Source organism: Cetorhinus maximus, chromosome 9 (assembly GCF_964194155.1).
Source record: "Cetorhinus maximus chromosome 9, sCetMax3.hap1.1, whole genome shotgun sequence".
NCBI lineage: Eukaryota > Metazoa > Chordata > Chondrichthyes > Lamniformes > Cetorhinidae > Cetorhinus > Cetorhinus maximus.
In genome coordinates, this window is record NC_135887.1 from 84,262,329 (window position 1) to 84,383,709 (window position 121,381).

The 121,381-nt window shown below is 41.5% G+C and overlaps 1 protein-coding gene and 1 non-coding gene across 5 annotated transcripts; both read left to right on the top strand.

Moving 5' to 3' along the window:
• The first annotated feature begins 3,683 nt into the window (after nucleotides 1–3,683).
• nap1l4b (nucleosome assembly protein 1-like 4b) lies at nucleotides 3,684–105,359 on the top strand. 4 transcript variants are annotated; one of them, XM_078548973.1, is made up of 16 exons: nucleotides 3,686–3,806; nucleotides 26,237–26,270; nucleotides 28,716–28,783; nucleotides 32,784–32,883; nucleotides 46,922–47,063; nucleotides 49,548–49,628; nucleotides 50,304–50,435; nucleotides 53,104–53,175; nucleotides 60,501–60,640; nucleotides 62,318–62,463; nucleotides 75,723–75,748; nucleotides 76,963–77,082; nucleotides 86,989–87,024; nucleotides 94,594–94,653; nucleotides 97,974–98,012; nucleotides 104,370–105,359. In XM_078548973.1, exons 2-15 carry the CDS (start codon nucleotides 26,254–26,256, stop codon nucleotides 97,977–97,979), a joined length of 1,146 nt encoding a protein of 381 aa, XP_078405099.1. In that variant the 5' UTR covers nucleotides 3,686–3,806; nucleotides 26,237–26,253; the 3' UTR covers nucleotides 97,980–98,012; nucleotides 104,370–105,359. The 4 variants fall into 4 exon arrangements, with proteins under 4 accessions (XP_078405097.1, XP_078405099.1, XP_078405098.1 ...); XM_078548971.1 differs by lacking the exon at nucleotides 97,974–98,012 and having other exon boundaries at nucleotides 3,684–3,806; XM_078548972.1 differs by lacking the exon at nucleotides 97,974–98,012 and having other exon boundaries at nucleotides 3,694–3,812.
• On the top strand, nucleotides 61,114–61,243 carry LOC144685110 (small nucleolar RNA SNORA54). The gene has a single exon (XR_013577629.1). It is a non-coding gene; the product is annotated as a small nucleolar RNA SNORA54 (small nucleolar RNA).
• Nucleotides 105,360–121,381: the final 16,022 nt, after the last annotated feature.

The following is a 121,381-nucleotide window of genomic DNA, read 5'->3' on the forward strand; positions in this document are numbered from 1 at the left end:
ACTTAGGACTAAGAGGAGAAATGTTTTTACTCAGAAAGTTGTGAACCTTTGGAATTCTCTACCCCAAAGAGCTGTGGAAGCTCAGTTATTGAGCATGTTTAAAGTAGGGATTGACAGATTTCTAAATACCAATGAAGTAAACGGATATGGGGATAGTGTGAGGAAAAAGGCATTGACTTGGATGATCAGCCATGATCGTACTGAATGGCAGTGCAGGCTCAATGGGCTGAAAAGCCTACTCCTGCTCCTATGTTTCTAGAATACAAAGAGATTAGAAAATAAATTTTTAAAAAGTTAGGAAGGCATAGAGGAACTATGAAACTAAATTATCAAGGAACATAAAACAAAACAGTAAAATATTTTACAGGTAAATCACATAAAAAAAAGAGGCTAGCAAGAGAATAAGACCATTAAGGCATAGACAGGATAATACCACAAGTAATGAATGGAAAAATGGCAGAAACATCAAATAATTATTTCACTTTGGTGTTTACCAGGGAGATAGAACAAGTAGACATGACATTGATTAATGAGGTGAGGAATGATATAAGTGCATTTAAATTTTTAAAAAGGAATGCATTGAATAAACAAATCAAACTCAAAGAGGATAAAAACTCCGGTCTGCGCAGATTGCATTCACACATATTGAAAGAATCTAGGGAAGAGATAGCAGAGGCATTACTACACATAATTAGTAATTCGTTAGAAAAAGGTGTAGAGCCAGAGGACTGGAAGATAGATAACATAATTCCTATATTTAAGAAAGGAGACAGAACATGCCCAGGGATTTACAGACCAGTTAGCTTGACATCAGTGGTAGGAAAAATAATTGAATCCATACTAAAGGAGAGAATAAAAGAACGTCTAGAAAAGAAAAATATAATAATGAATAGTCAGCATGGATTTCAAAAGGGAAAATCTTGCTTGACCAACTTTATTGCTTTTTTTGAGGAGGTAACAGAGGGAGTAGTCAGTGGTAATGCAGGAGATGTAACTTATCATACAAGGGGTGTAATTGGATTCTATTTTATCGGTAATCTCACAGGTAGAAAGATCAAATTACTCCTGAGCAAAGTGGAATGATTGAACAACATAGGTCTTCACTGCCAGTGACAAGTGTTGGAGCTCTCAGCTGTCTCTGTGTGACACAACTTTTCAGAGGCCAGAGGACAAAGCCTGAATGGTTCACGATTGCATCTGTGTTTTCTTGATCAGCAAGTCTGAAGAATGAGCTGCTTCTCAATACAATATATTTTCAATATCTACTATGCAACACAATTTTTTCATGATATCTCAATACCTCAAAAATTCTAAAAATCACCAAGATAGAGTGGGATAATAGGTAAGTAGACAAAAGTACAAGATTGGAGTCAATGGAAAAAAACTCTTGAGACATGTGCAGTGTAGGTTACTGATTCACTATGAGCCATTACGCACTCTGTCCTGGCAATCTCACCCAACAAATCCCGTTCACAGTAAACCTTCACTAGCAACAAAATAAAGAAAACTCTAGCCTAGATTCCACCCTCTATTCTCAAAATAATGACGGATGACAAAGGCCATCTAGCCCAGTTCATCTCATCCATCCAGAATGATATACAAACATACGTATTATGAGCAGTAGGCCATTTGACCCCTCGAAAGGGGGATATTTCTACATCCATCGGCGGCACTTCCATCAAGGTCAACCCCCCCTTTACCTCACCTCCTTCACCACCCCATCACCCTTAACCCCACACCACATTCCCCCTTACTCCAATTCCCCTCTTACCCCACCCCCAGTACCTCAACCCCCATGCAGCACCTCCAAACTCCACCCTCCTTTACCCACCCTACCCCTCCTTACCCCACCACCCCCAACCCCCCCTTACCCCACCCCCCATACACCACCCTCAAACCCCCTTTAGCAAACACCTCCCTCACCCCACCCCTCTTATCCCACCCCCACACCATTCCCCACCCAACCCTCTACCCCAACTTTAAGCCACTCCATTCCCCTTACCCCAACCACCCCCACCCCTTATCCCACCCCATCCACCTTACTCCACCCGCACCCCCTCACCACACCACCCCTTACCTCACCCCAACCCCTTAGCCCACCCACACCCCTCCTTACCCCACACCCTCCACCCCTCCTTACCCCACACCCTCCACCCCTCCTTACCCTACCCACCCCACCCCCACCTCTCCTTAATCCACACTCCCACCCTACTTACCCTACCCTCATAAACCACCCTGCCCCACCCCCATAAACCACCCCCTTGCCCCTCCCCACACTCCCCTTTCCCTAGCCCTGCCACATCCCTTACCCCACCCCCCTTACCCCACCCAACCATCCACCCCTTCTTACCCCACCCTTTACCTCACCTCACTCCACCTCACTCCATCCCCAACCCCCTTACCCCACCCCATCCCCCTTACGTCACCCCCTCACCCCCTTACCTCAGAACCCCCACACCCCTTACTCCATCCCATCTTACCCTAGCTTCCCCGCCCCATTACCTCACCAGCCCCCTTATCTCACCCCCACAACCCTCTTACCCCATTCCCACAACTCTCTTACCCCCACCACCCCTTAACCCCACCACCACCCTTACCCCCAACAACCCTCCTGCCCCCTCACCCCCCTCCTGCCCCCTCACCCCCCTCCTGCCCCCACCTCCCCTTATGCCAACCACGATCCTGCCCCCCACCCCCCTTACCCCAACCTCCCTCCTGCCCCCCATGCCCCCTTACCCCAACCTCCCTCCCGCCCCCCACCCCCCCTTACCCCAACCTCCCTCCTGCCCCCCACGCCCCCTTACCCCAACATCCCTCCTGCCCCCCACCCCCCCTTACCCCAACCTCCCTCCTGCCCCCCGCTTACCCCAACCACCCCCCCCTTACCCTATTATCTCACCCAACCCCCCTTTTCCCCCACCCCCTCGAGCCCGGCTCCAAACCCCCTCCCCGAGACTCCTTGGACCTCCTCCCGAGACCCCAACGTTGGATTTAATTGGGCTCCTCGGTGTGGTGGGACTAGTAGTCCCCGCAGAGTGGCCGCTGTCCCTAACTGGCGCTGCTGAGACTACCGGTTATCCGATTGACCAACAACTCTCAAAGGCAGGACTTCCTCGGAGAGAGGGGCGGAAGTCTCGCTTTAAAGCGATTAACGTCGCTTCCAGTGATAAATTGCTGCGGGGCAGCCGTCGGGATTCCCACTGCCTTTTTTGGAGGGAGGTAACACCGCGGCCCACCCCCTTAAAAATCCAGTCCTATCACTCAGGGTTAGCGACTCCACTGTATTCTTCGAGGTTTCTTCACACAGTCTCCTAACCTCAACTAGTCAAATGGCAGCTTTTTAACTCTCAAATATTTTTGTAACTAGTGAAAAAATAACTTTATAATGCCCAATGAATGATGGGAGTTGCGCCCAAGAGATAAATAATCAATTCCTGGAGAGTCCAGGACAAAGCTGCACATAAATAAAACTAAGGAAGAGAATAACATGCATTTATATAGAATGGGACGTTTCACACCTTCGAGCCAAACCATTGACTAGAACTGAACTATTATGTGGATCGCAGCGTCTCTTCGAGAGCTCTATTTTTAGCCGGTAAATTAAAATACGTTTCCCTTTAAGAGCTCACAAGCCCAGTACCCAGCCGAGGCTCGGTTTCTAATTGGCGGCTTCCGTGCGCTCTGACGTCAACGCGGGAATCGCGCTGGGCGGCGGCCAATGGGAAGCGGCCTCTTTGGTGTCCGCCATTAGCGCGCGGAGGTGACTGAGAGGCGGCCGTGCCAGAGCAACCGTTGCGGTGGTGCAGGTACAGGTGAAGGAGAAGGAGATAGGAGATAGGGTCAGGCGCGAGGGGAGGGACGGGAGAGTCAACAAGGTGCCGGGGGGCGGGGTGGGGTTGAGGATGAAGGGTGGCCGTGTTACGGAGACGGACAGGGTGACATGTGGAGGGGCCCTGGGGCTTCGGGCCTCCCCTCGCACACCAGCTCCGAGTTGCGTGTTGCGCTGGATTTGAGGCTTTTTAGTTCAGTGGCCGCACTGCAATGTTTACTGTGCAGGTTTCTTCAAGTAAAATTAAGCCACTGTTAAATGGAAGCCTGCCCAGGATCTGGGGGTCTCGCTCATTTTGAAGGCTTTTACCACAATTTTAAAAAGTTCACTAGTGGGCTACTGCTTCACTTCCTTCAGTAGTTCGCCGCTTGGTAATTTGATTATTTAAATGTCTTTAAAAATGGAAAATTAGCTTCTTTATGACTTATCTAATTTTGTTCAGATTCAAGTGTGAATTTGGTCAGCTGCTGAGAATGCATCAAGGGTTGGTGGGCAGCACGAATGTCCAGCATCGGTTTTGTGATGTAGTTTATTTTGACTGAGTTACTTTGGCCATTTCTGAAATATGTAATATTCATCTGAAATGCAGTAGGTCCTCGCTTTCTGTTTAAAAATGAGGTGATATTTAGGTCCCTTTGATATTCTAATCTGTCACCCTTTTTATCATTCCATTTAAATAGAAAAATGAATATGATATATCAAAGCCTAGCTATTAATATTAGTTTGGTTCGGAGTAGTGGTGTGTCACCTCGTGGTTTCAGATTCCAAGGTGTACCACGTGTACTACATGAACACAATACAAGGCTCAGTTCACTGAGGGGATCTTACAATGTAGGAAGTGGCAGGAATTAAAATGAGGCTGAGTTAGGTTGTTCAGGTTGATGAAATAGATTCTATTGCACTATTTGAAGCTGAATAGGAAATTTGAGCTAATCATCTTTCCTCAACCCTTATCACCAAAGTACACCAACTTCATTTCTAAAGTTTCACTGACCAGGGTGTTGTGTGTTTGTTGGCTGCTGCGTTTGCATACATTAGAGACCACACTTCAAAAGTAATGAATTGATTGAAGTGCTTCTAAATGTTCTTGGGATATATAATTGCTATACAAATGCAAACTATTTATCAATTTCTCCAGACTTGCCAAAGGACCTCACAACCAATGAATTAATTTTGAAATGTATTCAACAACTTGATGGCTAAAGATGATCAGTTAATGTACCTTGGTGACTTTTGGGGTGAAAATGAATACTAAGACATAATGTAATGGTGTGAAAAATGGCACCTTGGACAAACCTCTCTCCCTTCCCCAATTACTGTGCTAAAGATGTCGAACTAGATTATGTGCATAAGTCCTGGAGTGGGTCTTGAAACTGCTATCTTCTGTCTCATGTGTGTCTACCTGTTTCTGTTTGAGTAATTATCTCAACAGATTTGCATTGGTGTGGTTTTAAAGTTTATATTTTTTAAAAATCCCATTACAAAACACAATACTGATAAATGCATTTAAATTAAAACCTGCCTTTACTTTCACCTATTTTCTCTCTTCCCAAAATATTGACTCTACTTTGACAACAGTCATCATCTAATAGTTTGCTGGAGTGAGTTTCAATTCTAAGTGGGCTTTGGTATAACTCTGGTAGATGGGTCAAGCACAGGGCCCATAACCATGTCATACTCTTCTGTTGTGCGCACTTTCAACAGGGGCCCATAGAAAACAATTATGAGTGGGGAAAACTGACCCTGCACCAGAATTGTTGCTATTCTGGTGACGTGGTGCTTTTGGGCCTCTCTCTATGAAAATGAACACCGCAAACAGAAAAAATAGTGCAAAAAAATAAACTGTGTACTAACAACTTACTCCCCTCTTAACCTGCCCCCTTAAAGTGTAAGGAGTTCGTGGGCTTGCATAAAATTTACGATATAGAAACAAGCCATTCAGCCCAACCAGTCCGTGCTGATGTTTATGTTCCACTTGAGCCTCCTCCATCTATTCTCATCTAAACCTATTATTGTAACTATCTATTCCCTTCTCATGTGCTTGTCTAGTTTCCTTAAATACATCTGTACTATTCACTTCAATCACACCCTGTGGTAGTGAGTTCCATTTTCTTACCACTCTTGGGTGAAGAAGTTTCTTCTGAATTCCCGGTGGATTTCATGGTGACTTGACTTTGCGTCTAGTTATACTCTTCCCTACGAGAGGCAACGTTCTCTCTGTATCCACTCTTAGCAAAACCTTTCATAATTTTAAAGACCTCGCAGGTGACCTGTCGGCATTTCTTTCAAGAGAGGAGAGACCCACCCTGCCAACCCTTTCCTGAAATGTATACCAATGCATTTCTGTTATCAGCCATGTCAACCTTTTGTGCAACCTCTCCAGTGCCACTTTTCCTTAAATGGTGGGCCTCGAAGATTGGTAATCTGATCAGCCATCCCTGCTGCTTTTTGCTCCCTCTCTTTGCCCAATAAGCCAAACCTCTCCGCAGTGTGCTCCCTGATTGACCAGCAAACATTAATGGAGCTTTATAGTCTTTCTCATCTCCCCTCATGCTGTCTTGAAACATGTCTATGCCACTTTCTGGTCTTTGACTCCCTTCCCAGCAAGTTGCTAACCATCCATCTCTCTTCCCTGAGCTGCCTCCACAAGCTAACTGATATTATCCCTCTCATTGTCCCATTCCCTCCTCACAACTGTTGTCGCCAACCCCTCAAATAAACTCACCTTCAAACCTCCAAACTTGCAAATAACTGTCCCATATCCAATTTTTAAAAATATCTTTCTTTCTAAATATCTGCCCATTTTCTTCTCAACTCCCTGTTTAAAGCTCTGATTAGGATTCTGTTTCAAGTGAAACTTGGCATTTCATAGACACATTACACGTCAAAGTTATAAAAATAATTATTAGGTTTTGGAGCTGATGACAACGGAATAATGCAATCTGTTTAAATCTCGCTTTTTAAAAATTTCAGCAGGATTTTAAACACACATTCAGTAACTTTGAGTCTGAACATGTGGCCTGTCAGTTGGAGAGGTCAGGAATATACTGCAGTTTCCTGTACTATTTCTCAGGCATGCATCACTGGTTAAAAGGGTGAATTGTTCTGTTGGAGGTCAGCTATCCTAGATATACAAGATCAAGTTCTGGTTCATCGGAAGCACGTGCTGCCTATGAAAGCTGACTTTTGCACTGCTGACAAGAAGTGTTGGGCATGGAGAGGGAGAACCGGAATCATAATACGCCATGTGACTTTCTCTGTGTAATCATTACAATTGACATTACTTTCCTGAGTGAGTTTTGAGGGTTGTGTTTCCAGCTCTGAAAAATTAGGTCTGCCACGATCTTGCCCAGGAATTATTTGGTCACAGTGTGCCGAATGAGAATTTTTTTCCTTCCCTCTTTTAAAAGCATGCAGTCATGTTGAGCTTGATTGCCAGGCTTCAGTTGACCCCAGTACCTCATCTAAGTGGCAATTCTTAACATATGAACCTGTTGGAGACTAAATTGGTGAGTGTCCTTGCAAGTCCCAACACTCACTTGAGGTTTACAGCAAAGTTTTTAGATAGCATCTTGAACAACAGACAGCCCCAAGGCAGTTTTAGAAATGAATACTAACCAAGCCATGAAAGCTTAGATTACGAAGGAAGACCAAAAAATTTTGTTAAACGCTGGATTTCTAATGGTGGGCAGAGAGGTTTAGGGAGTTCTAAAAGATAGAGCCACAGGAGAGGATCCAAAGCTGGAAGAGCTTGTGAAGACAAGATGGCGTAATGCTGTGAGGATTTAAGAAACATAGAAGAGCATGAGTAGGTCATTAGGCTCTTTGAGCCTGCTCCGCCATTCAATATGATAATTCTCTATCTCAACACCGTACTCTCACACTCTCCCCATACCCCTTGACGCCTATAGAGCCCAGAAATCTATCTATTTCCTCCTTAAATATTTTCAGTGACTTGGCCTCTATAGCCTTCTGTGATAGAGAATTCCATAGGTTCACCACCCTCTGAGTGAATAGGTTCCTCCTCATCTCAGTCCTAAATGGTCTACCCTGTACCCTGAGATTGCGACCCCTTGTTCTAGACCCCCAGCCAAAGGAAACATCATCCCTGCATCCAGCCTTCATCGCTGTCAATTTTGAGGGTTTCAATAAGATCCCCTCTCATTCTTATAAACTCCAGTGAATACAGGCCTAGTCTGCCCAATCTCTCCTTATACGACAATCTTGCCATCCTAGGAATCAGCCTGGTGAACCTTCGCTGCACTCCCTCTATGGCAAGTATATCCTTTCTTAGATAAGGAGAAAGCTGCATGCAATACTCCAGGTGTGGTCTCACCAAGGCCCTGTATAACTGCAGTAAGACATCCTTGCCCTCTCGCAGTGAAGGCCAACGCACCATTTGCCATCTTGACTGCTTGCTGCATTTGCATGCTTGCTTTCAGTGACTGGTGTATGAGGACACCCAGGTCCCTTTGTACGTCAACATTTCCCAATTTATCACCATTTAAATAATACTCTGCCGTTCTGTTTTTCCTACCAAAGTGGGTAACCACACTTTTCCACGTTATACTGCATCGGCCATGTATTTGCCCACTCACTCAACCTGTCTAAATCGCCTTGAAGCCTCTTAACACCCTCCTCCTCCGCTCACATTCCCACCCAGTTTTGTGTCGTCAGCAAATTTGGAAATATTACATTTGGTTCACTCATCCAAATCATTGATATATATTGTGAATAGGTGGGGCCCAAGCACTGATTCCTGCGGTACCCCACTAGTCACTGCCCACCACTCTGAAAAGGACCCATATCTTCCTACTACCTGTTTGCTGTCTGCTAAACAATTCTCAATCCATGCCAATATATTACCCCCAATCCCATGTGCCTTAATTTTGCACACTAACGTCTTATGTGGGACTTCATCAAAAGCTTTCTGAAAATCCAAATGCGCTGCATCCACTGGTTCTCTCTTATCTATTCTGCTAGTTATGTCCTCAAACTCCAGTAGGTTTGCCAAACATGATTTCCCTGTCATAAATCCATGTTGACTTTGTCTAATCCCATTGATATTTTCTGACTGCCCTGTTAAACATCCTTTATAATAGACTCTAGCATTTTCCCTACCACTCATCTTAGGCTAACTGGTCTGTGATTCACTGTTTTCTCCCTCCCTTTTTTCAATTGTGGGGTTAAATTTGCCACCCTCCAATCTTGCCAGGACTGTTCCAGAATCTACAGAATTTTGGAAGATGACAACCAACGCATCCACTATTTCCAATTCCACCTCCTTTAGTACCCTGGGATGTAGATTATCAGGCCCTGAGGATTTATCGGCTTTCACTCCCATTAATTTCTCCACTATTGTTTTAGTAATACTAATTTCCTTCAATTCCTTCTCACTAGACCCTTGGGTTCCCTAGTATTTCTGGGAAGTTACTTGTGTCGTCTTCCTTGAAGACAGAACTAAAGTAGTTGAATTGCTCTGCCATTTCCTTGTTCTCTATTATAAATTCTCCTGTTTCGGACTGTAAGGGACCAGCATTTGTCTTCACTAATCTTTTTCTTTTTACATACTTATAGAAGCTTTTACAGTCTGCTTTTATGTTGCTTGCAACCTTGCTCTCATACTCTATTTTTCCCCTCTTAATCAATCTCTTGGTCCTCCTTTGCTGAATTCCAAACTGCTCCCAATCCTCAGGCTTGCTACTTTTTCTAGCAACTTTATATTACTCCTCTTTGGTTCTAATACTATCCTTAATTTCTTTTGTTAGCCATGGTTGTGCCGCTTTTCCTGCTGTGTTTTTGCACCAGAAAGGAATATATAACTGTTGCAATGCATACATTCGTTGCTTAAATATTAGCCATTGCCTATCTGCCATCATGACTTTTAATGAAGTTCCCCAATCTATCTTAGCCAACTCACGCCTCATTCCTTCATAGTTTCCTTTAAGATTTAGGACCCTAGTTTCAGATCGAACTACTTCACTTTCCATCCTAATGAAGAATTCTTTCACGTTATGGTCACTGTTCTTTAAAGGACCCTGCACAGCAAGATCATTAATTAACCACTTTCCATTGTACAATACCAAATCTAGGATAGCCTGTCCCCTAGTCGGTTCCTCGACATACTGGTCTAAAAAAATCATCTTGTGCACACTTCAGGAATTCATCTGCCACAGTATTATTGCTCATTTGCCTAGTCTATATGTAGATTAAAGTCACCCATGATCCCTGTAGCACTCTTGTTACATGCATCTCTTAATTTCATGTTTCATGCCGTCCCCTACCTTATTACTACTGTTATATAGAGAACTCCCACTAATGTTTTCCACCCCTTGTTGCTTCTTAGCTCCACCCAGACTGGCTCCCAATCTAGATTTTCTGAGCCAATAGTCTCACTATTGCACTGATTTCATCCTTAACTAACAGCACCATGCCACCTCCTTTTCCATTTTGACTGTCCGTCCTAAATATCGACTACCCTTGGATATTCAGTTCCCAGCCTTGGTCACCCTGCAGCCATGTCTCCATAATCACAATCATATCATACCCGTTTACATCTATCTGTGCTGTTATTTCTTCTACCTTATTGTGAATGCTCCATGCATTCAGATACAGTACCTTTAGACTTTTATTTTTAACATTTTTACACAATTTTTGGATCATGGCCCTATTTGATGCTAGCCCTTGTTTCCCCTGCTTTCACTTTTACTTTCTACTTTTCTGTCTTTCATTCCTATCTGTTTCCCTTTCTTGTGTCTCCCTGCTCAGATTCCCACCCCCTGCCAATCTAGTTTAAACCCTCCTCCACAGTACTAGCAAATACCCCTGCTAAGATATTGGTCCTACTGGGCTGCAACCTGGTTCCATCTTCCCTGGAATCGGCCCCAATGCCTCAAGAATCTAAATCCCTCCCTCTTACACCATCTCTCCAGCCACGCATTAATCTGGTCTATTCTCTTATTCCTGATCTTGCTATCCTGAGATTATTACCTTTTGAGGTCTTGCTTTTTAATTTATTTCCTAGCTCCCTATATTCTGCTTTCAGGACCTCATCCCTCTTTTTACCTATGTTGTTGGTATTGATATGGACCACAGCCTCTGGCTGTTCACCCTCCCCATTCAGAATGTCCTGCAGCTGCTCAGTGACATCCTTCACCCTGGCACCAGGGAGGAACATGCCTTCCTGGTGTTGTGGCTGCAGAAACGCCTATCTGTTCCTCTTGTGATAGAATTCCCTATCACTATTGCTCCCCACTCTTCCCACCCCTTGTGCAGCTGAGCCACTTGTGGTGCCACAGACTTGGCTCTTGCTGCATTCCCCTGAGAAATCATCTCCCCCAGAAGTATCCAAAATGGAAAATCTGTTGGAGAGGGAGATGGACACAGGGGACTCCTCCACAACCTGCCTTGTGCTTTTACTCTGTCTGGTGGTCACCCATTCCCTTTTTCCCATTTTAAATTAAATATATTGGAGGAAAGAGAGCCAAAGTAGATCATTGCAGGACAAAATGCCAGAACTTTAGACAAGTTTATTTTGGAGTTTAAGGAGCAAGAGAAGGAATGGTGACCAAGAAGGATATAGGAGAAATTGTCTCTAGGGGTCGCAGATGCAGGGAGAAGGAGTCAAACGAAGATAGGTTTGCAGAGGCGGAAATAAGTGTTTAAGATGGGAGGGAAATGAGGTTGAAGCATAGCTGTGGGTGGGATGGGCAGGCTAAGATTTTTGCATGGTCTAATTCCGTCTGTTTGAGCAAAGCTAATGGATACAACGCTAAGAAAGCAAATTTAATGGTCCTAAGTGGATGGCTTTTTTTTAAACTTGATCAATTAAAGCAGACAAGCTGTCTTGACAGCAGGGGTGAATGCGGCACAAGAGAAGTGTTGTGGAGCTGGTTGTCATCAGTATGTGTTGGGAAACTGACCATGGGACTGCAAATTATACCATGGACCCCAAGGATAGATCTGTGAAAGATTCCGGAGGTGATGGGGGAGGAGAAGCCATACCGGGCATACATTGGCTACGTTTAGGTAGGAACATAAATAGGAGCAGGCCCCTCAAGCCTGTTTCACCAAGCAGTAATATCATGGCTGAACTTCTATATCAAAAATTTCTTGCACGATCCTCGCATCCCTTGTTTCCCTTGATGGCCAAAAATCTACTGATCTCAGTCTTGATTGTCTTCCTTTTTTAGGCAGCCCCATAGGATTGAAGCTGCTTCTACAGGGTTCTGAGATGGCTGCTAAGTCCAATTCATGATCTGTAGATTCTGCAACCTGTAGGGTTGGGCATATGGATTGTTTGGAGGTTTGTGCACTCCCTCCGACATCTCAATTTCACCTCTGCACATTCCCTGTGAAGTCTCCTGATGTGTTCAGTGCCTTCCCAAAAGAGTCTTTTCCATTTTGGTCAGTCACAAGCCAGAGTCGGCGGGTATGTTTGACCTCTTCAGGAATTCTTTGAGGACATCCCTAAAGCATTTTTGCTGTCCTGGGAATCTCCTGCTGAGTTCCAAGTAGAGTAGTTGCTTCGGAAATAAAAACAAAGCGCTTGAAAAACTCAGCAGGTCTGGCAGCATCTTTGTAGAGAGGAAAAGAGTGAACATTTAGAGTCCAACCTGTCTCTTTGTTACCTCCATTACTCCTTCGGTGAGATCATCTCTCCTTTCTAGCTCCAGAGAGTATCATCCCAGTTTACTCAGCCTCTCATCTTATCCAAGAAACTAATCTAATGAACCTTTGCTGTGCTGCCTTCAAGGCAAGCATGTCTCTCTCTAGATATGGAGACCAAAACTGCACAGTACTACAGTCCCACAAAAGCCCTATACAATTGTAGCAGGACTTCTGATTCTTGTACTGCAATCCCCCTGTAGTCCTACAGTTTTCTGTCCATTAACCAATCCCCAACCAATTCTAATTTTACCCCCAATGCCATGAACTATTCCTGTGTATTAATCTCCTGTGGCATCCTATCGAATGCCTTCTGCAATCCAAATATACCCTACATCCACTGTATCCCCTTTACTCTGCTAGTTAACCTTTCAAAAGAAACTGCAGTAGATTTATCAAACATGATTTCCCTTTCAAAACACTGTTGACCCTGCTTAATTGAATTGTGATGTTCAAATTGTCACATGAATAATAGAGTCTAGCATTTTTCCACCAGCTGATGTCAGGCTAACTGGCCTATAGTTCCCTGTTTTCTCTCTCCTTCCTTGGTATAGTGGGGTTACACTTGCTACCTTTCAATCCATGGGAGCAGTTATAGAATTTAAGGAATTCTGGAAGATCAATACCAAATACCAAAGGGATGTAGATAGTGGAACCAGTTAAGAACAGTCACAAGATTCTTGGCAATGGAGAATAGAGGATGAAGTGGAAAATTGCATCCAACATTACTTATGGTTAAGGAAGGCCAGAATTGTCAAGTCATCACAGTCACAGGGCATGTTATTTATAACATTGTGCAGAGCAGTCTTGATACCACAAGAACATTGGAACCGCACCAAATGGATTTTAGGTGTTTTGAATCAGATGGACCACCAAACCCAGTGATAACACATTTAATAAACAGAAGAAAGGGAGATTAGAGTTGCAGAGGATGAATGGGATGACTAAAACCAAAGTCAAAAATGCTATCCTCGTTGATTGTGACCATTGTGCAATATCCTTCCTTATTGACCTCCCTACAACCTTCGATACGATCAATCACATCTTCTTCCAACACCAATCCTTTTATTGTCCACATCTGCAGTCTCATGGTCAGTTTCCCAACATGGAAGCTGGAAAGACTGAAAATGTATCCTTGCTTGGTTCCACTCTTTTGCATCCCATATAGCCAGAGCATTTCAGAAATGGCTTCTCTTTGCAGTGCCATTGGTTTCAGAATCCTCCTAGGCTCTATTCCCAGCTGCCAGCTGCTTCCTGGTGAGACCGCCTGCAAACGTGGGGTAAGCTTCAATATGTACGCTGATGATACTCAGTTCTATCTGTCCACCGTGTCTGTTGATCCTCCACTGGCACTTTGGATATCACGCAAGAGAACCAGAACAGTTTTTGCATAAGTCATAATTGTTTCCATTTAAACATTGGAAAGACTCAAGCCATTATAGTCAGCTTCCACCACAAACTCTGTACACTTGATAGTGATTTCACTACCACCTCCACCGACCGTCTCAGGCTGGGAAAGTCTGTTTGCAACTGTCAGTGTCTTATTTGCTTCAAAGCTGTATTTCCAATCCCATATTTCCTTCATCAAATATTGCCAATTTCCATCTCTGCAACACTGTGTACCTCTGGCCCAACTTCAGCCCATCTGCTCCTGACCGCCTCCTCCATATCTTTGGTACCCCCAGAAGACTTTTTCAGTGCTTTCCTGATCAGCCTCTCACCTACCCTCCATAAGCTTCAGCTTATGCAAAATCCTGTTGTCCACACCCTGTTCTGCTCAAACCTGGGACAGTTAGCGCCTCCAGTTTAAAATTTGCATCTTCATGCCTAAATCCCTCCATGGACTTCCCCTTACCTATCTATAATTTCCCCCATTCTCTATAACTACCTCCAGCCCTCGGAACCCTATATTCTTTTGAAGGCTGCCTTCTCCATCACCTTGTTTATAAAGTAAATATTAAACTAGTTTTTACAAATGGCTTAATTTTAATTTTTTTTTTCAGTGAACAGCTTAGAAGATCTCTGCGGTTAAGATTATTAATGGTTGACCATATCTGTTGTAGTGCCAGACGAGTGTTGCAGTCTTTATTCAACTTCCCTGAAACACAAAATTTTAAACTTCCTTTCTTTTCTCCCCTATCAATTTGGTAGGAATGTTCAGTAAAAGATTTAAAGTGACATAGATATTTCAAGTTTAATGTTGATTATACAAGCCTGGAAGTATGTGATTTGCAACCTTCAGTATTCCCTCAGAGCTGTTGGTTATGACAGGTCTAGGCCAGAAATGCTTCCTATGCTAGATGCTGCTCAGGAGACAGCTGGTTTTCAATATGCAACACTGGAGTTACATTGCCCCTTGTATACGTAAAGTAAAATTTCACTTCCTTTAATGCTTCTTATGGGTCAGCAGTAGAAAGTGGCCTGTAACTCCCATCATTGTTGTGACCAGAATGGACTTCTGGATGTTACCATTTTAATCAGTTATTACTTATTTATTCTGCACTGCTCTGAGCTAGAAAAGTCCTTGTTTTTTCTTATTTGTCCAAGGGGTGATGATCCCATCTCACTCCTCCCTTATGCTTAATATCCTCTGTTTATTTCCTACTTATTTTAAAATCTTCATGCATGTGTGGAACTCTGTTTACATGCAAGTTGTTCGCTTGATTATAACCATTAATAACCTGTGAATATCCAGTACTACTACTTTTATTCCTCTCTCTAGTTCTTTTGCTGAATGTTAATGTGAGTAAAAGAAATGAAGCAGAAAGGAAACTCAAAGATCTATGAAACTTTAAAGGCATGAAACACCAAGAGATAGCAGCAATATGTGGAACTATGCTATTGAATTCATGGTGTCGGTGTATACCACTGGAAGTGATTCAAGAGAATGTTCAACAATTGCACCAACATATAAAACAGTATTAAATTTTGAGGCAAAAGAAATAGAACAAAAATTGAGAGTAGGAATCAGGAGATTTTTTTTTGTCTTATCTCAGTTTACAGAGGACATCTGGTAGCCATTGTAAAATGAGCAGAAAAGCATTTTCAAACAAAACTAAGATAATCATATAGATAAAAAATGTCCACAGTCTGGTTACTCCACAGTGGTAGACAAACCAGAAGATTATATGAACAAACTATGAGCTTCACTTAGTCAGCAGAGGAGGAACTTTTAAGTGGTAAATTATCAAATGTACTTTAATAGTACCAAAAAACAGAAATGGTCAGTTGTAATCACTTATGTACAGTAACATTTAAATATATTTCTGACTCTACACAATAGTGGCTGCAGTTGTTGAAAAAATGAATAAATATAAATTCCTGGAGGCTTTGAACTTATTTGCACATTAATGTATTGGTATTGATTTTATTTTTAAAAATGCAAATTACATTTGTTTACACTATCTGTTGTTGCAAGTATGTATCTGCCTATCCAACCTGGGAGAGGGAAGTTATGTTAAATGTTAGAGCTTTTCTCTGTCCCTGATCATAATTTCTGTTTGGGACATAAGTGTTGTGTCAAGACATATTCCTTAGAAAGTGAATTAAGTATTGTAGAAGAACAAATAGATCTTGGAGTACTGATACATAAACCACTAAAAGCAACAAGGTGTAGCACAAGATTGATAAAATCATACAGAGTGCAAACAAAGCATTGGGGTTCACTTATAGAATCATAGAATGGTTACAGCACAGGAGGAGGCCATTTGTCCCATCATGCCTGTGCTGGGTCTGCAAGAGCAACTCACCTCCATCTATCCCTTGGTTCCTGAAAGACCAAAAATCTGCCTGTTGGCCTCAAATATGGTCAACAGTGGAGCATCCAGAACCCTCTGGAATAGAGAATTCCAAACATTCATAACCCTTTGAATGAAATATTTCTGTCCTGAATGATTGGCCCCTTAGCATGAAATGAGCCCCCTCGTTTCAAGATTCCTCAGGTAGGAGAAACAACCTCTGTGTCTATCCTGTCAAGCCCTTTCAGAATCTTGTATGTTTTAATAAGATCATCTCTCGTTCTTCTAAATCTTGGAGGATATAGGGCCAGTTTATTCAGCCTCTCATCATAGGACAGCCCTGTCATCCAAGGGATCAACCTAGTGAACCTTGGCTGTACTGCCTCCAATGCAAGTATACCCTTCCTTAAATATGCAGTCCAAAATTGCACACAGTACTCCAGGCACGGTCTCACCAAAGCCCTTACAATTACAGAAAGACTTATTTATTTATTTATTTATTTTTTTTCTAAAGACTTCTTTATTCCTGCACCCCAATTCCCTTGTAATAAAGGCCATTGTGCCATTTGCTTTCCTAATTGTTTGCTGTACCCACATGCTGACTTTTTGTTTTCCTTGTACAAGTATTTCCAAGTCTCTCTGGGCATTTATAAGTTACACACCATTTTAAAAAAAATTATGGCACTTTGTTACCTACTCACTGCACCTGTCCATACCTTTTTGCAGCCCCTGTGTCCTCCTCACAGCTTGCATTCCCACCTAGCTTTGTATCATCAGCAAACTTAGATACATTACTATGTCTCTCTCTCTCTCTCTCTCTCTCATTAATATAGAGTGTAAATAGCTGAGGTCCCAGCACTGATCCTTATGGCATTCCACTATGCGTAGCTGGTCCTCAGTTGGCCCCACTCCTCCTTATACCACGCTTTTACTACATTTAAAGAAAAAAGCAGACAGATAATGCTTAATTTATTTGAAATGTTGGTTAGACTAATATTGAAATGCCATTGATGGTGCAGTCTGATTATATAACTAAAAAGATACTGAAGCACTGCATTGGAGGTTGTACAGCCAAGGTTCACTAGATTAATTCCTGGAATGAGAGGAATGTCCTATGATGAGAGGATGAATAAACTGGCCCTATATCCTCAAAGGTTTAGAAGAATGAGGGATGATCTCATTACAGGGAATATTTACAAATGCTCCTAAATTGAGAGGATATAACTATCCACATAGATTTAGCATGCTGGTTTTCTTTTCCTTGGAATGAAGAGGATCAGGACGAGACAAAAGCAAAATATAGCAGGTGCTGGAAATCTGAAATTGAAACAAAAATTGCTGGGAACTGGTGGTTAGGATTGGAACTGGAATGTACTGCTTGACAGTGTGGTGAAGGAAGGGTCAGTTGAGGCTTTCAAAGGGGTATTGAATCATTATCTAAAAGGGAAAAACTGCCGAGCTTTGAGGAAAAGGCAAGGGAGTGGCACTAGGTGAATTGCTCCTTCAGAGGGTGAGCACAGATACGACAAACTGAAGCCCGCCTTCTGTGCTGTAATCATGCTGCTGTTCTATGAAATACCTATCGGATAAGGAGACAGGACTTCTGATAGAGATCTTTAACATTATGGATGGGTTTGATAGGTTGATTTGCCAAATTGTTTGCCATTTGACTGAGACCTGAACACAGGACATAAATATATATGGCTTCTTACTTAGTGGTAAGATTGTCAAATTGGCACATGAAGTGATTGAAGTGGACCGCATTGATATGTTAATGGGGAGGCTTGAGGGAATTGAGTAAGGTATAGAGTGATATGGGAGCAGGGTGGAAAGAAGTGGAAGGAAGCTCTTAAATATAAACACTTGCATAAGCCAGTTGATCTGAATTGCCTGTTCTGTGCTTGTAACTGTGTAAGAGAATGGAGTTTGACTTGCAGGTGTGTGAAAATCAACTCCAGTGCCAAACCTTGGTCTATAGTAATGCAGATTGGAGAACCTGGCACAGAAATCAGCCTTTGGGCATAAGGGAAGTGGATAGGGTGGGCACAGAAGTCATTTCATTGCTGATTGAACCATAGGACTGAAGGACATTGTCTAAAAATTAAAGTCAGACCTTTCAGGAATAAAATTAGGAAATACTTCTACATGTAAAGAGTGATAGAAGTTTGGAATTCTCCTGTAAGTGACAATTGATGCTATATCAGTTGTAAATTCTAAAACCAATTTTTTTTATTATCTGAAGGCATTAAGAGATATGGGACAAAGGCTGGCATATGGAGTTTTGTTATAGATCAACCATGATCTTATTAAAGGGCAGAAGAGATCTTCTGTCCCTGTGTTTAAAAGGTGTTTTCTGTTGTTGCATTTCTGGTGTCAGCTAATGTGAGCATCATAACATTTCATTTCTATAGTACTTCTAACATAGAAGAAATGCCCCAAGGCACTTTAGAGGCATCAGGAGGAACTAATGGACAAAATTGATGGACCATAATGCAAGAAATCAGAAGAAATTAACTTTTGAGACATGCTTATGTAAAATCTGGGTGAGAGTGTAAGCTTGATTGCTGTCTTTTGTCTGAATTTGATTGTTGTGGCAGCTTCTTTTGTTCATTGGCATTTGGGTCTGGACTACATAGAGACTTTTGTAGACATCTTCATTCAGTCCTGCATGAGACTTAACAAGAAGTGAGATTTTCACAAATGTTATTGCATCAGAGGCTACAAAGTCATAAGTCTTGCAGCTTAAGATTGTAAGAAATATGTTCCAAAGATATACTTTTTCAACAATCCTTCCATTCTTGGTTTTAGTTTAAGCATAGCATTTACCACCTTGTGGGGTAAAAAAAGTGATGGCCACTTTGGGAATAGTTGACAAGTAGTAGTTCGATGGCATAGCACTCATAAGAGTGCAAAGTTTGTTTCATAGAAAAGTAAAATACTGCAGAACAATGCAAAAGAACAGCAAATGTTGAAAATACTCAACCAGGTCAGGTAGCATCTGTGAAGAGAGTAAAACGGATTTGGGTTGATGGCCTTTTTGTTTCATAGCCTGCTTTTAGAAACTGCCTTCCAACACCAGCTCTATAATCAATGGTACAGAGAACCCCCAAAGATCTTGAGTTATTGGAAAAATTACTTCTAAAAACTTGGGCATACATTTACTTCAAAATGGAGGCATGGGAAATGTTGCATTTAGGATAGAATGATAGGTGGTAGAACTGAAAAGAGCAACAATATAATTATTGGCAAGCGAAGTGAGAGAAAGTAGGGTTTAAAAAAAAGTAAAGTAGACTATTAATCTTGTGGTTAAATGTTCAAACTAATATTTCACAAACAAAATATTGAAGGTGTTTCCTTAAATAGAAATTCTTACAGAATGAAGAACATGTAGTATTTGGTACCCTTTCCTGTTCCTGATGTCAGTGTTTCACAACCAGTGGATTACTTTTGAAGTGTAATTAGCGTTTAACAAATGTGACAATTATTTAAACAATGCAAGTCCCCACAAACAGCAAATTAATTAATCACCAATTAATCTGTACTTGCTGGCATAGGTCTTCCAAATGCTATCCTTGTCAATGAAACGTATACCCTGTGGATGAATTTTTAAAAAAATACTGTAATGCTCTGTCAGTTATGACCAGTCAGTGTTAATTGCTGCGCAAACCAAATCCCAGAGAGAAACTTGGCTCACAGGCCACAACCTTTTTTTGCATTCAAATAACGAGAAGATGACGTACCAACCTCAGCAGTAAGAGGTCCAGTACACTTTGGGGCTTTTAAAAAGTAAAAGTTTTATTAACAAAAAATAACTTCTCATAAAATTAGTTACATAATTAAGGTTAGTCTTACAAAACATTCCCCAAAACACTCTACTTGGTCAAACCCACAAGTAAACACTTTCCAGGCAGCACTCCCTTATAGAAATTTAAATATGGAATCCAGTAATATCTCACAAGGCAGACTGCTGTAGCTTCAGTAAAGGTGCACTACCACATGATCTTTACCCTCTTCCACTTTGTTATGGAATTCACTGCGAAATCAAACTGCTTGCTGCAGCCCAAGACTCTCAACAGTTCAAACAGCTCCAGCCATCTCCAGCTATCCAGCTCAATAGCTATCTCTAGCTCTTTCTACCTCAACAGCTATCCACAGTAACTCTAATATACCCTTTTCCCCTTTCATCCCAGTCCCATTGTTCTCTCATCCCTTTGAAATTCAAACCCTTCCAAATATAAGATCTTTCATGTTTCCATCTTGTCTTTTGGGTCAATAAAAATATAATATCCCCACTGCTATTTACCTATGGATAAAAACAAAAAACTACGGATGCTGGAAATCCAAAACAAAAACAGAATTACCTGGAAAAACTCAGCAGGTTTGGCAGCATCGGCGGAGAAGATAAGAGTTGAAGGGTCATGAGGACTCGAAATGTCAACTCTTTTCTTCTCCGCCGATGCTGCCAGACCTGCTGAGTTTTTCCAGGTAATTCTGTTTTTATTTACCTATGGACTCTTGCAAGATGCAAACATTTTCCTTGATGCCTCTGACTCTCCTTTGAAATTCCATAACCTCCAAATTTATCTAAAAATGCAAATGTTTAATCTATATATACCTCAAACTTAACACCTTTAACCTTTTCATGTTTGCAGACAGCTTGACTCCTAGCTTAATTAAATCACAGAGATACCCAGCCTTCTTTACAGAGCAAGACAATATTCCCCAAAGTATTAAAAACAATAACATCCATTCTCAGTGTTTACATACTAAATTTCCCAGTTAGTGCGGGCCAAGATTCTACTGTGCCATGTGTTTTGAAACAACAGTGTTAACTGTTAGCTATGTAACAAAATAAACAAATCAAGTTGCTTATAATTGCCTTTGACACATCGGCTTGCCTCTAGATGATAAATCAATTTAACTAATTGAGAAACAACTTATGGAGTACTGCAGATCACTGTTAATGAGGCAAATGGACCTGATCATGAAATGCATTGTAGTTTTGTCATTCCTAGAAAACCTTTTGCTTCTGTTAAATTTATGTTTTAAACTCCTCCAGTGGCTGAATGACTATTTAGGGCAAGGCATATGAACATACAAATTAGGAGCAGGAGTGGGCCACTTAGCTCCTTGACCCTGCTCCGCCATTCAATAAAATCATGGCTGATCTGAATATAACCTCAACCCCACGCTCCTGCCTACCCCCGATAACCTTTCACCCCCTTGTTAATCAAGAATCTATCTAGCTCTGCCTTGAAAAAATATTTAAAGACTCTGCTTCCACCGCCTTTTGAGGAAGAGAGTTCCAAAGGCATTTGACCCTCTTGAGTGAAAAAAATTCTCCTCATCTCTTAAATGAAATGACCCCTTATTTTTAAACAGTGACCCCTAGTTCCAGATTCTCCCACAAGAGGAAACATCCTCTCCACATCCACCCTGTCAAGACCCCTCAGGATCTTATATGTTTCAATCAAGTCGCCTCTTACTCTTCTATATTCCAGTGGATACAGGCCTAACCTGTCCAGCCTTTCCGCATAAGACAATCTGCCCATTCCCGGTATTAGCCTAGTAAACTTTCTCTGAACTGCTAATGCATTTACATCTTTCTTTAAATAAGGAGACCAGTACTGTACACAGTGCTCCAGATGTGGCATCACCAATGTCCTGTATAACTGAGGCATAACCTCCCTACTTTTGCAATCAATTCCCCACACAATAAATGATAACATTCTATTCGCTTTCCTAATTACTTGTTGTACCTGCATACTAACCTTTTGTGATTCATGCACAAGGGCACCTAGATCCCTTTGAATCTCAGCTCTGCAATCTCTCACCATTTGGGTAATCTTTTTTATTCTTCCTGCCAAAATGAATGATTTCACTTTTGCCCTCTTTACTCCATTTGCCAGACCTTTGCCCACTCACTTAGCCTGTCTATGTCACTTTGTAGCCTCCTTACGTCCTCTTCACAACTTATTTTCCTAACTTTGTGTCATCAGTAAATTTAGCACCCATTCCCTTGGTCCCTTCATCCAAATCATTTATATAAATTGTAAAAGGCTGAGGCCCCAGCAGTGATCCCTGTGGCACAACACTTGTCACACCCTGACAACCAGAAAAAGACCCATTTATTCCAACTCTCTGCTTCCTTTATCAAATGCCTTCTGAAAATCTAAGTACAGTACATTCACCGGTTCCCTTTTATCCACAGCACATGGGACTCCTTCAAAGAACTCCAATAAATTGGCTAAACATAATTTCCCCTTTACAAAACCATGTTGACTCTGCCCGATTGAATTTTTTGAAGTGCCCTGCTATAACATCTTTAATAATAGCTTCTAACATTTTCCCTATAAAAGATGTTAGGCTAACTGGCCTGTTTTGTCTCCCTCCCTTTTGAATAAAGGAGCTACATTTGCTATTTTCCAATCTAATGGAACCTTCTGTGAATCTAGGGATTTTTGGAAAATTAAAACCAGTGCATCAACTATCCCACTAGCCACTTCTTTCAAGACCTTCGGGTGAAGTTCATCTGGACCTGGGGATTTGTCAGCCTGCAGCCCCAACAATTTGCTCATACCACTTCCCTGGTGATTGTAATTTTCCCGAGTTCCTCCCTCCCTCCCATTTCCTGATTTGCAGCTATTTCTGGGATATTACTTGTGCCCTCTAAAGTGAAGACCAAAGCGAATTACCTGTTTAATTCATCCACCATCTTCCTACTTTCCACTATCAAATCCCTGGGCGCGCACTTTATAGGACCAACACTCATTTTGTTAACTCTTATTTAAATATCTATAGAAACTCTTACACTCCGTCTTTATATTACTAGCTAGCTTTCTCTTATACTCTAATTTTTCTCCTTTTTTAATCTTTTTGTCATTCTTTGCTCTATATCTACTTTCCAATCACCTGACCTGCCACCCATCTTTGCGTAATTATCCTTTTTCTTGGCCTGATACTGTCATTAACTTTTTTAGTTAACCACGGATGGTGGGCCCTGTCCTTGGAATTTTTCTTTCTCATTGGAATGTATATATTCTGTGTATTTTGAAACACCCCTTTAAATGTCTGCCACAGAACTTCTATTGACATATCCATCAACCTCATTTGCCAGTTCACTTTAACTAGCTCTGTTTTTGTGCCCTTACTTAAGTTTAAAATACTAACCTTGGACGCACCCATTTCTCCCTCCAAAATAAATGTAAAATTCAGTCTTATAATGATAGCTGCTACCTAGAGGTGCCTTCACTAGGAGATTAACAATTAACCCTACCTCATTGCTCATTACCAGGTCTGGTTGGCTCCAGAACATGCTGTTCTAAGAAACTATCCCAAAAACATTCTATGAACTCCTCATCTACGCTACCTTTGCCCACCTGATTTTTCCAGTGTATACGTAGATTAAAATCCCCCATGATTATTACTGTACCTTTCTGGCAAGCTCCCAAATAAGGTTTGTATTCTCTGTCCCTTCCTGTCACAGTCTGTTTATCATTTCCCATATTAATACCTGTCTCTCTTGCCTTGTCTCTACTCTTTGGTTTACCACATCTTCCCAGATTTGATCCCTTGCCCCCACTATTCAGTTTAAAACCCTCTCTACTTCCTTAGTTAGGCGACTCATGAGGTCACCAGCCCCAGCACGGTTCAGGTGTAGACCGTCCCAATGGTCTAGATCCCACTTTCCCCAGTGCCCCACAAACCAGAACCCACTTCTCCCACACCAGTCTTTGAGCCATGCATTATTTCTCTAGTCTTATTTGTCCTATGCCAATTTGCACATGGCTCAGTAATAATCCAGAAATGATTACCTTTGAGGTTCTGCTTCTTAATTTGGTGCATAGCTCATCATACTGACTATGCAGAGCCTCCTTCCTCATCCTGCCTATGTTGTTGGTACCTATATGGACCACGACCACTGGATCCTCCCCCTCCCATTGCAAGTTCCTCTCCAGCCCTGATCAGATGTCCCAAACCCTGGCACCAGGCAGGCAACAAAGCTGCCTGGACTCTCACTCTTTGCTACAGAAAACATTGTCAATCCCCCTTACTATATTGTCCTCTACTACCGTTACATTCTTTTTTGCTTCCCCCACATGGATGGCTTCCTGTACCACGGTGCCATGGTCAGTTTGCTCATCCACCCTGCAGCCCCAACTCTCATCCAAACAAGCTGAGAGATCCTCAAACCTGCTGGATAATTGCAGAGGCTCATACTCCTGCCCACTGGGTCCCTTTACCTGCCTCACTCGCAGTCACACCCTCCTGTCCCTGACCAAATCAGAAGACCCTATCCTAAGTAGTGTGACCATCTCCTGGTATAAAGCATACAGGTAACTTTCCCCCACCCTGATGTGTCGCAGAGTCTGCAGCTCAGCCTCCAGCTCAGTGACTCTGAGCCGAAGTTCCTCAAGCCGCAAGCATTTACTGAGACGTGTTTGCCCTGGATCACAATGTTATCCAGGAGCTCTCACATGCTGCAGTATTGACACATCACCTGTCCTGCCATCCTTGATGTGTTTTAAATAATTACCTCATTATATTTATATCACTTATTTATGTTGCTTTCTTATATATTTTATTAACTTTACCACCAAATTGTGTACTATTTTAAACCTTAGGGATGGAATAGAACATACCCGCTTACCAGAAACTCACCAGCTTTTCCCTGCAGTAGATTAAGAACCAATTTCTATGAGGCGAGAAAGATAGAAAGAGGAAACAAACAACTCCTTCACCAAACTCCCCTCACCCCAAACTCCCAAGTCTTCACTCAATCAGTCAGCTGCACTCGTTTGCCAAGGCTCCACTAAAGAACCCTGAACTGGGACTACAGTAACACGATTCAACCAGTTTCTGATGAAGAGTCATACAGACTCAAAACGTTAACTGTATTCCTCTCTGCAGATGCTGTCAGACCTGCTGAGTTTTTCCAGCTATTTTTGTTTTTGTTTCAGATTTCCAGCATCCGCAGTACTTTGCTTTTATCTCATTAACTACTCAACTTCTACAGCTAAGAGTAAGTTTACCCTGTCTAAACTGCAAGAAAGAACTTAGCCTGCTGACACAGTACTTTCCAGTTACTGCTAATAACAGACTAGATTAGATTTTAAGAGCAAAATTTAAGAACAAAATTAACACTTAAAACACCCCTCTCACCAAACTCCAAGCCTTCAGTTCCAGTTAGTCCGCTGCACTCCATTTGTTAGCCCTATGGAATCATAGACCTTCAAGAAAGGGGGGGTGAAAAAGAAGAAAGTGGGTCACTGTGCATTGTGCACAGCTATTTTGTGTAGTCTCTTTGAGAGTACTGTTGGTGTCCTTTCAGTTTGTACCACACTTTCACAATTTATTCCAGATGAATGAAAGCTCAAAAGCTACTTCCCCGTCCTCCCGATACATTTTATGATTGTTTGCAGAAGTCAGTGTGATATTTTCACTCAGCTGCTCTATTACATTTACGTTAACAATGAGAATGAGATTCTATTTATTCCTAAATTCCAGTTTCAATTGCACTTAACATCTAAGATATGCCTATTGAGGCGGGCAAAAATGTTACTTTCGAAGAAATATTCCACCGTATTGCAGAGTATAATAATTTTAATCCTCTTAACTATTATTGAAATCTTATAATCCATTGCCATCTTTAGTAACTATGCAGGTTGCTGTTCTGATCTTTAAAACGTTAAACTTATTGTTGCTATACTCCAGTTTTATTGTTTAAGGCCAATAATTCTAGCCAACATCTCACTGAAGCATCACTTTCAAAAATTGGCAACATGCTGACGTGCAGATCTATATCTATAATTTAATCACGGGCAAATGCTTAAATTTTCTTGCTGCCGTGGGTTCAATTTTCTGCCCGTTCATAGTTAATTTTCCTCCCTTAAGAACCCTAAGCAGCTGCTTGTTAGATCGCACTATGATAGAAGATGGTACCATTCGTAGCTATGTACCTGTAAACGTAACACATTGACCTTTTTCCCTGCATATTTCCTAGGTGGATCAACGTGAAAGATGGCTGATAAGAACAGGTAAGGCAAATTGACGCCATTACCTTGGCCACTTGTATTTATATAACGTGCTATTTGATTTGGGAAAGATGAACACGGCAGCAGTCAATATCCCGCAAGCTTTAACAATTTCTAATTGGATAGCTGTGCATTATCAAGTGTAGTTTAGGTTGTGAAATTCAGTAAATTAATTCAGATTACAGTACTAAAGCGATTTGGAGGATAATCCATTATTTGTTCTTTCCCCACATGGGGAACTCTTGTTTTCAATCATGAGCACTTGGCAGGTGGAAATTTGGTACTTAACCCAAGGGAACAGGAAAGGAAAACCTCATCCATTTCCTAGGACCTTTCTCATTTGTTGCAAGAAAGCTAAGATCCTGCCTCTCAATTCTGCTTTGCTGCCATTTCCTGAATGAAGAAACTGGAACACTGAATCATAGCTCAGCTGACATCTGACAACTGGGTTCTCTAAATAGGGGCCCAAAGGTGCACAAAGCAGCAAGTCTGAGGGCAGCATAGGAACTGGGAGGCCCCATGCAAATTACAGTGTTATTGCTGTTGCACTCTAATATCATTAAAGGCAGTGACATAGTTACTTGGGTTTTTATGAGTGACGGACACATCTGATGTCTTGATTCTACCCTACCAAGTGCTTGACTAGAGATAGTGATAGAATTTAGTATTTATGATCTCATCTCTGACTGGTCTAATTGTATGTTATTCGTCTGACTAGATTGAAGATATTCATAAAAGTGTAATGAAGAAATCAGTGCTTGCATTTCCATTTGTAATTTAGGAATTAAGTTTTGATTTCAAGAGACTGGAATGGAACAATTGGAATCCTAATGATTTGCCCCAGGGTGTGTTTTGTGTTTATGTGGAGTCTATGATTTAAGCCTGTAGAGCATCACTTGTTTATTTTTTGATTCCAGTGTGTACAGTAGAAATCTTGTTGAAAATGTCCAATTTAAGAATGCAGTATTCATTAGATATATAACTAGATGTAAAACACTGCCTTTTCATATATTATGAGACAAATATGGCTTCCAGTTTAGCACCAGGAAGGAGATTTGTGTCTATCCATGCCTGCACCTACAAATGGCCATACAGTCTTGATAGAATTGCAGTCAGAGGTTTATGGGGTTTGATCAGTCCCTAAGTCACAGCAGAAATACAGCAAAAGTGGATGTTTGTAGGACATAGAAATGGGACTAGGGAGCAGATGGGATGAGTGACAAGGGGTGAAAGTCCAGCATGCAGGAGACAGGGGAGGCAACAAGAAGGCATCAGTTCATGAGAGTTGGCATTGAAGGCAAGGGCTGGTTTTTGGTATGAGTATGTAGGGAATAGTGTCGGCTAGCTAGGAGACTCCGTCAGGTAATACATAAGTTTAGGAAAGATGGGATAATGTTAAAAGAAAGGAAGTGTTATAATTGCAGGATTTTTTTTATTCTTTGATGGGGTTGAGCGTCACTAGCAAGGCCAGCATTTGTTGCTAGCCCTTGAACTTGAAATGGCTTGCTAAGCCATTACTGTGGATCTAGAATCACATGCAGGTCAGACCAGGTAAGGATGGCAGATGTCCTTCCCTAAAGTATATTAGTGAACCAGATGGGTTTTTACAACAATCAATAATAGTTTCATGATCACCATTACTGAGACTAACCTTCAATTCCAGATTTTATTAATTGAATTTAAATTCCACCATGGTGGGATTCAAACCCATGCCCCCAGACCAATTAGCCTGGGCCTTTGGATTGCTAGTCCAATGATGTTACCATTATGCCACCATCTTCCCTTGTACTATGAAAGTTTCTTAGCATAGATGTTCCCTGAGAACCATGCCTGTGAATTTAGTGGCACACCTCTGTGTGGAGTTAACTGTAGCTATCATGCTGGTCTTGAGTAATTTACGGCAGGGGGCTGTGGTAATGGCGATGTAACTAATATGCAAGTTCCTCCAAAACCAAGGCATTTGTTTTGAGTCACTTGTAGTGAAACACTGGATAGATCAGATGCTGTACCTAATTGGAGTCTAGCCTTCATTGACTGGCCTGTTTGTCGGGTACCTCTTAGAAATTCCTCCTAGCTTGTGACCTCATTATCATAACATTGCTTAAACATGCAAGTATTAAGGAAATCAATTAATGACAGTAGGGAGAGGATAGAAACTTTTTTTAAATGCTGATTTTAAACAGTCTTGAAATTGGGAATTAAGTACAATTTTTTACCCCAGATAGGTTTCCAGTACTTAAACCAAGCTGCTACATGACTCTGATTTTGAAGAGCAGTTTAAACATGGGTTTTATGTTGGAATGTATTTCATAGACCGTTGCTCTCTGCACAAACTGCTTGCTCATGATAAAAGAAGGCTCGGTTAAATCCACTTCCTCTTGTATTTGATAGCTCTCCTGCACTAACTGCTGATCCATAGCCCATCTGACATTCTGTTTTGTATTTCAGTAAAGGGGATGATGCTTCTGTAGAGCCTTTGGGAATGGACAAACTGCCAGCTGAGAGCAAAGGAAAAGGTACAGTTCTGGTCAATTAGATGGTATAGTTAAATGTTAACTGATTTTTAAAATAGTTTAGTAACCTGAACTTTTTAAATGGAATTAATGATTGTAAAAATTAAATGCCATAAATTTCCTTTTATTTCTTAGCCCAGCTCTCTTGTGCATATCAGGTTTGCACTATTCATAAACTTCTGTCAGTCCTTTGGCTTGGCATTCCATTCTGGTGTCATATTAAATTGCAACTGCAGGGTCTGCCTACCACCATTGAGACAAACAAACTAACCTGGAATATTGCATAATTTTGGTTTTGAAAAATAAATACCTTTTATGGACACAAATTGCTTCAGTCTAAATTATTTTATGAATGTCTTGTGTTCTTCCACTGCACACGAAGTTCATGCAGCAGTAAAAGAGCAAACTTTCAATTAAACTTTAAGCTATGCGTTGTCTGTCTTAAAGAAGTATGCATACTAGTGTGTTAAATTATTGCAGACCTAAATCTTCTAATATTTTTAACTATTTATGATGGGTAAAGGTTATGTAACCACATTGATTATAGTATTGGCTTGGCTTTTTCTTTTGTGCTACATGGTGTGAAATTTAAGGCTTCCCTTTATTAAACATTTGTCTGAAATGCCTAAAAACAAGCTGCCATTAGACCACCCTTGATGGTCTCTATTTTTAATTGTCTGACCTTATAGTTTAAGTGAGACTGCTACATTTCTACCATATGTGGCAATGTTTTGGCGAGTTTTGTGCTCAGCTCATACCTATTGACTATTGGAATGAGATGGTCCAAACTTATTTCCTCTGAATCCATCTGCTAATGGTTCTCTTACCTCACTGGAACAGATTTTAATCACAGATTACAGAATGAATGTTTTGTATTTTAACAACACAAATCATCTATTCTGTTTTTATGTGGGATGTTGCTTCCATGCGCATGTGTATCTATCTCTTCTGGACTTGAGAGATCACGGTGCACACTTGGTCCTTTTCTTGTTTTGTCTCATTTTACTATACACTTTAGAAGGCATTGACCCCCAGGCACATTCCATGTTTAGTGGCATCTCTGCTATATGTTGATTAGATGATCATTCTTTGTGTGGCCTTGGGTGATGAGTGTCATTAGGCTGTTTAACTGTGATGAACTTCATAACTGAGTTCAATCATGGTCACATGCATTCTGCAGAAGGTGTCACCAGGGAATGGTGATGAGCATATTCTGCACCCTCCCCTTGGCACCCCCACCCCCTCCCCCACACTTTTCTGGACCAAAATGTACTGGTCACTCCATGCTGCCAGGTTGAGGGTAGATAGCTGGGAATAAACTAGGAATTCATATTTTCTGCTTTGAATCCCGTGGTCTTGTTACTAGCTGGTTAACATCTCAAGATCATTAAGGCTATCGAGGGAGAATTACCTTTTTTTAAAAATAGGAGTTAGTAGATATTGAATTTTTCATACTTTTGCACTGTAAAAGGTATTTTGGATGCACAGTATTTGTTATTTCACAGTTAGGGATTGCCTTCAAAAGTGGACAATAAAGCGAGAGAAAACAAGGAGGACCACCGCCTGTGATCTCATGATCAGTAGAAATAGATGCCCAAGTCTCATGGAAACACCATTCCACATAAAAACAGAATAGATGATTTATGCTGTTGAAATACTAGCTATTCATTCTGTAATCTGTCATAAAATCTGTTCCGTTGGGGGTAAAAGAACCATCAGCAGTTGGATTCATGGGAGTATACTCTGTCTTCAGGTTGGACGGCAGCAAGGAATGCAGATAGATCCTTCTAGCAGGAATTGAGGTTGCTTGAGTTGCTAGAACATAAATTATTAAGCAACCTGCTCTAATTCTGCCTTACATACAGAATCAAAACAGAAAATGGGCAAATAAATATTAAGGGTCTTCCCTAAACTGTTAACTTTCCTTGATTTGTAAAATGCCTATTAGCATTTCCAACATTTTCTGTCTTAAGCTTTCCTGCATTTGTGGGTCTTTTAATCACAAGCACTAAAAATATTTTTAAAATCATGCTATTATAAAGAATGAAACTTCTAGTGTTTTTAAAAAAAAGTCTTTAAAAGAGTGCCACTGTCACTGACAAAGCTGTTTCTGTCTACTGTCACCTCCCTATCACCCCAGCCTCACTACTGTCACCACCTGCCTATAAATAAAATGTTTCCCCCAAATAGTTGACTAATCAATTCTTAAGTTCACATTTTCCTCTCCCCCGTTGCACCTGTTTCAACACTATTGAACTGCATGCCTTGCACCCCGCCCCTCCCCCAAACTCCTCCAAGTCTTGAGACAGTATTTCCACTGACTAGTTTGCTGTTTTCCATTCCAAATATAAGGCATCTCTTTAACTTCCTGAAACCCAAACATGATGCACAGCTATTGTAATCAGTGAGGGACATATTTGTCTCGACTATTATCATACCTTGCTTCTCACAGCCAAAACTCTAATGTAGGATCATTAGAAAAGGCATGGGCAACTTAAGGCTTTTCTCCGGATGAGGAGATAATGGTTGGCTCAGGGCAAAGAGGATTGGTGTTATTTCTTTTTATTGAATTCAAATTTCACCATCTGCCGTGGTGGGATTCGAACCGGGTCCCCAGAGCATTACTCTGGGTCTCTGGAGTACTAGTCATGCGGGACTAGCTGAAGTTATTTTGACCTTTTGATTAATAGCAAACACCGGTGTATAATTTGGGGCCATTAACTTGACCAGCTTGAACCCAAGTAGCTTCAGCTGCAGCTAATGCCCCAAAGTTGCATCTTACTAGGCAGATACATTCCATTTAACAAAAGGTTATTTCAGAATTACTTAATTTAAATGCTCTGATAATTCACATTTTTGAACACTGAATTCTGGATTTATTATTTGCTTTGTTTAGATCACTTTTTTCTTCAGTGAAAAACAACTTTAAGGGTAGAAAGTAAATTCTACAAAATTGCCAACACTGCCACTACATCATGTTGAATTACCTCCACTTAACACCTCAAAGTCATTCTCCATGGAATATACAAGATCTTGCTTGAGCCCCATCTAGAATACTTCTTTCGGTTTTAGTCCCAGCATGGGTGATATAAAGACCCTAGAAAAGTTTCACAGCAGGGCCACTGGTACCATTTTAAAAGCCCTCAGTTTTCACAATAGGCTGAGTGCATGAGTATTTTTTACTCTAGAAAAGCATATACTTTGGGGAGATTTGATAACTTGAAAATATTTAAAGGATTAGACCATGTCCATGTGGAATAGCATAATTAAATTAATTAGGTTAGAAAGAACTCTGGGCTATGAGCATATGTTGCACATAAGCATAGAAGAGGTTAGAAATGAGATTTTTATTTTCAGAGTTTTTAGTTCTTTGGAGCAAGTTTCTAGCTTGTACATTTTTGAACAGATTTGCGGGCATTCAGAAGGGTAGGGTCTGAGGCTTACCACAGGGTATAAAAGATAGGTGCGGCATTGGGTGATGCACATCATTTCATGACCTACTGGAACTCAATTTGATCATCTTTTGGAGGTTGAGAAGGCACACAACAGATTTTCTTCCTCCCTAAATTGACCAGAGATTTTTTTTAAATGTTGTTTCTTGGAGGAGTTTATGTTAATGGCGACTAGATACATTGGGCCTTATGTGATCAGTTGCAACTTGTGTCTGAGACAGTATTTGCAGATGAGTTGATTCCTATCTGTCATTTTTAAATGTGCCTAAGAGGAGTACCCAGATTAACTGGATTTAGGCCTATTGAAAAGGTTTGACAACGAGCAAAATTATTAATGGAGAGGTTTTTTTCATTGATTAAAATGCATTTAAAGCTGGATAATATATGGTAAGTGAAAGGTAAATTGTGATGTTGAGCTTCTGCAGATTTACTACCCTGTTGTATCAAGTAGGAAGGAACTGAAATGGGAGCCAATTGTGATTTTTTTTGTTTCAGATGTTGACTCTGCTACAGATGCTTTTATTCTGACCCCATGAATCCTTGTGTTACAGCAAAATTGACAGCCCAGGTTATGCAGAATCCACAAGTCTTAGCAGCTTTACAGGAAAGACTTGACAGTGTCACGCACACTCCTTCCAGCTACGTTGAAACGTGAGTACAACAGTGCACACATAAGATTGTCTAAAAATTAAATTCAAAGTTTGTCACCTTTAGCATTAGAGCATTATGGCTTATCCATAGTGCTTTGTTTCCTTCTGAGTTTCAGTTAATCTCTTCCGGCATTGCTTCTGGGTAGCCCGAGACCTGGAGTATGTTCTTTTTCCAATGATCCCATTGTGGCATAAGAGCAGAGGCTCGCTATTTTGGGGGGTGGGGGGAACGGACGGGACTCTGAACCAAGATGTCATGTGACTAACAGCATAGAATATTGTGCCATGAAAGGTACATGCCTCTCACATTTATAGTATTTTACATACTATATAAAATTTAGGATGCAAATAACTTAATTCCTCCCTCCCTATGCTTTCCTTTTTTCTTTTTTTATTCCTTCATAGGATGTGGGAGTTGCTGGCAAGGCCGGCATTTATTGCACACCCCTAATTGCCCTTGAGAAGGCGGTGGTGAGCCACCTTCTTGTCAGCTGCAATCCATCCAGCACTGCTGGTAAGGGAGTTCTTAGGTGGTAGAGGTCACGGGTTTGGAAGGTGCTGTCGATAAAGCCTTGGTGAGTTGCTACAGTGCATCGTTTAAATTGTACACACTGCTGTCACTATGCGTCAGTGGTGGAAGGAGTGAATGTTTAAGTTGGTGGATGGGTGCCGATCAAGTGGGCTGCTTTGCACAGGATGGTGTTGAGCTTCTTGAATGTTGTTGGAGTTGCACTCATCCAGGCAGGTGGAGAGTATCCCATTGCGTCCTTGACTTGTGCCTTGTACATAGTGGAATGCTTTGGGGAGCTGAGAGTCGAGTTACTCACCTCAGAATTCCCAGCCTCTGACCTGCACTTGTAGCCTCAAATTTATATGGCTAGTCCAGTTCAGTTTCTGGTCAATTGTAACCCCCAGGATGTTGATAGTGGGGAATTTAGTGATGCTAATGCCATCAAATGTCAAAGCAAGGTGGTTAAATTCTCTCATGTTGATAATGGTCATTGTCTGGTACTTGTGTAGCACGGGTTATCAGCTCCAGTCTGAGTGTTGTCCAGTTCTTGCTGCATGTGGGCATGGACTGCTTCAGTATCTGAGGAGTTGAGAATGATATTGAACTTCGTGAAATCATTGGCGCTCAACCCTACTTCTGACCTTATGATGGAAGGGAGATCATCGATGAAGCGGTTGAAGATGGTTGGGCCTAGGACACTAGCCTGAGGAACTCCTGCAGTGATTTTCTGAGACTAAGATGATTGAACTCCAACAACCACAACCGTCTTCCTTTGTGCCATAGCTTAATATCTTATTGAAAGATGGTTCAAATTACTACTCTATTCAACTAATTCCTGATTAGTTCGAGGATTGTAACATGTTTAGTGTATGCTTTTGCTATCTGATTTCGTGTGACAATGCAAAACTGAAGGAGTTACCTAAGCAGAAAGATTAAGTTCCAAAATATAATAGAAATGTGCATAAGCTTCAATATCACCAGACCAGGATGAAGATACTTCTAAATGTTTTGGGATACATTTTCAAACTCTACAAAAATCCAAAACAAAAACAGAATTACCTGGAAAAACTCAGCAGGTCTGGCAGCATCGGTGGAGAAGAAAAGAGTTGAAGTTTTTTGTTTGTATCTACAAAAATCCATTCTGCCTGAGAACCAAAACATGACCTTGTGTGCAAACTATTCTGGGTTCGTGGCTGTAAGGTGAATGATGAACCATGCTGTTGAAATACAAAATAGGAGCAATTAAGGTTGGGCAATAAATGCTGGCCAGCAGCACTCTCAGATCAAGAATGAATCTAAAAAAACACAATAGAAACAGTCCTGATTACCACCGTGTTAATGACCTTACTGGAAGCTGACACGAACAGATGGTATCTGATACCACGCAAACAGAAGAAAAGCTGAATTTTACTAGTTTGCGACACATCAGTTTAAGTTCCTGTTTCAAAATAATGTCTCTAATCCCTTGTTTATTTCTAGTATGTAGTCAGACGCTGTTAAATGTTTTATGAGTCTGCTTATGGTGCACTCTTCCAGTTTCAACTAATTAGCTGCACTCAACTTGTTAACTGCCTGACGAAACAGAAATAAACTAAATAATTTTGCTAACTGCAGTTCTCTTTCTCTCTTAGCCCGTAATGAAACAAACTAGCAAAAATAAATCATTCGCAGTCAATAACCATCTGTCACAAATAGATTGAAAGACGCAATGGCGATCTGCCCTGCCAATTAACACTCAAGCAAAAATTAGCCAAACTGTTAGACCTTTATTTACAGAGCTTCCAATAGGATTGTTGCGAAGTTATGGATGTATAAGCAGCCTGGCTTCTAATACCTCAGTAGACTTGGCAATTACCCTTGCAGACATGTATGTTTGGCAGTAATCAATTATACTGTCCTGACAGTATATTGAATTTCCCATTCTCCATGCAACAATGCAAGCACAGTAAGAATTACTTTGAGCATGCAGTTGTAATAGCCATTTTAGAATTACTATAGTTCTGATTACCTAAATTCCAGTAAAGGAAGATTATAAGATAATGAAAAGAAATAGATAGATCTCTGGCCTGTCAGTCATACACTCTAATTTCCATGATCCTGCTAAAAACTGCAAGGAGTTTTTAAATCTTTGAAGGAATCATATGTATGGTGGGTGTTTTTTGGAAATTTATTGGCATAATGAGCCCTAGTCACCTCCAATTAAATGTTAGGAAGACAGAAACTACTGTCCTCTACCACAAATTTCCTTACTCTGGCTATTGTTTCAGGGTGAAACAGTGTGTCTGTAATCTTGAGGCCTTATTGCATTTGCAATAAGGTAGATGATCTAAAGGCACAAATAGAGGTAAATGGATATGATATGATTGCCATTACGGAGACATGGCTGCATGGTGACCAAGCCTGGGAACTAAATGTTCAAGGATGTTCAACTTTTAGGAAGGACAGACAAGAAAGGAAAGAAGGTGGCGTTGCGCTGATATTAAGGGATGGAATCAGTGCATTAGTAAGGGAAGATCTCAGATCAGAAGAACAATGTGTGGAATCTGTTTGGGTGGAGCTAAGAAGCAGCAAAGGGTAACAGACATTGGTTGGAGTTGTTTATTGGCCACCAAACAGTAGTGGTAATGTGGACATGGTATTAATCAGGAGATGAGAGAAGCATGTATCATGGGTGACTTCAATTTGCATATAGATTGGGTAAACCAATTGAGCACTAATGCTGTGGAAGCCAAGTTTCTGGAGTGTGTTAGGGATGGTTTTCTAGAGCAGTATGTTGAGGAGCTGACTAGAGGACAGGTTATTTTAGACCTAGTATTATGTAAGGAAAAGGGACTAATTAATAATCTTGTAAAGAACCTTTAGGGATGAGTGACCACAGGATGATAGAATTTTACATTGTGTTTGAAAGTGAGGTAGTTCACTCAGAAGCAAGGGTGTTAAAGTTGAATAAAGGAAATTGAGGGCATGAGAGACACATTGGTTGAGGTGGATTGGGAAAATACATTAAAAGGTATGACTGTACATAGGCAATGGATTGCCTTCAAAGAGCTATTACATAGCTTACAGCACCTATACATTCCTTCAAGGTACAAAAACCCAAAAAAGTCATTCAACCATGGCTGACAAAGGAAGTTAAGGATTGTATAAGATTAAAAGAAAAGGCTTATAAAGTTGTCAAGTAGTAGTAAACCTGAGGATTGGGAGGTTTTAGAATATAGCAACAAAAGACCAAGAAACTGGTAAAGAAAGGGAGAATAGAATATGGGTGCAATCTAGCAAAAAACATAAAATCGGACTGTAAAAACTTCTATAGGTATATAAAAAGGGAAGCCATTTGGCTGAGATAAATGTGGGTCCATTGCAGGTAGTCAGGAGAATTCATAATGGGGAATAGCGAAATGGCAGAGAAGCTAAATGATTACTTTGTGTCTGTTTTCACTGAGGAAGATACAGGAAACCGCCTAGATTTAGAGATCCAAAGGACTAGGGAGAATGAGGAGTTGAAGGAAATTAGTAAAAGTAAGACGGTTGTATTGGAGAAATTAATGGGACTTAAAATTGATATGTCCCTGGGACCTGATATTCTGCATCCCAGAGTGTTCAGAGGTTGCTATAAAATAGTGGATGCATTGGTGATCATGTTCCAAAATTCTATAGATTCTGGAATGGTTCCTTACTAACAAAATTGATAAAGGAGAGTCAATGGACATAGTATACTTGGATTTTCAGAAGGCTTTTGATCAAATTCCCCACAGGAGGTTGATTAGCAAATTAAAAGCATATGGGGTAGGAGGCAATATAGTGGCAATATAATGGATTAAGGGTTAGCTAGCAGGCGGAAAGCAGAGTGGGAATAAACGGGTCATTCACGCGTTGGCAGGCTGTGACAAATGGGGCACCACAAGAATCAGTACTTGGGGCCCCAGCTATTCACAATATATGTCAATGATTTGGATGTGGGGAGCAAATGTAATATTTCCAAGTTCGCAGATGATACAAAGTGAGGCGGGAATGTGTGTTGAAGTTGTAAAGCAGCTACAGGAGAATTTGGACAGACTTGATGAGTGGGCAAGAACATGGCAGATGGAATATAATGTGGAAAAATGTGGGGTTATCCACTTTGTTAGAAGGAACAAATATGCAGAGTATTTCCTAAATTGTAAAAGATTAGAAAGTGTAAATGTACAAAGGGAGCTGGGTGTCCTTGTCCATAAGTCATTGAAAGCTAACATACAGGTGCAGCAGGCAATTAGGAAGGCTAATGAATGTTAGGCGCAAGAGGATTTGAGTACAGGAGTAGTGAAGTCTTGCTTCAATTGTATAGGTCTTGCTTCAATTGTATAGAAGCTTGGTTAGACTGCACCTGGAATACTGTGTGCAGTTTTGGTCCCCTTACCTCAGAAAGGATATCATTGCCATAGAGAGAGTGCAGCGAAGGTTCACCAGACTTGTTCCGGGGATGGCGGGACTGTCTTATGAAAAGATTGGGGAAGCTGGGCCTGTATACTCGAGTTTCAAAGAATGAGGGATGATCTCATCACAACCTACAAAATACTTAAGGCAATAGACAGGGTAGATGTAGATAAGTTGTTTCCCCTGGTTGGGGAGCCTGGAATACAATTTCAAAATAAGGGGAAAGCCACTTGGGACCAAGAGGAGGAGAAATTTCTTTACTTAAAGGGTTGTGAATCTTTGGAATTCTCTATGTCAGAGGGCTGTGGAAACTCAATCATCGAGTGTTTAAGATAGAGATTGAGATATTATTGTTAATCAGAAATCTAAAGGGTTATGGGGATCGTGTGGGTAAAAGGCATTGAACTGTTCGATCAGCCATGACTGTATTGAATGGCTGAGCAGGCTCGACAGGCTGAATGGCCTTCTCCTGTTCGTATGTTCCTATCCAAAACCGAACATCACTCACCTCAGCCCATATGCTGCTATAAAACTCATGTATGGATTGGTCACCTGCAGGCCCAACTGTTCCAATGCGCTCCTGCCCACTTCGCATCCTTCACCCTCCATAAACTTCAGCTCACCCAAAACTTTTCTGCCACACCAAGTCTAACTTGTCCCTTGACATTTTTGGCAAAAACACCCTTATACTTAATTAAAAATTTCCCTTTGATTTTAAATCCCTCTAGGATCTTACTCCACCCGGATCTTACCCCACCCTATCTCTATAACCTCCTACAACTCTGACCCTCCGACCGTCATTCTGCCTTTTTTTTTACCCTTTCACGAAAATTGGGTGCTGCCAGATAAGCCAGCGTTTATTGCCCATCCCTAATAGCCCTTGAGATGGTGGTGGTGAGCTACTGTCTTTAACTGCTGCTGTTCATTTTTTTTATTTGTTCATGGGATGTGGGCATCACTGGCTAGGTCAACATTTATTGCCCATCCCTAATTGCCCTTGAGAATGGAATTCATGCCCCATTTCAGGGGCATTAAGAATCAACCACATTACTGTGGGTCTGGAGTCACATGTAGGCCAGACCAGGTAGGGACAGCAGATTTCTTTCCCTAAAGGACATTAGTGACCCAGATGGGTTTTTATAGCAATCGACAATGGTTCCATGGTCATCATTAGGTTTTTTTTCCAGATTTTTTTTCAGTTCAAATTCTGCCATCTGCCGTGACAGGATTCAAACCTGGGCCCCCAGAGCATTACCCTGGGTCTCTGGATTACTTGTCCAGCGACAGTATCACTACACCTCCCCCCAAATGTGGTGTAGATACACCCACATTCAGGTTAGGGAGAAAGTTCCAGGATTAGACCCAGCAACAGTGAAGGAACGACAAAATGGAGGGGAACTTGCAGTTGTGGTGTTCCCATGCTTTTGCTGCCCTTGTCCTTCTAGTTGGTAGAGGTCGTGAGTTTGGAAGGTGCTGTCGAAAGCACCTTGGTGAGTTGCTGCAGTGCATGTTATAGTAGCAGTAAACCTACTACTGCCGCTGTGTGTCAGTGGTGGAGGGAGTGGATGCTGAATGTAATGGATGGGGTGCCAATCAAGTGGGCTGTTTTGTCCTGGATGGTGTCAAGCTTCTTGAGTGTTGTTGGAGCTGCACTCATCAAGGCAAGTGGAAAATGTTCCATCACACTCCTGATTTGTGCCTTGTAGATGGTGGACAGGTTTTGGGGAGTCGGGCAGTGAGTTATACTGCACAGAATATCCAGTCTCTGCCCTGTCCTTATAGCCACAGTATTTATGTGGCTAGTCCAGTTCAACTTCTGGTCAATGGTAACCTAGATGTTGATAGTGGGGATGGTAATGCTATTGATCATCAATGAGGGATGGTTAGATCTCTCTTGTTGGAGATGGTCACTGCCTGGCATTTGTGTGGCACGAATGTTACTTGCCCGTTATCAGCCCAAGCCTGAATGTTGTCCAGGTCTTGCTGCATATGAGCACGGACTGGTTCAATGTCCGAGGAGTCGCGAATGGTGCTGAACATTGTCCAATCATCAGTGAAAATCCCCACTTCTGACCATATGATGGAGGGAAGTTCATTGATGAAGCAGCTGAAGGTGGTTGGGCCTAGGACACTACTCTGAGGAACTCCTGCAGTGATGTCCTGGGGCTGAGATGATTGACTTGCAACAACCATCTTCCTTTGTGCATGTTATGACTCCAAACAGTGGAGCGTTTTCCCCCTGATTCCCATTGACTCCAGTTTTGCTGGGGCTCCTTGATGCTACTCTTGGTTAAATGTTGCCTTGATGTCAGGGGCAGTCACTCTCACCTCACCTCTGGATTTTAGCTTTTTTGACCATTTTTGGACCAAGGCTGTAATGAGGTCAAGAGCTGAGTGACCCTGATGGAACGCAAACTGAGCATCAGTGAGCAGGTTGTTACTGTTTAAGTGCTGCTTGATAGCACCGTCAATTACACTTTCCGTTGCTTTGCTGCTGATTGAGAGTAGACTGATGGGCAGTAATTGGTTGAGTAGGATTTGTCCTGCGTTTTGTGGACTGGACAGACCTGGGCAGTTTTCCAGATTCCTGGGTAAATGCCAGTGTTGTAGCTGCACTGGAACAACTTGGCTAAGGATACAGCTAGTTCTGGAGCGCAAGTCTTCAGTATTATTGTCAGGGACAACAACCTTTGCAGTATCCATTGCCTTCACCCGCTTCTTGATATCATGTGAAGTGAATCAAATTGGCTGAAGACTGGCATCTGTGATACTGGGGACCTCCGGAGGAGGCAGAGATGGGTCATCCATTTGGTACTTGCAGCTGAAGATTGTTGTGAATGCTTCAGCCTTGTCTTTTGCACTGATGTGCTGGGTTCCTCCATCATTGAGGATGGGGATATTTGTGGAGCCTCTTCTTCCAGTGAGTTGTTTAACTGTCCAACACCATTCACGACTGAATGTGGCAGGACTGCAGAACTTAGATCTGATCTGTTGGTTGTGGGATTGCTTAGCTCTGTCGATCACTTGCTGCTTTTGCTGTGTTGTAGCTTCACCAGGTTGACACCTCCTAGGGCAGCTCCCTCCAGACTGTATACCACTGTGCTGCCACCTCTGCTGGGTCTGTCCCACGGTGGGCCAGGTGGTGGTGGTGTCCGGGACATGATTTGTAAGGTTTAATTCCATGAGTGTGGCTGTTGCTTGACTAGTCTGAGAGACAGCAGGGCCAACAGGGTTGGCTTTGCCGTTGTCGGTTCCGGTGCCTAGGTAACGTGTGGTCTGTCCGGTTTCATTCCTTTTTTGTGACTTTGTAGCGGTTTGAGACAACTGAGTGGCTTGCTAGTCCATTTCAGAGGGTTTTTAAGCCCTGCAGATCTGGAGTCACATGTAGGCCCATACCAGGTGAGGATGGTAGATTTTCTTCCCTAAAGGACATTAGTGAACCAGATGGGTTTTTATGACAATTGACAATCGTTTCATGGTCATCATTAGACTTTCAATTCCAGATACTTACTGAATCCAAGTTCCATCATCTGCTGTGGGATCTGAATCTGGGTCCCCAGGGTATTACCCTGTGTCTCTGGATTACCAGCCCAGTGACAATACCACTATGCTACCACCTCCTACAGGTTTCATCACGTGCCTTGTCTCCATGCTCCAGCCAATAGGCACCCAACACATCCATCCTTTTGAAGCACTGCTTTCTTATGCCAGTTGTGAAAGCAAAAAGACTCATTATCTAATCACATGATACTTGACTGTCAGCCAAACAGCTTCCCCAACCCCCACGCCACTTTCAATATTTTTTATGCCTGGTAAAGAAAATTGTTCTTTGTAAATGTTCCTGATAATTTTTTTCTCCAGGATTGCACACTGCAGTGTCTTGGACATTGATCTTCAATTCCTGGAGACTCCAGGCCAATCCTGGAGGGTTGGCAACCCTAATTATATCAGCTGAACAGTGGAAACTATGGGTTCCCAATTACATTTCACCTTCAGTCTGTTATCTGAGAAAATAGCAAGATTGCAGTTTTGCTACCAGCAATCAGCTGGATCAATTTCATCTGCTCTGGTTACTGTCACCTTTGGCTGACCTCTTCCGTTCTGCTATCCAATATACAAAAGAATAAAAATGTTTCAACTCTGACCAGACTAAACTGATTAGATTTCAGCCCATGGTTTTTGTTGCATTGATGTGGCACTGGAATGGAACCTGATGCAAAAGAAATCACAAGCAGCAGGTTACGAACAGTGCAAAGACATTGAAACTTTAATTACATTAAATCCTCAGTCTAACTGGCTTACAAAAGGTTATATGAAGGAGCAAGAAAGGCAAAGTGTTTGCAACCATGCCCGTGCCAAAATTCCACTATCATGAATAAATTAGACATTTTGAAGTATATGTACGACAGATCTGCAGCAAAAGCAAAGTTTTTACTTCTAATCAATGTTTCTATAAGGACATGCCTTTCCTTCATTAACATGGTAGACCACACCAACCTTCTCTAATAATGTCCAATTGGTTGGGAATGCCCCCGCCTGGTTCCACTGATTCGTACAATTAGCCAAAGCATCTCTAGTAGTAGCCTCTCTTGATGTTCCTGCACTGGTCCCCAACAATCTATTCATGCGCCCCCATCTTTATCTGTATGCTGCCCATTGGTAAAATCATCTACAGAATCAGAGCCTGTTCCTATATATATATATGCGATGGCATCCAGAATTATCCCTCAACTCTTAAACAGCCTCGGTGGCGTCAGACTGTCCAATACCTTCTTGATTAAGCCACAATTTCCTACAGCTAAACACTGGGAAAATCAATTCCTTCTTTTTAGTTCCTGCCACAAACTCTGTACCATTACTCCAATCTCCTCTCTACTGCCTCAGGCTGAATCAGACTGTTCACAACTTGTGCCCCATGTGACTGAGTGAAACTGCTAATCCCAGACCTTGACTAACATAATGACGTGCTTACTTGCAGCTGTCATATGGCTGGCCTCCACTATTTCAGCCCCGTCTAAGGAATAAACAAGCATAAATGTAGAATATTTGTGCCAATTACAATCCATGTTCCGAGTTGGCATCAACCAGAATCACAGAAGGCCGCCATTTGGCCCATCGTGTCTGCACCAGATCTCCAAATGAGCATAATTTAGTGCCATTCTCCTGCTTTTTCTCTGTACCCTTGCACGTTGTTTCTATTCAAATAACTATCTAATGCCCTCTTGAATGCCTCAATTGAACCCACCTCCACCACACTTCCAGGCAGCGCATTCCACACTCGAACCACTCACTAAGAAAAAGTTTTTTCTTGCATCACATTTGCTTCTTTTGCAAATCACTTTAAATCTGTGCCTTCTCGTTCTCAATCCTTTTACGAGCAGGAACAGTTTCTCCCTATCTACTCTACCCTAATGGTTTTGAATACTTCTATCAAATCTCCTCTTAGCCTTCTCTCCAAGGAGAACAGTCCCAACCTCTCCAAACTATCATCAGAACTCAAGTTTCTCATCCCTGGAACCATTCTTGTGAACCTCTTCTGCACTCTCTCCAATACGTTCACATCCTTCCTATAGCGTGACGCCCAGAAATGTACACAATACTCCAGCTAAGGTTTAACTAGTGTCATATATAAACTCAGCATAAATTTCCTGCTCTTGTACTCAATGCTCCTTTTAATAAAGCCCAGGATACTGTATGCTTTATTAACTGCTCTCTCCATCTGTCCTGACACCTTCAATGATCTGTGTACATATACACATAAATCAGTACTCCTCTAACAAAAACAGAAAATGCTGGAGAGAAAGAAAAACAAAAAAAGTTAACGTTTCGAGTTCTTACAACTCTTCTTCAGAGCTGTTGAACACCACCTTGAGGAAGTACTGCGAATGTACTCTGGGTGGGGGACTTAAATGCCCATCACCAAGTGTGGTTCGGTAGCACCACCACAGATTGAGCTGGCTAAGTCCTAAAGGTGCGGCAGGTGCTGAGGGAACCAATAAGAAGGAAAAACATACTTGGACCTCATCCTCACCAACCTGCCTGCCGCAGATGCATCTATCCACGACAGTATCGGTAGGAGTGACCACCGCAAAGTCCTTGTGGAGACAAAGTCCCATCTTCATGTTGAGAATACCCTCCATGTTGTGTGGCACTACCACCGTGCTAAATGGGGTAGATTTCAAATAGATCTAGCAGCTCAAGACTGGGCAACCATGAGGCGCTGTGGGCCATCAGCAGCAGCAGAATTGTACTCGACCACAATCTGTAGCCTCATGGCCTGGCATATCCCCCATTCTACCATTACCACCAAGCCAGGGATCAATCCTGCTTCAATGAAGAGCGCAGGAGGGCATGCCAGGAGCAGCACCAGGCATAGCTAAAAATGAGGTGTCAACCTAGTGAAGCTACAACACAGGACTACTTGCATGCCGAACAGCTTAAGAAGCAAGACAGGGCTAAGTGATCCCACAGCCAATGAATCAGATCTAAGCTCTGCAGTCCTGCCACATCCAGGCGTGAATGGTGGTGGACAATTAAACAACTCCCTGGAGGAGGAGGCTCCACAAATATCCCCATCCTCAATGATGGCGGAACTCAGCACATCAGTGCAAAAGATAAGGCTGAAGCATTCACAACAATCTTCAGCCAGAAGTGCCAAATGGATGACTGACCTCCTCCTCCTCCGGAGGTCTCCAGTATCACAGTTGCCAGTCTTCAACCAATTTGATTCACTTCCACGTGATATGAAGAAACAACGGAAGGCATTGGACACTGCAAAGGCTATTGTCCCTGACAATATTCCATCAATAGCACTGAAGACTTGTGCTCCAGAACTTGCCGTATACCTAGCCAAGCTGTTCCAGTACACAGCTACGGCACAGGCATCTCCCCAGCAATTTGGAAAATTGCCCAGGTATGTCCTGTACACAAAAAGCAGGACAAATCCAACCTGACCAATTACAATCCCATCACGACATTCTCCATCATCAGTAAAATGATGGAAGGGGTCTTCAACAGTGCTATCAAGTGCCACTTGCTTAGCAGTCACCTGCTCACTGACGGTCGGTTTGGGTTCCGCCAAGATCACTCAGCTTCTGACCTCATTACAGCCTTGGTTCAAATATGGACAAAAGAGCTGAACTCCAGAGGTTAGGTGGGAGTGACTATCCTTGACATCAAGGAGCCCGAACAAAACTGGAGTCAATGGGAAATGGGGAGAAAACTCACCACTGGTAGGAGTCGTGCCTGGCACAAAGGAAGATGGTTGTGGTTGTTAGAGGTCAATCATCTCAGTTCCAGGACATCACTGCAGGAGTTCCTCAGGGTAGTGTCCTCGGCCCAACATCTTCAGCTGCTTCATCAATGACCTTCCTTCCATCATAAGGTCAGAAGTGGGGATGTTTGTCGTTGATTGCAAGATGTTCACATTTTGCAACTCCTCAGACACTGAAGCAGTCTGTGTCCATGTGCAATTGGGACTGGACAATATTCAGCCATGTGCTGATGAGTGGCAAGTAACATTCGTGCCACAGAAGTGCCAGGCTGTGATCATCTCCAACAAGAGAGAATCTAACAATCAATGGTAATACTATCGCCGAATCCCCCACTATCAACATCCTGGGGAGGGGGGTTACCATTGAACTTGACTAGCCATATAAATACTGTGGCTACAAGAGCAGGTCAGGAACTAGGAATCCGGTGGCAAGTAACTCTCACCCCCTGACTCCCCAAAGCCTGTACACCATCGACAAGGCACAAGTCAAGAGTGCAATGGAATAGTCTCCACTTGCCTGGATGAGTGCAGCTCCAACAACACTCAAGAAGCTTGACACCATCCAGGACAAAACAGCCCGCTTGATTGGCACCCTTTCCACAAGTATTCACTCCCTCCACCATCGACAAACAGTGGCAGCAGTGTGTACCAACTACAAAATGCACTGCAGAATCTCACCAAGGCTCCTTAGGCAGTACCTTCCAAACCCACGACCACTACCACCTTAGAAGGATAAGGGCAGCACATACATGGGAACACCGCCACCTGGAAGCTCCCCATCAAGCCACTCACCATCACGACTTGGAAATATATCGCTGTTCCTTCACTGTTGCTGGGTCAAAACCCTGGAACTAGCTCCCTAACAGCACTGTGGGTGTACCTACACCACAGGGACTGCAGCGGTTCAAGAAGGCAGCTCACCAGCACCTTCTCAAGGGCAATTAGGGATGGGAAATAATGTTGGCCCAGCCAGTGATGCCCACATCATGTAAATGAATAAAGAATCACAGGCAGCCCTAGTGCTAGCAGGCCCTGTCTCGCTGCAGTAATCTAGTAGACACATGGCAGTATGTGTTTGTAGCTCAGCCTAGGTGAAGTGGAACACATGTACCTACTCCTGGAAAAAATGTGTCAAAATGATCAATCATCTCCAATTGAAAAAAATACTTGAACTGTAAGTGCATCGAACTCTGAAAATTCTAAAATCGGCAGTATTTTCTTTTTTTTGTTTCTTCTCCTGTTTCCTTTCCTAAAGCTGCTGATTGCTTGCTGGGGTACGGTCCATGCCTTTTGGCACTTGGTGAATGTTAGCAGGACATTGCTTGTGGAGAGGCAGCATCCATGCATGCTTATTTCCGGAGTAGTGGTTGAATGATTGAGTAGGAGACTTGGCTAGTTTTACCCTCTAACTCTTGACATGCTGAAATTAATTACACCACCCTTACTAAGGTTGCCAACTCTCCCACATTGGCTGGGTGTCTCCTAGAACTCAGGATCAATGATCTGCTGATGGATGTAAGTGGATTCAGAGTAGTGTTTTTAAAAAAAAGAGTATTTGTGAAGCAAATCTAGAAGATGTACTATTGTTTTAGTTCTTACCTTGAACATTGTCATGCATGAGAGCAAGTGATTTTAATTTAAGGTACTAAAAGTTGAGGCGTGAAGGAGCTGAGTTAACAAGTTTGAGGTACCACTGCACTGCACTGAAACCACTGTTTCAGCAAATAGTTAATCAGCCCCCTCACACTGACAGAGGGAATTACATTCTCTTATTATTAAAAGACAGAGAACATTGTAAACTATATTTCAGTTATCTTATATTAATTGTTTTTTTTTGCGCAGTTTACCTAAAGCTGTAAAGAGAAGAATAAATGCCTTGAAACATCTTCAGGTCAAGTGTGCCCATATAGAAGCCAAATTTTATGAGGAAGTTCATGAGTTGGAACGGAAATATGCCGCCCTTTACCAGCCATATTTTGAAAAGGTATGAGTGCTGAAAAGATGAGCTATTTCTGTATTGCTTGTGAAATAGTCCCTTACCTTTCAAGTAATCCCTTAACTGTCTTAGATCAATACACTGGCATTTGGTAATTATATTAAGACTTGTTGGTAACTACATCACTTGGAAATACCCCAGATTTCTTTAAAAGTATTTTTATTGTGACTATCACGTGTTTGTCAATTCTCAATTGCTGCTGTATGCAGATTTTGCAATTTTAAAAAGATACTTTTATGAGGGATGTTAGTGCTTGAAAATTTCTCTTTATAACAAGCATTAAGATCAAAGTATGGCTTTGCAATGTGTATTGCAAGTAAGCATTGAGACCATTCCTCTGATAAGAGCACGAACAAACATTCTTGGTAGCTTAGGTTGGCCCTATCCCTCGGATGCTTCGGTCAACCTTTTAGTGATGCCAGTTGCTGTTCTGGTGGTTATCATTCCATGTTTAGTCAGCCTCCTCTTGTTCGAGTTTAATTAACCTTGCACACACTTTGGCCTGGAACTTCCGAACAGCGGCAATGATGAGCGGATTGTGGTTGCACTCAAAAACCCCCGACTCCCCACTACTGTGCATTTCTTCTATGATCTTCTGACCCCGGCTGCCTCAAATGCGCAGCGTCCCTTGATGAACTCTGTCAGAGTGGAGTAGAGTCAGGGGAAGACAGGGTGCACCCCTTCTAACAGCAAGAGCAGCTGTATGGGAAGTTTGAATGCTAGGGGGCAGGTGGGCTAGCTGGTGGGTTATCGGAGCGGTCAGTTGTGTAGCTACCCAACTTTTTGAATCTGACTAAAATTTCCTGGAAAGCTAACCAGGTAAGTCCAATGGATCTATCTGAAGTCTCTGACTCTAATTCAGATTCGGAGGCTTGCCCACCCACCTATCCACTCGCAAAAAGCAAGGTCCCAGGCAGCAGAGGAATTGACCATCGGAAGTTTAAATTTCCTGGGCAATTCCCACGTATGTTTGCGTATCAGGACTTCCACAGGGTCCTGGCGCGCATCTTCAATTGCCCATCCAGTTTTCCGACGATCCGGATCTAGAAAATTTGGCCCATTATATTGTTCTGCACTCTCCAAAGAATACGTCAAGGCACTGCTAGCTGTCTCCTTATGAACAGCAACTCCAAGCCCCACCCTCCTCTCATATAGCACGTAGAGGCTAATCTTGCCTCAGTGACATTGTGCCCTTTTCACCACATCTCACCCTGGACTGTCCTTCATTTTGCTGGCATCTTCTCCTTTGAGCTCTTAACCTTATCAACTCCTCATGTCTCTCCTGTAAAATCTTCATTCTTTACCACCCATCCAAGCCCCACGACATTTTTCCTCACTCAGCCTGTGCACTGATTTACTTCATATCCTTTATGATTTTATCCTCTATTTCAACTCGCCTTGCTCTCTGCCCTCAGGATTCACTGCCTTCCTGTCCCCCCCTCCATATAAACTCTTCTACCCATATTCACAACCAACCCTCACCATGGAACAATGGCTCAATGAAGACTGCAGGAGGGCATGCCAGGAGCAGCACCAGGCATACCTAAAAATAAGGCGTCAACCTCCTCGAGCTTCAAAACAGGACTACTTGCCTGCCAAACATCTGAAACAGAATGCAGTAGACAGTTCAGCGATTCCCACAACCAGCAAATTAGATCAAAACTCTTCAGTCCTGCCGCATCCAGTCATGAATGGTGGTAGACATTAAACAACTAATCGGAGGAGGATGCTGCACAAATATCTCCATCCTCAATGATGGGGGAGCCCAGTATATCAGTATAAAAGACAAGGCTAAAGCATTTGCAACCATCTTCAGCCAGAAGTGCCAAGTAGATGATCCATCTTGGCGGCCTCCTGAAGTCCCCAGCATCCCAGGTGCAAGTCTTCAGCCAATTTAATTCACTCCACATGCTAATCAACAAAAGAAGGCATGAATACTGCAAAGGCTATGTGCCCTGACAACATTTCAGCAGTAGTAATGAAGACCTATGCTCCAGAACTCTAGCTGTGCCCTATCCAAGGAGCCCTAGCAAAACTGAAGTCAAGGGAATTGTTGGGGGTGGGAACTCTCCATTGGTTTGAGTCATACCTAGCACAAAGGGGAATGGTTGTGGCTGTTGGAAGTTGGTCATCTCAGTCCCAGGACATCACTGCATTAGCCCGTCAGGGTAGTGTCCTAGGCTCAATCATCTTCATCAATGACCATCCCTTCATCATAAAGTCATAAATGGGAACAGTCCGTGTCCATATGCAACAAGATGTGGACAACATTCAGGCTTGGTTGGTAAGTAGCACATAACCCACACCACAAAGTGCCAGGCAATGACCACATCCAACAAGAGAAAATTTAACCATCTCCCCATGACATTCAATGGCATTACTATCGCTGAATCCCCCACTATCAACATCAAAATCGTACTTTTTCAGACTCGCCAATTGTTTGTGATCTGCCTGTTATTTGTCTTTTTACAGAGACGAGACATAACAACAGGAAATATAGAACCTACAGATTCAGAATGCGAATGGCACAGTGAGGAAGAGGAGGAGCTAGCAGTAAGTCTCACTTAGTTGTGGAGAAATTTTGTATCCATTGCTGTATCACGCTATTCTTCCTGGGTCTGTTCAACACCAGTGACATTTCTGCAGGCCTGCTCTCTTCCCTTTCAAAATATAGATATGGTGCTTGTGATATGTAGAATAAGGTTTTCTTTATACTACGCCACTATTATATTTCAGCCCAATATGGAAAACATGTCTCTTAGTGCACAAAATGACATTTCCTATTTCTCATATCAGTCATTCTATGGCCTTGACTGATTTTTGCAATTTATTATCAATTCGGACTATGTCAAGTGTAGTTCTGTGTCATAGGCACGTGCTTACTGGAAACTGGTATGGGTTGTGCAAATTACTTTCTTTAAAGATATCTTACAGCAATAAGGAAGTTTGTTCCTGGACTTGTATCCAGGTCCTAGAAGTGAAGTCTAATACATTGCACTATCTATTCCTCAGCAGTGAGGCTGAGAAAAGCTATATGAAAAAAATGAATGCAGTTGAAACCTTGACCAAAAAGTTGGGGAAGAAACGCATTCTGAAAATGCACCTTTCACTGGTCAATGCAAGAGTTTGTAGCCCAGTTTACTTTTCATCATGCTGTAATGATTATAATGATTAAATTATCCTGTTTTGGAATGTACTGATTAAGATTAAATGTGTTTGTATAAATAGGAAGAAATGAAAAAGAAAGCAGCAATAGAGGAAAAAAAGGAAGAATCTGAGCAGGAGGAGAATCCCAAAGGAATTCCTGAATTCTGGATTACAATATTCAGAAATGTGGATATGCTGAGTGAACTTGTGGAGGTGAGCAAAGGACTCATCAGCACTTGCTGAAAAATAGTTTCTAGTTATATGAAATGTTGCTGTATTTTTCTGTTTTTCAAAGTTTATGCTTTTTAGGCAGCATAATCATATTTAGCTGTGGATTTAATTTTCAACTCTTTGACTTTTAATGCAAGTAGGCAGTGAAGTACTTCAAGGAAATAGAGACAGTTTCACATAAATGTTCTCTCATGTTTCCGTAAAGTATATCAAATATAGGTCCCAATATATTGAACAAATCTAATATTTGATCATCAGGTAGTAACCAGCATTGCCATACCATACTATAGTACTGCTGTTTTCTATTCTCACTTCATGACAGTGCCTCACCATTGTTTTGGAACTGAAGTAACAATGACTTTCTTTCCCACCCAGTGATTAGCAGATTTTGAAATGCTTCTCTAATGCCTCCGTGCATATATTTTGTGTACAAATTCTGTGCTGTATGCCATCCTTCAGCTAAGTGGATAGCCAAGGACCCTGTGCTTTCATTTGCTAATGTTGCTCTGTAACCAGTTCCTAAGAAATCAGCCCTTGAATAATGATGTCCATGCTTTTCTTTCATCGCTTTCATTAAGTATCTCCCTTTGGCCTCAGCCAATATCAGGGAACTGCGCATAAGGATCAATATGGATAGATGATGAGCCTGTTTATCTGTTTTAACTTCCTATATATTCCATTGAGCCGGAGTTAAATGTTCATATGCTAAACATTAACATCAATTCCCTCATTCGCTGGGGATAGGTTCTAAAAGTAAGACAACTTATTGAACTCTATACCTGAATGTCCCAGGTGCCAAATTGTTTTGTTTGGCACGCTTGTGAGACAATACGTGGGGGAATCTTAGTTTACAATTGGATCATTTTGACATTTATAATAATTTCATGCCATGACATGTTGCATAATATATCTGTAACACTTTTTTTAGTCAGTCAATCTTAGACAAATTTACCATGCCCTAAGCATATTTACTCTAACAAGCATTATAGTCATTCCTCCCTTTGCGATTGACTCCAAGCCCTAACTTTTAAAGCTGCAACAGACCAAAGCATAATTAAACATTATAAATTATGAAATACAAGTAAATGTGGAAAAGTTTAAATTTTTAAACAATTATATTCTTATCTCTACTTCCCCTACTCTGCTGTATATCTGGCAAGTGCACACAGTTTTAAAATTTGTTTTCAGTTCCTCATGTTAAGAACATACTGATTCTACCATGTACCCAACTTAGTGGTCTGCTATTCTGCCAAAGCCAGAGCTCTGATCTGCAATCTGAGCTGTTGTCTACTTAAGCATTCATTTCAAGAATCCATAATAATTGCACTTTCTAGAGTTAAAGGGCTATAGTATACTTTATATTTTATGTGGAGTAATAATCTTTTCTTCTAAAACAGCACATGCTCTTGACTTTGCTATGATCAACAGCATGGAAGATGACATTTGTAGTCTTGTATTTAGAGCACAGACAGAGACCACCTAGTCCATCAAGCCCCTGCCAGTGTTAATGCTCCACATGACCCCATTTCATCGAATCTCAACATATCCTTACATTCTTTTCTCTCTCATATGTTTATCTAGCTCACCGTTAGTTGCATCTATGCTATTCACCTCATTTACTCTTTGTGGTAGTGGGTTTCACACTCTAACCATTCTCTGGGTAAAGATGTTTCTCCTGAATTCCCCATTGGATTTATTAGTGACCATTTTATATTTATGGTCTTTGTTTCCACTTGCGGATGAAACCAGAACTAATCCCTTTGTGTCGACCCTATCAAACTATTTCCATAATCATAAATACCTCTACCATGTCACTATTTGGCTCTCTCTTTTCTAGAAAAGAAGCATTAGCTTATTCAATCTTTTCTGATGGGAATAATCTCCCAGTTTAGTATTATTCTAGTAAACTCTTTTTAACAGCTTCTCCAGTGCCCCCCATTTTTATAATCTTGAGGCTGGAACAGTCAAGTGTGGTATAACTAGGATTTATGTATGTTTAACATGTCTTCTGTTTAGTTCTGTCTCTAAAAATGAACCACAGTGCTTTGCTTTTTTTTTGTGACCTTATTAACCTGTCTTTTTTTTGTCTTTTGTATAGCTATACCCTCTATCCACCCCATTTAGACACCAAAGGCGAAATTTTAACTCACTTAACTCGTTCACTTACAGAGAGTTAACATCGGGCCTCAAGTTTCCAAGGAGTATATAGCCTCCTTATTCTCTCTGTCAAAATGTGCCGCCACTCACTTAACTTTATTGAAGTTCATTTGCCAATTGTGCATGTCTATTCGTATATTACTGCATTTTGTTGGAGTCCTATTCCATATTAATTACACTATCAATTTGGTGTCATCCAAAAATATTTTAAATTGTACTTGCAATTCTTGAGTCCAAATCATTTATGCGAATTGTGAGCCACAATGGGCCTAGCACTGATCCTTGTGGAATACCAGTTTCACTTTTTGCCAATCTGGGTTAATTTAGTAAAACCGATATATTTCTTTCTGAGGCTCTGTGATGAAACAACATAGGATGTAGACGCACCATAGAATCAGAAGGAAATATCACACAGAAGGATATCTTTGTTTCGTTAGGATCGGGTATTTAGCTTGCCTGGTTCTGATTTCATTTTAAATGTCTTATTCCGCAGGAACATGATGAACCTATCTTGAAGCACTTGCAGGATGTCCGAGTGAAATTCTCAGAGCCTAATGAGCCTATGGTGAGTATTTGTGTAAAGGCTGGCTGGAAGTGGAAAGCGAAGGGATTTGAGATATTAAAACTAATATTTAAGTAGGAGAAAGTGACTAATGCTAGTAATCTGAAATAATTAGGAAATGCTGAAACTGCAGAACACGTCAATCAGCATCTGTGACCAGGATATTAATAGGTCCAGGTTAGGTGCGTGGAAGCTTGGAGTTTGGATGGGAAACCCAGAGACTTCCCTGCATGCTGTGAAATTTTAACTCAAGCCTATGCCTTTTGTACTTTGCAGGATCACCGTCCAGGTTTCTTGAGGACTGGGAAGCATGGCTATTGTTAAATGTGCAGAGCAGGTTAAATCAGGACTGCCAGCCTCATTAAAATATATATATTGTCAGTCTGCTCCTGGGAGTAGGTTGGCTAACCATCCCTTGTTTTTCATTAAATTCAGAAGCGATGTTGAGATTCAGATTTTTAATTTTAATACCTCACTCAACCCACCTGTTTTGGGATGTGAAAATTCACCCCTTTAAGTCAAGAAGGCTGGCTATGATCTCTGGTGTGTGTAACCCCCTCAAAGGAATGGTTGATTTAATAGATAAGCAGGCATTTAGTAATATTGAACATTTGAAAGAATCATTGGAGACTATAATCTCAGAGTAAATGGGTGAAATGATCTGGAATCTGCTTAATAGATTTCTAGATCTAAAAGATCATCTGTGACTAATACAGAGAGATATGCAGGACAAAGAATGTGAAAACGATGAGGGTGAAAAGACATGGAAGAGGTCCATGTAAAACGTGAGAAAATTGGGGAAACCGAAGGGGGATGGGGAACTCAAATGGCGACATCAAGCAGGATCTGAAATTATAAAAAAGTGCTTTAAATCACTATTCTGAGTTTGAGAAACTTCTGTTGAGGCTATTTGTGTGATGCTGCATCAAATTAGATTTCACTCGGGTTGGGGGGAGGGGGAATCACTGTGCACCAGGTCTGTCCACCTTTCTGGATATTACTTGAATCAGCAGGTGTAAGAATTGCATTTAAGATTATAAAGAAATAGGAGTAGGAGTCGACTATCAGGCCCTTGAGCCTGCTCAGTCATTCAATAAGAATATATTCAATGACCCAGCCTCCGCTGCTCTCTGGGGAAGAGAATTCCAAAGATTAACAGCCCTCAGAAGAAATTTATCCTTATCTCAATCTTGGATGAGAGGTTAACTCTGTTTTTCTCTCTCCATAAATGCTGCTAGACCTGCTGAGTTTTTCCAGCCTTTTCTGTTTTTATTTTGGATGAGAAATCCCTTATTTTGAAACTGTGCCCCCCTAGTTCTAGATTCCTTCTCAGCGTCCAGCCCCTGTTGAGCCCCTTCAGCATCTTATGTATCAATAAGATCACATACTCATTGAGAAGAATGAGAGATGTCCAACCTGCTCAATGTTCCCTCATAAAACAACATCTTCATTCCAGGACTCAACCTAGTGAACTAATTTAACCTGAACTCACTCAACCTATCTGTATGCCTTTGTTTGCCATTATTGATTCCCCAGTCTCATCCTTTAAGGTATATTGAATACTATTTTGAGTGCTGTAAAAAAAATTAGGGGCTTTGCAGGCCCTGCAGACAGTGCACAGAAGAGCAATAAGGCTGACCTCTTGCTGAAAGTGCTATGAAGAGAGATTTGATGAGTTGGTAATATTCAGTCTCGAGCAGAAACCTCTTTTAAGGATTGACAGATATGCCAGGTGCATAATATAGAAAGGAACAGCAGATAGTATTTTCTAATCAGTCAATGGGCAGGATAGGAGGGTTTGAAAAAGTATATTTAGAATGAATGTCCTTTTCACAGAGGATATTCAGTGGCTGGGATGAGTTCCCAGGAGGACTGATTTGAGACTTGGCCACAATTTTCATTTAAGTAGTAAGGTTTAATTTTCCAAAGGATAGAAAATTTGGAATGAATATTAGGGGCTGTAACTTCCAACTAGCATCGGAAAGTGCTGGCCTCAAAAATTAGAAGAAATAAATGCACACTTACCTGGTGTTGAAAACTGCGTTGCCATTTCCGTTCGCCGGAGCTGTTTGGGACCTGCGTCAAAAGAATCCTCACAGGCCCCAGCGAAGTCCTGATCCAGCATATTCAATAAGGCCATGCCCCCTTTCTTTTTATAGTACTTGCTGTTGTAAAGCAGGGAAATTGACAGGCCAGGGGAAGGTAAATGTCTAAGGTAAGCAGATAGGATTTGTGTGCCGGGGGGGGGGGGGGGGGGGGGGGGCGAGGTTGGTGGGGGACTGAGGTTGAGGGGGGGAGATCTGATGTTGGGGGGGCCTGAGGTCAGGGGTGGTCGGGGGGGCAGATCCGAAGTTGGTGCGTTGGGGGCTGAGTTCAGTAGAGCGGGGGAAGTGAGGTTGTCGGAGATCCTCCGGTGGGGGGGGATTGGGAGGAGTCCCGTGGAGTCAGTCTGGGTCTTTACAGTAGTTACCCAGAAGTTATAAGAGGTTTTAATTCTTGTTTTTCATGGTAACTATTGGTATAACCCCGGAAGAACCATTGAAGTTTGAGATTTAAATCGCTTTTTCAGATGGTTCCGAGCGCAGCACAATTGTCCAGAGGAAGTTAGCACTTCTAGGCAATTGCCGTGCAAACCCTTGCCTGGAAACTTGCCAGGGGGATTCCCCAACGCCCCCCAAATCTGACGCTGGGGATCGTGGAAGTTGCAGGCCTAGAAGTTCAGATCCTTTCTTTGTAGTGAACTAAGTCTGCTCTGGATTATCTGGAATCCAGGAACAAAAATGTTTTCTCTGCAAGCTGCCAACTTTCCCTTGGCTCTTGAGTCTTTTGGGCTTTTTTTGTATCCTCCTCTGTGACAGACACAAGGTATTTGTTTAGTTTCTCTGCCATTTTCTTATTCCCCATCATGAATTCACCTATGTTTGTAATGACCCCAAGTTTGTCTTTGCTAATCTTTTCCTTTTCACGTACCTATAAAAGTTTTTACAGTCCATTTGTTTCTCGCCAGTTTACTTTCATATTCTATTTTCTCTTTATCAATTTCTTGGTTGCTCTTTGCTGAATTCTAAAATGCTCCCAATCCTCAGACTTACTACTTTTTTGGCAACTTTATAGGTCTCCTTTTTCGATCTAATACAATCCTTAACTTCTCTTGATAGCCATGGTTGGATCGCTTTTCCTGCTGAATTTTTGTAACTCAAATATAAATCTGTTATAAACCATGTACTAATTGTTTAAATGCTAGCTATTGCCTGTCTACTGTCATATCTTCTAACGCAGTTTACGAACCTACCACAGCCAACTTGCCCCTCATACCTCCGTAGTTTCCTTTGCTTAAATCAAAGACTCACGTTTCAGATTGAACAACATCACTTTCAAACCCATTTCTCCCACACTAATCTTTGAGTCATGTTCTCTAATCTTATTTACCCTACACCAATTTGCTCGTGGCTCAGGTAATAACCCAGAGATTATTACCTTTTGCTTTTTAAGTTCTGCTTTTAATTTAGCCCCTAGCTGCTCGTACACTCTTTGCAGGACCTCTCTCTTTCTTCTACCTATGTTGTTGGCACCTACGTGAACTAGTGACAACTGAATCCTGCCCATCCCACTGCAAGTTGCTCTCCAGCCCAGAACAGATGTCCCAAACCTCCAAGCCTGGCACTGGGCAGGCAACACAGCCTTCTGGGCTCCCGCTTTCAGCTGCCGAGAACTGTGTCTATCCCCCTGACTACTCTTCTCGACTACCAATACATTCCTATTAATTGCCCCCCCACCACCACACTTGAATTGCTTCCTGCACCACAGTGCCACGGCCAGTTTGCTCATCCACCCTGCAGTCCCTGCTTTGACCCATACAGGTGCAAGAACCTCAAACCTGTTTGTCAATTGCAAAGGTTGAGGTTCCTCCACTTCTACTTCCTAGATTCTCCCTACCTGCCTTGCTCAGTCACCCTCCTGTCCATCACCACGGACTAAATCAGGCAACCCTATCTTCAGGGGCGTGACTGCCTCCTGGAACAAAATGTCCAGCTAACTTCCTCCCTCCCTAATGCGTTGTAATGTCTGCAGTTCAGTGACTGAGCCAAAGTCCCTCCAGCAAGACACTTAATGCAGATGTGTTTGCCTTGGATCACGCTGTCCATAAGCGCTCTCATTCTGCAACCGCCACACATCACCTGCCCAGCCATCTTTATGACGTTTAAATAATTACTTTACTAATTAATTTAAATCCTTTCTACTCCAGCCTGTGCTTATATTCTTCTTATTTCAATAAATGTTCCACTTACCCGGATTTAAATTCCCTAGTTAAGATAAATAGGTTTGCTGGTGAGTATATTCTAATAAGCTTTACTACTATTAGTAAATCTACTACTGCTAACAAAGCCTTTCAACTACGAAAATTACCCTAGTTTTGAAAGATAAATGAGAAAAATATTGACCAACCAATCAACTGCCTGTTTTCCTGTGATGTCACACTTGATTTTTCTCAGAGCAAGGTCAGTTCAATCTGGAGCCGCAGACTGGACTGGACTGACTGTCTGTCTCTGGGTTCTCCTTTTGCCCGTTCCTCTAGGTGCTGCTGACTTCCTGTCTCGGGGTTCTCCTCTTGCCTGCTCTTCTGTCCATATACTTTGCTGTCTGCCCCCATCCCCCCCTCTATGCTTGTCACACACTCTCCCTCCCCTCTTTTATTTCTCTTTCCCCCATCTTTGTATCTATCCTCTGCTAAAGACTGAGGCAAGTGTTTTTATATCTGAACTCTCGGTGGCGCTATAGTCCATTTTGTGAAAGATTCAGCGCCCCCTATAAGTTTGTTACTTAGTTACCACAAGGAACTAACCTGCTGTGTGAAGATGCTTTTCTGACCCTCAGCATTGGAAGGTGCTAGTAAACCTTATTTAATTCTTCTCACCAGTCTAGGAGTTTCATATCAAATTTTCTAAGGCTACTTTTATCATTTAGCCTTTATTTTTAATATATTAATTATTACCCAGGTTTTCAAATATATGTTCAGGCTTGGAATTTTGAGTGAGAGAGAGATCAAAATGCAGAATTTTGCAGTGGTAATGCTGAATTTTGCCATGGAATTTACTACTAGTCTGCCAAGTTTGTGGTATCATCTCTCTGCAAGAATATAATGGATTTAAGCCCCTTTTTGGGATTTGAGGTCAATCTGGACTCATAGTTCAATTCAGTGATAAGAGTATTTGATGGTTGGAGGTGCTGCTCTTTGGTTGAAGCATTAAACTGAGGTCTGTTCTGTTGGTTCATCTGGGCATTAAAAGTTCTATGGCACTATTCAAAGGAGGGAAGAGAGTTCTGGTATTGGTCAATGTATCTTCCCTAAATTCACTTAAAAATAAGATTAACTGTTCAGTGAGCTTGCTGATTGTAGAATGTTGCTGGTACAGTCTGGCTTCTGTTTTTGACTAAGTTGCTGCACTTCAAATTGTCTAATCGTGTGAAGCACATTGAGACTTGTATATAAATGTATATGCACATTGACATGATTGAAAGATTGTTATATATCTGCCATAACTTAATCTGTTGCAACCTACTCCTAGTCATCACTGAGTACTTTGCAAATAATTAGTTATACTACACTTGTGGAGCATCTCTAATTGGCCATTTATTCTTTTCTGCATACAAACCTGTTTTTCATCTCATCATCTGAAGGTAATGACACTTGATGGTATAACAGGGATTGATTTTAAAATTCTCGGCCTTGTTTTCAAATCCTTCTATGTCTTTGCCCTCCCTATCTTTCTCATGTCTACCAGCCCACAACCCATCGCAATTTCTGCACTCATCTAATTCCGGCCTCTTGGGTGTCCCCCGTATTAACCACCCTACCATTGATAGTCGTGCCTTCAGCTGCCTAGGCCCTGGGCTCTGAAATTCCATTTCTACACCTCTCTGCCGCCCTGCCTCACTTTCCTCCTTTAAAACCTACCTCTTAAGTGGCTCGATGCCACATTTTGATTTGTAATGCTCCTATGAAGTGCCTTGGGCATTTTATTACGTTAAAGGCGCTCTGTAATTATAAGCTGCTGTTGTGTACAATTTTGCCAGCACTGATGGTTATCACTACATATGTACACTTAGTAGGAGCCATTGGTTAGTAATTTCCCTTCAGTACTGCATTGGGCAAAATGAGTATGAATGCAGACACATGAACAGGAAAGAAATAATTTCAATGGCATAATGCCTTCTCATATGATTGGAACAAATTAAAGTTGTTCTCAGTGAATTACTTTTGGACTGTGATGCAAATAAACAGTCGTGGGATTATCAGCACTGTTGAAAGAGGTGCATGGCAAGGGAAGTGTGTGCGTACACACGTCACCTCCTGGACCTGTATCAGCAAAAGAAAAAACTTTCCCAAAAGATATCACCGGCATCTTGATCTTCCACTGAACTGTCAGGTCTTTTCAAATTCAAAAGAACATTTCAAATCCACATAACTCTTCTTCAAAATGAAGTTCTGAATAGTCAAAAGGACTGAACGTTATTTTAACGGGGAGACGGTGGCATAGTTGTACTGTCACTGGAATAGTATTCCGGAGACCCAAGGCAATGCTCTGGGGACCCAGGTTCGAATCCCACTACGGCAGATAGTGAAATTTGAATTCAGTAAAAGTCTGTTGATGACCATGAAACCATTGCCAATTGTTGTAAAAACTCATCTCGTTCACTAATGCCCTTTAAGGAAGGAAATCTGCCATCCATACCTGGTCTGGCCTATATGTGACTCCAGACCCACAGCAATGTAGTTGACTCTTAAAATGACCTCTGAACATGGGCAATTAGGGATGGGCAATAAATACTAGCCTAGCCAGTGATGCCCACATCCCATGCACTATTTTTTTTTAAAACCTGAGTTTTTCTAGCAATTTCTGTTTTAATACAACTGTGGTGTCACCCATGATGCCTCATAGGTATTGGTGCAGCTAGTAGCACCCGATATTTTGAGTAGTTGATGTGGGAGAAAGATTACATATGTTAAGAAAAAATGTGAGCGACACCAGTTTTGCTTCAAAATTAGGAAGACATTTTCTTTGCCTACAATTATCTGAGGCTGAGAATGAGCAGTCTCCATTTTAATTATCAGCCAAATATAAGAAATTTCTGTTTAATGGAATAACTTTCTTGGCAAAGGGAGACAAGCATCATTCCACCAAATGGCAACACGTCCTTTCCTTCAATGTGAAAACAACTTGCATGTATTCAAGCTTTGAGCCTTTGGGGAGTGGAGGATAGAAAGAATGGTGGGAAAATTTGCTATTTAAGATTATTCTCATTTCAGTAACTGTTTTCTCCAACAGAGTTTTACATTAGAGTTTCACTTTGAACCCAATGATTACTTCACAAACTCTGTGTTAACCAAAACCTACAAGATGAAGTCTGAACCAGATGAGACTGATCCTTTCTCCTTTGAGGGCCCAGAGATAGTTGACTTTGTAGGGTAAGTGAAAACTCATTCATTGACCTGACACGTAATTGCTTGTCGCTGAATTTTGGTGTTAGCTGACAAGTTACTGTCAGGCTTTGGCGTGAAGTAGAAAGTCCATTCAGTGGAACAGCAGTATCAGCTCCCTGTGCAAGCTGCTGATTTGTGCCTCAAGTTCTCCATAGCTCTGAGACCAAAATAGCAAGACCCAAACAACCCCAAATTTGTTCTTACTAATTTTATTCCATTCATAGTCCGAAGGCATCTGTCTTGGAAGCTGACTACCCATTAATTGACATTTTTCCTCCTCCAGTTTCTGACTCAAAGTATTTAGATAAACACTTGAAGAAATATATTAAAATGGAAGCAATGTAGAAATAAGAGTAGCTCAGATATGGATCCAGCAATGACATGAGTGTGATGTGCTAAGTGACATCTTTCTGTCCTAAAATTTCTTTGAACCAAATGTGAAATGAAGTTTGTATATTTTGCACTGTTCGTAACCTGTTACTTGTCGTTTGTCTTGCATCGGGTTCCATTCCAGTGCTAAATTAATCCCAGCAAATTATGGGGCAGGTGCTCATTCTGCTTCTGACCTCTTCAGAGTTGGGAACATATTTCTACTGCTAAGTTGAAACTCTACTCTCCAGTTCCTACTTGTCTGAATATATATCGTACCTGAGAGCCCAGGAGGCTCAAATTTTTTCCTTCAGTGTTTCAATTTTTTAGCAGCAGATGTATTTGAACCATGACCTAGCTCTCTCCTGTACGGATATTGTGATGTTAAGAGCAGAAAAAGCATGTCCCAATCCGGGCATCTGTTTGGAAAGGTAAAGCACATAGCCAAGTAAGTTAATGACTTGGTCCAGGTTAGAATTAATCTGACAGTTAATGTAGAACAAAAACTGGAGCATACCTAAGAGAACTTTCAAGTGCTGAACCTTTCGAATACCTAATCAGATATGCTATTTGCCAAAGCATGCAGGAGATGATTTTATATACCAGAATTGGTGCTGAAATGATTCATTTCTAGCTATGGCTATGCAACATTTTGTACACTACTGAGGTCAGTAGACCTCAATACTATCTGTAAATGACACTTGGAACCCAAGACTGAGTGCATGTGTAATATGGCACAATATAAAGACAAACTTGCCTCAACTCAAGCACCCTATGTAAAGCAGTACGATCATGTTGACATAAAGATCAAATCTGACTTCCTAAAAAAAATTTTGATTGAGTGAGCATGCCTTTCATCAGTTGTACTGATCAGCTTGTACTGCTTTTATATGTTAAAGAACAAGTAATGGTTAAATTCAAATTTGTGTCCGACCCTGTGCTGTTTAGATGCTAAGTGGCACTGCTGTCGGACAGTTTGAACGACTGAATGCCAAAGAAGGCATACGTTTTTTAAGTGTACTTGTAGCAAAATTTAACATTGTTTCATTGGTCTTTATTCGTTCAAGGAATGGAATATATACATCAGTCTTGGTTGGAGAAAGAACTTTGGAAAAGGAGTGAATTTGACTTTGAGAGGGATGGAACATTGAATGCACACACTATAGAAATATTAATTCTATTGAAGAAGTTTGCTAGTTAGAAAATTAAACACAATTCAACTGTTATAAATATGTTTTACAAGTAAATAATTTTGTTGAATCTTAGAATGAGACTAATTGCCCTTTTCAATAGGTGCACCATTGACTGGAAGAAAGGAAAGAATATAACTGTAAAAACTATTAAAAAGAAGCAGAAGCACAAGGGTCGAGGGACAGTTCGAACCATCACCAAACAAGTACCTAATGATTCCTTCTTCAACTTCTTTAATCCAGTAAAAGGTGAGAGATTTGAAAACGCCCAAGAGGCAAAATAATAATAAAACTTGATCAAAATTGCTCCATGAAACCTGGTACTTTTTGATGTTAGATAAACCAGAAATAGTCCCTATACCTGCAGATCCACCTGTTTTTTAAAAAAAATGATTATTTCCAATGTATTTCTTGTGTTCATGGCAAACTTAAAATTTTTGTACTCCTCTCAAACAGAAACTTGTATATCTGTGCTTTATAATTTGTAGGTTAGCATAGTCTAAGTCTGTTATTTGGAGAATGTGAAATGCTCACTACATTCTCCTAACACCTCAATAAGTTGAAAAATTCTCACACCACTCGATCACATTAAAATTTGTCAGAGTATTTGCAGTATAATTATGTGCAAGTGCAGAAGGACCATGATAGCAATACAGTGCAGCAGTTGTATTGCCTATAGACTGGATTTAAAACAAAAGGCTTTGAGATCTTTGGAGTTTTTCACAGCAAGTTCTTGGAAACATTGTTTCTGAAGGAAAATTTTGCAAGATAAATCCTGAGTTTTTACAGAGAATCAAAAACTGAAGAGTATCAGAGGGTCTGCTGATTATATAGGGTCTTTCCTTTCACCACAACTGTTGAGGTTGGCATAACCTGACAGCTTTAAACGCATGAAATAACCTTCAAAGCAGCACTGGGGCCTTCTCTTGTGACTGTGGCAGGAATCCTGAACCACACTTTACCAAGTGCCTGGCTTAACACTCATGCATAAACTGCCAACTTTGCCCAGCAATTAATTCAGGATAGCTGGAGTACTACTAAGACACATGCTAAAATTTTTAAACCTGTCCAGCAGCAATCAATACAACACTTTTATCAGCTCAGAAGAGCCATGGGGATTTGAAATGTTAACTCTGTTCCTCTCTCCACAGATGCTGCCAGACCTGCGGAGTTTTTCCAGCATTTTCTCTTTCTACTTTTAACAGCTGTTTGTTTCCCTGTAGGCTTTCATTTTATAACCTGTGAAGAGAGTGGAACTTTTTTTAATCATTAAGAAGAAAGATATAAATTGCTATGTCTGTATTCAGAGATGAAAATTAAACATCAGATGTTTGATTAAAGATCAAAACCAAAAGGAATTGTGGGAATTTCTTAGGGAAAATACTAAATTTAAAATCACCAATCATTTAATATTAATGTAAAATACATTTAAAGATGCTGCACATTTCAGAGTTTAATTAGTGATTAGTGCATTTATTTTTCCTTCAAATTCTTAATGTCACAGTTCAGTATAAGGAAAAGGATAAAAGATTGTGGTAGACAATGGCTGCTTTTAAGCTACTATGAAATAGTATTCCTGTGCAGATTATAAACACTACTAAAAACACATGTCTGCATGAATGAGCATTTTCTGTTTTTGTGCATCACTGTACATTTGCTGTCCCTTTCCATTGAGACCCAGCCTATTCTTTTGTGCCTAAGGAAAGCCTAAACTAATGCATATATGTCAGTTAGATCCTGAAGTCTGGCTCCAGATTCCATGGGAGATGAGAAAAGGAGCAAGGTGTGTATAGTGTGTGTGGAGGACACAGAAATTAATAAACATGTGGAAAGAGCCAGTTTACACAAATCAAGGTAAGAGCTATATTGTTGCAAGCGAGGAGAGCTACAGGTATAATAATGTGAGAAAGCAGTTGGAGCTACAGAAAGAAGACAAAGTGAGACCTAAAAAAGTAAGAGGACACAGAATTCAGAGCAATTAGTGAACAGGTGACTGGGGAGAGAAATTTTATAATCCAATATGCAAGGCCAGTTAGTGTGTCTATGCATTAAGCTTTGTTTCATGTGAATGTTGTGACTGAGTGATCAGTTCAAACAAAATAGACAAATCATAATTGCTTGCATTTATATGGCGATTTTAATGCATAAAGCATTGGAAACAACTGTTAGACACCAAGCAATAATGGACAAAAGATTAGGGGAGATGACTAAAGGCGTAGTCAGAGCAATGGGTTTAAAGCAGCTTTTAAAGGAGGACAAAGATGTGATGGAAGGTTGAGGGACTGCATTCTAGAATGCAGCTAAAGTTAACTGTAGATGGGGGGAGATAAAAGTAGGCCAGGCCTGGAGTTATGGAAGGCAAACACATGCATAAGGCTGGAGAGATTGCAGAAGAAAATTATGTTAAGACCAATAAAGAACTTGTAGATCTGGTCAAAAATTTTGAATTTGGTTGGATTGATGAGGGCATGAGTGGTGTAGAAATACATTACAGAATGCACGTGAAGTCTTAAACAAGTTGAAGTTTGAGGGATGGAACTTGAGAGGCCAGTGATGAGTGTGTTGGAATAATTGTGCTTACAGCTAATAAGTATGCTGATCTTTTTGCCAAGCATGGTGCGTCAACAGTGGGAACGCAAATAGACTGTTTTTGATGGACAAGATTTGGTGATGGAAGCTTGGTTTAGGATCAAAGTAAATTGTCGGGCTTATCTTCAGTTAGAAGCCAGGCAGAATGTAATCAGGACTAGAATGCAGAATTTTTGGTGAGAATCTAACACGACGGCTTCAGTTTTGCTGATGTTTAGTTAGAGGTTTCTTGCTCATCTGTGGACTGCTGTCTTACTCAGTTAGAAAGGACAACAGTAGTCGTGGAATTAATGATGACTGAGAGATAAGCCTGGGCATTGTCAGCATATGTGTGAAAGTTGATCCCTGGCATACAAGTGATGGCTCTAAGCAAGCCATAGAAACAAGGGCCAAGAGGTGAAAACACAGTATCTCAGGACCTTGCTGTGTCAGGAGAAAAAGCCACTATAACAGATCTGCTAGCTGCCTTGGAATAAACAGAAGCAGAGCCAAACAAGACAATGCCATACATGTGGACAGCATAGGAGAGGACATGCAAGGAGGATGGAGTGGGCGGCTGTGTTAAGTACATGGAGAGGAGGATAAGTAGGAACAGCATACCAAGTCACGATCACATAAGTTGTCATTGGTGACCTTGTGAAGTGTAGGCTTGGTATTCTGGACTGAAAGGGAATTGTGCAGTGAATGCTGTGCTGGGCACGGTGAGTTGACAGTGGCATGTTGGAAATGCTTGGGGGCGAGAGGTAATTGATGGCAATTGTAGCGTACAGAGGGGTGGTGGATTGGCTTTGAAACATTGGGTTTGGATGGCTTTCTTGACGGGCGAAGAGTGGATACTAAACAAAGGCAGCCATTGGGAGATGCAAATTGGGAGCAGGATTAGGCCATTCGGCCCTTCAAGCCACTCCACCATTTGATAAGATTATGACTGATCTGAATGTAGCCTCAGCTCTACTTTCCTGTCTACCTTCTATAATGTCTATCAATAGTCTATCTAACTCAACCTTAAAAATATTCAATGACCTTGCCTCCACTGCTGTTTGGGGAGGAGAATTCCACAGATGCTCAGAATTTCTCCTCATTTCCATCTTAAGTAGGAGACCTCTTATTTTTAAACAGTGTCCCCTAGTTCTAATCTCTCCCACAAGGGGATACATCTACCCTGTCAAGTTCCCTCAGGATCTTGTATGTTTCAATGAGATCACTCTCATTCTTCTAAACTCCGATGGATACAGGTCCAAACCTGTCCAATCTTTCCTCATAACTCCTTGATCCCAGGAATCAGTCGAATTAACCTTCTCTGAGCTGCTTCTAATGCACTTATATCCTTTCTTAAATGAGATCAAAATCGTACACAGTACTCCAGATGTGGTCTGTCCAACACCTTGTACAGCTGTAGCAAAACACCCCTGCTTTTATATTCCATTCTTCTTGCAATAAATGCCAACATTCCATCTGTCTTCCTAATCATTTCTGTACCTACATACTAATTGTGATTCATGTACCAGGACACCTAGGTCCCACTGTACCAGAGTTCTCAATCTCTCTATTTAAATAGTATGCTGTTTTTCTGTTGTTCCTGCCAAAATGGACAAGTTCACATTTTCCTGCATTATTCTGTCTCCATGTTTTTGCCCATTCACTTCTCTTATCTATATCTCTTTGCAGACTCCTTATGCTGCCTTTAGAATTTGCTCTCCACCTATCTTTGTGTCTTCAAATTTAGTAACTGAATTATATTTGGTCCCTTCATCCAAGTCATTGATATCAATTGTAAATACTTGAAGCCCCAGCACTAATCCCTGTGACAGTCCACTTGTTGCAGCTTGCCAACTCAAATATGACCCATTTATCACTACTCTGTGCTTCCTGATAGCTAACCAATCCCATGCTACTATGTTAACCACCCCCACCCCCCCTACACCATGAGTTCTTATTTTGTGTAGTAACCTTTGATGTGGCACCATATCAAATGTCTTTTGGAAACCCAGGTACACCACAGGGATGTGTTCTAATTGAAATTAAGGACAGAATATGCTGAAGGTGCGCAACAAGTCAGACAATATCATAAAGGAAAGGACAGTTTATACTATTTTGGATATGTATGCCCTCTATTCAGATAAAGGAAGGCACTGGAAACATCAGTTCATAGAATCTGAATTTTTACACACAAAAGGAGGCTATTCGGCCCACCGGCTCGCTGTAGGAGCAGTTTACCTAGTGCCATTCCACCTCACGTAACCCTGCACGTTCTTCCTTTTCAGATAAAAATCCATTTCTCTCTTGAAAGCCTCAATTAAACCTGCCTCCACCACACACTCAGGCAGTGCATTCCAGATCTTAAGCACTTGCTGCATAAGAGAGATTTTTCTCATGTCACCATTGCTTCTTTTTCCAATTAGCTCTTGTGCCCTCTGGTTCTTGATCCAATGGAAACAGTTTTTTTCCTATCCCAATGGAAACAGTTTTTTTCCTATCTACTCTGGCTAGGCCCCTCATGATTTTTGAATACCATTATCAAATCACCTCCACCTTCTCTTGTCCAAGAGAGCAGTCCTGACTTCCCTCAGCTGTCTACTTAATTAATGTTCCACATCCCTGGAATCATTCTCATGAATCTTTTCTGCACACTCTAATGCCTTCACATCTTGGCTAAAGTGTGGCACCCAGAACTGGACGCAATACTCTGGTTGAGGCTGAACCAGTGTTCTGTACAAGTTTAACGTGACTTCCTTGCTTTTATACTTCATGCCCTTAACAATAAAGCCTAGGATGCTGTATGCTTCATTAACCACACACACAACCTGTTTTGCTACCTTCAATGATTTATGCACATAGAACCATAGAAAAGTTTCAGCACAGAAGGAGGCCATTCAGCCCATCGTGTCCATGCCAGCCCAAGGACAGCCAGGTGCCTTTTCTAATCCCACCTTCCTGCACCCGGCCCATAGCCCTGCAGCTTACAGCACTTAAGGTGCAGATCCAGGTACTTTTTAAGCGTTTAGAGTTTCTGCCTCTACCATCAACTTGGGCAGCTAATTCCAGACACCCACTACCCTCTGCGTTTAAAAAGTTCTTCCTCGTGTCCCCCTACACCTTCTGCCACTTATCTTGAATCTGTGTCCCCTGGTTCTAGAATTCTCCAAGGGAAACAATTTTATCCTGTCCACTCAATCTATTCCCCTCATAATTTTGTACACCTCAATCAAGTGACCTCTCAGCCTTCTTTGTTCTAAGGAAAATAACCCCAACCTATCCAATCTCTCCTCATAGCTACATTTTTCTAACCCTGGCAACATTCTTGTAAACCTCCTCTGCACTCTCTCCAGAGGTATTATGCCCTTCCTGTAATGTGGTGACCAGAACTGCACACAATACTCCAGTTGTGGCCTCACCAGTGTTTTATACAATTCCAGCACTATATCCTTACTTTTATATTTTATACCTCTGCCAATGAAAGAGAGCATTCCATATGCCTTCTTTACAATCTTGTCTACTTGAACTGCTGCCTTCAGGGACCTGTGTACTTGTATGCCAAGTTCTCTCACTTCATCTACCCCTCTTAGTATATTCCCATTTATTGTGTAATCCCTGTTTGACCTCCCTAAATGTATGACCTCACACTTATCTATGTTAAAATCCATCTGCCACTTTACCGCCCACTCCACCAACCCATCTATATTGTTTTGGTTACGACCAGGTGTGGAGGGACGAACTGGCTCCCCTTTATTCAGCCTCCTTGGTTGCAACTAAGGTTTTTAAATTTATTTTCCCCAATGATGCCTTTTCCAATCCAAATGTATTTACTTATTTATAAAGAGCCAATCAAACCAGGTTTTCTTGAGTCAAAGAAAGAGCATGTTTATTACTACTAAACCTGAGGAAAAATAATAAAAGATGCAATGACACACGCGCGCACACACACACACACACACACACACACACACATCAGAAGTAAGGAAAGTTAGAGTCCAAATAAAAGCTTAAAGAATACACGATTAAGTTCTTTGCTTGTCCTTGAAGTGTAGATTTTTGAATGTTGTGACCATTTAAAGTTAGCTGGTTCCCTTTAAAATCCTGGAGAGTTGAAGTCCATGTAACTGCACTTCACTGGAGACCATTTTCTTTCTTTTAATTCCACGATCCGTCTCCCAGAAATTGATGGGTTTCTCCCGAGGTTCTTTCCGATGGACAGTCATTATCTCGTGTTAGATTTTGAAGTTGTAGAGATGGGGCTTTTCTTAACTTGAGAGAGAGAGATTCCTTGCTGCTCCCTTCAGTTTTTCCAGATGACCTTGATGACTTCTGTCATCAAACTGGGCGACCGTTTTGCAGAACACCTGCGGTCTGTCCGCAAGAAAGACCCAAACCTCCCTGTCGCTTGCCATTTTAACACTCCACCCTGTTCTCTTGCCCACATGTCTGTCCTTGGCTTGCTGCATTGTTCCAGTGAAGCCCAACGTAAACTGGAGGAACAGCACCTCATCTTCCGACTAGGCACTTTACAGCCTTCCGGGCTGAATATTGAATTCAACAACTTTAGATCTTAAACTCCCCCTCCCCCCCATCCCCACCCCGTTTCTCCCCCCCCCTTTTTTTTTCCAATAATTTATATAGATTCTTCTTTCCCCACCTATTTCCATTATTTTTAAATCTAAAACTAAAACCTTGTTAGTCTTTTCCACCCCACCCCCACTAGAGCTGTACTTTGAGTATCCTGTCTTCCATTCTTAATTAGCACTTTTCTTAGACAAATATCACCACCTTCAACACCTCTTTGATCCTTTTGTCTGTGACATCTTTTGATTATCTGCTCCTATCACGGCTTGCTTATCTCCACAATCACCACACCCTCAACTTCTCTCTTCCCCCCCGCCCCCCCCACCTTAAGCCAGCTTATATTTCTCCTTTCTCCTAACTATGCTTCAGTTCTGCCGAAGGGCCGTGAAGGCTCGAAACGTTAACTGATTTCTTCTCCACCGATGCTGCCAGACCTGCTGAGTTTTTCCAGGTAATTTGTTTTGGATTTCCAGCATCCGCAGTAGCTTTTAGCTTTTTGTTTTTATCTTGATGACTTCTGTGTCTGGCTTGGCAAAACCTGTTCTTTAAAATCTCCTGTATATTCCCAAAAAGGAAGTTAATTAACATGTCTTGCTGTCATTGCTGTAGAACAAGTGATCACATTTTGATCTTTCATCTCAGAAACCTTTGACACATTTCCGGATAGTAGAAACCAATAAGAGGTGGGGTTATTTCATTTTCCACATGGGAGTTTGAGTGTCTGTCGGGTGTATCTGACTAGTTGGCAGTTCCCATTGTCTTCACTGATTAAAATTCAACACTTTGCATTTTTAATCTCTTCATTAGAATGTTGGGTTTTGATGTCTGTCAGTTTCCTTTGAAATGTGTCTTCACACTTCCTTGCAGAGGGAATTCTTGTTTGCTTTTCTCACCTTCACATTGGAAGGTGGCCCCGATGCTGCCAGACCTGCTGAGTTTTTCCGGGTAATTCTGTTTTTGTTTTGGATTTCCAGCATCCGCAGTAGTTTTTTGTTTTTATCTCTGTATTTAATTGACCGCCACTCCTCTTCAAGAAATGCCTACCTTGAAGTACTGCTCTGCTCTCCGACAGGATTTTCGTATCTCTCTTCTGCCTTGTTATCTGCTCCTATCACTGCTTGCTTGTCCCTACAACCACTCTCCCCCCACCCCCAAACTTCTCTCCCCCCACCACCTTAAACCAGCTTATATTTCACCCCTCTCCTAATTTTACTCAGTTCTGTTGAAGGGACATGAGGACTCGAAACGTCAACTTTATTCTTCTCCGCCGATGCTGCCAGACCTGCTGAGTTTTTCCAGGTAATTCTGTTTTTGTTTTGGATTTCCAGCATCCGCAGTAGTTTTTTGTTTTTATCGCTTTATGAAGCAGTTTGCTGTCCCAATTTTTAAAGTACAGAATTTCCAGTCAGCTAAAAGTATTTTAAAAAAAATAGCTTTTCAAAAATAGAGGTATTTTCATGACAGCCCTGGTGCTTCTCCTGTTTCTGGGCCCCTTATTTCCCACCCACTTCCCCGCACCCCCCCTTAACTCTCCCCCACAATCACACATGATATTTTTTCGCCTTTCAAGATTCACCAGTCACTTCAAGCAATCACAGAAAAATGATGACGCCTGCAGTTGGCGTTTGGTTTCAAATATTGTCTGATAAATATGCAGAACGGGTCATTAATATTAAGAGTAGCATTTACCACTTTTTTCTTTATTTTTGTTGTAATTCAACATCTATTCAGAACTTCTCAACATTTTTCTGGTATTGCTAAACAAAACCTTGCAACCCAGAAGTTCATAGATGACAGACTTGTGTCCAAATCTGGATCACCTATACCTTACTTTTGGACGTCCATACATTTGGCTGATGTGCAAACCGTTAGACTCAAAATTCTCTCTTCCAATTGTTTGACAGTGTCTTAGTACCCAGCCTGAAAAGCCATGAAATATGAATTGTATACTTGAGATTGGGTTGTATATTGCAGTGTGCCTGAGGTGGCTGGATGCTGCAATAATTAATACATTTACAATGTTGTATAAAACAGAAGTAGTGAATTCTACTTATTCAATATTTCCCCATTTTCTATTAAAGAAACATGTGTGCATCTTTATTTTAAATGTTTAGCTTTCTGAGACCCACAAGGCAAGATCAACCTTATTGCTGGGATGTCTCAGTGGCGGAGGAACATGTTTGAATCGATCAGCCGATCATTGAGACATACGGCCTATGTACCTGGCATCACACTGGCACTGAAATTCATATGATTCATGCAATGCCAGGTACATAGACCATACATCACAACAATTGGCTGGTTGAATCAAACAAAATGTTCTTCCAGCTGTTCATAATAGGTAGAGTACAGACAGCACTCAACCAGCCTGTGCTTGCAAAATCCACAACAAAACATGTTAGATGTGATTCCGCAATTGGGCAGCACTTGCTGAACAACCTTGAGTGCGCCAATAGCTACACAAATAACAAATTTAAGATAATCAGTCGAACTTGTAAGGTGGGTCATTTGCGCTTGTTCGAAGCGACATACATTCATATGCAGGGACTCATTCTCTGCAAACAAAAACAATATGTTCAAGCCTTGCACCTTATTTGAATTGCCCAGAGGCACGGGGAGTCTGTGGTTCCTTTCTCCATGGTAATGCCTCAACCAATCAGAGTCACTTTGCCTCAATCAATAGCACCCTTTTCTCCTGTAGTATAAATTATTGAGATAATTTGAAATTTGGCATTCTTGCATTTGTCTTGGTGATTGCAAGATGAAAAGCTTCTATTCAGGAAAATCTAATTTCAAAGTGCTTGATACTGATTCATGCTGCCCAAAAAGGGAAACTGCGTTTTATTTCCTATCATTAACAGTAACTTCTTTGAAGTGATTTACTGCCTGAAAGAATTTATTGAAATGACTCTCCTTCAAAAACCAATATTTGCCCATGGTGGGAACAGAGTGAAATGCCTCATACAGCACCTTACATTAGTTAGTGCTATTGATTTTTATTGGAGTTTCAAATGTATGGCTCCTGAACATAGGTGCTTTACAATGAGTCATCAATGAAAGAACTATACGCCTAGTGCCATTGAGTCTCCCACCCAACAGCTAAAGGTTGAGGTATAGTTGCATGTTGCAACTGTTCAAAGGTAAATTTTCATAACTATAACTGTCATGAACAATCAGATTGGAATTTTCCTGGGAAGGGTAGAGCGAATATTACACAGTGAGTTACCATGGAGATGAAGAATGATGTAGTTTAATTTAAAATGGTGTACAGTAACTGACTATATCCAAATTATTTGCCCAACCCAGACAGAACAGAATCCACAAAAAAATATTTGAAGCTTATGGGTGTTTAAGTTCTTCTTTTTGTGAATCATGGTGCAATTTGTGTTTTTCGGAGAGTAATTGATGACAACACCCATTGTAATTGCACAACTCCAGTGACTATTCTTGGACCAAAGAATTAAAGCTGCCAACTGTACTGTCTGGGCATCAAGATGGTTTGTGCACAGAAGTCTTTATGCTACAGAGTTCACCATTCACTTACTGATTTCAAAAATTGCTTTTGGGTGATAACTGTCAGTAGTCATTTGCAGATCATTAAAATGTGCAACTCACCTTGCAACCTGCTTGTCCCAATGCTCCCTTTATTCTGTCACAAGGTAAGAAAAGCAGGCTATTCTGAATTAATTTGATATTTTCTATACCAAATCTTATGACCTGTTTAAAAAAAATCCACTTAAAGACTGGCTCCTTTTAATTAAAAGCCATGTAATTTAACTGATCCATAATTCAATTCTTTTTGATCACCAGAGAATTGCTATCTTAATTTGAATTAGCAGTTTTGAGGTATTGGGACAATTTGGCAACCAAATAAAGGCTCCCGAAGTTATACAGACTCGAAATATTAGCACTGTTTCTCTCTCCACAGATGCTGCCAGACCTGCTCAGTTTTTCCAGCATTTTCTGTTTTTATTTCAGATTTCCAGCATCTGCAGTATTTTGCTTTTACCTCATAGCAGATCAGGGAGCTGATCCCATCAGTATGGGTTGAATTTGAACCCACCAATGAGATAAAGGCCAATATCTAATGTGCTGCACCACCTAGATGCCAGTTTAAATGGAATTTATATTTTGTCCACTAGTAGAAAACTTTTTCCTGTAAGAAAAACTGTTATAAAAGTATAACCTCAAGGGACATTATCTAAAACTAATGAACTGCATTTGAAAAAAGACTTTGTATTGAAATTCCCCTTGAACCAATAGTGAATTGGTTAAATTGAATTGTGAAAGCTATTAACTTGCGGCTTTTTACCCACGCTAACCTGCAGAAAGACTTTAGCATAGGTGAAAAATTGAACATTCAGCTATAGCTTGGCTTTCTGTAGGAAAATGAAGTAGATTTTAAATACTTACAACCACTCCCTAACCTAACCTGTCTTTCACTTTTCATTGAGTTGTTGGTTGTTATATATCCTGTCATTCAACTGATATTATCTTTGCAATTCTTTTATTGTTAGTGTGGTGGATTTTAGCGCACAAAATATTGGTGTTCTAAGCACTCGAGTGGTGAAATGGAATTTGGTGTAATACTATCTCAAGATGAGAATAATACTGATAATAAGAAGGGGTGGGGAAGAGAGAGAAAGTAAACAAGTATTATTATTGTTTGGTTTTGTGCCTGGTTTGTGCACTGCCTAAATTTGTCCAACTTGCACATGATAGATAAAAAACCTGCCTTTATCACCTCATCATCAACAGCACCACCAATATCTACACCAGTAATAAGTATATTACCCAAACATTTGCTTGTAAATTGGAAACATAAATCGGAGGCCACTATTGTAAAGTCCCATGATAAAAACAAAAAAAACTGCGGATGCTGGAAATCCAAAATAAAAAATACCTGGAAAAACTCAGCAGGTCTGGCAGCATCAGCGGAGAAGAGTACAGTTGAAGTTTCGAGTCTTCATGACCCTTCAACAGAACTAAGAGAACTTAGTTTTGTTTTGTAAAGCCCCATGACTAGAAATATCCTAACCATCAGTTACAATAATTCATACATACGTGTGCAACTGTGTAAACATCTGGACCCTCATATACTGTAAGTTAAAACAAAAAATATTCCTCAGATATTTGCGCGTTAGCTTAGAGCATAGTGGAAATGGACACTTTCTGAAGAAGAAATCACTTGTCTGTGAACGATAATTCTGGGTATACCAGGATTTGTTCAAACCAGATAAGTATGCAGACATGATCTCAGTACTTCTCTGCCTTTTCAAACAAATAATGCATTGACTAAAGTAATTTGGGGATACAAAGGGAAACAGTTGTTTCCTGACCTAACCAGCTCCGAGTACATTCCCACAAAACAGAAATAACTTGGCTCCATTAAAGACCACCTTGCATGAATCCCTCCGGAGGCACTTCACCAAATGAGATTATCCATTTCAGTAATCTTGCCACTTTACACATGTAATGAACCCTCCTTAATAACATATTTCCTCTTGTCTTGTCAGCTTTCACACTCACTGGAATGTTAGAGCTTTCTTAAGAATGGATAAGACATTCTCCTAGCAACAAGGGGAATGATAGAGGTGTAAGTGGAATTTGATCAGCCAAGCCTTTCCATTGAAATGGTATAAAGGAATGCAATCAGCCCATAAAGTGCTTGTGAGAAATACTTGAACAGGGGTGTGTATAATTTAACATGCCTGTAATTACTGCAGTGATAAAGCTGTCAGCCAACAGGAAGCAGCAGTGCTTCACAACTGAACCTAGCTAAGTTATAACCACATTAATCACACAACTTAACAGAATGGCGAGTAGTCTGTTTTAATGCCAGAGTTACAAATCGGATTCCAATTAAAGGATGTGTTAAAGCATATTTGATGAATCGGTTTCCCTTTTCCTTCCATTGAAGGAGCTCTTGCTCCCATTCTTAAAGGCTACACTAGAGGAGCTGTTCATTTAGAAACTGGTCTAGAACCAACAATTGGTACACTAATTTAGATTTAAACCATAGCTTAGTTACTGAGCAGTCTTAATAGAGTACCATATTTCAAAGAATCTAATTGAGTTTAATATGGATTTCAAAGCACACGCAGAAAGGTTGCATCTCAATTTGGATCCTGATTCCAGCCATAACCTGATTGAATTTTTTTGTTACCTGATTAGGTCCTAAGGTCTTTAAGAATAATTACAACCTTGAAATAGGTTTTATCAGAACAGTATTAACCACTGTCTTTTTTTTATTAAAATCCTCAGTTTGTTTGGTGTTGTCCAGCACATCTGTTCCTTACCATAAGAGGACCACCAATGCAGGAAAGGAACTGACATTTTTTCTTTTTTTCATCTTTCAGTTTCTGGACATGGTGAGGCAGAAATGGTGAGTACTTTTATGGTGCAGCTGAGAAGGGGATTTGGTCCTCAGCAGCAGACTGTAGATGTTTCTCAATTGGAATTAAATATTTGTTTAGGAGCATTGCTGTTTTTCCTTTTATGGTCTTCTTGGCATCGTGCACCTCCTACATTCTGCCCTCAGGCCAGTGCTACAGGGAGGTGCTTGAGGGGGATTGGTGGAGATTTGATCAGTCTTCCTACGGGTGCCTAGCCTCTGCCCAACACTTGGCTGTAGCAATACAGCTGAAGAGTAATGTTGAGGATTGAGTTATGTTTCTGAATATTTATTAATAATCCAATTGTGCGGGGCTACTCTTAAATGCACATTCCATTGTGGGTGTCGCACATCAAAGAGCTATCCTATTTCATTTCATCACTTGAATATTTCTTTATGTGAATATATAACTTGCTTACAGTGTCAGTTTAAAATGGCTGCTCAAATGGATTGAGATTTTTTTTTTGCTGTATGAATGGAAAAGTGGGTAAATTGTTGCCAAGATCCTTAGCTGATAAAGAATGGCATCAATTGCTTGTACATTTGTCCATGACCTTTGGATTTATCCTGTCAAGGCTCTTCAGTTTGCTTATGTCCTAAAGGGGTGTGGAGCACCTGGCTGGTATCTGTCAAACAAACCTGGAACCTATTTGTGATTGATTGTAATTTGTGTAGGATGCCTTCTTGAATTTCCTTTGTCTCTGTGGGCTTTTGAGCAGAGACAGAGGTACAACTGTGGCTGGTAGTCATTTTTTTGGTGTAATTCTACTTGGGTACCTAATAAATTGGGATCAATAAGAGTGTTCATTAAACCTCAATTTCAACTACAATTCCAGTGTCTGACACAAACAGCATAGTTACCTTCAAGATGTACTAGAGCCCAGAGACCGTTGTCATTTTGAAATGCGGGTGGCAAATTAAGCACTGTAATATAAAGCCCATTTCCTCTTCAACGTTAATAAATGTAATTAGTAATTTTAGCAAGGTGAGAGGTCATTGCTCATTCTGCAAACTGCAAACTCGTCTGGGATTTCACTCTTGTGGTATATGAGCAAAAGCTTGCCTGTGGGGGTGGATTTTTTTTAACCTTGAAATGGAAAAATTTTATCTGGAGCTTAAATCGTAAGTAATATTGTATCATACTGGTGATTAGTTATATTTCACAGATTAAAATCGTTGCAACATAATTTTACCTTGTTTCCTAGGATGAAGATTCAGAGTTTAATTTAGCTACAGATTTTGAAATTGGGCACTTTTTCCGTGAACGGATAGTTCCTCGAGCAGTTCTGTATTTCACTGGAGAAGCCATAGATGACGATGAGGATGTGAGTACATTGCTAACTTGTGACCAGTTATTTTTGATAAGTTGTCAAAAGAAAAGCAATGTGACAGTCAAAGATGAGTTGAGAACCTTTAAAGATTCCATTAGGGATGAAACTATGGATGAAAAAGTAAAATGCTCTGAGTACTTGAAGTATTCACTGGTCAAAACTTGGAAAATCATGCAGAGTTGGAGATCTCTATATAAATGAGGTCTTCTATACAATTGAAAAGATTCAAAACAAATGAATCCCTTGGGGTAGGCAGTGTCTATATCTCAGAATATTGAAGACAAATGAAGTCTGATCGGTGTTAATAATTAGTATGAAGAAATTTATGAATACTAAGGAGGTGACACCAGATTTAAAACAAGCTAAAGTACACATATTCGAGAAGGAGAACAAATATGATGGTTGTAATTGCAGACATATCCATTGAACTTCATTGCATGTTAAAATTAGGGAATGATCGTTGGGGACTAACTTTAATATCTGTATAAGATTGTAATAATTCTGAATCAAGATAGCTTTTAATGAAAAGATCCTATCTGATTATGACTTTTTCGAGGATGCCTAAAATGGGAATGAAGCCTTCCCTTTTGTTCTCAAAAAAATACTTTGATAAAATTGCTCACGAAGGACAGTTACTAGAAAAGAAATAGCAGGAAACTGAGTGTAGCTAAGGAATTGGTTGAAGGAAGAAAGTACTAAATAATAATTAGGGACTGATGTCAGGATTGTGGTTTTTGGGGCTGGTGGTGGGGTAACAGAATACTGAGTGGTGTTCCCCAAGGTTCAATGCTGGAGCCATCATCTACCTTGATATATTAGCTTTGGTTTGTTAATACCACGCATGGATGGGGTTGGTGAAGAGAGGGGACATAGGGGCTGTTGAGATGAGCACGGTAGCGGTAGCAGACTAAACTTTCGCCTGTAACTTCCGAGCTCCAGAACAGTATATCTTGGGGGGGGGATACTCAAGTTGCGCTGGGGAACGCACCCCAGACGTTTCCAGGTAAGGACTATACAGCAATTGCCCGGGAAGTTCAAATTTCCTTTGGGCAATTGCCTGCACTGGGAACTTTCTGAAAATGCAATTTAAATCGCAAAGTTCGGATGGTTCCAACTGTCATACAGCAATAGTTGTCCAGAAAACATTAGAATTAAAACCACTTCTAGCTTCTGGGTAACTATAGCACTACCCCACCACTACCCCATGGGACTCCCCCGAACCCCACCACCATGAGACAAACAGAAAGAGAGAGCGATGCATGCACATCCCTCTCTCTCTCTCTCTCCCCCCAACCAACTCATCCCCCATTACAGTCTACACTCCCTGACTGCTCTCTTCCACCCCGACCCACCCACCATTTGGCCCACCCTGACCGCACCCAAGCCAGGACCGATCCAACCACCCAAATCCTACCCACTCAGTTTATGCACTCACCTTTTCCCTGGCTTGTCAAAAACTTATCTAATTTATAGCAGTTAGTGCTGTTTTAAAAAAAAAAAGTGTGGCTTATTTACCCTCAACTGAGCTGCCCTCGGCTGTAGACCCTGGGAACCCACTGGGCTGGAGTGATCCTGCCCAGCCTGAATTGGAAAGCGTGATGTGATAGGAACGGCTTCATTTTAAGGTTTAAAAAAAACTAGGAGGCTTGGTAATCCGACTCAATTGCCATTCCACCAAAACTTACGGGGCACTGTGTCCCTGCACTGTTCGTAACCTGTTGTAAATGATTTCTGTTACACTTGGGTTCCATTCCAGTGCCACATCAATTCAACAAAAGCCATTGGCTGAAAGCTGATCCATAGCTTGGCCTGGTTAGAGTTGAAACAGTTCTTTCCTTTATATTGAGCAGTAGACAACAGCTAGATGTCTCATGAAATTGACCGTGATTGTTGGAGAAGAAGTCAGATGTCATTGCATTCATTTAATAATTTCCAAAATCCTTGGCTAATCGTCGAAACAAAGCTCCGAGCTTTCAGACTCTAGTGATATTAGCTAGGTGTCCATTGCTCAAGTTAAATCACTTTGTAGCAAGAGCTTAAAGCAAATCTGGGATCAGTTTAGGCAAACATAAGAAATCAGAGGAGTAGGCCATTCAGGCCCTTGAGCCTGCTCCACCAATCAACCAGATAATAGCTGATCATCTATCTCAATGCCATTTTCCTGCACTTATCCCTACATTACTTGATGCCTTTAATATCCAGAAATCTATTTCTGTCTTGAGCGTACTCAATGACAGCCTCCACAGTTATCTGGGTTAGAGAATCCCAAAGATGCATCACCCTCTGAGTGAAGAAATCCTCCTCCTCTCAGTCCTAAATGGCCTATCTCTTATTCTGAGACCGTGCGGCCTGGTTCTAGACCCCCCAGCCAGGGGAAACATCCTACAGCAACCCTTTCAGGCCTTGTAAGAATTTTGTACGTCTCAATGAGGTCACACTCATTCTTCTAAACTCTAGAGAATACAGGCCCAGTCTCCTCATAGGACAATCCTGTCATCGCAGGAATCAGTCTGGTGAACTTTCGTTTCACTTCCTCTATGGCAGGTATGCCCTTGCTTGGGTAAGGAGACCAAAACTCTTCGCAGCACATCAAATGTGGTCTCACCAAAGCTCTATACAATTGCAGCAAGACATTTTTACTCCTGTACTGAAATCCTCTTGCAATATACCATTTGCATTTCCAATTGCTTGCTACACCTGCATTTTAGCTTTAAGTGATTCGTGAACAAGGGCACCCAAGTACCTTTGGACATCATCACTTCCCAATTCCTCACCATTTAAGGAATACTCTGCAATTCTGTTTTTCCTACCAGTGCAGACAACTTCCCATTTTTCTGCATTATATTCCACCTGTAAAGTTCTTGCCCTTTTCACTTAGCTTGTCTAAATCCCCTTGAAGTCTCTTTGCATCTTCCTCGCAACTCATGTTCCCTCTAAGTTTTGTGTCATCTGCAAGCTTAGAAATATTACATTTGGTCCCGACATCCAATCATTATTATAGATTGCAAATAGCTGCGGCTCAAGCACTGATCCTTGTGGTACCTCACTAGTCACAGTCTGCCAACCTGAGGATGACCCGTTTATTCCTACTCTATTTTCTGTCTGTTGACCAATTCTCAATCATGTCAGATCGGGGGCAATATACTGACGTTCCCTAATTCTGTGTACTAACATCTTGTGCAGGACTTTTCAAAAGCCTTCTGAAAATCCAAATACCAATCCACTGATTTTACTTTATGCTACAAGTAACATCCTCAGAAAAACTCCAACTGGTATGTCAAACATGATTTCCCTTCTATATATCCATGTTGAATCTGCCCAATCATATTATTTTCTAAGCCTCCAGATATCACATCCTTTATTATAGATTCTAGAATTTTCCCTGCTATTGATGTCAAACTAACAAGTCTGTGGTACTCTGGTTCCCCTCTCCCTCCTTTCTTAAATAATAAGGTTTTATTTGCTACCTTGCAGTCTACAGGAACCATTCCTAAAATTCTATAGATTCTGAAAAATAGGACATTAGAAAATAAGACTTAGGAGCAGGAGTAAGCCATTTGGCCTTTTGAACATGCTCCGCTATTCAATATGATCATGGCTAATCGATTATGGTATCAGCTTCACCTTCCTGTCAGCCGCCCCCCTTGCCGTAACCTTTGTCTCCTTGTCTATCAAAAATGTACCTCACTCAGCCTTGAATAAATTTAAAGACTCGGGCTCCACTACTTTCTGGGGAAGAGAATTCTGTTGACCAATGACCCTCCGAGAGAAAAAATGTTTCCTTATCTCTGTCTTAAAAGGTAGGCCTCTTATTCTTGAACTATACCCCCCTGTTTTAGAGGAAACATCTTCCAGGCATACACCCTATCAAGTCCCCTCTAGATCTTGTATATTTCAATAAGATCACCCCTCATTCTTCTAAACTCCAATGGGTATGGGCCCAAACTGTTCAACCTTTCTTCTTAGAATAAGCCCTTCCCCCCAGGAATGAGTCGAGTAAACCTTCTCTGAAGTGCTTCTAATGCAGTCATATCTTTTTTTTCAAATAAGGAGCACAAAACTATACACAGTATTCCAGATATGGTCTCACCAAGAGCCTGTATAACTGCATAAAGCTTCCTCTATATTTTTTTATTCGTCCCGAAGTGGGTGTTGCTGGCCAGGCCAGCATTTATTGCCCATTCCTAATTGCCATTACTAGGCCATTTCAGAGGGCATTTAAGAGTTAACCACATTGCTCTGAGTCTGGAGTCTCAGATGTTGGCCAGACCAGGTAAGGATGGCAGATTTCCTTCCCTAAAGGACATTAGCGAACAAGATGGGTATTTATGACGAGTGACCATGGTACCTGTGCCTCCTCTTGACAACATACTTTCCTACCTAAACTAAAAGCAAAATTCTGTGGATACTGGAAATCTGAAACAAAAACAGAAAATACTGGAAAAACTGAGTAGGTCTGACAGCATCTGTGGAGAGAGAAAAACAAAGTTAATGTTTTGAGTCCGCATGACCCTTCTTCAGCGCTCTGAAGAAGACCATGTACCCTCAACTTGTGTAGTAACCTCTGTTGTGGTACTTTATCTAAAGCCTATTGAAAATCTAAGTATACCACATGTAACAGTTCCCCTTTATCCACCGTGAGTATTATTTTGTCAAAAAAACTCATACATCAGTTAAACACGATTTCCCTTCTTCAGAGCTCTGAAGAAGGGTCATACGGACTTGAAACGTTAACTTTGTTTTTCTCTCTCCACAGATGGTGTCAGACGTACTGTTTTTTTTTTATTTTTCTACCTATCTTGATGTCGACAGCAAATTTAGCTACCATACATACACACACACACCACCATCCACCCCTCCCCCTTTCCAAGTCATTGATATATATTATAAGAAGTTGAGGACCCAGCACTGATCTCTCTGGCACTCCACAAGTGACAGCTTGCCAATTCAAAAAAGATGCATTTGACCCTACTCACTGCTTCCTACTAGTTAACAAATCTTTTATCCATGCTAATAGGTTACTTCCTAGACCATGTACCCTCAACTTGTGTAGTAACCTTTGTTGTGGTACTTTATCTAAAGCCTATTGGAAATCTAAGTATACCACATCTACCGGTTCCCCTTTATCCACCTTGAGTATTATTTTGTCAAAAAACTCTTAATACATCAGTTAAACACGATTTCCCTTTCATAAAGCCATGTTGGCTCTGTCTGATCACATTGTGATTTTCTAAGTATCCTGCTTCTTAATAATGGGTTTTAGCACTTTCCCTATGACAGATGCTAGGTAACTGGCCTATAGTTCCCTACTTTCTACCTTCGCCCCTTCTTGAATAAAGGTGTTAAATTAGCTGTTTTCCAGTGCACTCGGACCTTTCCAGAATCCAAGGAATTTTGGAAGTTTATAACCAATGCATCTACTACCTGTGGCACCACTTCTTTTAAGACTCTATGGTGTAGGCCATCCAATCCTAGGGACGTATCAGCTTTTAGGCCTAATAGTTTTCCCAGCACCCTTTCCCTAGTGATGGTGATCGTTTTAAGTTCATCCCTCCCTATCACTTCTTGATTATCAAGCATTTTTGGGGAGTTTTCTAAGTCTTCTAAGTGAAGATAGACACAAAATACTTGTTCAATGCCTCTGTCATTTCTTTGTTTTCCATTGTCAATTCCCCAGGCACACTCTAGAGGACCAACACTAGTTTTAGTTACCCTTTTCCTGTTTAAATACTTGCAGAAACTCTTACTATCTATTTTTATATTACTAGCTAGTTTTTTCTTATACTCTTATTTCTGCATCTTTATCTTTTTAGCCTTTGCAGGTTCTTAAAATCTGTCCAATCCTCTGACCTACCATAAATCTTTGCAGATTTGTATAGTGTTTCTTTCAGTTTAATACTATCCTTAACTTCCTTTTGGAAGTTATGACCAGTGCATCCACTGTCTCAACAGCCCCCACCTTCAGCACTCTGGGATGCAGATCATCAGATCCATGGGATTTACCAATTTTCAGTCTTGTTAACTTCTCCAATACTCAATACTAATTGTTTACTCATACTAATTCCTTTCAGTTTTTCATTCTCACTAGTCCCTCGGTTTCTGGTATTTTTGGGATGCTTTTTGTATCCTCCACTGTGAAGACAGACACAAAGTACTTGCTTAGTTTCCCAGCCATTTCCTTATTCCCCATTATAAATTCTCCTGTCTCTGCCTGTACTAGACCCACATTTGGCTGAATGTTCTCTTTTACACACCTATAGCAACTTTTACAGTCCATTTTTATCTTTCTTGCTAGTTTGCTTTCATATTCTATCTTCCCTTTCTTTATCAGTTTCGTGGTGCTCCTTTGCTGAATTCTGAAATGCTCCGAATCCTCAGGCTTACTACTTTTTTTGGCAACTTTATAGGCCTCGTCTTCCGATCTAATACAATCCTTAACTTCTCTTGTTAGCTATGGTTGGATCACTTTTCCTTCTGGGTTTTTGTGCCTCAAAAGAATGTAACTTTGTTGTAAACCATTTAATAATTCTTTAAATGCCTGTCTACCATCATACCTTTTAATGTAGTTTTCCAGTCTACAACAGGCAACTTCCCCCTCTTACCTTTGTAAAACAATAAAGAAGCCCTGGAGGCTTAGAAAACCAGAAGAGCAGAGTGACCAAAATCAAGAAATCAGGCAGTTAGCCTAACATCTGTCATTGGGAAAATGCTAGAATCCACCATTAAGGAAGATGCAGGACATTAAGAAAATCATTATACAACTGAGCAGGGCTAATATGCTTTTATGAAAGAGAAATAGCGTTTGACAAATTTATTAGTTTTTATTAGAGGATATAATGAGCAGGATGTTTAAGGGGGAAACCAATAGACGTAGTGTATTTGGATTCTCAAGGCATTCATTAAGGCGCCACATAAAAGGTTTTGGTGCTGGATGTAATGTGTTATCATGGGTAGAGAATTGGCTAACTAGCAGAGAAAAAGAGACTGGATAAATGGGTTATTTTCAGCTTGGCAAACTGTAACTAGTGAAGTGCTGCAGGGATCAGTGCTGGGGCCTCAACTGTTTACAGTCTATATTAATAACTTCAATGTATTAGAGCTAAGTTTGCTGACAATATGAAGATAACAGGAAAACAAGTTGTGAGGAGGACAGCGTCTGCAAACGGATACAGATAGGTTAAGTGAGTGCGCAAATGGAGTAGTCAGTTCACAGCACAGGAGGCCATTTGGCCCATCGAGCCCTTGTTGGCTCTCCATGGAACAATGCAGTCAGTCCCACTCCCCAGCTCGATCCCCGTAGCCCTGCAAGTTTATTTCCTTCAAGTGCCCATCCAATTTCCTTTTCAAATCATTGACTATTTCCGGTCCCGTCACCTTCGTGGGCAGTGAATTCCAGATCATTCACACTCGCTGCGTAAAAAGATTCCTCCTCACGTTCCCCTATAACTCTTGCCAAAACCTAAAACCTGTGCCCCCTGGCCCTTTTACAATCAGCTAATGGGTACAGTTCTTCCTATTCTACCTTATCCAAACCTGTCAAAAGCTAGTACACTACTATCAAATCTCCTTCAATTTCCTTTGCTCCGAGGAGAACAAACCCAGTGATTCAAATCTATCCTTGTAACTAAAATCCCCCATTCCTGGAACCATTCTTCTGTACCCTCTCAAGGACAAATATCCAAATTAGGAGCAGCCCATTCAACCCCTCAAGCTTGCTTCACCATTCAATAAGATCATGGCTGATCTGATCGTGGCCTCAGTTCCATATTCCCACCTACCCCCAATTACCTTTGACTACCTTGTTAGTCAAGAATCTTTCTACTTCTGCCTTAAAAATATTCATTGATCCTGCCTCCACTGCTTTCTTAGGAAGTATTCCAAAGGTTTTCAACCCTCAGAGAAAAATTTCTACTCGGTCTTAAATGGGTGCCCACTAGTTCTAGTCTCTCCCACAAGGGGAAACATCCTTTTAGCATCCACCCTGTCAAGTCCTCTGAGGATCTTATACACTTCAATAGGATCTCCTCTTGTTCTTCTAAACTCCAATGGATATAGGCTCAACCTGTCCAGCCTTTTTCTGATAACACCTCCCCCTACCCCAGCCAGATATCAGTCGAGTTTGCCTCATGTGAACTTCTTAAGCATTTATATCCTTTCTTAAATAAGGAGAGCAAAACTCTACACAGTACTCTAGATGTGGTCTCACCAATGCCCTTTCCAACTGTAGCAAAACATCCCTACTTTTATATTCCATTCCCCTTGCAATAACAAGTTTTTGACAACATTCCATTTGCTTTCCTAATCATTTGCTGTACCTGCATACTAACTTTTTGTGATCCATGTACCAGGAAAACCAGATTCCTGGATGATGTGGGAAAGTGTGAGGTTATCGATTAGTAAGAAGGATAGAAAAGCAAAATATTATTGAAATGGAGGGAGACTACAGATTGCTTGGTACAGAGGGATCCAGGTGTTCTCATACATGAATCACAAGAAGTTAACATGCAGGTACAGCAATTAAATAGGAAGGCAAATGGTTGTTGGCCTTAATTGCAAAGAGGATGGAGTATGAAAGTAGAGAATCTTGCTCCAAGTGTACTGTTTGATGATGAGACCACACCTAGAGTACTGTGTAGAGTTTTGGTCTCCATATTTAAGGAGGGTTATATTAGCATTGGAGGCAATTCAGAGAAAGTTCACTAGCTTTATTCCTGGAATGAAGAGGTTGTCTTATGAGGAAAGGTTGAACAAGTTCGGCCCATACTTGCTGGAGTTTAGAAGAATGAAAGGTGATCTTATTGCACCATTTAAGGTTCTGATGGACTTGACAGGGTAGATGCTAAGAGGATGTTGCCCCTTGGCAGGATCCAGAGCTAGGGGCCATTAAAAAAAGGTCGTCCATTTAAGACTGAAGTGGGAAGGAATTTCTCCTGAGGGTTGTGAATCTTAGGAAGTCTTTACCTTATACAGCTGTGGAGGCAGAATACTTGAATATTGAATGAGGATAACATGCTTCCCTATCTTCTCGACCAAGGAATTTGTTAGAGTGTAGGAAAAACTTGTTTTTGATGGGGCGGGGGGGGTGTCAGAGAATACAAGTCTAATTAAAAAAGAAAAGCAGTTAGGCATAATGTAATGACTACAGCATGCTATTGACTTTTCTATCACAATTATACCACTTCATGCTGTTCTCTTATTTCCCAGCATTTGTTCCTGTGCTTGCCCAAACATAAGCATATTAATATTGGGGAAAGTACAGAGAATGGTTTCCTCAGTGTCACTCTTTAATTTGTACACTGATATGAGTCCTTTTTCTTAAAACAGTAGTTGAGTGCACCTTCTGCTCATTCACTTTAGACTAGGATAACCAGTCAAGACAGTCATACTGCTTTTCAGTACTGGGATTCTAATCTTTATTTTCAGTTTGCTTCTATTTCAGCTGCAGCTTTCCCAGCAATCACTCATTAGATGATAAGCCGTGTACCTGGCAAACATCCCTAATCATTGTAATTGGCCATTCTAACCTGGTAAACTTTCAACGTCATAATTCCAACATATTGGTTGCATTTCTCACCCCATAGTCTCATTACCACCTGTTGTTCACAAACATGCAATCTGTTAAAATTCGAATGCAGGCTTAAAATATCAAATTGTTTGGAAGTAAGTTGCACTTAAATCACCATTATTGTACAGAAAGCAAATTATTTGTGCTGAAATTCCTAATAAGCAGCTTTAGTGCTTGGGAAAATGCAGAGCATTTTCTAAACCTCTGGTTCTAATTTTGATTTTAGAGGTTGCAAGTGAAGTTCCAAAATTATATATCAGAACGTGCATAACTTTGTTTTCAATTAGACTTACATTAGAATCATGAGAAATTGGCTGATTTTTTTTCTTTTCCAGTATGAGGTGGAGGAAGGAGAAGAAGCTGAAGAGGAGGTAAGTGTACAGTAACAACTTTATTTCTTTGGCATGTTGTAGCTGCCATCCACCCTTCAAAGTTACCTTTTCTCTTCAGGAAAATGTTGCATTATTTATTTTGCCATTTAAGGTTCTGATGGACAACTGATGAAATTATCCAATGTTTTCTTTCCAAATTTCAGGTTGACTAACTATAACAATGCTTTTATTCAAGGTTCTTCATTATTCTGATTTAAAAATGCAGTTTTCAGCACCAAGCTCCTTTTTCTGATTAACCTTGTCGTTTAGAATAAATATAAAGCTTCTGTGGATATAAATGCTTCTGTACTCCCCAGAATAAAGTTGATGATATAAATAGGCTTGGCAGTTTGTGCTACCACTTCGTAAACAACTTGTTGGTGTCAGACAAAGAGCAAGTTTGCAGTTGATATAATTGTTGCCTGATGTGTTGTTTCTTGGCCCCAGTGAAGTTAAGGTCTTGGTTACAGGACACTTGGAAAATCACAATGATTGGTTAACCCCGTTTTGTAGAAGGGAAATGGAGTTTGACAAACCCTATTGCAGCTTTTTGAGGTTGCAACTAACAGGGTAGATAAAGGGAAACCAGTGGATGTAGCATATTTGGATTTTCAGAAGACATTTGATAATGCAAAATTGGGACTTGGGATTTGGGTAATAGAATAGCATGGATTGAGGATTGGTTAGCAAACAGCAGAAAAAGGTCATTTTTGAGGGTGGCAGAGGGTGACTCGTCGTGTGCAGCAAGGATCAGTGCTTGGGCCTCAGCTACTTACAATTTCTAAAAATGATTTAGATGAGGGATTTGATTGTATGTATTCAGGTTTGTAGATGATACTAAGGTGGGAAAGTAAGCTGAGGCTGAAAAGTGGCTGTGGAGAGATATAGAACGCTTAAGTGATTGAGAAAGAAGGTGGCAGATGGAGTATAATGTGGACAATGTGAAATTGATCACTTTGGTAAGAAGAATAGAAAAACAAAATTTGTTTTAACAGGTTGTTCAGATGGGTTTGAGGTTTTAACATGCAAATGCAATAAGCAATTAGGAAAGCTAATTGTAGTTGGCCTTTAATGCAGTGTGGTTGGAATATAAAAGTAAGATAGTATTGATGCAGTGATATTGGGCTTTGGTAAGAGCGCACTCGGAGTACTGTTTACAGTTTTGGTCTCTTTACCTAAGGAGGGAGATATCTGCCTTAGTTTACCAGATTTATTCCTAGAGTGAGGATAGAGTGGAATGAGTCTTATATTTTCTGGAGCATAGAAGAATGAGAGGTGATGCCTTTGAAGTGTATAAAATTCTTGAGTGTTTGGCAGTGTAGCTGCTGAGATTGAGTTTTCCCTGTTTGGGTGAATACAGAACTTGGGTGGAGGAGGATCATAGTCTCAGGCTAAGGGGTTAACCACTTCACACTCAGATGAGAAATTTCTTTATGCAGAGGGTGGAAAATATTTGAAATTCTCTGCTCTAGAGAGCTGTGGATGTTCAGTTGATGAGTTCGTTCAAGACTGAGATCGATAGGTTTTCAAGTACTAAAGAAATCAAGTCATACGGGGATAGGGCGGGAAGGTTAAATTGTTGTCGGAAGTTCAGCAATTATCTTATTAAATGGCAATGCAGGCTTGTGGGACTGCATGACCCTTTCCTGTTCCTATTTCTTATGTTCTTTAAGACGTAACGCTATTCTGGATAGCCTGACTGAAACAGTACCTTTCCTGCAGGCTCTGCTCTCTTTTCTTTGATTTGGAGCAGGTAAAGTAACAGCTGGGCATGTGGTTGTGCAATAGGGAATGGACCAATAATGCTAGATTTGCATTTATTCTCACGTGCATCTGTGTTGTAAGGATTGGAGCAACTGAGCTGGGCATGTGGCTGCACTTAGAAATAGAATGATGGTGCTAGTGCGCAGCTGTAGGGAATGGAAGGATAGCTATGTGTGCTGGAGTGCTATGGGAGTCTAAGAATATTATAGCTATTTGCATTTTGTACACAAAGATTTTGAGTTGGCATTTCAGAATCATGCAGCATGGAAGTAGTACCTTTTTTATTCATTCACGGAATAGGGCTTCACTGGCTGGGCCATCATTTATTGCCCATCCCGAGTTGCCCTTGAGAAGGTGGTGGTGAGCTGCCTCCTTGAACCACTGCAGTCCATGTAGTGTAGGTACACCCACAGTGTGGTTAGGAAGGGAGTTTCAGGATTTTGACCCAGCAACAGTGAAGGAGCGGCGATATATTTCCAAGTCAGGATGGTGAGTGACTTGGAGGGGAACTTCCAGGTGGTGGTGTTCCCACCTATCTTCTGCCCTTGTCCTTCTGGAGTAGCATTTGTGGGTTTGGAAGGTGCTGTCTAAGGAACCTTGGTGAATTCCTGCAATGCATCTTGTAGACGTTACACGCTGCTGCTGCTGTGCGTTGGTGGACGGAGTGAATGTTTGTGGATGTGGTGCCAATCAGACAGGCTGCTTTGTCCTGGGTGGCGTCAAGCTTCTTGGGTGTTGTGGAAGCTATCCCCATCCAGGCAAGTGGGGAGTCAGGAGGTGAGTCCTAGCCTCTGACCTGCTCCTGTAGACACAGTATTTATATGGCTAGCCCAGTCCAGTTTCTGGTCAGTGGTAGCCCCCAAGATGTTGATATTGAGGGATTCAATAATGTTAATGCCATTGAATGTCAAAGGATGATGGTTAGATTCTCTTGTTGGAGATGGTCATTGCCCGGTACTGGTGTGGCGCGAATGTTACTTGCCGCGTGTCAGCCCAAACCTGGATATTGCCCAGGTCTTGCTGCATTTGGACATGGACTGCTTCAGTATCTGATGAGTCACAAATGGTGCTGAACATTGCGCAATCACCAGCAAACATCCCCACTTCTGACCCTATGATGGAAGGTCATTGATGAAGTAGCTGAAGCTGGTTGGGCCTAGGACACTACCCTGAGGAACTCCTGCATTGATGTCTTGGAGCTGAGATGACTGACCTCAAACAACCACAACCACCTTCTTTTCGTGCTAGGTATGACTCCAACGAGTGGAGAGTTTTCCCCCGATTCCCATTGACTCCAGTTTTGCTAGGACTCCTTGATGCCACACACTGTCAAATGCGGCCTTGATGTCAAGGGCAGTCACTCTCACCTCACCTCACCTCGGGAGTTCAGTTCTTTGTCCATGTTTGAAACAAGGCTGTAACGAAGTCAGGACCTGAGTGGCTCTGGCGGAACCCAAACTGGGTGTCAGTGAGCAGGTTATTGCTAAGCAAGTGCCGTTTGATAGCACTGTTGATGTCCCCTTCCTTTACTTTACTGATGATCGAGAGCAGACTGATGGGGCGGTAATTGGCTGGGTTGGTTTTCTCCTGCATTTTGTGTACAGGACATAACTGGGTCATTTTCCACGTAGCCATGTAGATGCTAGTGTTGTAGTTGTACTGGAACAACTTGGTTAGGGTGACGGAAAGTTCTGGAGCACAAGTCTTAGTACTATTGCCGGATATTGTCAGGGCCCATTGTCGGATGGCCTTTGCACTATCCAGCGCCTTCAGCCGCTTCTTGATATCACGTGGAGTGAATCGAATTGACTAAAGATTGGTATCTATGATGCTGGGGACCTCTGGAGGAGGCCGAGATGGACCATCCACTCAGCACTTCTGGCTGAAGATTGTAGCAAATGCCTTATTTGTTGCATGGATTTGCTGGGCTCCCCCATCATTGAGGATGGGGTTATTTGTGGAGCCGCCTCCTCCAGTGAGTTGTTTAATTGAGAGCTTAGATCTAATCCGGTGGTTGTGAGATCACTTAGCTCTATCACTTGCTGCTTATGCTGTTTTGGCATGCAAGTAGTCCTGTGTTATAGCTTAACCTCATTCTTAGGAATGCCTGATTCTGCTCCTGGCATGCCCTCCTGCATTTTTCATTGAACTGGGTTGATCCCCTGGCTTGATGGCAATGGTAGAGTGGGGGATATGCTGGGCCAGATTGTGTTAAGAGTACAGTTCTGCTGCTGCTGATGGCCCACAATGCCTCATGGTTGCCCAGTCTTGAGTTGCTAGATCTGTTTGAAATCTATCCCATTTGGCGCCACACAACATGATGGAGGGTACCTTCCATCCTTGATCTCCACAACAGCTGTGCGGTGGTCACTTCCATCGATACTGTCATGGACAGATGCATCTGTGACAAGCAAGTATGTTTTTCCATCTTGTTGGTTCCTTCACCACCACCCAGTCTAACAGCTATGTCCTTTAGTATTCGGCCAGTTCGGTCAGTAGTGGTGCTACCGAGCTACTGTTGGTGATGGTCGTTGAAGTACCCCACCCAGAGTACATTCTGTGCCCTTGCCACCGTTGATGCTTCAACATGGAGGAGCACTGATTCATGATTCATCAGCTGAGGGGGTGGGGGCGGGGGTACATGGTAATCAACAGGAGGTTTCCTTGCCCATGTTTGGCCTGATGCCATGGGACGCCAGGAGTCAATGTTGAGGACTCCCAGAGCAACTCCCTCCCAACTGTATATCACTGTACCACCACCTCTGCTGGATCTAGTGGTGGTGTCTGGGACATTATCTGTAAGCTAGGATTCGGTGAGGATGACTATGCCAGGCTGTGAGACAGCTCTCCTAATTTTGGCACTAGCCCCAGATGTTAATGAGGAGGACTTTGCAGGGTTGCCATTTCTGGTGCCTAGGTCTATGCCGGGTGGTCTGTCTGCTTTTTTGAGGCTTTATAGCGGTTTGATACAACTGAGTGGCTTGCTGGGCCATTTGAGGGGAGAGAGTGGACCACATTGCTTATGTGTCTGGAATCACATGTAGGCCAGACCAGGTAAGGACATTCGTGAACCAGATGGGTTTTTACAACAATCGACAGTGGTTTCATGGTCATCATTAGACTTTTGATTCCTGATTTTTATTGAATTCAAGTTCCGCTTTCTGCCATGGTGGGATTCGAACCCCAGAGCATTACCTGGGTCTCTGGATAACTAGTCCAGCGACAATACCACTACACCATTGCCTCCCACTGAGCCACTGGGGACCGTATTTTATATTTGCTCACAAAATGGGTAGGACACTTCTTCACAAATTGGTATATAAATGAAAATGAGTTTAAAATTAACTAAACAGATTGGGTTATTTGAAAGCCTGATGATTGGAGTGCTCCACCCAAACAAGCATGTTTGCTCCTTCAGTTAGCCTTAAAGGGCAAATCTGTGCTTGATCTACTGGCTTTAAAGTTTTTCGTATCTCTGCTGTTTACCATTTGGTGGTATTGAAGAAAGATCCAGTTTTACCAATGTGTGGGCATTTTGAATTACCGAGTTGTGATGAAGAAGAGCCTGTAGTCGTTAACTTGTTTGTGACACAAGCTCAAATTGCATTTTACTTGGAAGTAAGATCCTAACCAAATATTTGTTTGTTTCCTTATCTATATTTTTTCGCATGACAAACTTAGTGGCTTAAAAACAAAAAAAACTACTGCGGATGCTGGAAATCCAAAACAAAAACAGAATTACCTGGAAAAACTCAGCAGGTCTGGCAGCATCGGCGGAGAAGAAAAGAGTTGACGTTTCGAGTCCTCATGACCCTTCAACAGACCCTTCTGTTGAAGGGTTATGAGGACTCGAAACGTCAACTCTTTTCTTCTCCGCCGATGCTGCCAGACCTGCTGAGTTTTTCCAGGTAAACTTAGTGGCTTCCCTGCTTAGCTAATTTTAAACTCATTTTAATTTATATACCAATTTGTGAAGAAGCGTCCTACCCATTTTGTGTGCATATATAAAATACGCTCCCCAGCGGCTCAGCTGATTATGTTGATAAAAAGCTGACAGACTCGCAATGTTCCAGGTTCAGTCCTAAATCTATGGTGAGTTAGTTAATTTCAGCAGCAGGGGCACTACAGTTGGCCCTAGTGCCTGTGGGCTGGAGAGGGGAACATATGGGGATTGGCAGCAGTGTGGAGTTGAGGCTGTAATCAGATGATCTTATTGAATGGCGGAGCATGTTCGAGGGGCCAAGTAGCCGACTCCTGCTCGTAATTCATATGTCTAAGTCATGGTTTCTGTTCCTCCTTGTTGCTTTGTTTCCTGCTTGGATGATCACATTTGAGGACTGAGGATTGGGCTCAACTATAATGCTCATTGAGGCGACAGATGACAATGAAAATGAACCCTGGCATAAGTCCACAGGTGTTTGGGGTCGGGGGAGAAGAGATGCGAGTGTGGCACTGGTGGGCAGCAAAGGAAGAGAACTTTTTAAAAATATATAATGTTGAACGATACAGGTTTATAAATAAAAATCAACATTTTGTACAGACTTCCTTAAACCACCTTTCAGTGTAAAGCTTATTCCATGTCAAATTCTATGATAATGTATGAGGGAGTCAAGGCCAAGTTTGGCCTTGAAAGTGAATCAAAGAGTGAGATAACTTGATCAGGACATGAAGATATAATTCCGTCCTCAATTTGAAGTCCTACATTCTATCTTCATTTTTAGAAAAAACTTTTGTTGCTACATAAATTTAAAAAATACAGCAACTTAGGAAGCTGAGGAGATGAGTTTATCGGAGCAGCGAGGTTTCTGATCAGCACAAGCTAAGAAGCTCAGTGATTGAGAACTGAAACATTACTAGAGGGAGGTAATTACGCTCTGGCAAGTTTATATAGGATGTATTCATAATAAATATGGGTGTAGGAATTGGATCATGGGAGAGATTGGCTGGATGAATGGGTATGCCCAAGATTTTTAACATAGGTGGTGAGGTAGTTTTTCTTAAAATAAAACGAACAGCACAGGCGTAGACTGTCTAGCTGCCCATTGATTTCCCCAATTTAATATTTTTGTGTACAAAAGTCTGTTTATTCTCCATAATGGCCTTGTTCGGTTGTATGCTTCGTGTTACCAGGGACCCTAAACTCTTCACCCTGCTGCTAGGAGAAATGTTAATTTTTCTTTACAACAGGGGAGGATCTTGGGGGAATTAAGCCCATATCTTCCCGTTCATGACAGCATCATGCACTGGTACTAAACTGCCCCACAATTGCAGTTTCATAATTTTCAAACACCATGCCAGACCAGAAATGAGAACCGTTGGTAATGTGCGAGCTACAGAGAAACTTGGCAAACAGTGCACAGTGGTGCCTCATAGAATCTGATTGGTATACAGTGTCCTGTATCCTGTTGTTCAGGAGACTTTCTTTGCATCATATTGCATTTGTTGCATTGGAAACTATTGTTAATTGTATCATTTCCATGTCTTAGAGAAGCCAGTGCTGTTTGGTGTTTGGAAAATCTTGCTGCATATGGTGCATTTTCCTCATGCATTAATTTGGAAAAAGTAACATGAATCTGAATTTTGTAGAGAGTTGCATCATTGACAAATATTCTGTGATCTCGGTGAGAACTCTGATGTAGCTCCTTCAGTCAATCTCAACGATAGTGTCACAGAACAGGGAAACAGTCATTGGTTATAGTGGGTCTTAAGTGTTACGATGGAAACTTATGGCCCACTTCAACCTGATTGAATAAGTGGCATCAAATGCCATTTCCACTTTAATAATCTGAAACTTTTTCTCAACAGGATGATGATGATGTTGAGGAGGAGGGAGATGAAGATGATGATGCTGAGATTGATCCTAAAGTGAGTTTCTATTGGATAGTTGAATTTAATTAACAATCAATTTAGCCTAAATCTTAAACAGCAAGCAACTGTAGGTCCTGGAAATTTGAACCCGAAACAGAAAATGCTGGAAACACTCAGCAAGTCAGTCAGCTGAAAGATGCTGACTTGCCTATTGCCTGTTTCTAGCGTTTAATGTTTTGGTTTTAATCTACTTTTCTCCTGTTCTGCTGCATATACCCCTGAATTTCAAACTGTTATTTAAATTTTTGGTACATTGGAGTCATGAATTTGTTTCGCAAGAAGCAGCAAGTTAAATTGCTCTTTTTATTTGTTGTTAGTATGTCTACTTTGTAAAACGTATTTCTAATTTTGTTTTCAGAGCTGCCATTTAGCACATTGGTAGGGTTCACTTCCTTGTTCTCATGATACATTGTTGCTTTAGATAGCTGGATCCAATCTAAAGCTTTGTCATTTTCATTCTAGTCCTTTTTACAACTTGTGTATGGTTCCAGGTTCATTAGTGAAATGTAATAACATCCTCAAGATTTGGCAAGCAGACAATGCCAGACGGAACCTATCTGAAAAGCAACATACAGGTTTAGTTAATTACTTCCTGATTTTTAGGTACCACCAGCTTGCATAAAATGCAATTGAAGCTGCATCTTTTTGTGAATCTGTATGTAATAAATGGATTTGATCTAAGTCTAACTATAAAAGTACAGCATGTTGATCTTATTTACCTGGGAAGCTTTATGTATAACTAAAGTCAAAACCAATTACTTTATTACTGGCCATCACTCCAAGGTCGAAAGATGCCAGTCATCAACTAGAGTTGAGCAATAATTTTTAGGCATTGTTTTGTTTCTTCTTGGGATGTGGGTGAGACTGGAAAGGCAGTCTTAATTGTCCATTCCCTAATTTCTCTGAGGGCATTAAGAGTCAACCATAGTGTTTGGCTGGAGTCACATTTAAGCCAGTTTAGGTAGGAGGCGTTCATCAATAATGAGGCTTTTAGACTTTAAAAGATAGCAGTTTCTCAGTTTTTTTCTGGGCTATCTCCAGATTTATTGCATTCAGTTTCACAACTTGCAATGGTGGGATTTGATTTCAAGACTTCTGGGTTCTTGGTCAACTCCCATAACCGCTAGGCTGCCGTATCTTAGTATAGAGTATATCGTTCCAGTTTGTGTAAACTGATATGTGCTGAGCAAAAGTGCACTTTTGGAAGTAGAATTAAAGGCATTGATGTAGAATTTTAAACTTTGTGGTTTAAGGAGGAAAACATTACCTTTTAGAAATTGGGGGAGCATAAAGTTACCTCGTTATTTTGAGATTCCAAAGTTAGTAACCAGCTTTCAGATTTGTTTTGGAATCTAATTTAAATTATGCTGTTCTTGTCTCGCTTCTAGGTATTTTTTCTCTTTATCTTGATTCCACTAATATAACTATTAATTCATCTAATCTTTAATGTTCCTTGTTGTAGCTGCTAACCATTTTTATTCATTACATTGAAATGTAACAAAGCATGCTCCAGATGAGTTGACTAGATGAAAATTTCCCTGTCGCTTGCAGTTGCTAATGTAAAGAAGCAATTAAAATGATGTTTGTACCATGAGCAATTCATAACTGAATTTTGATGCTTTCTGAAGTGGTTCAGGTTTTAAACCCTCAGAGGTGCAATTCCTTTGCAGTTGCTTCAATCTTCCCTAAGCCACATATCCAAATGGAGATTTTTTTGTGATCTTTTACATGGGGCTCATTTGATTTCCTCTAAATTTAAAGGCAATTTAAGCAAGGTAAATTTTTATTATAGTATTGCATCAGATTTTGGTGGGAACAGATTCAATCCATTGTATTCACTAGCCTTAAAAGCTGGCAGGTGCTTTCTTGCCACAAGGAATGAACAGGGCAGGGTCTCTTTATAGTGCTTGTCACTTTTTAGGAGCAGATCATGTTAGAAGCAAGGAATATCATCATTAATAGGATCGTAACCAAATAGTTTCTCTATTGCATTTTCTTCATATCTTGTCTGTAATTCTGATTTGTAGCTTAACAAATTTCTCAATATACACAAATTAGCTGATGCTGCAGATACCTTGAACTAGAGCTGTAACTAATTTTGAATAAAGTGAAGAAGCAGTGGAATAAGAAATCCCTGGGTGACGTTCCTGCAGTTATCTGCAATTATAATTTTTTAAGATTTTAAGCTCCTCCTTGATGTCAGTATTAAACAGTTTTTTCTTCCAAGTTCCTTGTATAATAGTGCCTTTTACATTTAGCCTGATTTCCATCTACCTGTCACAATCAGTAGATGGTTTTATAACCTTTAGTCTTATAACACAAGATCTACATTTAAACTACAGTTCAGTTACATAACCAGAGTTCTATTTTGAAGCCATGGCCATGTTAACACCTGATGGAAATGAATGACCCGCCAATATGGTCTCTCAGCTTTCTAAAATACACTATATAATTGCCAATGCAATTATAGAGTTGTCCCTTCCTGAAACATGCTGCACCCGGTATTGTTATACGGCCATTTCCCCTAAAACTAACTTCGCTGATGGCACCTGGAGTTGGAGTTCTTCCCTAAAACACTGTACTGATAGCAGTACAGTTGTTCTTTGAGCACATTGTTTATACAGAAATAGGATCTATAGTCTGCTGTTAATTAAAAGTAACAATTTGAATTACCCTTAATTTGTTTGAGCACTTAATTTGCATTTTAGTGCTATTTAAATGAGATTCATTTTTTAACAAAGAAGCATCTCAGTACACTGAAACACTCACCATGCAATTTAGAAAGTAGCATGTGCAAAACAGCAATGTAAACTTTAATGTTATTCTACATAATTATATCTGGCATGGTGCAAGTATAGCTCCTCGTAAAATGGTGGTTCTCCAGAAATCACCTTGCTATTTTATTATCTGTTATGGCATTGGAAACTGTCTTTCATCTTGGTATATTTACTGGCTAAAGAAATTACAAATATTTTCATAGAGATTAGGTTAAAAGAGGTCATTATGGGTGCTGCCATTACAATTCACTAATTGTAAGTTAATATGGACGTGTTACAATATAGTATTGCACATTACAGTTAATAGGTTATTTATATACAAGAAAAAATAACTTGCATAGCCATAGTAATCAACTGTTAGTATCCAATCTGACCAGGCCTCAGTTATCACTGTTACTGTTCCCATACTTCTACATTTCTGTGGTTTTCATGGTCAGTACCTGACAGACTTGGATACATTTTAGAGTTTGCCTAGCCCTGATTTTTCAATTTCAGTGACATTAATATTGCCTATTTTGTTCTGAATTTTCCCCTGCTTAGGTATAATTCATATCTCAGTAAAACAAATTTCGTTTCTAGGTAAGGGAATTTTCTGCCTTATTTCTATGGTCACCCTTTGCTTAACATTGCTTTTTATCTTTAGTTACAATTGAACTCACTTTTAAAAGCTGAACCAATTTGATTTTATTTTAAATTTTATTTATAATTCAATTCTTTAGTTTAGATTTATTTAGCTCTGTTACTATATTGTATATTTGTAGCTTCATATTCCAGTCTATTCAATACAGTTCTACAGTAATGCTTTGTAAAACTTTCATACTAAAGGCTTAATCCTATCTAATCAGTTAAAAAATATATTTTTTTAAGTTAAAACTAATCAATATAATGCAAGCCATTTAATATATAAAGAATTAATGTTAATGTGAAATTTGTTTTAATTTTCTTGATGAAAGGCCTTTCTGAAATAGAATTTTTAAAAAAATCAAATTGGTTGAGTAGACCTGAGGTGAAAACAGTCACGGAAGGAGATGTCTTTTCTCAATTCAGTGGCACTGGTTTTAATCTTTACTGAATTTCTTTGCCTTTCTTTTTAATGCCATTTTATAGGTTCCAGTATAGTAGTATACTGAAACAGCTTGGCAAGAGTTTTTATCCTAGTGCACAGGTTTTCAGCACTATAGATTATGTTGGAGCCAGTAGGCTTTGCAGTACCTGGCATGCACTGCCATTTATTTGATGTCACGATGTTTGAACCAAATTGGCTGGACACTGGTGTCTTTAGAGACTCCGGAAAGATAGAGTGCCCATTTGACACTTTTGGCTCAGGACACTTGTAAATATTTTAGCCTTATCTCTTACACTCATGCCCAAGAAACTGTCAAGTTGTGAATGAGGATAATCATGTAGATTTAGCTTGCCAAAGCTAAAAATGTGGTTGTGTTACTAGGTTGAGGAGTTGGTCTCCTGGATTGATGTTGTACAGTTCTGATGCTGATGGTCCATCATGCCTTAACTGCCCAGTTTTTGGGTTGCTACGTCTGCCCCACTTAGTACGTGATGATGGCAAAGATTGTGGCACTCAGATATGCAAATCTGATAGATTGATGAGGAGGATGTTGAGTAGGATATTTCTTTGTATTGACTCTTTGTCACCTGACTGGCTCAGTGTGTCAGCAAGGTTCAGGGCCTGACCATTGGTACTACCAAATAACCTTTATGGACATTGAAATCCTCTACCTAGAGATTGTTGTGCTTTTGATGCCCTCGTCCATATTCATCGTTTCAGAATAATGATTCAGCAGTTCAGGATGCCATCAATAGTAAAAAAAAAAAGGAGTTTCCTTGACCTTTGACCTCAGACTTCATCGGGTTTGAAGTCCAAAGACCACTGTCAACTAAGAATATGCCACTCTGACCCCATTTCTGGTTGATCATATGTTCCTGATGGGACTGGACATAGCTAGAGATGGCAGAGGATGTTTGGGATGTTATTTGGTAAATATGAGTTGGCTGTGGGATGGCTCACCCAATTTGACCACTAGCCCCAGACACTAGCAAGGACTTTGTACTTTTTTTTCACAACTGATGTTGCAATTATTATCATCTGATAATTCTCCTCTGATTCTGTTCTGTAGTGTTCTGCAACTGAGTGGTTTGTTTGGCAATTTAGGGAGCGTCAAAAGCCAACCATACACTACAGGGCTCTCGTTAGGTGTAGGTTAGACTACGTAGGAGAAGCATGAAGAACATTGATGAGCCAGTTAGGTTTTTACAATGCTGATCAATTTTCTGATTATAAATTATCATATTTATTAAGTTAATTCAAATCACAATTTACCACTGGGGATTTGAAGTCCACCTTTGGGTTGCAAGGTCAGTACCACTACACTACATAACCATTCCCCAGCCACAAGTAGTCCTAACCCCTTGAAGGTGCTCTTGCACAGTGATGGATGTTCAGTAATTGTAAGTACTAGATCAAATTAATTCTCTGTCAGTCTTTGCCATTTTGGCTGATCCTTTTACATCCATTTTCATTGTATTAGGAATTCTTGGATAATTAGGAAATGAGAGACAAGGAAATACTGATGACAAGGATGCACATATCAATTGCATGCTGAATTTACTGAGACTTTTAATGTATGTGTGGCAAAGATTTCCAAAAGTCTTCAACCTTTCCAAAATTTGAGTAGCTCCAGTAGAAGTATTGAAATATCACACCAGCCACAGGCTGTCACATTGTGTAGTTTTTATCCTGTCATCCTTTTTAGTGAATTCTAGAGGAGTGAGATCTGTGTTGCTAACTTTCAACCTTGGATTAGACTGAATTTATAAGATGCAACAGGCTTTGTGGACCCTCTAAACCAAGTGTTAGATTATCAGCTCCTTGTTCTACTCCAGGATGCAAAGTGCATCTGTGTAGAAGTAGAATAGCCACTCCTTTTCTGGAAACAAATTTTTATATTCATTTCTCCCTTTACCTGATCCTGCAGGCTCTGCACGAGATACAAATGAAGATACGAATTGGGAGCAGGAATAGTTCATTCGACCCCTTGAGCCTGCTCTGCCATTTGATAAGCTCATGGCTGATCTGATTGTGGCCTCAACCCTACTTTCCTGTCTACCCTCTGAACTGCACAAAACTTGTTCTGATCAACCATCACTCATTTCTCTCAATGAAAACCAGCTTTGCTAGATATGACCATTTTCATGAACAAGTGACCAATTAGGTGTCTTTTCATGTCTAAACGCAAACTTTATGGAAATTGTCTAAATAGACCTCCCTTAAATGGGCCCTTAATCAATATAGGCTGTTGACCTACAATTCAAAAATCTTTGAACATGCGATTTGTAGTTTATCATCTGGGAAACATCATTATAAGTAGCATTAGTTCTGGCCAACAGCTGATGAATTGTAGAATGAGGGAGTATGATTAACCCCCACGTCAGTAAACAGTCCATAGACGTTTTGGCTTCTCTTAAGTCAAATTCTACCAACAGTATCTCTATCAACCATTCATCACCAAACCTAGCAGTACAGCATCAAATATTATCTGACCTTGCTTCCCACTGCCAAAAGCATCCAGTACAGAAGGGTGAACTTGAATTGGAAAGGTAATCCCATGTACTTATTTCCACTACCAACCAACCTCTTGAAACCCTTCCTCTACCCAATCCATCCTTACCTCCCAAGAGCAAATGTAAGTTTGTGGACGTTTTGCCATTAAGCTCGAAACAATTTTTTCACTGGCTTTTCATCATTCCTCTTACCCACCAAGCAAAACCTCCTTCACGGCTTCACCTGCCCTAGTTCTTAATCAGCATCTTTCACACAAATCTCATGCCATCATCACATTCATCTTGTTCATTAGATCCACCTCCTGCACCCTTGATCCCATTCCGACTAAACTGTTAACCACCCAACTTTCCTTCTTGCCCTCATGCTCACTGACATTGTGCTTCCTTTCCTCGGGTACTGCCGCTTGTCTTTCAAAGTTGCCACTACACTCCTCAAAAAATTACCATCTCATTTCCAACCTTCCTTTCTTATGAACGTATTGTTTCCTGAATCCGTTCCATCTTTCCCGCAAGTCCTATGTTCAAATGTTTCCATATGCTTTTTATCTCTGCAACACCAAAAATCAAATGTCACAAATGACATCTCTATGACTATGACTATGGTATCTTATTCTTCATTGAAACCTTTGCACCCTTATAATGTGAACAGACCATTCTCCAATGTCAGTCCTTCAGCTCAAGGTGTCTACCCTTGCTTGGTTCCACTCTACCCATCCAATCATAACCAGAACATCTCCTCCACTGGTTTCCCTTCCCACTCTACACTCTTGTTTCTGGAGTTCCCCATGGATCTATTCCTGGCCCCTCTTCTTCCTCATCTACATGCAACATCATTTGCAGACATGGGATCAGCTAGAAAACACATGTTGAAAACACTCATTTCTATCACTCCATCGCTTCTCTTAATCACTGCATTGTCAGACTATTTGAGCGCACGAAACAACATCCTGAATAAGCTCACTAACGCAAAATGGGGAGCAAGCTCGAAAACATTGCGAACCAGTGCACTTGCTCTTTGCTATTCCACTGCCAAATACGCCTGCCCTGCATGGGAAAGATCTACTCATGCTAAGAAGATGGATGCCGTTCTGAATGCAAGCTGCCGACTTATCACAGGTTGTTTAAAACCAACAAACACCAACAGCCTATATATCCTGGCGTGTATCGCTCCCCCTGATCTAAGAAGAACGGTTGCCAGCAAGAAAGAGCGACTCCACCAAACATCAGATGAGAGGCACCCTCTACATGGTCATACACCTACACCCAGTCGCCTGAAGTCAAGGAAGAACTTCATGAACAGTGTTGTTCCATTACAATCAAATCCATCTGAAGCTCGCATCGCCTTGTGGAAAGACCGGCTCGCCAGTCTCGAACAACCCCCAGCGATGGAAATTCTACCGGATGAAAGCCTTCCCCCAGGAGCTAATTGCAACTGGGCAACCTGGAAGTGCCTTAACAGACTTAGGACTGGTGTAGGTCGTTCAAAGGTGTCACTAAGCAAATGGGGATATACAACCAGCCCGACAACTTGTGAATGTGGAACTGAGCCACAGACTATGCAACATCTCCTGCAATGCCTATCGCTAGAGGAACCCTGCAGTGTTGCAGATCTTGCTGAATTCAACAACAAGGCGCAAAAATGTGTCCAGTTCTAGCTGGGCCATGTATAGACTGTCCGTGGACACGATAAGACGACTATTTGTTTAACATTGAATATTGAATGAGCCACAATTTATTTTTCTCTCCAGTTGCCTTTGCCACTGTTCTGTTCCCACCTCAGGCTGAACCAGACCGTTTAAATCCTCTGCACCTTATCCAGTTCCAGATCATCATCATCAGAAATTAATCTAATTCCAATTTAATAACATCTAATTCCATCCCCAGCCCTATCTTGGCTCATTTGCTGCTGCAATCTTGAACCATATCTTCGTCACCTGCAGACTTGGCTATTCCAATACAATTCTGGCTGGCCTATCTTCCACCTACCATAAATATAAGTCATCCAAAACTCTGCTATCCTATCATATCCCATAAAAATCCCACTTGTCTGTCACTCGCGCCTTTGCTGACCCACACCAACTCCAGTCCCTCAATATTCAATTTAAAAATTCATGTCCTCAGATTAAATTCCTCCATAGCCTTGCCCCTCTTATCTCTGACATCCTCCCTCACCCACCTTCCCTAACTTTCTAATCTCTCCATTTCTTGGACCCTGACTGTTGTCCAGTACCCCCCCACCACCATTAGTGGGTGTTGTCTTGAAGCCCCTTGAACTGTAGAATTCCCTGTCTAAGGTGCCCTCTGCTTTCCCGCCTCCCCTTTTTCCTCCTGTAAGACCAATCTGAAAACCCACAATTTTGGTCACCCTTTCCCAAATCTCCTTTGACTTAGCATCCAATATCCACCTATTGTAAGATGTCTTATGGTGTTTTACTACAAAGGAACAATATAAATAAAATTTGTTGTACATAAAGTGCCCCTTTTATGTTCAGTGAAACATTGCTGTTTATATTTCTACAACGCAGAGGACATTATTTTTGGTTGCTGTGATTTGGTTTCCCAAGTAGGTCCTTCCTCCTTAATTTGGTGCAGCTCCTACTGTATGTGAGGTAATGATTACTTACCTCAGAGTTTTCATTCTTTAATTAATGGCAATGCTCACCAGTGTACTTTCTAAACACCACTTCAGATTCTGGTGGAATCATCATTCTCTTCGAGTTGAGTTTGAAAAAACTAATCTTGGAATAATGTAGGTTGAAAAGAACTGAGCTATTGAGCAGACCCTGGATCTTAATATAGAATTTGAGCTTGAGCAAGGGGAGTTTTTAAGATGAGGTTAAAAACTGTGAATGAGTCAATATTAGACACATTCCTCCAGTGCGTGAGGGCGGCATCAATCTAAGAATTGCGAAGACCCTACAGAATAAGTCATGTTTTTCCAATGCTAATATTTCTGTAAGGAAATGAAAAATAAACTTAAGCCAAGTTACATTTCTCCTCCAAAAAACTAAATTGTAGGAAATATTCCATTCATTAGTAAATAAATTTTTGAACTTCAAATATAAGTTCAGCGTTTTGCAGTGCTGGACTGTTTTACAACAGGGTGGATTGTTAAAAGCTCCAAGGATTGTACCTCTTTTCTCTCCCTCTCCTCTCCATTTGGCCTACTAACATGCATCAGTACTATAACCCAAATGACTGGTATGCCCCTGATGCTTCTACTAACTTTTCCTCAATTCCTCCTTCAGTGGGATTCTTACTATCCAGTCACTATGGGTAAGGTGCGTGCTGGAGCTGCAGATAATCCCCATGTAGAGAAGAAGCTTTCACTGATCAGGTATTTTCTCTCTCTTGCAGAAAGAATCCAACCAGCCGGCTGAATGCAAGCAGCAATAGGAGCGTGGTAACAAGGAAACACCACTGCCTAGAGACTGATGCCATGTGATGAAGTGTATCTAAAATACTCTTGTGCAGTTGAGGTGATCCCTCCCTACTGCAGCACAATCTTATTAAGCTAAACACTATGTTTTAAAATGCATGGGTTGCTCTTTAACTTCAGATTTCTTTTTCCGACTTTTGGCTTACTTTTACAGTGGAAAAATTACAATTTTCTCTACTTCAAAAATACAGAAGGGTTTGAGACTGTAAGGTAAAGCAAGCACGCACTCTGCAGCCTAAACAAACACTGGTATTTTGAAATGTAGTGAGTGTTACACGCTTGTCACTTGCAAATAGGGGCAGCATCGCTCAGTGAGTCGGTGGTGATTTTCATGGACTTCTGAGGTGCATCTTTCCTGTGCTGCCCAATGTTTGTGAGCAGCCATTTAGTTAATAGTTAAGCATTTCCTTTGCTATTAATATTTATATTTAAATGCTTTTCAGAAGCTTAATTTTCTACCCAATCTGACTGCGCTGTGGTCACCATTGCTGTTTTAATCCAAAATAGTAATGGTTAACAAAAATATATATATACAGGGAGGCTGCTCTGAAATCTTACTGTCACAGACTTATTTATTACCGTTATACAGAACTTACCAACCAGCACGTGAAAAAAATCCTATTACCTGGGCACATTAGCTCCAGTTGCAGTCACTTCATCTCCAGAAAAGATGCACATTAAGATGTTGTGGGAGTCATTACCAGTTTTCCTGTGGAAGTAAAATCTTTAACACAGATCTTTTTTTATTTTTATTAATTTGAGTGTCCAGCACAAAGCACTGTGTCCAGGCATAGAGTGCTCCAGCCTTACCTTGTTCTACACAGTTGTAATGTACCTTAATATGCTGTTTTCAATTTGTACAGAATAGCCAGAGTATTCTAATAAAGTTGTGCAACATTATAAAAGTATTTTTTGTTTTGATCAGTAATCTTTGTCATCATGTTCATTGTTTAAAAAGTAACTGTTCAGGTTAGCATTTGGATTGCATATTGGACAATCTTTTTGTAGATTGTAAAAATGAAGCACTTCATTATTAAAATGTTAATATAAAAATGGAAAATTTCCTTGAGACTCTGAGCTTGCTCAGATGGTGAGGGAACTAACGTGAAGTAGCTACCTACTTGACCAAACCCTGACAAAACAGTCTGTTGCAGAGGTTTCTGTCAGAATTGATCACTGTGGCTGCCACAAGGTACTTGTAAGATACTGTCTTGTCTCCACAGCGAGAATATCTTCCATTTTGTGGTGGCCATGTTGAGTATTACAGATTCAGGACTGAGCTTCCATGCATTTCTGAGGCCATCAACAGTAGTCTAATTGTGTAACACTACAATCTCAAGCTTCATAACCAGCACTTGGCTTACTCATTGATCATCATCAAGTCAGGAAACGAAGCTAGTTTGATGTGGAATGTAGATGCTGTGCCAGGAACAACACCAGGCATACCTTAGGATGAGGTACAAACCTAGTGGAGCAACTATGCAGAAATGCTTTGTGCCAAAGCTAAAAACAGCCAGTTGTAGAGCTAATCCATCTCGCAACCAAGGGATCAGAGCCAAATTTTGTACACCTTCTACATATAGTATTGGGCAACCAGGCAACTAAACTAGAGGAGGAGGCTTCATAAACTTTCCAGTCAACCATGTTGGAGCTGTGTCCATGCCCAACTGTGAAGCTGGTATCTAAATGCCAATTGGACAGATTATCCAGCTATATTTTATCTGTAAAACATGATGCCAATTGGGCAAATTATTTAATCCTGACAGTTTGTTCCTAATCATCAGCAAACCATATCAGCTGATTTATCTATGACTTTCCCTCAGTCATAAGATTAGGGTTGGTGTTTGTCCATTCTCAATGCTTCTGATAATGAAGCAGCCTACATAGCGTTTCACTTGTTTAAATGTATATTGCTGGAGATTTAATCACAAAGGACTGCCTTCCAATGCCAATTGGAAAGCAAAAAGACTCCTTACTTGATGCTTGACTGTCAGCAAAACAGCCTTTTTTTGCCTATTTTCATGTTTTTATATCTGCAAAAGAGAAATGTTCAAAGAAAATAACCAAAAAAAATCTTATTTTTAATATCCCAATGATTTTTCTCCACGGTTGCACACAGCAATGTCCTGGAGATTGATCTTCAATTCCTAGAGACGTCAGGCCAACCCTCTGGGGTTGGCAACTCTAAGCCTACAGCAGATCTTGAATAACATTCAAGTCTTGGCTGACAAACGGCATAGTAAATCTGTGGCACAGAAGGGGAGACCCTTTGGCCCATTGTGTCTGTACCAGCTGAAAAAGCTATCCAGCGTAATGCTACATTCCAACTCTTGATCTGTAGTCCCTGTAAATTATAGCACCTCAAGTGCATATCCAAGTTTTTTAAAATGCAATGAAAATTTCTGCCGCAACTACTCTTTCAGACAGTGAATTACGAACCCCCACCATCCTTTGGTGGAAAAACATTCTCCAACGCCTCTCTAACTCTTCTGCCATTACTTTAAATCAATGCCCCTTGGCTATTCACCCTTCTGCAAATTGAAATATGTCCTTCCTATGCACTCTACCTTGACCCACCATAATTTTATACACCTCTGTTAAATCTCCCCTCTGTTCCAAAGAAATCCATCTAGTTTATCAAATCTTTCCTCTGCTAAAATTCTCCAATCCTGCCAATATCCTTGTAATTCTCTGTTCAAACTTCTAGCGCGATCACATCCTTTCTGTAATGTGATCAGAACTATATGTAGCATTCCAGCTGTGGTTTAATTAGCATTTTATATAGCTCTAGCATAACCTCCCTGTTCATGTAGGCATTGGCCAATAAAGGGAAGTATCCAGTATAAAAACAGAATTACCTGCAAAAACTCAGCAGGTCTGGCAGTATCGGCGGAGAAGAAGAGAGTTGACATTTCGAGTCCTCATGACCCTTCAACAGAACTGAGTAAAATTAGGAGAGGGGTGAAATATAAGCTGGTTTAAGGTGGAGGGAGAGAAGTTGGGGTGGGGGGGGGCACGGGGGGGTGGTTGTAGGGACAAGCAAGCAGTGATAGGAGCAGATAATCAAAAGATGTCACAGACAAAGGAACAGAGGTGTTAAAAGTGGTGATATTATCTAAGAGAATGTGCTAATTAAGAATGGATGGCAGGACAGTCAAGGTACAGCTCTAGTGGGGGTGGAGTGGAAAGACTGACGGCATTACGGGTATAGATTTAAAAATAATGGAAATAGGTGGGAAAAGAAAAATCTATATAAATTATTGGAAAAAACAAAAGGGAGGGGGAAGAAACGGAAAGGGGGTGGAGATGGAGGAGGGAGTTCAAGATCTAAAGTTGTTGAATTCAATATTCAGTCCGGAAGGCTGTAAAGTGACTAGTCAGAAGATCAGGTGCTGTTCCTCCAGTTTGCGTTGGGCTTCACTGGAACAATGCAGCAAGCCAAGGACAGGCATGTGGGCAAGAGAGCAAGGTGGAGTGTTAAAATGACAAGCGACAGGGAGGTTTAGGTCTTTCTTGCGGACAGACCGCAGGTGTTCTGCAAAGCGGTCGCCCAGTTTACGTTTGGTCTCTCCAATGTAGAGGAGACCGCATTGGGAGCAACGAATGCAGTAGACTTAAGTTAGGGGAAATGCAAGTGAAATGCTGCTTCACTTGAAAGGAGTGTTTGGGCCCTTGGACGGTGAGGAGAGAGGAAGTGAAGGGACAGGTGTTGCATCTTCTGCGTGGGCATGGGGAGGTGCCATAGGTGGGGGTTGAGGAGTAGGGGGTGATGGAGGAGTGGACCAGGGTGTCCCGGAGGGAGCGATCCCTACGGAATGCCGCCGGGGGGGTGAAGGGAAGATGTGTTTGGTGGTGGCATCATGCTGGAGTTGGTGGAAATGGCGGAGAATGATCCTTTGAATGCGGAGGCTGGTGGGGTGATAAGTGAGGACAAGGGGGACCCTATCATGTTTCTGGGAGGGAGGAGAAGGCGTGAGGGCGGATGCGCGGGAGATGGGCCGGACACGGTTGAGAGCCCTGTCAACTACTGTGGGTGGAAAACCTCGGTTAAGGAAGAAGGAGGACATGTCAGAGGAACTGTTTTTGAAGGTAGCATCATCAGAACAGATGCGACGGAGGCGAAGGAACTGAGAGAATGGGATGGAGTCCTTACAGGAAGCGGGGTGTGAGGAGCTGTAGTCGAGGTAGCTGTGGGAGTCGGTTGGCTTGTAATGGATATTGGTGGACAGTCTATCACCAGAAATTGAGACAGAGAGGTCAAGGAAGGGAAGGGAAGTGTCAGAGATGGACCGTGTGAAAATGATGGAGAGGTGGAGATTGGAAGCAAAATTAATAAATTTTTCCAGGTCCCGACGAGAGCATGAAGCAGCACAGAAGTAATCATCGATGTACCGGAGAAAGAGTTGTGGGAGGGGGCCGGAGTAGGACTGGAACAAGGAATGTTCCACATACCCCATAAAGAGACAGGCATAGCTGGGGCCCATGCGGGTACCCATAGCCATACCTTTTGTTTGGAGGAAGTGAGAGGAGTTAAAGGAGAAATTGTTCAGTGTGAGAACAAGTTCAGCCAGACGGAGGAGAGTAGTGGTGGATGGGGATTGTTCGGGCCTCTGTTCAAGAAAGAAGCTTAGGGCCCTCAGACCATCCTGGTGGGGGATGGAGGTGTAGAGGGATTGGACGTCCATGGTGAAGAGGAAGCGGTTGGGGCCAGGGAACTGGAAATTGTTGTTGTGATGTAAGGTGTCAGAGGAATCACGGATGTAGGTGGGAAGGGACTGGACAAGGGGAGAGAGAAGGGAGTCAAGATAACGAGAAATGAGTTCCGTGGGGCAGGAACAGGCTGACACGATCGGTCTGCCGGGACAGTTCTGTTTGTGGATTTTGGGTAGGAGGTAGAAGCGGGCCGTCCGAGGTTGGGCGACTATCAGGTTGGAAGCTGTGGGAGGAAGATCTCCAGAGGAGATGAGGTCAGTGACAGTCCTGGAAACAATGGCTTGATGTTCAGTAGTGGGGTCATGGTACAGGGAGAGGTAGGAGGAAGTGTCTGCAAGTTGACGCTCAGCCTCCGCGAGGTAGAGGTCAGTGCGCCAGACAACAACAGCACCACCCTTGTCAGCGGGTTTGATGACAATGTTGGGGTTGGACCTGAGAGAACGGAGTGCAGTAAGTTCAGAGAGAGACAGATTAGAATGGGTGAGAGGAGCAGAGAAATTGAGACGACTAATGTCACGCCGACAGTTCTCAATGAAAAGATCAAGAGAAGGTAAGAATCCAGAGGGAGGGGTCCAGGTGGAGGGAGAATATTGGAGGTGGGTAAAAGGATCCGTTGAACGGGGAGAGGACTCCTGCCCAAAGAAGTGAGCACGGAGACGAAGACGGCGGAAGAAGAGTTCAGTATCGTGCCGAGCCCTAAATTCATTGAGATGAGGGCATAAGGGTATGAAACTAAGTCCTTTGCTGAGCACTGAACGTTCAGCATCGGAGAGGGGAAGGTCAGGGGGTATACTGAATACACGGCCGGGACTGGGATTGGAAGATGGGGTGGGGACGGACGGACAGGCGGGGGTGGAGGGTCCTGGACGGGTGTTGGTGTCGATGAGTTGTTGGAGCTTGCGTTCCTTAGCACTTGAGAGAAAGAGAAAAAGTTTCTTGTTCAGGTGTCAGATGAGACGAAGAATAAAATGAAACTGGGGGCATGCGCAGCTTTGAAAAAGGTTGCGGCGGTGCTGCTGGAGGGAGAGGTCGAGTGTGTTCATATGACGGCGCATGGCACTGAGTATGGATCTCAGAATGCGACGGGAACAGCAGTCCGAGAAACGTTTTATGTCCCGGAGATACCTGTAATCCTGGGTGGGTTCAAAACAAGAGGGATGGAATTTCAGTTGAAATGGGGTAAGTTGGAGACGGAGATAGTCACTGAGAAAGGAAATATGGCTGTGAAAGCGGGTTTTAGTAAACACCTTGTCAAACACCAGGAGAGAAATGGAAAGCAATGAAGGTGAACAAGGCAGAAGAGAAATACGAAAATCCTGTCGGAGAGCAGAGCAGTACTTCTTCAAGGTAGGCATTCCTTGAAGAGGAGTGGCAGTCAATTAAACACAGAGATAAAAACAAAAAACTACTGCGGATGCTGGAAATCCAAAACAAAAAAAAGTATCCAGTGTGCTGTCTTAACAGCTTATCTACCTGTCCTACTTTCAGGGATCTATGGACATGCTTCCCAATGTCCCTCTCTTCCTGTACACTTTTCAGTATCCTACCATTTATTGTTAATTCCTTTACTTTCATTGTTCTCCCCAGGTGCATCACCTCACAACTCTGGTTTGAATTCAGTTTCCCACTTCTGCATTTGACCAGTCCATTGATAGCTTTCTGCAGATAACCTCCATCACGCAACAATTTTTGTTTCATCTGCAAACCTCTTAGTCATGCACTCTAATTGTTGATATATGCTACGAAAAGCAAAGGACCTAGCACTGAACCCCATTGCAACAGCCTTCAAGGCACAAAAACACCTCAATCATTATCCTTTGCTTCCTGCCACTTAAGCCAAATTTGGATCGAGCTTGCCCTTGGATCCCATTAACTCTTGCTTTTTCTGACCTGCCTGGCAAGTGAGGCCTCATCAAAAGCCTTGCTAAAATCCACGTAAATACATCAAATGTGTTACCCTCATCAACACTTGTTACTGCCTCAAAAAACATTTAATCAAGTTAGTCATACATGACTTTCCCTCAACATATCTATGCTGACTGTCCTTGATGAATCCATGCCTTCCTAAATAATGATTTATACCCTGTCTCAGATATTTTTCCAGCAATTTGCTCACCACTAAAGTTGCACTATCTGGCCTGTAATTATTCATTCTGTTCTTTCCTCCCCTTTGAAACAACAATACAATGTTAGTTGTCCTCCAGCACTATGCCAGTAGTCAGGGAGGATTGGAAAATGATGGTCACACCCTCCGCTATTTCCTCTATTGTTTCTCTTAACAGCCTGGGATACATTTCTTCCAAGTTTGGTGATTTATTCACTTTCAATTTCACTTTTTTATCCAAACAGAAATTCATTTCGGGAAGCATTGCTCATTCGTTATCATAGAGATCTAACTTTATTTAAATATGTATAAGAAAAACTATTCCATTGCATTAAAATAGTAAGTCCCACCTCTGAGTGCATATCTTCATCCATACATCAAACTCCTGTTAAAAGTTTTTACAGAGAAGGGCACAAGCGAGTTCAGAAACTGATTTGCCCTACATCTGAAGGATTATAGCTTTTTCCCTGAACACAACCAGCAGTAATGCTGAAACAAGGGGTGGTTCTCATTGTTCATGACACTCTTTACTTTCATCAAAATTCTTAGAGCAGATTTCATCAAGAAAGCTTTGCTCATCAAATATCCTTCCTGCCTGGTTCAATAATCTCTGTGCCCTTAGAGCCTGGTGAGTGAGGGAGTTTTAAGGGTTAATTTCCATCTAACGTCTAGATTTTCTTTTAATTTAGCAATCAACTAAAAATTACTCGAAGTTAAGAGAAGTTAAATTTATTCCAGCCTTAAACAAGGGTATACAAGCTCTCAGAGCGGCTGCAGCTAGTAAATTAGGTAGCTAGCTTAAACTGGTTTTCAGAGCTTGAATCATTTGCTTTTCAGAAAGTATGAAAACGGGTTTCTCAGTGCTACGTGGAGTCCACAATGTGTCAAGCTGGGAGTTTGGTGAGGGAGGTGCTCCTTTCATTTACTACCTTTATCAGCCTCCAGTAGTTAGCTCTTACTTCAGTACACGGAAAGAAGCTGGTGAGTAACTTGTAAGTTTTTCTACTTATCCCAATTGTAATAAATAATTTTTAAAGTTACAGTAGGGCAGGTCAGCTCAGCCAAGTGGAATGCACATCCTGCGATATGTGCGAACTCATAGGCACACCATGTGTCCGAGACGAACACATATCTGCAGGAAGTGTCACCAGCTGCAGAAGCTAGAGCTCCGGGTTTCAGAACCTGAGTGGCGGCTGGAGTCACTGTGGTACATCTGCAAAGCAGAAAAATATGTGGATAGCACATTTAGGGAGGTGGTCACACCGCAGGTCAAGAACATGCAGGCAGAGAAGGAACAGGTAACCACCAGGCAGTCTGAGAACCAGACAGGTAGTTCGGGAGCCCCGAGTTGATCTTGTTTGCTAACCGGTTTTCCATTTTGGACACTGGTGAGGGTGATGTTTCCTTGGGAGTGCAGCCAGAGCCAAACCTGTGGCACCGTGGGTGGCTCAGCTGCACAGGAGAGGAGGAAGAAGATTGGAAGAGCAATAGTAACTGGGGATACGTAATATCTCTGGAGAGAGTGCAGAGGAGGTTTACAAGAATGTTGCCAGGGTTAGAAAAGTGTAGCTATGAGGAGAGATTGGATAGGTTGGGGTTATTTTCATTAGAACAAAGGCTAAGAGGTGACTTGATTGAGGTGCACAAAATTATGAGGGGAATAGATAGAGTGGACAGGATAAAATTGTTTCCCTTGGTGGAGAATTCTAGAACCTGGGGTCATAGATTCAAGATAAGCGGCAGAAGGTGTCAGGAGAACATGAGGAAGAACTTTTTTTACACAGAGGGTAGTGTCTGGAATTCACTGCCCAAGTTGGTGGTAGAGGCAGAAACTCTAAACTCTTTTAAAAAGTACCTGGATCTGCACCTTAAGTGCTGTAAGCTGCAGAGCCATGGGCCGGGTGCAGGAAGGTGGGATTGGAAAGGGCACCTGGGTGTCCTTGGGCTGGCATGGACAAGATGGGCCGAATGGCGGCCTCCTGTGCTGTAACTTTTCTATGGGATTCTGATAGGCATTTCCACGGCTGTAAATGTGACTCCAGGATAGTGTGTTGATTCCTGGTGCCAGGGTCCAGGATGTCAGAGTGGCTATAGAGCATCCTTCTGGGGGAGGGTGAACAGCCTGAGGTCATGGTCCACATTGGTACCAATGACAGGTAGGAAGAGGGGTGAGGGCCTGAAAGCAGATTTTACAGAGTTAGGAAGGAAATTTAAAAACAGAACCTCAAAAGCAGTAATCTCAGGATTACTCCCAGTGCCATGTGCTAGTGAGCATAGGGATTGGAGGATTGAACACGTGGCTGGAGGATTGGTGTATGAGGGAGGGCATCAGATTTCTGAGACATTGAGACCAGTTCTGGGGCAGGTGGAATCTGTACAAGATGGACAAGTTACACCTTAACAGGACTGGGACTAATATCCTTACAGGGAGATTTGCAAGGGTTTTTGGGGAGCCTTGAAACTAGCTTGTCAGGTGGATGGGAACCTGAGTAGCAGCTCAAATTGGAAGGAAATAAAGCTGGTAACAGGAAGTAGAAAAATAGCAAGCGACGTTAGAAAGCAGGTAAAATGAAGGCGAGCAACTAGGCTTAGAATGCGGAATAATATTAAAAAGACAAAGTTAAGGGCACTCTACCTGAATGCATGCAGCATTCGCAACAAGATAGGTGATTTAAAGGGACAAATAGAGGTAAATGGGTATGATCTTATTGTCATTATGGAAACATGGCTAAAGGGTGACCAGGGCTGGGAACTAAATATTCATGGATATTCAACAGGTAAAAAGGAAAAGGTGGTGTTGCGCTGATAATAAGGGATGGGATCAGTATATTAGTAAGGGAGGATTTCAGATCGGAAGAACAAAATGTGGAATCTGTTTGGATGGAGCTAAGAAACAGCAAGGGCAGCAACATTGATAGTTGTTGTTCATAGGCCACCAAATAGCAGTAGTAGTGTGAGGCATGGTATTAATCAGGAGATGAGAGAAGCATGTAACGTGGGTAATACAATAATCATAGGTGACTTCAATCTTCATATAGATTGGGCAAATCTAATGAGCACTACTGCTGTGAAGGGTGAGTTTCTGGAGTGTGTTAGGGATGGTTTTCTAGAGCAGTATGTTGAGACACCAACTAGACAACAGGCTATTTTAGATCTAGTATTATATAATGCGAGAGGGCTAATTAATAATCTTGTTGTAAAAGAACCTTTAAGGATGAGTGACCATAATATGAAATTTTACATTGTTTGAAAGTAAGGTAATTCAACCTGAAGCCAGGGTGTTAAATTTGAACAAAAGAAATTATGAAGATATGAGGAGCAAATTGGCTGAGGTGGGTTGGAAAAATATATTAGAAGGTATGACTTTTTTTTATTCATTGCACGTGGGTGATTCTGGCTGGCCAGCAATTGCCCTTGTTCAGAGAGCATTTAAGAGCCAACCACATTATTGTGGGTCTGGAGTCACATGTAGTCTCTGGATTACTAGTGCAGCAACAATACCACTGCACCATCGCCTCCCCTGAGGCAATGGATAGTCTTTAAAGAATTATTACATAGTTTACAGCAATTATACATTCCTCCAAGGCACAAAAAACCAAAAAGGAAAGCCATTCAACCATGGCTAGCAAAGAAAGTTGAGGATTATATAAGGTTAAAAGAAAAGGCCAATAAAGTTGCAAAAAATAGCAGTAAACCTGAGGATTGGGAGAATTTTAGAATACAGCAAAGGAGGACCAAGAAACTGATAAAGAAAGGAAGAATAGGATATGAATTTAAATTGGCAAGAAACATGAAAACGGACCATAAAAACTTCTATAGGTATGTAAAAAGAAAGCGTTTAGCTAAGACAAATATGGATCCATTGTAGACAGAATCAGGAGAATTCATAATGGGGAATAGAAAAATGGCAGAGAAGCTAAATGATTACTTTGTCTCTGTCTTCACTGAGGAAGATTTATATTCATTCATGGGATGTGGGCTTCGCTGGCTGGGCCAGCATTTATTGCCCATCCCTAGTTGCCCTTGAGAAGGTGGTGGTGAGCTGCCCTCTTGAACTGCTGCAGTCCATGTGGTGTAGGTACACCCACAGTGCTGTTGAGAAGGGAGTTCCAGGATTTTGATCCAGCGACAGTGAAGGAGCGGCAATATATTTCCAAGTCAGGGTGGTGAGCGACTTGAGGGAAACTTCCAGGTGGTGGTGTTCCCATCTATCTGCTGCCCTTGTCCTTCTAGATGGTAGTGTTTGTGGGTTTGGAAGGTGCTGTCGAAGGAGCCTTGGTGAATTCCTGCAATGCATCTTGTAGATGGTACACACTGCTGCTACTGTGCGTTGGTGGTGGAGGGAGGGAATGTTTGTGGATGCAGTGCCAATCAAGCGGGATGCTTTGTCCTGGACCGTGTCAAGCCCCCTGAGTGTTGTGGGAGCTGCATTCATCTAGGTAAGTGGGGAGTATTCCATGACACTCCTAACTTGTGCCTTGTAGGGATTGGATAGGCTTTGGGAAGCCAGGAGGTGAGTTACTTGTCTCACGATTCCTAGCCTCTGACTTGCTCTTGTAGCCACAGTATTTATATGGCTAGCCCAGTTCAGTTTCTGGTCAGTGGTAACCCCCAGGATGTTGATAGTAGGGGATTCAGTGATGGTAATGCCATCGAACATCATGGGGTGATGGTTGGATTCTCTCTTGTTCGAGATGGTCATTGCCTGATACTTGTGTGGTGCGAATGTTACTTGCCACTTGTCAGCCCAAGCCTGGATATTGTCCAGGCCTTGTTGCATTTGGACATGGACTGCTTCAGTATCTGAGGAGTCGTGAATGATGCTGAACATCGTGCAATCATCAGCAAACATCCTCATTCCTGACTTTATGATGGAAGGAAGATCATTGATAAATCAGCTGAAGGTGGTTGGGCTGAGGACACTACCCTGAGGAACTCCTGCAGTGATGTCCTGGAGCTGAGATGACTGACCTCCAACAATCACAACCATCTTCCTTTGTGCTATGTATGACTCCAACCAGTGGAGAGTTTTCCCTCTGATTCCCATTGACTCCAGTTTTGCTAGGGCTCCTTGATGCCACACTCTGTCAAATGCGGCCTTGATGTCAAAGGCAGTCACTCTCACCTCACCTCGGGAGTTCAGCTCTTTTGTCCATGTTTGAACCAAGGCTGTAATGAGGTCAGGAGCTGAGTGGCCCTGGCGGAACCCAAACTGGGGTCAGTGAGCAGGTTATTGCTAAGTAAGTGCTGCTTGATAGCACTGTTGATGACCCCTTCCATTACTTTACTGATGATCGAGAGTAGACTGATGGATCGGCAATTGCCTGGGTTGGATTTGTCCTGCTTTTTGTGTACAGGACATACATGGGCAATTTTCCACATAGCTGGGTAGATGCCGGTGTTGTAGCTGTACTGGAACAGCTTGGCCAATGGCGCAGCAAGTTCTGGAGCACAAGCCTTCAGTACTATTGCCGGAATATTGTCAGGGCCCATTGCCTACGCAATATCCAGTGCCTTCAGCCATTTCTTGTTATCACGTGGAGTGAATCGAATTGGCTGAAGACTGGCATCTATGATGCTGTGGACCTCTGGAGGAGGCCGAGATGAATCATCCACTCGGCACTTCTGGCTGAAGATTGTAGCAAATGCTTCAGCCTTATCTTTTGCACTGATGTGCTGGGCTCCTCCATCATTGAAGATGGGGATATTTGTGGAACCTCCTCCTCCAGTGAGTTGTTTAATTGTCCACCACCACTCATTACCGGATGTGGCAGGAATGCAGAGCTTAGATCTGATCCACTGGTTGTGAGATCGCTTAGCCCTGTCTATTGCTTGCTGCTTATGTTGTTTGGCATACAAGTAGTCCTGTGTTATAGCTTCACCAGGTCGACACCTCATTTTTAGCTATGCCTGGCGCTGCTCCTGGCATGCCCTCCTGCACTTTTCATTGAACCAGGGTTGATCCCCTGGCTTGATGGTAATGGTAGAGTGGGGAATATGCCAGGCCATGAGGTTACAAATTGTTTTCAAGTACAATTCTGCTGTTGCTGATGGCCCACAGCACCTCATGGATGCCCAATCTGGAGTTGCTAGATCTGTTCAAAATCTATCCCATTTAGCACAGTGGTAGTGCCATACAACATGATGGAGAGTATCCTCAATGTGAAGGCAGGACTTTGTCTCCACAATAACTGTGCGATGGTCATTCTTACCGACACTGTAATGGACAGATGCATCTGCGGCAGGCAGGTTGGTGAGGATGAGGTCATGTAGGTTTTTCCCTCTTGGTTCCCTCACCACCTGCCACAGACCCTGTCTAGCAGCTATGTCATTTAGGACTCGGCCAGCTCGGTCAGAAGTGATGCTACCAAGCCACTCTTGGTGATTGACATTGAAGCCCCCCCACCCAGAGTACATCCTGTGCCCTTGCCACCCTCAGTGCTTCTTCCAAGTGGTGTTCAACATGGAGGAGCACTGATTCATCAGCTGAAGTAGGGCAGTACGTGGTAACCAGCAAGAGGTTTCCTTGTCTATGTTTGACCTGATGCCATGAGACTTCATGGGGTCCAGAGTCAATGTTGAAGACTCCCAGGGCAACTCCCTCCCGACTGTATAGCACTTCTTCAGAAGAAGAGTCATACGGACTCGAAACGTTAACTCTGTCTTTTTCTCCACAGATGCTGTCAGACCTGCTGAGCTTTTCCAGCAATTTTTGTTTTTGTCTCTGGATTACTAGTCCAGCAACAATACCATTGCATCATCGCCTCCCCACTAATGCAAAAAATCTCCCAGAATTAGAGATCCAAGGGACAAGGGAGAATGAGGAATTGAAGGAAATTGGTACTAGTAAGAAGATTGTATCGGAGAAATTAATGGGACTGAAGATTTATAAGTCCCCGGGACCTGATATTCTACATCCCAATGTATTGAAAGAGGTAGCTATGGAAATAGTGGATGCATTGGTGATCATCTTTCCAAATTTTATAGATTGTGGAACAGTTCCTGCAGATTGGAAGGCAGCAAATATCACCCCATTATGTAAGAAGGGAGGGAGAGAGAAAACAGAGAACTACAGACCTGTTGGTCTTACATCAGTAGTAGGGAAAATGTTGGAATCTGTTACAAAGGATGTGATAAATATATACTTAGATAATAATCTGATTTGCCTTAGTCAACATGGATTTGTGAATGTGAAATCATGTTTGACAAACCAATCATGTTGGAGTTTTTTTGAGGATGTTATTAACAGGATTGATAAAGGGGAGTTGGTGGATGTAGTGTACTTGAATTTTCAGAAGGCTTCAATAAAGTCCCCCAAAGGAAGTTGGTTAGCAAAGTTAAAGCGGTTGGGATAGGAGATAATATACTGGCATGGATTAAGGATTGGTTAACAGGCAGGTAAGAAAAAAACAGGGCGTTCTCACATTGGTAGGCTGTGACTAATGGGGTTCCGCAAGGATCAGTATTTGAGCCCCTGTTGTTCACAATATATATCAATGATTTTGATGTGGAAACCAAATGTAACATTTCCAAGTTCAGAGAAAGCACAATGCTAGGTTGGGATGTGTGTTGTGAGGAAGTTGCAAAGTGGCTTCAAGGAGATTTGGACAGACTTAATGAGTGGGCAAGAATATGGTAGATGGAATATAATGTGGAAAAATAAGATTATCCACTTTGGTAGGAGGAACAGATGTGTGGAGTATTTCTTAAATGGTGATAAATTAGTGTATATGTACAAAGGGACCTGGGTATCCTTGTCAATAAATCATTGAAGGCTAATATGCAGTTGCAACAAGCAATTAGAACGCTAATGGTATGTTAGTCTTTATCGCAAGAGGATTTGAGCACTGGAGTAACGAAGGCTTGCTTCAATTGTATAGAACCTTGGTTAGACCACGCTTGGAGTACTGTGTGCAGTTTTGGTCCCCTTACCTTAGGAAGGATATTATTGCCATAAGGGAGTGCAATGAAGGTTCACCAGACTTGTTCCTGGGATAGTGGGACTGTCCTATGGACTGTCCTATGAAGAGATTGGGAAAACTGGGCCTGTATTCTCTAGCATTCAAAGAATGAGGGGTGATCTCAATGCAATCTACCAAATACTTAAAGGGATAGACAGGATAGATGCAGGTAAGGTGTTTCCCCTAATTGGGAGTTGAGAACCAGGGGACAGAATTTCAAAATAAGGGGGAAGCCACTTAGAGTTCTCTACCTCAGAGGCCTGTAGAAGCTCAGTCATTGAGTATGTTTAAAGAAGAGATTGGTATTTAGAAATCTGTCAATGACATAAAGGGATATGGGGATAGTGTTGGAAAAAGGGATTGATAATCAGCCATGATTGCATTGAAAGGTGGAGCAGGCTCAATGGGCTGAATGGCCTACTCCTGTGCCTATGCTTCTATTTCCTAAGACAACAGTGCCAGATGAGACATCCAAAGAGGATGTCATTCTCAATTACAGCTGTATAAAGAAGTTTCGTGATTGTTGGATCTACTCAAAAGATGTTAATTTTGAGGTAGTATAATCGTGTATGCCCTTGGCCACCACCTCTGTAAACTATTCCATCCAATTCAACTTATCATCTACTTTGATACCTAGATACTTGCAGTTAGTAACTGTTTCAATGTCCACATCATGCAGCATCAGAGGAGCAATATAATTAACTGCCTTTTTCCTAAAGTCTATAACTATTGTTTTCATTCAGTTTGAGAATTGTTATCGCACCATTTTACAAATTCACCAAGTCCCTATAGTTTACTTATAATTATCCTGATGTATGAAGAGAATAATGTCATTGTACTCTGATCTACAATCATTCATCTGGAGGATGAAAAGTAAAGGCGGCAGTACACGTCCCTGAGGAAATCCAGCATTTGTTAACATGGGTTCCGAGTAAATCCCAGAAACTAACTCATCCCAGAAATCCCAGAAAGAAATAGCTGATCCAAAGTAGACTTGACATCAAGATTTTTCAATAAGCTTGAATGGTTGCATGGTACTAAAAACTGACGAGAAATCGACAAAGGTAGCGCAAGCATAGCTACCTAATCTATCCATGTGCTGTTGAATTAGATGGACCCAGGTCATCCACTGACTTGAGTTGATAGGCAAAATGTAAATGATCAATATGTGGACCAAGAGGATCTAAAAGACACTTCAGTACAGTGTGCTGAAAACACTTCATGACTCAATGTAAGAGCAACTGGTCAGTAACTGTTCAGCACAGCAGGCCGCAACTTCTTAGCAAATGAGATGATGACGGCTGATTTCCAGCAGCTAGTAATAGTATGCATGTCAAACAATTTCTGAAAGACCAGAGAGAAAGGATCTGCCAACTGATGCACATGTGCCTTAAGAAATTTTCCACTGATCTGACCTGGGTGTCCATGCTTTCTGTGGATTAATTTGCTTGAATTGTGTCTTTACTTCCTGTGGTGGAATATATACCAAAATAAAGTGTAATTGATTGAATTCATGGCGCACCATTGAAGGGTCTAAATGCCACACAAAGTAACTCAGTATGAGCGAAGCAAGAACGTTTCTTAACCTGAAAATTTTGCCACCAGCATTTATTTGCATATATACATATACCCTTCCCCACCGCCTCCTTGGGATTTATTTGTAGCAGTAGCAATTCTATCCTGGCACAGAGGATCGATTTCATCAATATCAATTACATTGGCTGGAATGTCCAAACATTTCCACTCTCTGAATTCTGACAAAAATCTTGTGCAGGTCTGAATCTCATCAATCTTATTTCTCACTAAACTGACATGACTACGAGTAATAGCTGGAAGTAGTGAGCATTGCCCTCTCCTTTCACTTGCTGTCTCACACCCCCTCATTTCCCCCTCTGACTGAATTGAGGCAGCCTCTGCCCCAAAATTGGGTTGATAAATGTTGCACACTCCTTTTCACATAATGCCTCATGCCTTCTCGTTCCCTTCTCAACCTGAATTGAGGTTGCCTCAGCCCTGAATACAGGTCATCTCTTGTTGGTGCCCACATGGGCAACATTATGGGTGTAACTTGCAAATCCTGAGTTCAAGCAGAGCCTGGCAGTTGTATATGATTCAACGGTAGACAGCTTCACTCGTTCCCATCATTGACAGC

Coding starts and splice junctions, on each gene's coding strand:
- nap1l4b (XM_078548971.1), top strand. Junction 75,749..76,962: donor GACATGGTGAGGCAGAAATG/GTGAGTACTTTT, acceptor CTTGTTTCCTAG/GATGAAGATTCAGAGTTTAA. Junction 87,025..94,593: donor GAGAAGAAGCTGAAGAGGAG/GTAAGTGTACAG, acceptor TTTTCTCAACAG/GATGATGATGATGTTGAGGA.